The following is a 144,179-nucleotide window of genomic DNA, read 5'->3' as shown; positions in this document are numbered from 1 at the left end:
TGATAAGCCCGGAGCGGAGGGGCCTCTGGGGAGCAGCCCTGGTGAGCTGGGTCACCTCATTTCGTGAGGGCCAGCCCTGGGGGAGGCTCCACCAGCTTAATTAAAGCCAGCAGGAGCCTGTTTGAAGCAAGAGGAGCAAAAGAGTGAGGGCAGCAAAGAGCAGGCTAAGTCAAACCCACCTCCTTCTGCTAGAGCCCAACCCGGAGTCCCACAGGCTGGAGCCCAGTCAAAACCAATGCACAGGATGAATGAGGGACAGCATGGGGAGCATTGTGGGAGCCAGGGGAGCAGGGGAGAGGGCCTGGGCGAGAAGGCAAGGTGGCTGACCTAGGGGGAAATCCCAGCTCTTCTCTGGGAAAGTAGTTCCTAGGGCAAAGCTGCTCGTGATCACCAGGGTAACTAGCTGGGGTGTGGGGGTTGAGGAACACAGGAATCCTAACAAATGTGTTCATCCATGGTACAGGGAAACATTTCAAGGCCAAATATTGCTACTAGAGCTTCATTTTGGAAGATTTGCTCACAAGCTCCAGCCCAGAGAACCCTCTTCCTTCTGCAGGGTCTCCTTTTCTGCACTGTTCATTGACCTTTGTATGGGTAAGTGCATGGGCAGCAGGGGCCCCAGCTTCTATTCCCCTGTATCCTTAACCATAGCTGCCAGGGGCTTCATCTATAGACCTGGAAGACACGGCCTTTGGTTTCTGGAGCTACTGGCCCATACCATGCTTCGGGGTGGAGAGGAACAGATATCTTTTCCTTCCATAGCCATGAACTTTGGGAAGACTTTTGAGAGGACTTGACTTCTGACTAGCAGAGGTGATAAAGGGGTTGACAACAGGTCTGAGTATGAATTTGTACATTTATACCTCAGTTTAGAGTTTGTAAAGCCTTCCCACATATCTTGTCTCATTTACCCCAATTAACTATGAGATCATAAGAGCAGGAGTTCTTATTTCCATGTTACAGATGAGGGACTAGAGGCCCTCCAAAGTTAAATGACTCCCCCAAATCCCAGGGATAGACTCAGGAGTCTTTCCTATAGCTTCAACCAGGACAGGTTTTGTTTTATTTTTTCCTTTCAGTCCTACATGGGATATTGGTAAAAGATTTCACTTGGTAAAAAAAAAAATATTTAGGGGCGCCTGGGTGGTTCAGTTGCTTAAGCATCCAACTCTTGATTTGGGCTCGGGTCATGAGATGGAGCCCTGCATTTTGCTCCAACCCCACGTTGGGCTCCACGCTGGGCATAGAGCATGGGAAAGAAAGAAAAGAAAGAAGAAAGAAAAGAAAGAGAAAGAAAGAAAGAAAGAAAGAAAGAAAGAAAGAAAGAAAGAAAGAACTTAAAGAAAAAAGAAAATTATTTTAAATAGCTACGAATGTTTGAAGATCAATACTCTTATTTTTCCGTTGAGGAAAGAGATGAAACGATTTGCCCAAGCTCATGCTGAATAAAGGGGCAAGGTGAGGCCAGAGCCATTATTCCTGCTTCCAGACCAGTTTTCTTTTTTACCCAAAATATGGTCCTAGGCCAGAATTGTGCAATGTCTTTACTCTCTGGTAATTCTAGGCATTACTGTTCTTTCTTGCCAGGGTGCAGATAGAACCTCATTATTGACGGCAGAAAGGAAACTGAGTCCTAGTCCAAGGAATAGGGTTTTACATTTCACCAACCAGGACGCCAAGGCCAAGCAGAAGAGATTTTTCCCACGTCATACACTAAGTTCAAGGCAGAAACAGGATGAAGCTGGGAGTTCCCAGGTCTTCAGGGCCAGGCTCTTCCACTGTGCTGTGAGTCTGTCCCTTCTCCTCTCCCTTGAACGGTGCTCCCAGGTCACCTTTCCCCAACCTGGGCCCTGACTTCCTACCTCCGGAAATTTCTTTCCTCTTTCTTCTCCGACAGCCAACTGCCTCCTCCCTTGGCCTAGGACAGCTCGTCCCTCAGAACCAGGCCAGCGCTCTTTCCAAGGCGCTCAGCAATTCCTGCAGGGTTTCCCTCTCCAGGGCTGCCCACCCCTAGCACCGAGTCAAGGCTACCTGTGCCTGAAAGGAGAAGGATCACAATCTAGTACAGAGTAGAAATGGTGGACATGAAGGAGAGAGATGTCCTTCTGGGAAGTTCCCTAATCCTGGGAAACTTTTCATGACTTCTTCCTCAAGAGCCCTAAGTGTCTGGTCCTGCTGGCATGGGGCTTAGAAGCAGCCTTCATGGGAGGAGTCCCAGGTCACCCCACTAAGGGAAGGTGGTGGCGGGTCCATGCCCTCCTCCTGCCTCAGGCTCCTCTGACTTCCAACCCCACCCACCTTGTTTCTGAGGGGCTCATTCAGCTTTGTGTTCCCAACACGTATATGCAACACCAGCAACAGTGCTTTGCACATAGCATCAGACATTTGCTTAATATTTATTATATATTATTATACTATATACTATTATATATTATTATACTATATACTATTATATATTATTATATTATCTTATGTATTACCACGATATTTATGTTCTATTTATTTATATAATTATATATAATATTTATATATTATATATTTATTGACATATCACTACACTTACATATCACAATATATTATATATAATATATACTATCATTATATATCATATATAATAATACATGATGACATATTACATAATTATAATTATATTATAATATAGAACTTAATATAATTAATATTAATTGATCAGTTATAATTCCTATATCCCCAAGTACTTGTGCAGGACCAAACTCCAAAGGGAGACCAGAAAAGGATCCTGAGCAATATATGCCATGAGTTAGAAGAATGAGAACTAAATCCCAAATATATTTCCCCAAATGCTTTTCTGATAAGTTGTCAATATCTTTAAAGACTCCTTAGAACCCTGTTCTCATCAGTTTCCCTCTCCTGAATTCCTAGTTTTCCAAGACTGAAATGTACGAGCTTCACCGACGCTCCTGACACGCCGTACAATTACTTAATGGTTATCAACAGGATGCTGTGTCCTGGCCAAACTAAACAGCCCCTGGTCTGATGATGCAGGGAGAGCTGGAAGCATGCAATCTGTGAGTTCTGCGAGAGTTCTGGGTTTGGAAAATGCCCACCAGTGTCTGTGAGTCAGAAGGATGACTCAGTGGTTGGTTTCCACCTCTCCTGTCACCCCTTCCATGAGCCTCAGTTTACTCACCTGCAGCAGAATTGGGTGAAGGAGATGAAATGGTGATCTCCCATGGCAGGGCTGTGAGAAATAATTAGAGAAACATTGCAAAGTGTTTGAATGAACAAATTCATCTGAAAAACCATTTGAATGGGTCTCTGGGGAACAACAAACGGACTTTTACAAGTTCACAGTTACTTAGCTAAGATCAGGTGATGATATTTTATTTCAGGAAAAAGAAAACACCATGTGCTAGCCTAGTTGCTCATGCTTGGGCCGAGCGAGGGACATCTGGGAGGAGGGAGGTGAGGGCTGCCCCGGCTCGGCCCCAGCCCTGGGAGGAGCCTTCACCCCTTCCGGCCCCAGGCTGGCGCGGAGTCTCCACCAACACCCGGGGTCCTGGCATCCCCAGGCCCAGATGTCAGGCTTCTCCTGACATGCCCTGCTATGGCACACTCTCAGCCGCATGTCTCCTTCCTGGATTTTCATTTTCTCTGCTTTCGTCTCCTTTTAGAATATTATCAAATGCAAATGCCCCATAAAAGCTCAATATTTAGTTTTGGCATATGGTGGGAGCTGACCAAAAGCATTTATCTTCTTCACTTCTCTATTTTCCAGATTATTCATCAGGAATAAGAGGGTCATTATGTCCTATTTGGCAAATATATTTTTACTTTTTCTCTCTCTTTCTTTCTCTTTCTTTCTTTCTTTCTTTCTTTCTTTCTTTCTTTCTTTCTTTCTTTCTTTCTTTCTTCTATGATTTCCAGGATTCCTAGTTCTGGGGATAAGGGAGCTCAGCATGTAGCTGCAGATAATCCATGAGGCACAGAAGCCCATCATCAATCCCAACAGCTCAGACGGAAATACTTACGGTGCTTTATCCCAAGTCATAGAAACTGCTCTGCTCTAGACCTGAAAAGGCATACCTTCATGCCCCCACCAAAGGGGTCTTCCATGGCTCAGTGCCTATGTCAAGTACCTGCGGCTGTGAGAGTCTGGGAGGATGAGGAGGGGCAAATCCGCTTCTGTCTGCCTGGCTCGTGCTGTGGCCCTGCTCCTGCTCCTTGGGCTTGTTCAGTCCCTGGGAGATGGGCTGAGGGTGGGAGACCCAAGGCTGGGCTGGCTATGCAGTTCCAGCTATATTCTTTTTGGCTCATCACTCCTCTGGGCCTCAGTTTATTCATAAATAGGTGGGAGAGGCTGAGACCAAATCAATGGATTTAAACATGTGGCTTTTACATTTTTTCATCAGTAGAATCTTTTTCTCATTACAAGAAACATATAAAGGTGGAGCTCCCCTGCTCGGAGGTGGGTGGGAGGGCTTGCCCACTAGCTCCAGGGCCCAGGCTGGGGACGGTGGAGGACATGCCTGCTCTGGTCCCTTCCAGCTCCCATGGTCTGTGATTCGGGAGCCGTAACCCCCGACTCCAGTTGAAGATGTAAGAGAGGAGTAAGGAACCAGAGCACCATCTCGTTGCCCCGTTGGCCCGGCATCCCTGCCTGCCTCCACTATTCCAAAGCAACTGGTGGAAGGCAGGATCCTCCGGTTCTGACACACCTTATGTAAGGGGGGCCAGCCCCCCCCCCCAAGCCTGCTGCCACTGTCTTCCTCAGCCACCCAGTTTCCGAGGCCCTGCAGATGTGAAGGCTGACCTGGGACCAGGGGGAAGGTTGCTGGTGACCTCATAGGGGAGGGGATCAGAGGAGACTGAGCTCATCTGAGCCAGGCCACAGAGTCAGGGCCGGGGACAGCTGTGAGAACAGAGGGAGGGCACCCAGCGCTCTAGTCAGGAGGCAGGAGGCTCCTGCTCCTTCTGTAACTTCCAGGTGGCACCTGCTTTCCCGCACAGGCCTTGTTGTGGTGGACAGCCGGGGTCGGGGGCAGCGGGGGGGGGTGGGGGGAGGCTAGAAGAATGCCTGGTTGTTTTGTTCCTTTCCACTAATTCCTCATCCTGTCCTTCTCTCCCACCTCCTCAGACTTTATAGGAATTTTTGGTTATTCAACACATGCTTTTTCCTGTCAGACCATATTTCATGTCTCACATTCCACCCCGGGGGGCCTAGGTTAGCAGAGCCCTGCTGCCCCGGTTAACCTAGGTGAGATATTAAAGTCCACCCGCCCCGGGAGGCACCCACCACCGTCCCAGAGCCGCGGGTTCTCTCCCTGGTGAAACGGAGGTGATAACAGTTCTCATGGTATTTTCAATTAAAAATTCCTGAAATGTTTCCAACATCAGCCAGCCAGAAAGGAGGGTGATAGAGAACAAATGGTGACAAGGAGAGAAAGAGGGAAAGAGAGAGAGAGAGAGAGAGAGAGAGAGAGAGAAGGGGTGGGGGGTGGAGGGGGAACCACCACATGAGAGGAGCCAGAAGTCAGCAAGGGAGCCAGGGGAGACCAGAAGCCAGAAAATCGAGGGCGAAAAAGCTGCCAGAAGAAAGAATGGAGAAAGGGGGCAGATTAAGCAGCTAAAGTAGAATGGGAGGCCCAGGAGAAAGCAGAGCCTGTGTGTGGAAAAACTGAAACAGCCAAAAGATAAAGCGCTTTGGCTCTAAGTCAAAAAAAGCGCAACAAAGTAAGCTGGCACTTTCTTGGCATTCATTAGCCAACTTTCACGTAGCGTCCTTAATCATCCTTCCTTTATTGTTCTTTATTATCATCTTTATTATACTGACCAGGGGGGCCCATCCCCCAAATGTACCTGAAGCCACAGGGCAGGGACTCCCTGAGGCCTGAAGCCTTTAGGCAAGGAGGACAATTTTCTCCCAAAGGCTTTTGTTGGCTTTCGAGCAATCCCGGAGAGCTAAGCCCAGGCCTGGCCTCCTAGGCAGGTACTTTGACAAATCCATTTGTCCAAACCGATGTGGTCACCCATCCTGTCGGGGAGGGAGGTCCACAGGCAAAGATAAACAGGAGAGGGACGGGGAAGGGCCGTTATGTAACATTCCCAAACACACCACTTCAGAGAGCATGCGGAGGAGGAAATGAGAACCAGTCATTTCAAAGGCAAAAAAGCAAACTAAAACCCCCACAGGCACCCACTTCCACACAGAGCTGCGCAGAGGACGGAAGTCACTGGATCAACAGGAATCACTGCCACCGGGAAGCTGCCTGTGGAATCCTCTTGAGGAAATGGCCCCAGAAATGGTTTCCTCCAAAGAGTGTGGGGTCCTCCTCTGGCGTCCCCCCCAGCCCTGGCAACTGTGCCACCCACCACCCAGAGACCCCGGCATAGTCTATCTGGCCTCCTCCTCCTCACCCCACCACTGTTGCTCATCACCATGTTCTGGGAGCACTTCTCTCCTCCTCTGCAATCACCTGGCCCACGCCACCACCCCTCTCTCCCAGGGTAGGGCCTGGTTGTAGCTTCCCGATGGCCTCCCTGCAGCCACTTCTGCCCCCCCTCAGTCCATTGCCCACCCCATAGCTAGTAGATCTACACATGTAACTCTCGTGGCATCTCACCAGGGAGAGCCTGCCCGTGGTTTCTGGCTGTCCTGGAATCAAGTCCAACAGGGTGAGCGTGGCCATAAGCCGTTGGCATTGGCTCCCGCTCCAACTCCGCCCTACAACTCCCCCACTCTGCGCTGCAGGATGCCGGGCCAACTCCTTATCCTATCGACACCCCAATTCCTTTCTGCACACCAGGGTCTCTCTTTTGTGTGCCATTGGACTCACACTTAGAACTTGCTGAGGAAAAGGGAAGCTAAAGGGGTGGCCATGCGGTCTCTCGGGCTGGTGGGCTTCTCTGCCGGTCTGTGCTCTTTGCCTCCCACGTAACTGCAATACATCCTGACATGAGGGTGCACCAGGCCATCCAGGGTCCTTGGAAAGTCCCCAGTGGCACCCGGGCCTCCTGACCTCCACCACCACCACATCTGTTCCCACTGACAGGCCGCACCCTCACTCTCGATGAGTTATATAAGCAGTTGTTTTCCTGCAGGTTTGAGAGAACTTCCCCAAGCCATACCCAGTGGGAGTGGGGCAGTTCTGACTTAAGCTAATTTGCCCCTTGGGCTGGTGCGAGGTTCGGGTGTAAGGCCTCAGACTAGTGTTTGAGGAGATTCTGCTCCTACTCCTCCACCCTTGCTACCCCTTCAAGCATCTTTGTACCTACTTCCGATCTTCTTGAGCACCCCACATTCAAAGCTATTATAGATGGAATAATTGCGTCCCCCCAAAATCCTATGTCAAAGCCTTAACCTCTAACGTGATGGCAATGGGAAGTGGGGCTTTGGGGTGTGATTAGATCCAGATGAGGTCGTGGGGTCCCCATAATGAGACTGTGCCCTTTTAAGAAGAGGAAGAGACACGGGAGCTCCCTCTCCACGTCCACACACTGAGGACAGGCTGTGTGAGGGCGCAGAGGGAAGGTGGCCATCTGTCGCCAGGAAGAGGGGCCTCACCAGGCAGCGAACCTGCCAGCACCTTGACTGGCCTTCTAGCCTCCAGAACATGAGAAATAAATGTCTGCCATACAAACCACTCAGTCCGTGGCATTTTATCGTGGCGACCTAAGCTGACTAAGGCAAAAACCCAGTCTGCATTCCTCAGGATTCTCACACTCTCGACAGGACCTCAGAGCCCTAGCCTGTCCACCGTGGCCCTGGCTCAGCACTAGCAGAAGCTAATGGGCCATTCCCTTCCCAGGCTTCTCCCCACTCAGAGGGACAGAGTGATAAGTGACCACTTCATTCCTGGGGTACACTCATTGCTGGTTTCTCTCAAAATCACCTATGCTCATGTGCCATATGCAAAGTAAACTTTTTTTTTTCCTGAGGATGCCACTCTGTGGTCTATGATGAAAACCTATTTTTATTTTCTACTTACATGACTTTGATTTTGTGAAATAGCTCTGGTCTTTTTATCCTGTATGCATTTTTGCCTCCTCCCTGAATTGTGTTCGTTACAAAGAGTTCCTTGCCTCAGCCCCCCACCCCGCATTGGCTGAGACTCACTCTTCCCCCCATTCGGGATGGAGGGCACTATCTTCACATCATTTCTCTGTGATGCCCCCAGTTTCTCTCTGGAAAGTGAGAGAGGGTTTATTTTAGATGTTCTCTGCAGGCATGGTTTTCCTTTGGACTGGGATATTCCTCCCTCTCCAGTTCATTTATCCAACTGCCTTCTGTTGTCTTCTCCTTTTCAGCCCAAATTTCTTCGGGGAGTTCATTCATCCATTCTTCCATTCATTCCTTACTCTGTACTGGGCCCCATGTCAGACATCAGGAATAAAATGAGGCAAGACAGGCATGTCCCTTGTGGAGATCGCCGTCTTGTGGGAGCAGCTAGTCAAGCTGGTGGGCATAGGAGTACAGCTGTGACGAGCTTGGGAATTGGAGCTAGTTAGGAGGGGTCAGGGAAACTGTATTAGACAACAGGAGAGACACAAGCATTTCCAGCAGAAGAATAACCCATGCAAATGTTGTTTGTCAGGAGGCAAAGCACATATCAGAGCTGGAAAGAAGGCTGGGGTGGTTGGGGCAGAAAGTGCAGCCATGTTCCAGTATGAGTTTGGGGAGGGAGGGAAGGTATAATATCCAGGACTTTGAAAAATATGCTATGGAGCTTGTTTTGATTCTAAGAGCAAAGAGCCATTGAGGTTGTATGTGTGGGATGGCGGGTGGTGGGTGGGAGTAGAAGGGTAGAGGAGTAGAGGTGAGGGAGTAGGGGGTGGCATAATCAGGCTTTCCTTTGAGGCTAAGCACTCTGGCTGCCTTTATAGAATGGATCCCAGGGGTCCCATAGTAGAGAGATAGACCTGGTAGGGGAGCTTTAGTGCTGCTGGCAGAAGAGGATGATTCTGCTGGAGACGAGGGCTGTAGAGGTGCAGGTACTTAGGGAGCAGACTCACGGGGATCTGGTATGTAACTGATAATGGGGAATGTGGAGTATGAGAATGACTTCTGGGTTATTGGAAGCTAGATCCAATAGCTAGCTTGGGTCTATTGGGTCTATTGTGGGGAGGGGGGTCGTGGTGTGCTGAGATGGGTAGGACCACAGTGGTGCTCTGAGATGCACAATAGGACCTGGTGTGGGAGGGCAGATTGTAAGTGCTTCCTGTACAAACCCACCTGGCACTTAGTGCTGTTGGAATGAATCATTATCTGGGTAGTTATGTGTTTATTGTATGAATTTTCTGGAAATTATTATCTCCATGAGGGAGGGACTTGAATTGGTCTTATTCACCAGGAAATCCGCAAGGCCTGACTTGCTGGCATTCAACAAATGTTTGCTGAATAAATTAGTGACCATCTGCCTCATTCTATCTGCCCATGGGAAATCACCATCTGAAACATCCACCATTTCTGTAGCCTCCATGCGTCCCAAACAGAATTTGTTACTAACTTCACATGTTGGAGTTGAAAAGCACTGGGCTTAGAGTCAAAAGATCTGGGTTGGAATCCCACTAGTTATGTGCTGTGCTAGCAAAAGGTCTATAGACAAGTCAGAAATATTCAGAAATATGTTCCCTCTGGGGTAGAGCAACCTGGAAGCCAGGCCAGTCAGAATATAAACACAGTGAACCGAGAAGCAATAATTATTGTTCTGACGGTGTTAGCTCTAACATTCTACGCAATGGCTCATTTTATTTCCTTATATTTCATTTTATCTTTTATTATTTCTTAATGGTGAGGTCCTAGAAGAACCTCAGAATAGATCAGGGATCTCCAAGAAGGACCTGAGTTTTTCTCCAACAGTGCGGCTATTCCAAAAGGAATTTCTCTAAGAGGCATTTTTCTCCAAGAGACATTTGCTCTCATCATTCTTTCCTTGGGAAGAAGTCAGAGGTCAGAGGGGTCAGGGTGTGAGCACTCGGTGATGAGGGGGAAGGGGCGAGCACTGACCCAGCCTCGGGAGCTGGTTCCCAACCCAACCTGCCGTATGACTATGGACAAGCACCTGTTGCTCTCAACGGGCCCTAGTTCTGTCCTTAGAGAATGAAGTCCTTGCACTAAGTTAATGCTTATTCCCAGGGTGAAACTATGTATTGGAGGGTGTTGCACAACCAGAAGAGGTGGTAGTTTTACAAGACCAAAGTCAAGGAGGGCCAGAGCTGGTGCGATGAGGTTGTTGACCTGAGACATGAGGGAGCACAAGTTCAAATCTCCAGTTGCCTGGGGTCATTTCTGCTAACTCATCAATAGGGTGCCCCCTGAGCCCAATGTGAAGTTGGTCCCCCATTATTTCTTATCATAGGATCCTACATTAGGAATAAACCATAAAGATTACACAATTTTTAAATTAAATACTGATTATGTTTTAAACATGTCTCTGCCACTAGGCTCTAAGTTTTGTTAAATGCCTGTTCTGTATGAAGAATTTAGCACCCAGCCTACCAGACACAGATCAAGCGAAGGTCTTTGATGGATGGATGATTGGATGGGTGGATGGATGGACGGATGGATGTGTGAGCGAGTAAGCATGGAAACAGTTCCTCAGCATCAATATGCCCTATGATGCTGGAATGGCTTCTATCTTCCCCAATAATCACTCACCCTCCCTGTGGGAGGGGGACCAGAGGTTGTCCCTGGGAGAAAGACTCAGAGCTCCTCTGGCTTGTTTGCCAGACTCGGTGATGGCACTCTTCCCTGATCTTGGGACTCCCATCCTGACAGTCTGCTTTTCTGATTAGAGGGGTAGAAATTGGGCCAATCCTGACAACCACTTCAGGAGGACCAGCTGTCACCCAATTTCTTGTTTGCCAGAAGTTTGCCAAGACCTCTAAGACCATGGTTCTTACACTGATAGCAGCTCCATAATTTTGTTCTTGGCTCTCAGGCCTGTGTTGAGCACTTTGCAAACATTGTCATCCATTCTCCCAAGCCACCCTGTGACATAAATGCCTTTCTTACCTTCATTTCCCAAATGTGGCCACTGGGGCAAGAAGGAGACTTTCCCAAGTTTGTGCAAATAGCAACGGGTTGAGCTAAATTTGGATCCGGGCAGTCTTGGTATAGACACCATGCCCGTACCCATTAAAATCGATTTCTTCTTGTCCTAAGAGTGTGTTCCTTTCCATTGAATTCAGCTCCAGCTGTGAGATTTCTATTCTAGGGTTCACATTGGGTCTCCAAGTAATGCCCAATTGCAAAGCGAGCGGGTGTGGAGAGGGCTGCCGTGTCCTGGGGAGAGGAAATATTTTGATTTTTGAGTGTCAATGGTGCATACAAGTTCTACAGATTGTCCTCCAGGGGCTGCAGGCTGTACTTCCAGGAAATGCTCAAGTGTCTGCTCTGGATGCAATCAGCTCAAGGAGGAGGGGCAGGTGTGCTCTGCCCCGGAATGCCAGCTTTGGGCACAGGGCAGTGGTGACTCCCACAACCGTGGCTTTCCTGACAGAAGGCCTGATGCAGAAGCTCTGCTGCCGCTGAGGTCACCTCTTTTCCACTGCATTTAAGCAATGAGGATTAAAAAAAAAATCAAATTTAAGAATTAAATCCAAAAAATGTGCCAAACAGCTGACTAGATAGTATATTGAGGTTTGATGAGCATTTTATAAAGCTCTACATTTCTTAAAGTAACTGAAATGCTCCCAAATTAGTGCTTTTAACTCCTTTATTTTAATTGCTTGGAGTGAAATCAACTCTCGACCAAGCCTGGAACCAATATGCTGTTGTTTCTCCTGTTTGTATCAATCTTACAGCTGTTGCTTTGCTAGGATTAATTTGTCTCTGAGGGGTTTCAACACTATCCTCCCTGGTGTATTTGCAGAGCCCATAATGTCATGTAATCGGGACCATGTTATTTTTGTCTGAATCTCTAGGAGTGATGTAAGAGGAAAAGGAAACTAGCTAACTCCCAACCATTTGACTGACCAAAGGTTAAATTAGTCTTGGCCTTTCCCCAGCTGGACAGAATGCTGCTCAGTCAAACATTTATTCCACCCAGCAGAATGGAAGTCCTCTTCCTTTCTCCCTGAATTGTTTTCCTTAGATATCCTTCCCCCTTCGTGCCCCTAAATAATACACCCATGTTCTGGACCCCCCTTCCCCGCCCCCCATCTTCACATTGTTCATTATGGATTATTAACACTGGGGTGAACTGTGTAGAAAAGTCAGACAAAGTGGAAATAGATCCTGACGTCGGAACTGGAAACAAGTTTTTCTCAAGAAAGGCTTCAAGCTGTTAGGAGGCTATTAGGAGGAACCACTGCTTGCCCCTTGGACTCATCACCAGTGCAGACACCCAGCTGGGCCCGGATCTCAGGAACACCCTGATGACTTTGACAGTAGCTTCTTCTGAAGCTGCCACACAGGGCAAGCCAAAATCCCCACTCAAGCCTAGTAGTTCGTCCTCTTGTAGGGCACATAGACATATAGACCTTCACTCTATCAAACTTACTCTTCCTGCAAGTATAGGAAGCTCTCTTGGGGCCTGAGGGTGGATCCTGAAAAATTATCATTTCTCTATCGGCATTCTCTGATGTGTACTTGAAGACATTTATGGGTAAGAGTTGGGGCTATTGAGTGACATGTGATGCCAAGTCCAGGGAAATAGTTACATTTCTTTCCAGCATTTTTCTTTAGTTGGCAAGCAGAAATTCATCCAGTGGCAGACTAAATCTTTCTGAAAGAGTGTCTCTTCTCCCAGAAGTGGGGGGACACTGTGGTAGAGGGCCTCTGGAGCTAGAAGAACTGTAAAAGCAATAGCAAGCATATATTAAGACTTCACCAGGTGTGGGCCAAGTGCTTTCTGCTCATTACTTCCTTTAGCCTGGATAGCAATCTCAGGAGGCAGGTCCTTTTGTGTTCCCCATTTTCAGAGAAGGAAATTGAGACTTTGAAAGTCTGTGTCACAGGCCTAACATCACAGGGGCAGTAGGACACCAGTCTGGGATCGTTGGGACCGGCTTCCTAGGCTGCTCCATACTGCTTCCCCAAGGATGTGCTGGAGACTCAGTCTCAGTCCCTTTCTTCCTGAAATGGGAGCAGTAAGATTCGTATTTCCTACAAGAGTGGTTTTAAGACTGGAGTGAGGCACATGTGAAAAGAACAGGGCTGTGAGGCAGCATGCAAATGTTTTGGATTTTATTTTTATGGCTAAGAAATGATGAGCACCAGGGTCCCATGCCTCACAAGCTTCTGTTTATGGTCTGAGCTCTTATAATTTATGGGACAGTTTTTGGTGATGGGGGCCCATGTGATGGCAGTGGAGATATTTCAATTCTTAATAGTCAAATGTGAAAAAAAAGTAGGAGCAGGAAGACAGGAAAGGAATCTAAGAAAACAAGGGCAACACGGTGGCCGGGAGACAGAAGACAAGATGTTGAAGAACTAACCTTCGCTCAGTTACTTTCCCTCTTACCTCCTGGCCTGAAGTCCATTTGGCCGTCCTTCATCCAGTCCAATTCTGTCAAGTGCATTCCCCAAAGAGCCCTCATATCTGGCTTCTCTTCTTCCTCTTTGTCACCGATTTGATTCTGGTGCCCATGACCACTCACCTTGACTTTGTCACGGCTTGCTACCTGCTTTCTATGCCTCCAGTCTTATCTTCTTCCTCCATCCTGCCATCAGAAATCTGCTCTTCAAAGGCTACACCATCCCTTGAAAAATAAATCTAAATTTTGAGCATGAGTCACTCTACTTTTGATGATTCAGACCCTGCTAGAACCTGCACACTCAGGCCAACCACATATCTCAAGTCTATATTCTGGCCACACTGAACCATGAGTCACTGCACATGCATGATATTTCCCCTACGCTTTTAAGATTTGAGAGGTGGGAAAGATGTCCTTCCCTTCCTTATCCAGCAAACTCTTATGCATCCTGCAAAGTCCAATTCATGGACTATCCTTCATTGTATTTTGATGGCACTATCAGAACTATCCAATAGTTTTATAATTATTTAACACCTGTCATTCTTCCTCAGGGTTTCTTACATGTGGGAACCTTTTATTAGTCTCTATAAATCCCCTGTCTTGGTGTCTGGCACATAGAAGGTACTTGTCTGAAAAGATGAAAAAACTTCTAAGATTGGGGTTGGATTTGTGCAAAATGGTTGGTTCTTCCTCTTCTCTTCGCTCAGTTCCCTGGCTGTGTTTTCCTAAAAATTTTCATGAATTTTCCAACAACTATAGTGATTATATTCATGATGTGGTATGGCTATTTCTGATTCTTCCTGAGTCGGGGAAGTGGGTGGTATGTAAAATATCTTAAAGCAAGCAAGAAAAAATGCTTTTTTTTTTTTTAAAAAAAATGAAATTTATATCCAAACAAACACTTTTCTTGACCTCTGAAGGTCTTGGAAAAGAGTTTGATTCAGTGCGAGGTTTGAACAAAATCTCTGCCAGCAAATTAATCCAGGAAAATGGACCTCCACAATTCCCTTATTCTGCTCTTCTCATTGGTTTAACAAGAAGGATTGGAATGTCGTTGACAACACTGTGTTGTTATCCAAAGGAGCAAGATTCGGAGCTATTCTTTCCATCAAAAAGAAACAATACAAACTCTGCAAGCAGAGGCATATTTCTGCTATTTTTTCATGAAAACCTATTCCAGTTCAGTGGGTTAACCACAGTTATTTTGGAGATACATTATATTAAGTATACAAAGCCAAACATCATAGACATTTTAATTGTTCTAGTTGATATTCATTGATCTCTCTCTCTCTCTCTCTACATATATATATATATATATATATATCAATAGATATATCATTTAGATATATACATCAATATATATACATATCGATGTATGTATATACACACACACATATTTGTTCTGAATTTTCCCCACAAATCAGCCTACATAATAATCTAAAAATAGAAATATATTAAACTTTTAATTTGTACTAGTCTGATTGCAAAGGGGAATTAAATCATACGTGGTTAAAAGCAACAGCAGCAACTTCAGCCAAGTTAAAATGAATAATTTCCACAGAAATCTTCCCTTTAGAAATATTTCTTGGTCCTAACCAGAATCCTAGATAAAACAATTTATTTTCTGGGAAGTTACTATACTAGCAACAGTTATCTGGTTCAGTGATTCCCAAACACCAAACCCCAAATTAGTGGAGGGCAGGTGGCATATGGATCTGGAAAGATTTTCAAAAGTGCTATTCCCAGACCCCACCCAGATCCATACTGATTCGACATGCCTCGGGGGAGACTGGAGACCTATACTCCTGCAAAGCCCCAGTTGACTTTGACACAAAGTTGGGTCTGGGATCCACTCCCACTCTATCCCTTACCTTGCACAGATGTAACTTAAAGTCACACCTTCATAATCATATAGGTGGCAGCTCTGTCCAGGGACCCAGAAGGTGTGTGGCAATGCCCTGCACATTGGTGTTCCTTGGCAAGAGTGACAGGTTAAATGAAAATGTGTTTGCCACTCAGAGAGCTGGGGTTTGGTGTCCGTGGATCAGGTCATAGCCTCTTCACATGTAAATGATTTGTCACAGATTACTTTGGAGTTATTCTATTGTGCAAGCGAACTGGAATAGTCTAAGTAAAACCACCCTTCAGCAGCCTCTGCTCTCACGAATCCTGAAGTTTTTCTCAAATCGGGGTGAGAAGGATCCAGTCTTTCAAGCTAGAATCTTCTCTTCTACCAAATCTGGTACAGATCTGGCCCATGGATCTAAAAGCAAGGGCCTATTCTATGAGATCGATCAACAGAAACCAGAGACCTCAGCCTGTTGGCCAAACTGTAGATCAGAGCCTGACTGATGGACAAACTCGCTGGGGAAGCTCCTCAAGGGTGAATGAGAGTGCAGTTACCTTAGAAGTAAAGGCTGGACCCTTTGATTCGGCAAGCTGGATCAAGCAGAAATGTAGCAAGTTATCAGGGCACGGCTATGTCCAAGGCAGCAGGTGACCAACGGGCATCAACTCATTTCCTTCCATATGAATCATTAAGCATTTTAGAAGTCCTTCTTTGTCATCAGATATGCATAACAGATTTTAAAGAATATTTTAAACGTTTAAATGATCTCATCCACAAAAATGGGAAAAAAACGGTTTAAAAAAATCATTCCAACTGAATGTACTATTCCCACCTAGGCAGAGAAAGTAATTTAAGTTTGGAAAAAGGTAATTTCATCTTTATCTTCATTTTTCTTTTAGTATAAGTTAGAGTGGGTAGAGATTTGTATTTCTGCTTTTCAGTAGTTCCTTGATTTCTTATTATAAAATGAATTTCAACAGAGGAAAGACAATTACAGATAGAACATTAAGTAGCGTGAACCCAAAGGTTCAGGAGGATTACTCTATGAGGAGAGACCATTTCAAAACCTCAACAAATCTAGGGCATCTAGGTGGCTCAGTCAGGCATCTGCCTTCGGCTCAGGTCATGATCTGACGGTTCTGGGATCAAGTCCTGCATCGGGCTCCCTGCTCAGCGGGAAGTCTACTTCTCCCTCTCCCTCTGCCCTTCCTCCCTGCTTGTGCTCTCTCTCTCAAATAAATAAATAAATAAATAAATAAATTAATTAAATCTTAAAAAAACCCTCAACAAATCTTATAAGTTTCACCCTTTACCCAGCTTAACCCAGACATTATTATTCTATCTAGAGCTATATAGAGACAAACCCAAGAAGCATTGTTCTTCAAGGTGAAATGAACCTAAGCAAGGTCCTTCTCCAGTCGCTTGTTTACAGATGGGGCACCATGACCCCGAGAAGCTGTGTCCTGTCTCATGCCACAGGGGTGTTAGTGGCCATGCTAGCTCAGAACATAAGGATCCTGGTAACACACTGACTGTGTGGCCCTTCCTTCTCAACCATGAATCACTGACCCTGGAAGGAGAGAGTAAGACAATTGTGCTACTTACATGTATTTCCTCAATGCTGACAATGAACTCTGTCATGGCATAGTCCTGTTTTCAGGATCTCCAATTTCTCCCCAGTGTCAAGAAATCAGCAGTTTGTAAAAGGGCAAATTTCCTGTACCCTGTTCAAGGGCAAAGGTAGTATCTGAGTGGCCAGCACAGGTTCTATCCTCTTTAGTAGATGTCAAGAACAGAGCCTATGAGGATTCATTCTCTGTCTGGTAACCACCTTATTCTCCACTTATCCTGCAGGTCAGAGAACAGGTCCTAGCTCTATCTTTCCACCCTGAGGACACCCCATGGATGCCCACACAGGGCGGCTGCAATGGAGTATAGACACTATCTTTCTGGTTTCCCTCTCCCTTTCTACTCTTTCCCTCTTTCTTTCTGATAATTTTCCCCGGACCCAGATAGCTGAAGTGTAAGGTGTCCTGAATGAGTCCCACACCATATGTTAGTAGCTGAAGGCTTCTCTCCACTTCATCTCATACTGGGGACATCGGCAGCACAGCCAACCACCAATAGGAGACCTTGCCATCTGAGTTTCCTTAAGTTGCTAATTTGGTAAACTTTCCACTAATAATGCATTTCCATTTTTTTTAAGTTTCTTTCAGTGGCTGCATTAGCACATTTTACCCTCAAGGCTGTGGTGTGATATTCTTTCCTTTTCCTTTTTAGTGATTTATCTGTGATGGTTGCCCTGACGGTCAGACATTATCCTGTTATTGGGGTCCAAGCTGTGACAACAATGTGTAGGTTCTCCACCGACTCTAAAGGAAATTCACTCCACAAACAAGCTTTTAAAATACTAGTTCTTGTTGGTGGCACTCGTTGGTTGTTATTACAAATGTACCTGAGTATTAATATAAACCTATTTTTTTTATGGTGGAGAGTTTGAAGAATCTTTTGGCTTACAAAGAGCTATTCCCTTGACATCCATCGGCCTCACCAACTGGCTGGAGTTAGGAGAGAGCTGTTGCAGTAAATCCCGTGTACTGATGGGTGTGCTCAACTGCTGCTAGAGATGCTCAGATGCTACAAAAGGAGGATGTGTCCCTACTGCTCTCCCAACTGCAGTTAAAAGATGGCAGATCTGTACCAGAATAACAAAAGCACTCAGATGCTATTGTGAGAATTTGGTTGCCCAAAGTCCTCCAGGAGGTCGTGGGAGTCTGAGAGCCTACTGGATGGAGAGGCCAGGGTCCCATCCATCACCTTCAGAGCAGCATCCTGGGTTGGGGTGCTTCCCCGGTGAGCTCCACAGGGCAAACAGGCATCTCATTTGCATATCTTTGTTGCACTGTTGCATTTTGCACGTCACCACCTGTTTGCTCAAAGGTAGAAGTTCATTAAAATATCCTCCAGCGGGCCTCCTTCCCAGGAGTTAGAGTTTTCCTTTTCCCACAGGACCTTCTTCCTGGGCCAGCCCTTACCTTCCGGAAGCCCAGGCAGCTCTTTCTCTTAAGGAAGGAGCGTCCCACTCAGAAGCTTCTCCTTTGTTTTCTGAGCCCCTCCTTCTCATTTATATCAAAGTTTAGGTCTTCCTGGACATGCCTATGGTACTCTGCCTCGATTAACTCATGCCTCGATTAACTCATGCCTCGATTAACTGTGTGGCTTAGGGTTAAGTGCTTGATTATATTTACAGAAACTTTCGGGTGGACAGTGGGTGTGACCAGATGGACAATCAACATATCTCTGCAGATCCAAGCTCCGCAGTTGAAAGCTAAGTAACTTTGTTCCCAGGGACTTCTTTCTGGATGCAATGAGCTCTGCCTCCCATGGAGAGAAGTATTTTTCTTTAATATTTCTATGTCACCTCCAGAGACTTCTGGACCTATCTACAGATGGCACCCTGTGAAGAGGAGCCCCAGACATAGTTCACCGGTGTTTGGATGAGCTTTTGAAACTTTTCTTAAAAGGTTCCTTGGCTCTCCGAATCAAGCTGTATTTATTTGCCACCCCAAACTAGTATAAAAGTATAATAGTTAGAAATTACGATCACTGTTTCATAATGACACTTTTGACCTTTAATATAGCTTGAGTGGAAATATTTTTCTATGGGAATGGTAACTATATTTTCTGAAACAAACATCAGGATGCAGACTCTGTCAATAAGTCAAGGTGTTTGAAGATGGTTCTGCCAAAGAATAGTTGAGATGTGCACAGTAACTACGAAAATATATGTTCTCATAATGAATGTTTTAACCTGACTCTATCCCAACTCCACAAAAACAAAAACAAGATTCCAAGCTTTTCCATTGTTTTTTTTTTAAGTTAATTTTAAAGTTGTCACTTAATTTTAGTAGAAAGTTAAATCCTCTCTAAAACTCTCGGGCATTCTGCTTAAGCTGGAGTCTCAGCTTCCCCCTCTGTAATCCAGGGATAATGATGATTCCTGCCCTGCAGAGTCTTGGGGACTAAATAAGATAATATGTGAAAGTGCTCTGCCATGCAAATTTACTTGTGAGTGATTTATTTCCTTGGAGCATTGACTGGGAACAAGTAAATCACCATAATCACCATTTGCCTCTGTCCACAAGTGAAATATTCATGCCATGAGATAGGCTTTTACCGGAGCTGTACTTTTCCTAAGGAAGCCTGGTGATGTGTGTGTAAAGAAAGAGACATTCACGTTTTATAGGCACAGAAATAAAGCTGAGTCTGATTGCTTTGATGCCTTGGAGAATATGATTTTGTATTATTAGAATACTAAATGTTGGGAACCAGTGTAAAACTCACTAACTGTGTTGCTTGGACAAGCCATTGAATTTGTCTGGCCTTCCTTTCCTTATCTGTAGAATGACCATAGACTAAATGTGGACCTTCCCAATTCCACTGTGGGATGATTTTTGCTGACCTATTGTATGAAGGAGGGTAATGATGATAGGAAAAGCTACATAACTGACCCTTTCCACATGCCAGGCTCTCCATGGTTTATATCTGTTGGCTCATCTATCCTCACTTGCCCTTGGCAAGGACTATTATTATTATTTTTTTTTAATGATAGTCACAGAGAGAGAGAGAGAGAGGCAGAGACACAGGCAGAGGGAGAAGCAGGCTCCATGCACCGGGAGCCCGACGTGGGATTCGATCCCGGGTCTCCAGGATCGCGCCCTGGGCCAAAGGCAGGCGCCAAACCGCTGCACCACCCAGGGATCCCCAAGCAAGGACTATTATTATGTTTATATCAAGGATGAGGAAAACTAAGGCAAGGGAGGTTATGTGACTTGGCTAAGTCCACACAGTGAAAGTAGTGGAGCTGGGCTATGCACCCAGGCTGTCTGGGTTCAGAGCCAGTAGTTTCAACCGCACCCTATGCTGAGATAAATTATATATACATTAGATTTGCATTCATTTAACTTATCTGTTTAAACTAATCTATGAATGTATTCTTAAAAGAAATTGAAACTTTCTTGCTAAAGTGAAAGTGCCCTATGACAACCCCATTCCTATGCCAAGCCCTTCCACAGACATAACCACTGATAGACATTTGGTGTGAATCTAATGTGCACTATGGACATATATAGCATGTTTGTGTGTGCATCTCCATCTACATGGCATCAAGCTTCATGCATTGTTCTTTAACAGCTTTCTTCACTTCGCATTATGTTGAAAAACATACTATTTTCCCTCTTCCTGGCACATGGAAAGGAGTCAATAAGTTCTATTCTAGTTCATTCTATTGTAGAGCTACACAAAAGTATATTTAACCTGTCACTGTGAGACTGCACAGTCATGATTACTAGTAGGAATGAGGATCTTTTCATATACAAACTGGAGTGAGCTTTTATGTTTATTCTTCTGTGAATTACTTATTCATATTATTTGTCCAGTTTTCTATTGGCTCATCTCTTTCTTATTAGTTTCTAGGACCTCTTTATATATTCTGGATACTGATACTTTGTTACATATATTGCAATACTTTGTCCTAGTCTCTTGGATGCATTTTTAAAAAAAGTCTTGTGTATTGAATGCTTTCTATGTACTAGGCTTTGACAAGAATCGCCACTAATTCTTGTAATACTGCAAATTATGTGTTAGTCTCTCCCTCAGTTTCAGAGTAGAACAATATGAGTGGCAAAAGAGAAATGTCTTGCCATCGGTCACACATAAATGGCACCAGGATCTCCAGGATTTGAAGACTGCCTGTTTAAATTTAAACCCATTCTTACTACCATTCTATTCAAATAGTTCCATGTGGCCAAATGCAATGATTATTTTTTTAAAGATCAGGTCATTCTTCTAATATACAAAAAATACAAATTTTTTGAACTTAACCGGCAAATTCCCCTATTTTCCATTAATGTTATTTGGTGTGACAATTATACAAGCTGGCCGTAGAAATATAAATCCAACCACAAATGCTTTGAAGGTAGTAGCCTAGTCTTATTCACGGTGCCAGGCCAGAGCCCACCACAGTACCTACCTCATGGAGGTGCTTGATGAAATGCAAGCTTCACTTGGTGGAGCTCCACAAGGTCCACATGGTGGACTGAATTCTACTTGCCTGGTGTTGTTGCCATGGAAGGATTCATGCTCTTCAGTATCCATGGGAATGTGTTTCCATTGGTGCATCCCCACCCTGGACTCTAGGCTGAGATCTATGTGAATAGATCCCACTTGCAGAGGGTTGGTCCCCTCTTCCTTTCTACTCATTGCTCCTCCTGAATTCCAGTGGAGTACCTGTGCAGTGCACTTGCCAGCCTGGAGCACTGGGGAAGCCTTGATCAAAATCAGTGTCTCAGGGTCATAGAGCAAAGAGGAAGTAGACTGTGTTACCAAGTTTCTCCTCATTTTTTTAAAACAATATTTATTTGTTTGTTTCACAGAGAGAGGGGACAAGCAGGGGCAGAGGGAGAAGTAGGCTCCCTGCTCAGCAGGGAGCCCAATGTGAGGCTCTATCCAGGGACTATGAGATCATGACCTGAGCTGAAGGCAGACACTGAACCAACTGAGCCACGCAGGTGCTCCTTGAGTTTCTCTTCAAGAGCTCCTATTCCAGAACATGCCTCACCCATGTCCTTGCAAGGTCCATTAGCATCTTAGAGAGTAGGGTAGCCATCATTTTTATTTGCTGTCATCAATTCCTGGTCACCTTCCCCTGCCTTCCAAATCATTTTTTAGAAAGATTTTATTTATTTATTCATGAGAGACACAAAGAGACAGGCAGAGACATAGGCAGAGGGAGAAGCAGGCTCCTCATAGGGAACTTGATGCGAGACTCGATCCCAGATCCTGGGATCATGACCTGAGCAGAAGGCAGACGCTCAACCACTGAGCCACCCAGGTGCCCCTCCAAATCAGTCTTAAAGGCCCTGCAGGTACTTTCTACTTTGGTTACATACACTTAGGATCTACCCTTGCTTGATGGACAGATGTGTTCCCCTTGAGGCTGATTCCAAGTAACTCTGGGTTTTCTCTTCTTGCTTGTATCTGCACATTTTTTCCCCTAGAAGCTACTGTGCTAGAGAAAGTCTGTATGAGATTAAGATTCTGGGCTTTGGACATACCTCTGAATCTTCTAGCTGTGTGTCATACAGCAAAAAATGCCTGCTATGTAGTAGGCTACATGATAAATCATAACATTCTCTCTCTGGCCCCTTCCCTATACTCATCCTCTTAAAATCCTCTTTGGAAGCAGAGAGGTATTAAAAGAACTCAAATGTCACCTTCTCTATAAAATTTCCTCCCAAACTCAGCCTAGCCCCTGCTCACCTATCAAAATTGATCACTTTCCTCCCCTGCCTTGTCACTGCAGCTTTTCTCCTTCCTGGTACAGCTCTTATCCGATGCCACTAGAGTGAGTGGTTCATTTCTGTCTTCCACCTTAGACGGTAAGCTTCAGAAGACCAGCCCCTCTCACTCAGTAGGTATTCCCAGCACCTAGCATGCCAGCAGGGAGCGGTCATCCCACTGAAAGTATGAAGGAAAGACAGAAGGAAAAAGGAAAGGGGGGAAGTGGGGCTGGGTTCTGGGGAGAGGGAGCAGGTGCCAACAGAGCCGGAGAACAATAGCCAATGGGTTATTTGGGGTTAGCAGAGGGAGCAGTGGAGTGTGGGCCAGCGGTGATGGAGATGTGTGGCTGGACAGAGGTGGTGGGGTGAAGGCCAACCAGCCCTACAGGTGCTTCACCCCAATGCCTGGAATTCCACTGGACTCGGGATCCTGCACTGCCACTTGTGATTTCTTCTCAAATCTCAGTGCCATCAACGAGACACGACTGGCCAGGCCTCTCACAGCGGGTCGTGCTGGGACTGGAGGGAGCAACGCCCGGGTGAGGAAGCAGGTGGAGGGCAGGGAGTCAGCTCACAGCCAGGACCGGAGCCCAGGTGCCTGGCCAGCGAGCAGGGCCCTCTGGCCTCGTGGGGCTGCAGAGCAGGACCCCGCCCCGGGGGCTGCGCAGGAATTCTGCGACGCGCACACAAAGCCCCACTCACGGCCAGCTCCGAGGCGGGCCACCTGAACTGGATGCTGAGAAACAGGAAACAACCAAGCCACGAAGTAAGCTGATCCGAGTGTTGAAAAGATAATTTGTCCAGAAACAGACCCCTGGTGAAGCTTCACTGTGTTATTTATTAGCTAAGGGCAGGAGTCTGCAAATGATGGTTGCTGGGCCCATTACTGGGAGATCTTTAAGGCCATTAGGGACTCAAATATCAGGAACGAAGGCACCTCCGTCTCTAGGATTCTTAGCTCCTTTTCTGGGAAGGTTTTTCGGATATGAAATCAGTCAGCTTTGGGAAACCATCGCTGTGCTTAAATTTGGGGTGCCACAAAGGAGAGGGAGAGGGGGGGAAAGAGGTAGTGCCCATGGCGGAGCTCACATCCTCCTGGGCGCCCCAGACAGGCAGGTCTCACTGGTCCACTTTCCCTCTGGGGCAGCGCCGGGGTCCCCACAGTCATCCTTCCAACGCCCCCGAAGCGCGGCCAGGTGTTGGGCCCTGAGCAAGGGAGAAGCCTTTCCTGGCCAGGTTTCTTTCTTTCTTTTTCTTTCTTTCTTTCTTTCTTTCTTTCTTTCTTTCTTTCTTTCTTTCTTTCTTTCTTTCTTCCTATTTCTTTGTTTCTTTCTTTTTTAAGATTTTATTTATTTATTCATGAGAGACAGAGAGAGAGAGAGACAGAGGCAGAGACACAGGCAGAGGGAGAAGCAGGCTCCATGCAGGGAGTCTGAGGCAGGACTCGATCCCGGGTCTCCAGAATCAGGCCCTGGGCTGAAGGCGGCCCTAAACCGCTGAGCCACCCAGGCTGCCCCGGGCCGGGTTTCATGGCAGGTGAGAATTCAGCTCTTCTGTCCACAGGAGACACACCAGAGCCCCCCAGTCCCTGGCACAGTGGCCGCCAGCAAGACAATGACGCCAGCAGATGCAGGCCGGGGCAAGCAGAGGACAGAGAGCATCGCGTGTCCCAGCCGCTGTCGTCGCTCTATTGCTCCGTGAGGTGAAGCTCTATCACCTCTGAGGCTCAGCTCCCTAATCCACAAAGCTAAGGAGATCCTGGAGCAGATAGATCCCCCAAATGCCTGCCTTGAGACCAGCTACACCACAAGCCCTTGGGCTACTTGTTGATGTTGATGGCATCTCTGGAAAGATACCAAGAAACCGACACCCGGGTCTGCTCCTGGAAAGAGGGGCTGGGGACAGGACAAGGCATTGGAAGGAAAACTTCCGGTACATAAATACTCTTTCTTATTTTTTTTTTTAACTTTTGAGTTTTATACCGAACACATGCAAACAGCTGTTCAGTAATAACTAAAACAATTCACATTTAAAACAAGATGAACCACATGTGGAGATTACCAGCCTGAACTTCAGTCCAATCGAATCAAAATAGTCAGAGAGGAAACAGGGCAGTGTTTTCAACCAATTCTCCAAGGTGACTCTGATGTCAGGTTCAAGGACCCCTGTCCCCGAGGACACCTCTTCGGTCCCATCCAGGACCACAGCCCAGGTGGCCTGGAGACCCAGGATCAAGTCCCACATCAGGTTTCCTGCATGGAGCCTGCGTCTCCCTCTGCCTGTGTCTCTGCCTCTCTCTCTCTCTCTCTGTGTGTGTGTCTCTCATGAATAAATAAATAAAATCTTAAAAAAAAAGAAAAAGAAACCTAAGCTCTGAGAGAGGCAGGGATGGGGCCGAGTCACACCGTTGCTTAGAAGCAGAACAGCAAGTAAAAGCAGATCTCCAAACCATGACACCCTCACCCTCAGCCCGCTGTAGGCCCCAGCCTCTTTCCCTCACAATTGTACTTCTTTACACAAGAAAGACTTTCCTCATCTCAGATCACTTGCCCTTCAAACCCTGCTTTCTTTAAGCTAATCTGGTAAACCGAGTGATGATGTGTTTAGTGGGTACTAATGGGCTAATGTGTTCTATTAAAAGACGCTGCATGAACCCTTCTGGAAACATTTGCAATTAATGGCTATGTTTTACTTCTGTAAAGTAATATGGGGGATTCAGTATAACAAGTTTCCAAAAAATTCTATTCCAGGTGGCAGAGGAGAAAAAGCATTGGACTAAAATCCTGAAATCTGAGTTGAAAGGTTTACCGTGTGGAAGTCATTTCTCTTTTTTTGGCTCATTTTCTACATCTGTGAAATGAAGGTATTAGACTGAATAATCTCAAAGGTCCCCTTTAACTCTTAAAATCCCATTATACAGCCCTGTCTAAATCTTCCTTTTCTGGCTAAATCCATACTTTCAACAACAGGCATTGGAAAATACCATTGTCCCTTTGGAGAATAGTTCCTGGTGACACTGAATATTTTGCAGCTCTGAGCACCGGGAGCATGGGTTTCGCAGTTTCAGGATCAGGTGGGGTGGCAAAGGGGACCATTTGGTACAAATTCCGTCTTGGTCACTAAAGAAGAAGAGCTTGGGGTTCACTAAAAGAAAATGAAACCAAACAAAAATTAAAGATGGAAGACAGTCGGCTTGAGTTGGAGGGTACCCAGCACGGGAAGCATGAACACACCTGGTCTCTAGTGATTTCTGTCCCTACTGAGGGAGGAGAGCCAGGTTATGTGTCTGAGAAAAGGATGGTCAAGAAGAGAGGCTCTATTTTTCATTCCCTTACAAGGCCTCTTCTAACAGCTGGGATAAGAGGCCTTGATCTGAGGCTTCTGCGAAAATGCAAGCGTCCCTAGAGAGGTAATACTCAGTTCTCATCAGCCGTATACCCCTGAGTACATATGGATTTATCAAACCTTTTCATGAGCAGGAGTTTTCTTTATTGTGGTAAAATACGCATGACATACAACGTGCCACGTTAACCATGTTTGAGTGTATCGTTCTGTGGCATTAAGCACATTCCTTATTGTGTTATCAACACAACCATCCATCTTCGGAACATTTCATCCTTTCCATCTGACACTTTGAACCCATTACGTAATAACTCCCCATTTCCTCCTCCCCCAACCCCAGCCACCACCACTCCACTTTCTGTCTCTATGGACTTGACTCTTTAAGAACCTCGTATAAGCAGAACTAGGCATTATTTGTTCTTTTGGGCCTTGCTTCTCTCACTTAGCATAACGTCCTTAAGTTTCATCCACGTTGCAGCCTATGTCAGAATATCTTTCCTTTTTAAGGCTGGATAACATACCATTGGGTGGACACACTACACCTGAAAACATGGATGTACAAGTATCTGTTGGATTCCTGCTATGACCAGATTTGAATAAGGGTGGGAGGACCCTATCTGGCAGGTTAGGGCACTGAGAACCTAGGGTTTTCCTGGCCTTTCCATAGAGTGAGTCCTCTGCCCTCATCCCCTCAGATCTGTTCATACCTTGGCATCCACCATGGCAGATGGAGGTCCACCCACCAGTGAGCCGTCCCTGGTGGATGGCTGTGTCCACCACTCCCAGACTTTCCTTCCTGACCACGGAGAGCCTGGCCAAGCACAATTTGGTGGCTGTGGGGACCTTCCTACCTCCTCAGCTGAGGACATGGATGTGTGACTCAAACTCATGTACCAGCACATCTTCCAAAGTCTTAATGACCTTCAAAATAGGAAAGAATTTAATTGGAGGGTATGGGAACTTCTCTCCTAGAGTAGGGCTTTAAAGGTTACCAAAACATTTCTGAACAATGTGTTGAATAGACAAGACTAAAATTGTGGTTTAGTTTCCTGAAAAGAATTCCTGACAAGCTAATTTGTTACGAAGTCCTTGATATCGCTGAGGGTAAGTGGAAAAAAATAAAGGACAAGTGTTTCCAATATGCATGTGGCTTTGCGCATTAGTTTATTTGTTATCTTTGAGCGAGAAATGAAAAAAAAAAGCCAAATCAGAATCCTGGATCATTGTGGCCCTTGGGATTGAATGAGTTTCCAAGGTGGTTTTATTTTCCCTGGGTTTTTTAAGGTTATCAATTCTTCTTGTGGGCAAGCTAGTTTGTAAGAATAACAGTTTCTTGTGGGAATAAAACAGAACAAACAGGCAGCAGAAGAAAGTGTTCTGGGCATTTTTCAGTTTTATTCTCTGTGGTCCTTTGGCTTAGCTGGTTTTACCAAGGCCCTTGCTTAGGGGAGGGTTCTTGTTCTCAACGTCTGGGCCAGAGCTGCCCCCACTCCCCTGAAAACGCCCCATTGCGGAATCACAGTTTGTAGTTTTGGGGAGAGGCGATGTCTTCCCACAACGTTATTCTTCTAAAGGTGTCACCATCCCCTTCCTGAGAACCTTGGCTTTAATCGAAGTATTCAAACAGACAGGTGATTCTCTCCCCTACACCTAGGCAAAAACACCGCCGGGTTCTCTGAGCTCAGTAGCAATGATAACCACAATAATATTATTGTAATAATAACATAAACATAGCAAACACTTGTTCTGCACAAGGTGGCATAAGCATCTTCTAAGTTAGCGTTTGCCTCCTTCCCCAACTTGTCCCGACTTGCTACAAGTTCTTTTAAACAAATGGGAACCAGGACACCATCTGTATTGGGAAATCTCTAGATCTCAGTGCCAGAACAGGCGGAGCAGAACTAACTGGGCACAGAACCAGATTATAACCTGCCAACCTTCCAGCGTTCACCAGAGTTCCTGATTCCAATCCCACCATTTATTTAAAGCCACCACTGTGCAGGTGTCCTCCTTCCTGGCTTCTGCATAGGAACCCAAGCCACGGATGTGCTGGGCCAAACCCAAGGGACTGTGAAATTTACTGTCTCTATGGGACTATAGGTCTCTTGAATACTGGTTTATTTATTCATTTTTTATTAAGGGCTACCATTTTTTGAGCTCTTACAATGGACATTATTAAGCATTTTACGCACATTTTCTTATTCCATTCTCATGATAACTGTGTGAGGTAGGTAATTTTATTGCCCCATTTTCCATGTAAGGAAACTGAGGTTAACTAATTTTTCAAGGGCACACAGCTAGTGAGCACTGGAATACTCTAGAATTCTCTTTCCTTTGTCCATTGGAGAAGCTCTTTATGTTACTAACATAACTGTTATTAACAGTTCCTAACTCCAATTCCTGGAATTAGAGTGTGTCAGATCTGAACTTAAAAGAGTAGACATGTGATGGGTGGACACCAGTACACACACACACAGTCATAGTCCCCAGCCTTTGTCTGACAAGCTCTTGTCCCCACCACCCCTCGGCAGGGAGGGCACAGCATTTCTTTTAGCACACACAATTAAGGGCTGGGAGTGGCCGTTGTTGCAGGCTCTGGGAGTGTTTGTGGGCATCACACCTCCCTCTGGGCCACTGGGGAGCATGAGCTAATTGTACTAACAAGTGGCATCTGGAATTTATCCAATTTTACTCGAATTCTGTGTTGTTTATGAATGAACCTAACTTGGGAAGTGGAGACTGGGATCTCAGCTGTTCAACATACAGCCCCTTCCCTTGGGCTTGCCAAGCTTTGGCAAACTAAAGAGGGACTATGGGCTCTTGTTCATTGTTACTTGGCTACCCTCATGGGAATCTTTGAAAAGTTCTCCCTGTAGGTCACCAACCAAGAGGAACTGAGAAACGTTCTACACTATCCTTCCATAAATTGGACATTTCTACTTGGAACTGGAAGGAGAGAGGACTTCCTAAGGTCCTGGAATCACTGCATTTGACTCCAGATAGGGTAGGGACTGGAGGAGTCTCTATTCTTTGCAGCTCAGGAGTGTTTGGGCTTGGAGTACTTTTTTATGCTGTTCATAATATAAAATATGAAGCCCACTGCACATCTCTGAAAACAGACTGGGGAAACCACGCCGTAGAAGAAATGAGGCACCTCGAGCCCACTTGATAAGTAACATGTATTTCATGAGAGGGAGAGGAGGGACAGGGACCTGCCTTTGAGAAACAAACCAAAAAAGCCAGGCTCAAAGACCTTGAAACCATTAAGAGGCGCTCACGCTCCAGCAGGAAGGGGGCCCGGGCCAGGCTGGTTTCAGGTTCCTCCTTGCTACATAGATAAATGGCCAAAGGAAACATTATCTAAGCAGTTTCACATCAAAGGCTACATGGCAAGCTGATCTTCCTTTTAATCTGGCCAATAACCAAGTGAGAATGAGACAATGTACGTGTTTAGGAAGAAGGCTCATGCGGTTCTGGAGTGGACTTTCCCATGCTCTCATTCCCAGCCGTCTCCACCGAGGAGCTGTTGTTGTGTAAGACATTCGGGGCGGCCCCGGCAGCCTGCGGGCCTCGTAATCACCCCACGCGGTGTCTGAACAATGTGTTGACTACACAGGACTGAAACTTGGGGAACGGTCGGAGCTGCATGCGTTCCCCCTTGCTCCTAGCTGGCTTGCCTCCAGGCAGGGAGTCTTATCCTGGAGAGTCAGGGTCTATAGGATGGCCTCAAAACTGGGTGAGAAATGGCAAATTCTGGTGTCCTACGGACTGATCGGCAAAGCAACAGTCACTTTGTTAAGACTTTTTGTAGCTTAGAGCCGTGTGTGTGGCATGATGTCTCTGAGCAACTGAAGAACCAGATGGTCCGTGATGTTGAACTGCCTGCACCGCACTGTGAGATAGGCAGGGCGGGGACGATCACCTCCATCCACCGGGAGGTGGAGGCCCAGCGAAGTGAAGGGACTTACCCAGAGACACACAGCTCCTAAAGGCACCTGAGGGAGAAGTGCTGATCACTCCTCCGACCCTCTGAGGCAATGCGCTTTTCACTCTTGCCACATTGCTGAGTCAGCTGCTTCTCTGTGAGCCAAGCTGTCACTCTGGATTACGAGGATGTGGGAAAAGGTCTACCTGACTCTTCCATAAACTGGATGGATGTGCCTGGCGAAGAGTTACAGTGAGAGAGCAAAGCAGCGGGCCTTCAGCTGTGAGCTTCACAAGGGTCGGGCCTGTGCCCAGCTTGCCTTGTGCTCCCGCGTTGTGCCAGCTGCTGGCATCATAAACATTTGTGGAGGGAAGGAAGGGAAGAGAAGGGGGTGTAGAAGAGGCGGGTGGTGTCTCAGGGCCACCAGTCTGCAGTGCTCTTCCCTGACCAGGTGACAGTGACCCCCGGGAACAGCGATAGGACTTTGTGGAATGTGTGTCTTCCAGCCTCATCTTGGCTGCATTCGTTTCCCACCTCTGTTTCCTTTTCTTCATCTTTTTTTTTTTTGTCTGTTTTTAATTCACGTGCTGTCGTCGTCTTTGTTTCTATCATTCTTGTTATATTTTAAGCATTGTGATTGGCTTCAAATATTTCGGGGATGTTAGTCAACCAAAGAAGCCACAAAAAACAAAACAAAACAAAAAAACAAAACCAACCTAGAAAAACTAAGAAGTGACTATATAAATGCAGGTAATTAGTAATGAGCATTTCTGTTCTGCCCGCAGCTGCAACCCTGCCCCACCAGCAGAGGATGCAGCCAGGACTAAAACCGCTTGGAGGTTTTCCCGGGGAGTCCTGCTATCCCTCCTCCCTGCACCTTCCCCAATGTTACCCACATTTGTTTGTTTGTTTGTTTGTTTTCATTGCCAGTATCATTTATTAATAGCAGCTGAAGAGATCTGTTGCTTTTTAAATTTTTATTGGAGTTCAATTTGCCAACATATAGCATAACACCCAGTGCTCATCCCACCAAGTGCCCCCCTCAGTGCCCATCACCCAGTCACCCCAATCCCCCGCCCACCTCCCTTTCCACTACCCCTTATTCATTTCCCACAGTTAGGTGTTTCTCATGTTTGTCACCCTCACTGATATTTTCACTCATTTTCTCTCCTTTCCCTTTTTTCCCTTTAACTAATTTTTATATTCCTCAAATGAATGAGACCATATAATGTTTGTCCTTTTCCGATTGACTTATCTCACTCAGCATAATACCCTTCAGTTCCATCCACGTCGAAGCAAATGGTGGGTATTTGTCGTTTCTAATGGCTGAGTAATATTCCATTGTATACATAGACCACATCTTCTTTATCCATTCATCTTTCGATGGACACTTAGGCTCCTTCCACAGTTTGGCTATTGTGGACATTGCTGCTAGAAACATCGGGGTGCAGGTATCCCGGTGTTTCATTGCATCCATATCTTTGGGGTAAATCCCCAGCAGTGCAATTGCTGGGTCGTAGGGCAGGTCTATTTTTAAGTCTTTGAGGAACCTCCACACGGTTTTCCAGAGTGGCTGCACCAGTTCACATTCCCACCAACAGCGCAAGAGGATTCCCCTTTCTCCACATCCTCTCCAACATTTGTTGTTTCCTGTCTTGTTAATTTTCCCCATTCTCACTGGTGTGAGGTGGTATCTCAGTGTGGTTTGATGCTTATTCCGAGGCCAGCTTCCTCCTCCTGACCTCCGCCAGCTAATCCAGCTTGAGTTTCTTCTAACCTAAGGTGGCGTTTATTGACTGGGAGCTCATGTCCTCTTTCCATGGGGCCCTGGGATGGGCAAGAGCACGGAGCAGGATAGGTGACAGTAGGGCAGGTCACATGAAGTCACTGGCCTGCGCTGGGGCCCAGGAGAGGCAGGAGCTGTACCAGCTGATGCTGAGCATGGTGGGGAGCTCTAGGGAAGGCCTCCTACAGGAAGGCCTCGTGGCATGAAGCACATGCATGGCAGTAGCCACTTATCACCTCTCTCAATTCACAGCCACCACCTGACTCTACTTTGTAAAGGAAGAGATAAATTCAAACCCCTCCAGTGCAGGGCTCCTAAACCATCCCCATCCTCTCAACCTCTTGGCTGCCTGCCCTTCTTAAGCCCTCTTCCCTGGGTTTCTAGAGTGTACACCTAACATGATTTCCTCCCAGGTCTCTGCCTACTGCCTCCATTTGTCTCGCTCGGCCTCCTCCTCCTTGGCCAGGTTTTGTTTTTATTCTTGCGTTCTCTGTACATAGAGCCATCACTCTCATGGTCATGTCACAGTCCAGTCACCCGAGCCAGGTTCTAATCTGTTATCTCCAACTGCCTTCAGGTCTGTCTGGATATTCCTTCATCAATCCCACAATTGTTCGTCCAAAGTCAAAAGTCAAGATCTCTTCCCAAAACCTCTTTACATGTGTTTGACTTCTTGGACAGTGGCACTGCCATTTCCTTCTCAGGCTTAAAGACATACTCATTCACTTTTCATCCTTTCAAATTCATTCACTGAGTTCTGGTGACTTCCCCACTGATTTGATTCCTTCCTCTCCATCCCATGACTGAGTCAGGACCACACCAAACTCATCCTGTAATCGGGTCTGCTTCTCCTGCCATCCACATCCATACCGCTCCTGAACAGTATGCTTTCAACACTTCCTTGTCATTCTCTGGCCCCAAAAGCACCATGGACCCCCCATTTTTCATTAGAGTACCATGAAGCTCTGGCTGACTCCCAGGGGACAAACGGAACAACTGCGGGCACGTGGTGCCTGACACATCTCATGATCACATGAGCATGCCTCACCTCACCTCTGCATCTCTGCACAGTACTGTTTCACAAGAGCGCCTTCTTCCTGCTACCTTGCCTGTTAGAATTACAATCCTTCCTCAAGCTCAGTTCAAAACCCACATCGTCTGCCAGCTTCTTGCATTGTCCTCTTTTCTTGAGCATCTTCCTGTTTTACCACACAGTATAGTCGTATTTACTGTTTCTCTAGGTTCCTTAGTCCCTACATGGTAATATTCTTGTCCTTTATTATCTAAAAGGTCATGAAAAAGCATGAGATCATCAATATGAAGGCACTGAGGGTGTTTTGGAGGAAAAGGTATAGTGGGAATCTCAGCGGTTACAGTAAAAAAAAAAAAAAAAAAAGACCGTGAATATATAGGGCTGATGGCAAATGATCAATGTCTCCGTGTTAGTTTCATTAGTGACACTTTTAACACGGTCTTGTTTTGCCTTTTTGTTGGTACCATAAAGGGATGAGGTTTGAGGAATTTTATGCTTTGAAGAACCATCAAATTTTATCTATCTTATTCTGGATTCCTGTTATTTATAAATTCTACAATGCCACCTTCCAGATGACCTTTCAATGATTCCTCTATGCCCAACGCATTCTCGTTTTCTTCCTGAGGGCCCAAGATAACGGACATGGGGTAGATCCATGGGGAGCCCACATCGTCTATCTGAGTCTATCCCAGTGCCCTGGGCACCACGTACCCCAGCCTCAGTTTGTTCATCTGAGGAACAAGATATCAGTGGTCAGAGCAGCACATGTCTCCCCAAGTCTGATTCCCTTTGTGGCTAACTAACTCATCAGTTTTTGTTTTGTCTCACTCGACCAGGACTCGGGTGGAGATTCTAAGGATTGGAAGGAGGGGACATACAGGTCTGGAGAGTGGAAACCACTCCCCAAAAGCTCTACTCTGAGAACGTGGAGAAAGCAAACAAGCTCTGGTTGGTAATACAGCTGCAAAAATAGCGCAGCAGGTTGTCAGCTTTTGACTTCATCTCACCACGGTAAATAAAAATAAAGCTACTGCCAAGTGCCATCAGCAATGCGAGCTCTGCCGTGTAGCCCACGACTCTCAGGACTAGGCCCTAAACACTCCTTTACGTTTTAGCTTTCACAGAGGCTGTTTTGAATGAAAACAGTCATCTCATAGATCTCATACCTGATTGCACTTGTTTGCCACACAAAACTGTATGTATTTACAGATCTTAAATAGTGTCAGAAAACAAGGGCCTTGTTTACTCTGCTGCATTCTGGTAAAATACACTCTCGCAGACTTCTGCTCAGTAACCAGAGAAAACAACACAGCTGAAAAACCCAGCAGCTGAGAGAAGGACCCAAGTGTACTCAGTATGACACAAAGATTTATAAACACAACCACATAATCCCAAGGAGTACACAATATAAATGCTTTATTGCTAGCACAGAGGTTTCTTTTTAAGTAAATTAAAAGAAATAAATCTTCATTTTCACATTCTATATTGCAGTCGAAAAGGTAACTAGCTGGTTAATGGGTATGTTCACTTGGACACAGGCTATAGGAGGAGAGCATGACATTCACATGGAAGGATTCAGAAGCATGGCATCTCTCGAGGCATCGGGCCACTGAATGCACTGTCGTTTGTAGAGAACAGCAAATGGAGCTTCCTTTTAAACATCATGAATAGATGAGACTTATAAATAGAAAACTGGTCTGGTGAGAAAGCAGAAACCCATTACATACAGAAGGCTACCTACGTGCGGTCCATATTCCGTGTACTCTAGGTTATGTTTGGTACTTTTAAATAAATGATCTTCATCTAGGTTACAGACTGGATTGGGTTCAGCAACCGGGAAAAGGGAAGGAGGAGAGGAAGGCGACACTGTCTGTCAACGGGTGGGTGAGCTGGAGAGTGGAAGAGGAAGTGCGCGGCTGGGGGAGAGGGAGAGGGACTGCTTTGCCAGGAGGGAAAAGCACGCGTGGATGAGGCACAGCGCGTGACGGCTGAGCGTGGAGCGTGGTCATCGTGGCACGCTGCAGCTCTGCAAATGGAAATGGGAACCTCCGGGCTTGGCCGGATTTTCCAAGGTTACTGCCAGTGGATTTAGGGCACGATAGGCCGGAGTGACACCCAGAGCACTGGGAGTAGCGGTGTAGGTGCAGGGGGGCGGGAGGGAGAGCAGGGGGCAGAAGCAGCCAGTGGAGTCCCTCTGCAGAGACAATTCACTTCATGAGAACTGTCAGCTTGTATTGAAAATGAACTTATTTCTGCAAGGCCCCCAGCATCACCTTTTACCAAATTCTTGAGCCTCCCCGATTCGTTTTGGGGTTGATTGGTAAGAGAGGCTTTGGAAAAAGATCTTATCAATTTATGAAAAACAACCCGCCCCCCTGCCTTATTCCAGAATCACCCAGAAGGAAGTAAACACACACGCACACCCACACACCCTAAAACCCAAGCAGCAAGCTCAGAAGCCGTGAGCTGCACGTGACGATCTCTGGATCTCCATCTTCCTGATCTTTCACTCCAGTCTTGTACGGATGTGAGAAAGCCAGACTGGGTCAAGGAGCACCCCAAGGTCTCAGTTCTTGGTACATCTGCAGCATACCAGCTCCTGGCAGTCTCAGTCTGGTCTGGCTCTAACTAAAACCATTTCATGTTTTGCTTTGAAGAAGTGGATAACATGAAATGGTAATTTGGCTGCAAAACCTTGGAAAATTGTTCCCGGCCCAAACATCTGCCCCAAATGAGCTCAGTTGAGAGATCTCCTTGGACGGGTGGGAGGAGTGGGTGAGTGGGGAGAGGCTGGAAGGGGATAAAGGGAGACAATGGAAAGATGACCTCTCCTCAGGAGGAAAGTTCCTTGGGATTAAAAGGAACTGCCCATCACGACGGAAAGGGGGACTGGAGGTACCTGACAGTGACGCCTCCTGCCTCCGCCCCACTCTCCCCAATATTTGGTATCATGAAGGTGATCCCTTACAGAGTGCCAGGAAACCGTGCCCACACGGTCGGCTTTCGTTATGCGATGATGGCCTGGCCTACGTGTCGTTATTTAAATCTTTAAATAAGGACCGAGTATGGACTTTGGATTCCTGAGAGCCGGGCCCCCCAGGGAGAGCAGAGAGGGAGAGTCCTGCGGGCTGGCCTCCACCGTCCTCCTTGGCCTTCTTAGGAGTTCTTCTGGGGGATCTTTACTGTCACCGTCTTCACCTCGGAGTACTCTCGCAAGCCGAACTCCCCCCTGAAAGGCAGAAACAGGCAGCGTCAGGCACCAGGGCCCCGGCAGCCTGGCGTGGCCCTTCAGCACCTGCTGGCAGCAGCCCTGGGGGTCCAGAGAGAAACGTCTAACGAGTGACCAGCCCAGCCCTCCTCTGAGGAGTGGAGAGCCGTCATGTCACGAGCAGTGACCGGTTCTTTTTTTTTTTTTTTACCAATTTATTATTATTATTATTATTTTTAATATTTTTTATTTATTCATGGCGGGGGGGGGGGGAGGGCAGAGACACAGGCAGGCAGAGGGAGAAGCAGGCTCCATGCAGGGAGCCCGACACAGGACTCGATCCTGGGACTCCAGGATCACACCCTGGGCTGAAGGCAGGCGCTAAACTGCTGAGCCACCCAGGCTGCCCAGGATTTTTTTTTTTTTAAGGTTTTATTTATTTTTTCCTGAGAGAGAGAGAGAGAGAGAGGCAGAGACACAGGCAGAGGGAGAAACAGGCTCCATGCAGGGAGCCGGATGTGGGACTCGATCCCAGGTCTCCAGGATCAGGCCCTGGGCTGAAGGCGGCGCTAAACCACTAAGCCACCGCGCTGCCCGCAGTGACCGGTTCTTAAAGGCAGAGGCCGATCTGTCTTCACAGCACTGCGCGGGAGGGTGCAGCATTCCCAACCACGCCACTGCGTCTCTACCGCGGGCAGCAAGGGCCCTCGAGGACGATGGGTGCTTTCCTCCTCTCAGACCCACTCATGCCGCTGGGCACCCCCCCCCCCGCCCCCGGCGTGGCTGCGTCCCAGTCTCTCCCTAGACACCTAGTCCACCTGGGCTGAAAGAAACAGAGATTTCCAGGCTGCGACGCCCCCTTTTCAATGCTCTGGATTTCCTTTCACTGGTCCTTAGACTTAACAAATGGAAGTGAAGACCCCAAGGCCTAGCAGGGAAGAGCGCAGATCGCCAGCAATGCCTTACAAACAATCCTGCCATGTGCTGCCCGCAGGGGCCCCCCCCCCCCCAGTGGGGGGAAGAGAGAAGAAATCAGAATAACTGACCGTAAGGGAAGTAGTGAGCTGGGTGCCCCCAGACACTGGGTAATGGTTTCGAAGGTGGGAGCTAGGCTCCCTGTCTCCATGGGGCCCTCGGGACACTCCGCACCAGGTCTCTGAGCCCTGCCCTCGGGGTGCCGGGGTGGGGCCCCGCCTCGTGCTCCTTCTCTTCCCCTCTGTCCTCTTCTCATTTCACCACATTTTCAGTGCCCTTTTCCGCTTTTCTTTATTTCATTGTAAAATCAAGCACATTCTTCTCCTTTTTTCTTTTAAAAACTGAATTTTCCTTTTTTTTTAAAAAAAGATTTTATTTATGTATTCATGAGACAGAGAGAGGCAGAGACACAGGCAGAGGGGGAAGCAGGCTCCCTGCGGGGAGCCCGATGTGGGACTCAATCCCAGGACCCCAGGATCACACCCTGAGCCGAAGGCGGACGCTCAACTGCTGAACCACCCAGGTAGGTGCCCCCACCTCCATCCTTTTTAAAGTCAGTCCTCAGTGGGGCTTTTCCTGGCTCTCTAGGTAGGAGGTGCTCCTCCCTCCACGTTCACAGAGCACCTTGTGTGCACCCCTGCCACGGCCGGCCTCTATCTGCGGGAAGGGCTGCCCAAGCCTGTCTCCTCCCAGGGACTTGGAGTTTGCTGCCCCTGCTTTCTGCCCTCACCGAACCCAGTGGGCAGCCTGCAGCATCACGCTCCAGTGGCACCCTGGAAGGAAGGAAGGGAGGGAGGCTCTCCTTCCCACACTCCCCCATCCCCAGTTTTAGCCTGTTGATATACCACCTCTGCCAGGAATGAACAGAAGAACACTTAGAGATATATCTGAACAAGAAAATATTAATAAGGGCTGTTTTTAAAAAAGAGTCACAGATGGGGTGCCTGGGGGGGCAGTTGGTTAAGCGGCCAACTCTTGGTTTTAGGTAGGTTCCTGGTCTCAGGGGCGTGAGATGGAGACTCGGGTCGCTCTCTGTGCTCAGCATGGAGTCCGCTTGGGAATCTCTCCTCCTGTGTCCCTCCCCCCCTGCTCTCTCAATAAATAAATAAATCTTGGGCAGCCCGGGCGGGGGGGGGGGGGGGGGCGCTCAGCGATTTGGCGCCGCCTTCAGCCCAGCGCGTGATCCTTGAGACCCGGGATCGAGTCCCACGTCGGGCTCCATGCATGGAGCCTGCTTCTCCCTCTGCCTGTGTCTCTGCCTCTCTCTCTCTGTGTCTCTCATGAGTAAATAAGATCTTTAAAAAAAAATCTTTAAAAAAGGAGTCATGTATGAAAGATAGGATGTTACCGTAACTGGTCTTTACAATCAAGACCTGCTGTAAATGATTCATTCTTCCTTCCAGAAACCCCCTGCCTTGCACAAGGCTCCAGTCACTTTGCCAACAGCAGCAGCACCTCTGAGCACCGAGGTCACCTGAGTCGTTGCACCTGTGCCCTCCCCACCAGGATAGGAGAGGCAGCTTCGGAGGGACCGGGGCACCTGTGCTCTTCTCTCATCTGTGGCGACCACCGTTCTTGCTCACGGGAATGAGAATAAATCTGGGATTGTCCCACTCAGTATCAGCTTCCCTCATGAGCTCCTTCCAGGCCCTGAGTCTTTATTACCAGCTTAGCTTTGGCTCTCTCGGGACTTTTTCCTGCCCTTGGGCAATTCTCAAAGTGCCTCTTCATCATGGACATCATCTGCCTCCTGTTTGAAGTGAGGTCACTCCCTTCTTTTTTCCCAGCTTGTGCACGCACATGGGGCAGACCCCAAATCATCTCCTCCCACTCAGATCTCTAAGTCGGTTGTGAGAAGTGTAAGGAAGCCTGCAGAGTCAGAGTGTGGTGGCATGGTGGCTTTCAGGTGGGACGACAGGGTCCCCTAATCCCTGGGTGCAATGGGAAATCATCGAGGACTGGAGGAGCTGCTCCCCTGGGTCCCGGGCAGCCTTGTGCCACCACGGTGCTCCGAGGATGAGGAGTGGACTCAGGTCTGCCACAGAAACAACCCTGGGGCTGGGGGGCAACAGGCAGGAATGTCGGCTCAGCTCTGCCACTGGCTGGCTGTGTGGCTCCAGGCAAGCCACCCCGTCCCCTTGGCACCCGGTCATCTCTCAGACTTACGGAAACACAAGGATCACCCTTGGAGCTTGCTTACATTGTGGATTCCTGACCATCCCCACCAAAGACTCTGTCCCAGTAGGTCTGGGGAAGAGCCCAGGAGATTATGATGCAGGTGGTTATTTGGGCCACCCTTTGAGAAGCGCTGTTGGAAAGTCTCCGAAGGCCCCACATTCAGATTCCTCAGCTATTTCGCCATCTCATTCCGGGGGCTTTCTCTCAAATCTAACTTAATCCGGTTAAATTCCACAGTTATGGAAGAACAGCACTAGAGTGCAAAAGCATACACACTGCTCTTGCTGCACCCCGATCTCTTGGTCCGGTCGCCTCCACAGCCCCACAGTGCGCCTGGGCAGACGCACGCTCCGACGCCTGTATTCCCGCTTCTGAGCCAGACTGGCTTATATTCCCTACCATGAACCAAACCTGGCATACCTACAAGTAAGGTAAGATGTTAGATTTGGGGGTCTCTGAGCCAGCTATTTTAGGAAATCACTCCTAAAACAAAGAGGGATTTCTACATAGGATGTATACATCCCTGCTCTTTTTTTTTTTTATAAATTTTTTTATTTATTTATGATAGTCACAGAGAGAGAGAGAGAGGCAGAGACACAGGCGGAGGGAGAAGCAGGCTCCATGCACCGGGAGCCTGATGTGGGATTCGATCCCGGGTCTCCAGGATCGCGCCCTGGGCCAAAGGCAGGCGCCAAACCGCTGCGCCACCCAGGGATCCCTACATCCCTGCTCTTTTCTTTGCCTTACAGCAACATTTCTCAGAGCGCGGTCTCCAGACCACCTGCACCGGAATCATTCCAGAAGCTTGTTAGTAGCATAGATCCTCAGTCTTAGCCCAGATTTACTGAAGCAAAAAATTTCTGAGAGTTGGTCCCCAGATAAGCAGTCTCAGCAAGCCCCTTCGCCCAGACTGCATGTGACTTTCTGTGCACACGCATGCATGTATGTATCTATGGGCACACATGCATGCATGCAGACATGCAAACTTGGGAAGCCCTTATTTAGAATATCCTAATAAGCTTCTCATCTTCAAGGCCTGTGTCCTTAGTTTTTAAAATGCTGAGGTCCACAGCTTTCTTTCCATGCTCCCAGTTTGTGACATGTATTTACAGCTTGGCTCGGGGAAGCTTAAAAGAGGAGTAAGGGAGGGGGCAGGGAGAGTGAAACAGGGGGAACTGGCTGAAGGGTGGGCCTGAGGTTAGCGAGTCCCCTCTGTGACCCTGGGAATCAGAGATGGGCCCATCAGGTAATCTGCAGATGGCAGCCTCAGGGGCTCCCACAGCCCACACGCCCATTGCCCACCTTGGAGCTTGTTTGCACAAAGGGCTACTTCTCGTCTCTATGCCTCCGAGAGATGGGCAAAGGAGTGCCAGGGACCAGAGCCACATGGGGTTTGTGAGGCCATGAGATGAACAATACTGTCCGAAGGAAGGTAAGAGGAATTTCTGGGATGGCCGTGAGGAGGAAGATTGGGGAACCAGGATAGGGAAAGTTTTTTTATTTGAAGACTTTGAGACCATTCTAAGTCATTTAAGGAAGAAAAAAACATGTTTTGGGAGCAAGTAGGGACAAAGAACCATATCGTTTAGACAAGATGAAGTGAGTCTCATCAAAGAGAACTGTTATTTTTTAACTGTACTGGGAAGGCCAAATGACTATGGCACCAAGGAGGTAAGTTGAGAAAGGCTGCTTTTCAGTCTCTTGGGCCACTGCTCTCCATATGGGCCTGACATAGTCAAACTATCTCCTGGGCCATTCCAGGCAAGGGTAAGGTTTCTATGGGAAGAGACTGGACCCGGACAATGTCACAAGCCTGAATCCTGTCCATGTTGAGGGTCCAGGGCTAGCCTGGGACAAGCTCTATCAACCAGCAATTATTGATTATATTTTATGCCCATGATTCACCCTCTTAATGATCTGTAATAAAGCAGTCAGTGTGAGCAGCATTCCCAGAGCCAGTGATTGTCCTAACATTTCAGAGACCAGGAAAGCACACAGAATACCAATATAAATGCAGGTAGGGTAGGTTCTATAAATATTCCCATTTTAGAGATGAGAAAACAGAGGCTTAGTGAGATTAAGTAAATTGTCTAAGGTTGCACAGGTATTAAGCAATAGAGCCAGGATATATATCTTTAGCAATGTGATTCTAGAAACTCTGCTCTTAGCCTTACAGCTATGCTTAACTTATATAGTTTAATGGCTAAGAGCTAGAAATTACCAGCTGAACTATCTGAATCGTATGTAAATCCTCTGTGCCGGTCTTAGGGGTTCACTGTACTTTGTCCCAACACCATAATTATTTCTCCCACAATACCTCTACTCACTCTTCCCCCACTCCTACCTCGCTTTGCCCACCAACCCTGCAAATTATTCCTCTCCATCTACCCCAATGTTGCTCTCCGTTAAAGGCCAATTCAAATCCCTATATTTGATCCTACTTAAAGGTTTTCCAGGCTTCTATAGTTCACAATGATCTCCCCTATCCCTGAACTACTTTATGACTTCACGGTCTTCCCTGGAATTTTTCTGACTCTTTTAATGTTGTATATTTCATTTATCCAGCAATGTCAAGTGCTTTGATGAGCCACATCTTCCCCCACGAGCCAAGCACTCAATACTACAGCAGACTGACCATGAACTGGCACTGGCTCATGCAAGGATACATTCAATAACGGCGGAGTGAACAGACATGAGGATGTTTCCTTTTGGGAGTCACAGGATTTAAGAAACATGGAACCAGCCTCCTTTGAAGAGGAAGGAAAATGGTGAGGTCTTTGTTTTTTCTTTTTGTTTTGTTTTTGAGAAAGAGTGAGTGTGTGAGCTGGGGCAGAAGGGGCGGAGGAAGAGGGAGAGAGAGAGAAAATCTCAAGCAGAATCCACGCTCAGCTCAGAACCCAATACGAGGCTCGATCTGACAACCCTGAGATCATGATGTGGGCTGAGTCAGACACTTAACTGAATGGACCACCCAGGCACCCCAGGGGGAAATTTAAAAAAAAATTTTTTATTATGGGGAGGGACGTGTCAGTTCAGGAAGACCCTGGCTGACCTGGGTCAGCCTCTGAATGTCACTTAAAAAATCCATTTATATATGAAGGCTGCAAATAAAATCCCCTTGAGTGTAATTTACCTCCACTACTATCCCATTTTCCAGGTCCTCTGCCTCTCAGGACTCTTCCCAGCTCTGATCTCTTCCTTGAAGAGTCTGTGCACCTGGCCCCCCTGCTTCCTTGGCTGGATATCACAGGAGTCACTGAAACCGACATTCAAACTCCACATCGGCCACTTACTGGCTGTGTGACCTGGGCAAGCTGCTTAGCTAGTGTAAGCCTCAGTTCCCCACCCGAACCACGGTGGGTGGGAAGGTAAGTGTATCTATCCCACTCTGTCGTCGTGACAATCAAATGAGACATCAGGAAAGAAGCTAACATAAAGCCATACACAGAGCAGGCATTTAATGGTATCTATCATTGTTACTGTGATCCTTGGGGCAGGTCTTCTTCCTCTAGTCTTTGCCAGGACATCCTCTACTGGCCAGGGATCTCTGCCTTAAAACCTCCGGGATCTCCTCAGCTCCCACAGAATGTCTAAGCCCTCTGAGACTGAGTTTAAAACCACCTTCCCACTTGTGCCTTCGGCAAGTCCCCCCCAGCCATCCTACATCCAAAGTCCTGTGGTCCCAGCTTCAGACAACCTACCGGAGCAGAACGGGGGACAAAAGTGAGGGGCTTGGGAAGTCAATGGTAACCAATATTCAGCCCAGAAGCAGCAGGAATGGTGGGGGGGAATAAGGCGTGTTCTAGAGCTCACAGCTGCAGCAATTTTGCTATGGGGGAATGAGAATAAGCAAGAAATCCTGATTTTACGGAAAGCCTCTTCATTTTTGAATGTCAGTTAAGGATTTTAAAATGTTGTGAGGCAAAACGAAAAGTTTCTGCAGGCCAGATTTGTCCTTGGGCTGGCAGTGGGTGACCTATGTTTGAAACACCAAACTCCCTGATGTTCTGTATTTGCTGTGCCTTCATGCCTTTGTTCCTGCGACTCCCTCTACATGGAAGGACTGCCCCCCAAACACTGAAATGGGATTTGCTCTGTGAAGTCTTCTCTGACCCCATCAGGCAAAATCAATGGATTGTTTCCTCTGTACTTGCAAGATGTCTGGCACATTCCCATCAAGAAAGTAGCCCCGACTTTATGAACTAGATGGTATATTAATTTTTAGCCATCCCCATGTAAGAGAAGTGACTTGTGTGTTATTGACCTTTGTGATATGGAGTGCAGTGCTTCGTTTATAGCAGTGTGCACTCAACAAAATGTTTGTTTAGTGAATGGATGAGAGTAAGAGAATTAAACAATTGTTTGCAAACTCCTCTAGCCTGATATTTGCGCAATCCCTGTTTCTCTGCAGGCGCCACCAACTTTGGCCACTTACATTTCTCTCCCATTTCCAGACATCTTGAATCCCCCAAAGGGGCTCTGGGCATTTAAGGCATTGTAACAATTGATCCTAAGAGAAGGAAACATAGTACCGTTAGTATGAATCTGCTTGCTCAGAAGTAGTTATTTATATAATTACTAAGTATAGTTAAATGTATATGCCACAGCATAATATTTCTTTTAAAAGTTTTATTTTTTAATTCCCTTTTTTTGCATACGAAATATTTATAATTTAAAATTTGCTGTCATTTCCTGACCTAGCTGGTAAGGAGTGTATATCCCTTCTCAGGGTGAAGGCTGGCTGCCTTCCTTCTTTCCCTCCCCCTGGGAGGATATGCTTATTTCACCCACATTCCAGAGATTATGAGGCCCCTACGCCCTACGCTACCAATGGCTTGCATTATGGCCAGAGCCATGAGGCTGACTCTGCTCTTACCAAACAGTCCCAGCTTGCATTGCAGAAGACACTGTGAGGGCCTTGTTGATGTCGTTAGTGAAGACGGCTGCTACAAGTCCAAAGTCTGAGTTATTGGCTCTTTCGATAACTTCATCCATAGTCTTAAACCTCAGAATTTCCTGAACAGGGCCAAAGATCTGCAACAAAATCATGGGACCCAACATGGGGTTGCTCTGCCATCCTTTACTTACTTGCTTTCCGCATTTCAAAGCCAGTTTGCTCTGCCTTCATTATTTAAATGACATTTAAGTTGTAGCAACACAGAACTGTAAAAGATCTCAAACTGGCCAGAACGGGATTACACAGGAGTCTAACCTTAGGGTCCATTTAACGCCCTTCTCCACCACCCTCCCTGACAACGCTGCCTTCTCTGTGATTCCCCAGACACTGCTCCAGAACTCAGGACCACTGCTCTAGACTGCTGGCTGGTGTGTTCCTGGTCCCTCTCTCACACAAATGTGAGGCTGCTTGGATGCTTTCTTCTCTTGATGAACAACTTAGTAACCCACGTTTGAAGGAACTGAACTGTCGCCAGCACATTGCTAGGGCGAATGATGGGCTATTATGATTGTCCTCTCGGCTAATAATAATTGCAATCGTACAGCATGTCACCCAGCCTCCATCTAGCTTGTTTGCCTTCTGATTTAACATTTTCTTGAAAACAGGATTTTCACAGCCATGTTTAGTGCTGTTACAGAATGTATATAAAACATAAAGAGCCCAAACCATAATATCATCTGCAGGAAATGCTCTGGAAGCTGTCCCAAGAAAGGTGTGGCTTTTGTTAGATCCCCATTTTTGATACCTCCTCCTTGGCAATGCGCATATCATCGGTGACGTTGGAAAACACTGTGGGCTCGATGAAAAACCCCTTACGGCCCAGGCCTTTGCCGCCACATTCCAGCTTGGCACCCTCAGCCACACCACTCTGGATGAGTTCCAGGATCTTGTTGTACTGTTTCTTATCAATCTACAAAAGAAATTTTCTAATGACTCTGTGTAAAGTCTTCTATGAAAACAGAAATGTGTACTCAAGGATCTCTCATTTGTGATTTTTTTCAAAGCTCCATTATATCTTGTTGGGTTATGTGGAACTGCTGCCATTTAGCCATTTTTTTAAGGGGAAAAAAAATGGTGACTTTGTATAGGTCAACCTAATGTATTGAGAATTCCAATAAATGTACTGCCCTGATGATCCTGCCACATCAGAAGGACCAGATGAAGATTTAGACAATGTTTCTAAATGATGGAGAAACTGGCTAATTGATTATTTGCAGCTTCTAAATGGGGAAAGACTGACAACTATAACCAAATGAACAGTTCAACAAGTACTGATACTAAAAAAATGAAAACAATAGGTAAACTATATGGTGCTCCAAATCCTATTGGGGTCTATTTTTAATGGAGCTCCTATTACACATTTAGAGGAAAAGGTTAAGTAGAAAAAGCAAGGACTAGCTTCCTATTTCATAAAATAAGGTTAGTCTTGCCCTCCACCAAGTCATAGTCATCACTCCATTATTATGGTAAATACAAAAACCTAAATTCATTTGAGTTTGAATTGCTCCACTAGAACATCAATCCTCTTTCAAATGGTCCCCAAACCTAGATGTTGTTTCTTATCGGGAAGACCCATATGCTAGAGATCCACATGCAATCTGATCCAAATATCCTTTAACTGTAGACAGATCTACAGTTTAAAATTAAACCAGAATTCTACCTGGAAATATGCTTTGATGACTGTGGAGAACCTGCAGAGCCAAACAGTATGGACTGCGGGGACTTACGGGGCCCTCCCCACCCCCATCACAAGAAGCATTCAGAGTAAGAGATAACCACACAGCAGAGGGGTAAGTAGACAGCCCTCTAGTTCTTATACATTCACAAGCCACGAGTGACCTCCCCAAAGTAGGTCAGGTTGGCAGAGAGATTCCTGAGCCACTGATGAAAGGGTAAAGGGCTCTGAGAAAGGCTCTCCATGACTGTGGCATCTGTAGGGATGTCTTGAAGGCCAGTGGTTAGGCCCGGGACTGGGGTCTCAGGCCAACATCCATTTTGTCATGCTCAGGACTTTCTTTAGAACTAAGAGCTCCAGTTTACCCCCAAAGTTCAAAGTATCCTTGAGGCAATCTTAATCCCTTGACGTTTCAGAGAGAAAGTTTAGAAAGGGCAAGGGAAGCATTAGGATAAGCAATGCCTCCCCAGTGACGTTTCCAGTCATGAAGACGGGGTGGAAGAGTAAGCAGGGAGTGGAGAAAGAAGTTGTTTCTGGGGTCCCACTAGAGTGTCTGGTGCTCACCAGGGATAAGAAAAGAAAGGGAATGTTTATGATTTCTCTACCTGGGGTCCCTGCTCAGTGGTGGGATCAAAGGGACTCCCCACTATGCGCCTCTTGGCCCGCTCCACACTTCTTCTGACAAACTCCTCATAGATGGACTCCTCCACAAAGATGCGAGACCCCGCGGTGCAGCACTGGCCTTGGTTGAAGAACACCCCCTGGTGAGCCTGCTCCACAGCGTAGTCCACTGCAAGAGGAAACAGCCGCGTCCTCAGCTCTAGTTCACCTGCAGAGGGGTCCGTCTCTGGAGTTGCCTCCCTTCCCTCTCCCAGAGCCTCGGGTATAATGCCACGCTCACCACAGAGCGTAACGGTAAGTTGGCAGCACAGGGGAAAGGCCTGGATTGAGAACACAATCCAGGGAAGTTCTAACTAGATCCTGACATTACTTGCTATGTGAACTTGGAACCTGGACAGCTTCACTTCTCTGAGTCTCTTTCTTCTGTAAAAAGGGGGGCTGGACCACAGCATCTAGAACAAGAGTCCCAAGTCCCCATATGCCAAGAGGCTAAGCAGATAATGTAATGGTATGAATCTGCCAGCTAGTAAAAGAATCTGATGGAGACTCAGAAGGAAAGCCACTGCATCTGGCTGTTGCTATGCATGACTGTACACCACTGGGTGCCAGATATCCAATTTTAAGAAAAAACAGAAATCAGGATTTTTAATGTGTAGTTTTTATTTTTTAAAATGCTGTGTGACATTTAAACAGGTAAACGTACGTTTGCCCTGCTTTTGGTCTGGGGACTGCCAGCTTGCAATCCTTGATCTATAGAGCCTTGCAGCTGTATGTTTAACTAGTATTGTGCTGAATTAAACTGTAACCGTAATGGATCTTCTTGAAACACACCAAATTTCCTCTACATTTACATGGAATTGTATAGCAGCACGTAATTCCTTCATCTCAGAGCTTATACTTCAAGAGAGGACTAATCTGGTGTGTGCTGGTTGCTAAATGACTGACTGAATCCATCAGTCACTCATCAATCAATCAATCAATCATGTCAATAGAGGGCCTACTGCCCAAGAGAAATTTAGGTGTGACAGTTCCGATCCTTCTGACAACTAGCATGAAGCTGATGCTGTACTTTTCACAGACTCTGAGCTGGGGCTGAAAGTCAAGCAATCTGCTTTCTGCTTTCTGACCTCTCCAGAGGTGAAAAAGTAAGCAGCCCTGCCTGGTGGGAGGAGAAGGAAGAAAAAGAGGTGTTGAGAGAGATTTTGAATTTTTATTCCTTGGAAAGCTTTTCTAAACAGAAAGACCACACCTATGCAGAGTGGCCTGGAGGGCCTCCTGCCTGGAGACATGGGCTTTCCTAAGTGACTGCTCCACGCTGCCATAAAGTCCTACCTTCAAGGCTTGACCACCTCCAATTTAGGCCCATTCATACAGAACTGACCAAAGTGCTAGTCATTCTGGCTGGAAGTCATGGAAGCAGCAGAGGATGGAAGGACTAAACAGAGGAGGGGCTGTGGCTCTGGGAAAATGTTGGCAGGGCTAGTGAACTAGAACTTTACTTAATGATCTACAAAGCCACCAGACACAGTTGAGAAGTTTCAGATTTCTTGAATCCAGGCAGAGAGGGTATATTTCAGGTGTTCAGAGGCTTAGACCATTGCTCTTTCCACTACACAGCACTATGTAAGCCTTCACCTCTTCTACCCTTCTCTACAGTGTCTCGGAGCCAAAGCAGCTCAGTAGCGTCTAGAAAACAAACTCTGGCCAGCTGTCAACTAGCAAATGCTCTTTCCCAATACTAAATTCTTTGCCCCTGAGGAGGAAGGGACTAGATTCTTCTACTTGAAGCTTCTTAGCTTCATGGATCTTTCTCTTAGTGTCCTGTCAAAACTAGAGATTCAAAAGAGCACCGAAGGAGTGTACTGGGATTTGTATGAGATCCATGGTTGACTTACAATCAGCATCAGCAAAAATAATATTGGGACTTTTCCCTCCAAGTTCCAGAGTTACTCGCTTCAAGTTACTTCTTCCAGCTGCTTCTTGGATAAGCTTTCCAACCTGAAACAAAGGAAATAGAGGGGGATTTTGTACACCTTGCAGCTGAGACAGTCAAAGGCCAACGTCAACTACGAGCAGTAGTGGGAGGCAGTGGTGATGGATTCTGCAAGGCAAACCAGCCCCGTGGACGACACAGGAATAGTTCCTGTGGTCAACTTGGCCAAGGTGGGTGGACAAGATACAAGTCAGCTGGGATGCAGTTTAATGTCTGTGGTGAAGTGATTTGGAAGACTGCTTTAGTTTCATGATGGAAAGAGCACTGAAAAGGGGTTTAATCTGGAATCTTAATCATCGAATGATTTTTCTAAAGGCAACTGGCAGGCAAAATGTGACTAGAGGTTTTCCACCACTGCACTGTGGCTTGTGGCTTTGGACTCTAATCTCCAAAAAAAAGCCAACTGGCTCCACATGAAAGACATGATGAATATAAAACAAACTCTTCATGCATTTACAAAAATGCCAGGTATGTCTTTAATCACATGGTTCAAAGAAAATATAGATGTTACTACACCTTTGCCTCTCCCTGGGTCTATAAGTAAAAGGATTCCAGACAGCTGAGCATCTGTCTATATGAGTGCACTGCCTATTTACTTAGAAGCCAAGCAAACAATAGGCTGGGTTGGAGACAGCATTTACTACTGTGTAAACTCACATTTCTAATGAAATTGCAAGTGTTGAAATGGAAACCGTAGTGTACCACCTACAGCCTCCCTTCAAGGAAGAACACATTGATTGCCTCGGTGAGTAGAAGTGCTGTCAACTCCTTCAGAGTCTGCCTCAGAGGAAGAGTGTTTCCTTGCCCAAGAGCATATCCTTCCCGGGGTGGCCTATCCACCGGTGGCAGGGTATAAAGGCCCTTTCAGCTCACCACAGGATAGCTCCAGAGGACCATCTATGCTCCTCCATGCTGCATGTTGTTGGCAGAAGCTGCCGGGCCAGCACTGCAGCTCAGTTTCCCCTTGTGCCTACTCCCCTTCAGCAGCGATCCCCAGTAAATAATCTGCATGGCAAACTCCATCTCAGCAACCACTTCCGGAGAACCTGACTTGTAATGGCGTGCTGTTCGACTATGGGGTAGAGGTCACATTATGGAAAATGCCATACAGCCCACATGGGTGGTTGGCTCTTGTTGAGATGAAAAATTCTGCTTTTGCCTAGAATCCTACAAATGTAAAATATCTTAAAAGCCTGGAGAAGAGAAATGCTACACTTCAGTCCCTCCTGCCCCTGTTGAAATCCTTTAGTAGGACTGTAACTCCTCAGGTAGTATAGTCCTGGTTGAGAGAAAAGGCTCTGGGGCCTGAAAGTTTTATGGATTTTATCACCTACCAGCTGTTTGACCCTGGGAAATTTATTTAACTTCTCTGAGCTTCAGTTCCCTCCTCTGTAAATGGGACTCAAATTTGTATCTACCTCAAGAATCCAGTTGTCCTTAGGATTAAGAGAAGAAATTTGGCCCTTAAGACTGAGCCTGGTACACAGTAAGTAGCCACACATGATAACTACACGTGGGCAGGAGAAGCCAGGGCCCCTCTTTCGCATTCAATGCAGAGAAATGGAGGTCACTGTTAAAAAGGAGTTACTGCTGCTAGACTTTCCGAAGCAGGTCTCCTCCACACCCCTCAAACTGCCTCTGTAAATCAACTACTACAAGAAAATCCTGGGGAAAGGATCTGACTTCCCTCAGTCTCCAATATTACTCATTCACTGGATTAAATGCTTTTATGTTTTTATTATTACCCTCCCTCATGGCAAAAAAAAAATGTAGAAAATATACTTTCATTCTGAGAAAACCTAACCATGGGGGGAAAAATAGTGATGTCTTTGAAAAAGCTGGAACTAGAGTTTTCATTGCAGGATAATGCTAGTCTCTAAAGGGTTAAAAAGTACTAACATGTGGCCCTAAAGATTACTGGGGGGGGGGGGGCATGAGCCCACCAGCCAGATGGCCCTTCTCCCGTCTTGCCAGCTTGTCTGTCTTCTACCTCAAGGTAAGGTCCCTGGGAAGACAGGTGAATAAAGGCCCTGTTCTCAGGCAAACAAGCTCCCTCTCCCTCTCGTTCAGGAAGAAAATACAGGTATACAATGGAAAGGAGAATCTAGAGCTCCGTTCTGGCAAGAGAGCAGCAATCAGGTGACAGTTATGACTGATGCCTGAGAGCCCCAGCGAGAGGGGAAACCTGTATGTAGGGCAGCTGGGACAGCAGCCACAGGGAGTCCCTGGCTGGGCTATCCTCTGTGACCACCTGTTCTCCCGAGGAATTCTAGGGCTCTTGGCTCTCTCTGCGCTGAGGAATCCATATTCACTGCTGGGGACTCATCCTGAAGTCCAGGAAGGTAAACAGGCAAGTGTTTTCTCAAAGAAAGCGGTCACTGGAATTCACAAACTGATTATGAATTATAATAAAAAACTAACATTTACTGAGTCATTCTGTCAGACATTTACATGTATAAGTCTCTCAAAAACCTTTCACTGTAGGTACTATCTCATTTTATCAATGACCAAACTTAAGAGTCAGAAGTCAATGGATGTCACCAGGTTACCCAGCAGGTGGCTGCAGAGCCTGTCAGACCCCAGGCAGACTATGCCAGGACACACACAGAGCGGATGACTCCCTCTATGCGCCTCCCTCTCCTTCAACTTTCTGCCCTTTCTGCTCTCCTTTCTGTACTTACCGAGCATCTAAATTGTGCCGCATGCCACCGAAAACCTGTCCGTGAACCCCAAATTGATTTTAAAGTGGGAGGAACAGCACCTTTTGTAGCTACAAATGATGGTCACAAACCATCAGTTGCAAAGCCTGTATTTTGCCTTCAGACTGACATTAAAAAACAAGCAAAAGCAAGGAGAGATCACGGGTTCCACACACACATCTATTCACTGAATAAATGTCTGAGGCTGGTAAAGGGCATGCTGGCCCAGCTGGCATCACACTTCTGTTAGCCCTACTCCCTGACATTAATCAAAAAGTTCTAGGGGTTGGTGTTATTTGTGACTACAAATGTTGTCCAGTGATTATTTTCATGGCTACAGTAACTATACAAAAACCTTGCTCAGTGTATGGTCATCAGAGAATACCTAAGAATAATTTTTCCTGTGTCAGTGCTTTGCCAGCCTTTCCTTAGAAACCAAATTTGTGCTAAACATTGCAAGGCAAATCTCAGATGAATAATGCCTTTCCTCTTCATCTTTGGAAGAAGGTCAAGTTGCAGCTCAGCCTCAAGAAACAACTGGATGTGTTAGGCCATGGGAGAACCATTCCCACTAGAATAGCCTCAGGACAGGACACTCTGAGAAAACCCAGTTTTCACTGGTCCCCTTCATTCAACACATATTCCTGTTCTACTTTGTGCCAGGTGCAGTGTGGGGCACAGTCCTGTACCAGGAAGGAACTCACAGCTAAGAGGACTGCCGTATAAACCTAGTAGGTGCTCAGTTAAGTGCAGCTTTGAGTTTCACTTGGAGAAATATCTGAGTCAGATTTAATATTAGATCTGAGCAGATGGGATTATGGTTCTGCAGTAGTTTGTTATAAGCCAGTCAGAGCACTCTGGTCCTTATGTACAGAACTGCACTTTGGAGATGTACTATTACTCACGAATTCTCTCTGGGAGAGAGAGGGTAAATGACCCCAAATGGGAGGCACTCCTCATTAGCATTACCAAAAAGGGAAAAGAGATGATGGACAGGAGAACAGATACAACTCCAAAGCAACAGATTTTTTTTAAGGTTTTATTTATTAGGGGGAGAGAGAGAGAGAGAGAGAGAGATCACAAGCAGGGGGGAAGGACAGAAGGAGAAGGAGAAGTAGACCCCCTGCTAAGCATGTAGCCTGACACAGGGCTCTATCCCAAGACCCCGGGATCATGACCTGGGCTGAAGGCAGATGCTTAGCCAACTGAGCCACCCAGGCACCCCAAGCAGGAGATTCTTAGAGGGAAAAGTAATGCATAAAAACAGAGTTCAAGTGAGAACTGACTCCATGTCCACTTACAAAACATGATAGGTCCTGTACAAACTAACCTAAAATACTACTTGTACAAACCTCATGCTAAAGTTTCTGAAGCGAAAATCTACAGAGTTAGACAATTTCAGGAAGATCAAAATACAGACACCACACCAAGGCCTGGGATTAACTAGCCCTTCCGAGATGGGGAAGTAGTGAGCAGCGTCCCTTGGGGGTAAGTGCAGCTCTTGTCAGGAGGTGGAGGAGCATGAAGACCCAAATGGGGCTGCAAGACACACAGGCCTTGTGAGTGATTAAAGGTCAAGTCCATAGGGATGGATTCATAAAACCAATTCCTATTCTGATAAAATAGGCAACCTGTCCTAACCTATTGCTAACGAGATGGCTAATGATAACAATACTCAGGTTTAGAGACTGCAGTTTGGCCCACAGGAGTCAGGAGATCCAGGTACTACAAACGGTGGCTTGGCTCCTAACCCCTGTTTCAATGTGGGAAACAGGGGATAGGCTCCTCGGGCCTCAGTTTCTTCATGTGCCGAATGAAGGCACAAGCCAAGCAGTTAACGCCTGGAGTACTCCAGTTGGAAGAGTTTTAAAAGACACATAGGGGGATCCCTGGGTGGCGCAGCGGTTTAGCGCCTGTCTTTGGCCCAGGGCACGATCCTGGGGACCCGGGATCGAATCCCACATCGGGCTCCCGGTGCATGGAGACTGCTTCTCCCTCTGCCTGTGTCTCTGCCTCTCTCTCTCTGTGTGACTATCATAAATAAATAAAATTAAAAAAAATAAAATAAAAGACACATAGGGCTCCTGGAGCCCCTGCTTGTTCTGAGAGTCCACAATTCCCCTGCATTTTTCTTGCTTATGGAGAAGTAGCTTTTTGTTGAAGTACCCAGCTGCACTGAAGGATAGAAAATTAAAATTTAATTTAATTTAATTTTTTAGTTCCCTGCCCCGCACGGAGCTCATTATGAAAGAGTAAGTGATAGTGTTCCTGCCATGTGGTTTCTTAACTCTGCATTCCCTGTAGTCAGCTGTATCTGTGTACCCCAAACAGGCGTAAGGGTGCGAAGTGGGGGCTCCCCCACGCATAATGGAACTGGGCTAATTCTCAGCAGGAATGTTGGCACAGAGAACTGTGACTCCCATCCTTGCTTTGAATAGGCTTCAAGATTGATATTAGGAGTATCCCTGGAAGAGCCACAGTGTACCAGACTACGTTCATTGCAATACAGCAGGGTAGGGAAACGCAATTTGGTGCTTTGCAAGGGAAAGGATTTGTTATACAGAATAAAAAAAGGCCTCCCCATGCACTCTGTGCTCTGAATTTAAGGCTGTTGCTCCCTGGACAGAGTTTCTGATATTAGGTAAAAATTTTTCCTTTTGTTAATTACTGAATTGTCCATATTATGATAGGTTCTTTCTCAGAAGTATTTCTTTTTATTAATTAGCTAATTACATATATTAATAAGGGTGGATTCTTTCTCAGAAATATGCCACCTTTAAAAGAAAACACAAAAATTTCAGTAAACTGGTTGAAGATGCCTGTTTTTTGGAGTATATTTTTGTTTCTTAAACATCAAACAGAATGACTCTATGCTTTTTCCCTCCTCTCCTTTCTTATTTTTCACTGTTGCGCTTACTGCCTATAATAGAAATAGAAATGCTGAAAATATGTGAAATTCGATATTTCTTGATTTTCTGAAATACCTAGAAACGATAGCCCAAATCAGTCTGTTCAGATTTCCACCAGAAAATAAAAAGACTAAGATATTTAAGCAGTTCCTTTAATTTCAGGGGTAACAACAATTTCCAAACTTTGTCAAATTCTGATTATGAAAACCAATATAGCCACTAACCACCATCACATTTGTCCTTTCAGCCACATGAAACCATTTGTCTTTCCCTGAACGTACTTCTATGTCTTTGTAAATGCTGTTTCATCTGCCTAAAATGCCTTTCCTCCCCTTGCTTGCTGATAAATTTTTTATTTTTCAAGGTTTTATTGCAAACCAAAGTTGGTTTATCACACACAAGAAAAGTTGTGTGGTGGGGTGGAAGGGGCGGGAAGAATTGTACATATTATAACCATGTTAATTACAGTACATTAAAATGTTGGTTTACATTACAAATAAGCCTGTAAGTTTAAATATACTAGTGTTATAACCCAATGTACAGACTTTCTTTATACAATACATACACTTATCAGGAATGCAAAAAAAAAAAAAAAAACAAACATAAATAATGCCCATTTTACAGGTGACATTTTAAACAATGAAAATACCAGGCTTTGACCGACAACTGGGGCATTGGTCCATAAAAACCCTTTCTAAAAATAGAAATATTTGTAGCAGCAATGCTTTCTTTAAGCATCTGGATACAAGTCATTGCAAGACCATTTTCAATAAATTTTAGTTATTAACTGTATCTTACAAAAAAAACGGTCTACACATAAATTTATCTTCCAAATATGGAAGAAACAAACAATGTCCCACATTGTAGTGTCCTGCAAGTGTCACATTGATGCTTATAACTAAATCCATCTGTGATCCATACCTACTTCTGCCATTACCTCTGTGAAACCACCCTCCCTAGAAATCTGGTGGTCCTGATCCTCTGATCCAAAAAACCTCTTACACCATTCTTATTTAATAGCTGTCTTCTAGACTCAATTTGTGAGCAGATAGATTCTGTATCTATCCATCCATCCATCCATCCATCCATCCATCCATCCATCCATCTGACATACATATAAGAGATTTGTTGGGTCACTCCACCTGCTCTTGAGGTCTCTGGAAATCAGAGACTGGGAGGGCTTTAGGGAAACAAGTGGGAGACTAGAATACAGGATGCCTATGTCCAACATAGTTGTACTTTGCCACAGCTACAAGAATAGCCTTGGGCTTCCCTCACTTATCTTTGGTTTAAATTTCCTCTTTTTAATGAGGGGGAGGACTTCATCTACTTCTGGCTGCAGAGCTCCTGGGGCCCTTATATACTTTTCCTATGGCTGGACTCTGCCTTCAGAGATTGATTATTTTACTCTAGATTATTTTTAAAAGTTCCCCAGAACATTTTAATGTACCGCCAGGATTAAGAACCAGGAGATCAAAGAACTTTTAAGGGCATTTCTCCCACACTTGTCTCTCACCTTGCATCACTGCTTCTCCTTCCTAGCTGCGCCACATTACTGTCTGCTGAGCTCGCATTCTGTGCTGCTTGCTCTCATAAACAGGACTTCATTTAATCTTCATGCTGTTTCAGTGAGGTGAAATCACCCCCCATTTTATAGTAAAGAAAAAAATGTGACTCTGAGAGATCAAGAAATGACTTGCTGATAGGCACCCACCGAGAGGCAGAGCCAGGATGGGACTCCAAATGTCTATCCCCAGCCTCCAGTTCTTCTGCTCCACTACAGTTTCTCTTCACCAGATGCCCTCCTGGGGATTAGGTCTCCTCTGCTAGGACAAGAATCCCAACAGCAAAACACACTATCTGCAGCTAACAGATATTGTAGATTGGCTAGCTGGTACACTTAAGCATTCTTTTGTTAACTACATAGGACCCTCCCTTTCATATTTCAGATAAATAAAAAAGGCAAAAGAGTTTGATGTTTTGGTTTGCTTTGATAGGAAGACTCCTAGAGTACACAACTCAATGGTACTACATTTCCCACCAGCCAGATGAACTAACTCAAGGGTTGGGCATCTTAGGACCTGTTCATTATCATCCAGAGCTTCACAGAGAGAGACCTGCTGCAGAACAAATCAACAATCTCCGCTAGCAGGCAGAGGCCACAGCAGACCTCTTCTTGTTCTTCAGTACTCCAGTTTTGATTTAAGTGTTAAGAAAGGGGGAAAAAAAGAATTTAAGACCTGTATATCCAAAAGCTTTGACACATCAAACTGGTATTTTTTATTCAAGTGCTGGATGGTTTACTTGTGGACTGACACCCTGAGGGAGAGGCCCACTAGCCTTTAAAAACAAAAAATAGCTACAACACTAGTAGGCTGCCTCCCCCACCTATAAAGAGGTGGTGACTCTACAAGAGGAGAGAATGGCCTCCAGCAGCAGTGAGGGGGTCCGGACCATGCAACAGGACGTCCCTCTCACTTAGGAAGTGAGAGGAGAACCCCGGCTGCGTCAATTAGAGTCAGTGCTAATACAGCTGTTAGCTACAAACATTTGTTTGGCACGGATCGATCTGGACTCTCCTGTAGTTTGCTTTGATGGTCTCTCTACTATCTTGTTGACTGATGATGAAATCACGGTTTGTTAATCTAACTGAATAAAGAAAACACCACACCAAGCAAAGTGCAAACTGCTTTCCTGTACTGGGCTGAGGTTGTTTATTGACTCTGTGTTTATAAGGCCCTTTTATATTCACTTATTAAATATTTACATGCATTGCTTATGTATTTAGCTGTATAAGGAGAAATTAATCCTATCTTTAATCTGAGTAACTCTGTTTGTTTTTCAAAGGCCTTTTGCTCCAGTGAAATGGAAAGGAGCCACCTCAAACAAGCTTCTTGTCACTGTTGCAGACATTCTGTGATGTAGCAGTAAGTCTCCTCTGCCTAGGGTCATCAGACCTGAAGCCATGCTCAAATCCACATCTAAGTGACATGTTCCCTCTGGAAGAGTCTATGCAACTTCCCAAGCAGCCTATAAAGTTAAGAGAACAGATGGATAAAGAAGTAAAAGACCAATGAGAACAGGGTGGAAAGGCCTTTGGGGATTATGTGATCACTGGATTTGCCTGTGAAAATTCTCTACCCACCACCATGAACATGAATAATTATAAGCTGGCTTTCATATTCCAGACAGATGCTTCTCCCTTGGGTCTTCTAATGTCAATGATATCGTTCCAGGGAAGAAACAAGGAGATACTCTAAAGGCCATCAGAGGGGTTCCCTCCACGTGAATGCAGGCCCTTCTAGAGAGAGAAACATCACATACAGACTGTGTCAGAAAAAGTAGGTTTAAATTTGCTCTCTGCACACTGCAACAGGCTCGCTCACTGTTGTGAGGATTTCTAAGAGCAAAACTCTTCATAGGACCACCTTCCACCTCATTCTCTTTCTCAAATTCTCCCTTCTCTCTTTCTTACTTAGATCCCTCTACTTAAGATCTGCACCTTTGAAGATTACATATTTAGTTTTTAATGTTCTTTCTGTTAAGGTAAAGAATTTCCCATGTTATGTAAAGGTACAGTAATAAAAAAATGTATGGTATTGGTAAATGGACACACACATGAATCAGTGGAAGAGAACAGAGTCTAAAAAAAAGACTCCTACAAATATGGACAACTGCTGCATGGGAAAGGCACAAAGTCAATTCCATAAGGAAAAAAAAAGCCTTTTCAAGAAATGGTGCTGGAACTCTTAGTATCAACTTTTTTTTTTCTTAAAGAACTTAGTTCCTCACAAAAACTAACTAAAAAGAGATCACAGACCTAAATGTTACATATGAAACTGTAAAATTTCTAGAAGAAACATAAGAAAAGATCTTTGTGATGTTAAATCAGGTGAAAATTCCTCAAGTGTGACACCAAAAGCCTATCCACAAAATTGAAAAATTAATGAATCAATAAACTGGATGTCATGAAAATTAAGAACTTCTGCTCTACAGAAGACACTGTTGAGAGAATGAAAAGATAAGCCACAGAGTAGGAGAAAATACTTGCAAAGTACAATGAACCTGTACCCAAAATACATGAAGAATTTTTAAAATTCAACAATAAAACAAATAAAATAATAATACAGTGAAGTGGGGAATATTAAAATATACTTCATCAAAGAAAATATACAGATGACCAACATACACATGGAAAGATGCTCAACATCACTCATCAGCAGGGAAATGCAAATCAAATCCACAATGAGATATCACCTCACACCTCTCAGAATGGCTAGAATCAAAAATACTAGAAACAGCAAGTGTTGGCAAGGACATGGAGAAAGGAACCCTTAGGTACTCTTGGTGGGAACAGTGCAACCATTATGAAAAATAGTATGGATGTTGCTAAAAATATTAAAGATAGAACTATCATATGATCCAACAATCAATCCAACTTCTGGGTACTTATCTGAAGAAAACAAAAACACAAATTCAAAAAGATATCTAAACCCTCGTGTTCATTGCAGCATTATTTACAATAGCCAAGATATGGAAAAAAGAAACTATGTCCATTAATGGGTGACTAGATAAAGAAATTGTGATATATGTAAACAATAAAATATTATTCAGTCATAAAAATATTAAACTGTTGCCCTCTGTGACAATATGGGTGAACCTCAAGGGCATTATGTTAAGTGAAATAAATCAGAGAAAGACTAATACTGTATGAATTCTCTTATAGTGGAATCTAAGATATATTTTATATATGTATACATGTATCTATAATACATATATGTATAATATACACATATATATTACACATATATACATTTATTTACATGCAAACTTGTCTAGAGAGAGAAATATTATATGTATGTATATATATTTATACACATATAAAATAAGTTCATAGATCCAGAGCTCAGACTGGTGGGTTGCCAGACGCAGGGGATGGGAAGTGGGAGAAAAGGGTGAATTGCTTTTGTTTTAGTTTAAATAAACCAAATTCTTTGAATGGGGGCTAACATAAAAACAGTAAGTATGGGAGACAGCCTGTCTTGCAGGTTCTCCATCTACAAAGCAGGTGCTTTACTCTCTTCCAGGACCACAACTGTCAGTATGTATGCACTCAGAATTTTAGCTCCTGTGCTTCAGAAACTAACGTTGCAGTGAGGAGGGCCAGCTTCCAAAAGTAAAAAATGTGCAATGGAAACACCACATAAAATCAACTACCTATATATCATGCACATAAATGCATAAGTGATAGGATTCTAGAAATAAGGGGAAAGGATCTCCAACTGATATACCAAAATCACCTGTAAACTATTTTAATAAGCGTTTTTTTTTAAATGATGAGAACTGACTTTCAATTATGCCACATTAGGTACATTATGTTGATCTGTCTCATGATAAGGTTTGGACTGATTATTACCTAATTTCAAAAATGGTTAAGGATAACTAATATGTACAATGTGTGATTTCACTCATAGCCCAGAAGAATCGGTTATAAGCCAGTAATGGGATCTTCTGCAGATGTTGTCTAGTTTAATGCTCACAACCACTTCATAAACTAAGGAGTCACTCCCCATTTCACAGAAAATAAACTCAGAAAGCTAACGTATAATCAGGTGGAATTTGGCATTAATTATGTATTTATTAAATAAATTTATAGCAAAATGTTTTCAAATGGGCTTCTGTAATTTTAAAAAACTTTAAATGAATGTGGTGCATAGTCAAAAGTTCCCAACCTCTCTCTCTCACAGTCTATATATACATATTTAAAACACTCTGTTGAGATAACACTATACATTTATCAGAATGGCCAAAATTAAAAAGACCAACCATACCAAATGCTGGAGAAGAGGTAGGGAAGTTGGAAATCTTACACATTGCTGGGAGGAATGTAAGATGGTACGATTACTTTGGAAAATAGTTTGGCAGTTTCTTAATCTACCTTACGATCCAGCGATTCCATTTCTAGGTATTTAACCCAAGACTAACAGAAATACACACACACACACACACACACACACACAGATGCACAAACACTTGCACATTAAATGTTCATAGGAACTTTTACTGACAGTAGTTCCAAACTAGAAGCGACATAAATGTCCACCAACAGATGACTGGATGAACAAATTGTGATATATCCATAAAATGGAACTCACTGGAACTCATGCAACTCAGCAATGAAACTCAGCAACAAGAAGGAATGAATTACTAAAATACACAACAAAGATGGATTTTAACATTACTGTGTAAGTAAGAGCAGTTAGACAGAAGAGTACATACAGTATGTTTCTTCTAGTTATATGAAATTAAAAAAACACAAACAAGCTGCAGTCGCAAAAAGCAGATCAGTGCCTAGGAATGGGAAGGGGGGTGAAGGGAGAGAGGAGATCACAAAGGGCCAGCAGAAAACTTCCCAAGGTGATGGAGGTGTCGCTCTCTGAACGGTGGTGAGGGTTCCACGGGTAAATACATACATTAAGACGTATCAAATTGTACATTTATGTGTAATATACTGTATATCAATTACACCCCAATAAAACTGTCAATAAAGATACATTAAACAATAGAATACACATTACTTTATTAGACACAACAAATAGATGTGTTTGTTTGGATTTGGTGGTCTGTTGATCGGGAAATTATATTGAATTTACTTGAGTATTTATATATGACCTGGTGGCTTTGTGTTTTTTTGTTTTTGTTTTTTAATTCACGAGAGACACAGAGAGAGAGGCAGAGACACAGGCAGAGGGAGAAGCAGGCTCCTTGTGGGGAGCCTGATGTGGAACTCAATCCCAGGACCCTGGGATCACGTCTGGAGCCAAAGGCAGACGCTCAACCACTGAGCCACCCAGTGGTGCCCCGGATGGTTTTAATTAAAACCATCCAGTATTAAAGTCAAATGCGGTAGGTATAAGTCAAATGTTAAGATAATTTAAGCTTGACAGGGAGAAAGAAGTGATGGGGAAAAAAAACTTACAGGAAAGCCAAAGGTGCTGAAAAGAAAGAACAGATTAGAGGGGAAAAGAAGCAATTATGGTTAGAACTAGAAAGAGGCAACATTTGAGATAATCAGTCTCAGTAAGAATGAAGCACCACACTCACTACAGAAGTAGACCAGTTCTCATTCACCTGCACAGAAGATATAACAAAACCACTGTGCTAGGGGTCAAGGGGCATATAATGGAGAGGAGGGTACACAACCGAAAGGCATGGCCCATGCCGTGGTGCAAACAGTCTGGGAAGGCTGGAGAAAGGGGAAGAGGCAGGGTCAGGTCAGGAACCGACTTGTCTGTTACCTGGAGGAGCTCGGACATCCACTCTGCAGTGAGAAGCAGAAGTCGAAAGCTCAAAAAAGAGGGTAATAACTACAGTGAACTACTTTAAGGAAATATCCTAAATGACATACTGTGTTGACTCCCTCACTATATTATCTCATATTGACAAATTAAAAATTAAAATGAGCCTGTTAAGTTACTATAGGTGAAAAATCTTTTTTACTGATGGTCTTCTGGGAAGGAAGAGTTGGAATGGGAAATGGTGGTTTATTCCCAAGTTCAGAAACCAAGAGTTATGACTGAAATGAACCTTATACCTTCCCTTAGGAATAACGCTTTTTTGCAGGTTAAGGGCTAAGGCAACAAAGATGGCTTGTGAGAAGAAAATCTGAGCAGCTAAGCCTGGAGTGTAAAATTTTCTATGAATTCACCAGCTGATTCTCTGGGCTCCCTTGAACGGCCTCTGCAGGGGGCACACAATGGTGCCACAGCCTTAGAGCTATGCTAAGCCTGGAGAACCTTCTGAGAAACAGGCCTGAAGCACAAAGGAACTACCAAAGAGAGGGAGGTGAAAGCTCACGAAGAACTCAGGTGACCTTCCAGAGTGTCCGTTCTATGTTCTGTGAGCCAGGGAAGGCCCAAGGTCATTTGTAAAACAAGAAGTGATTAAGGGCATTTAGCAGTGCCTGGCATACAGGGGGAGTCCAAATGTCTACTGGATGAAAAAGGACTCAGAGTCTCAAAGTCCTCTCTCAGTGGCGGCTGGCAAGTCCGTCTGGGCCCTTCGGGGCTCTGGGGCTGCTCCAGTACATGCGGAGCAGGAAGGAGACATACGTCATTAGCTGTACACAGACTGAGAAGTGGCAAAGGAGTTGCTACAGTTCTTGTTCAAGAGGTGCAGCTTATGGAAATAAGGAAAGAGCCTTGGCACTTTACAGTTGCACTGCATGAGTTACAGCTCCTTCTGAGAAATATAACCACTGCAGAAGTCTGCCCCCGTGACAACGAGCTCCCCTGTGTTCAGTCAGCGTTTTCCCTGATTACCAATACTGCATAGGTTTGTAGTATGTGTGAGCTTTTGGAAAAGTCTGTCAACTTCTAAATAAAACATAGGCCCTTTTTGCTGTTTCTCTTTTGAGAAATTATGAAGGGTAGAGGGAATGCTTGGGAAGTCCTTGTTGTACTAAATTGATTTTGAATTCATTTTTTTTCCCCTTCTGGCACTGAGAAGAGCTAGTATCCCTGTGATGAAGTTACAGACAGAGCGGACGTTGTGAGTGGCAGCTGTCCATTCGCATAGATGTTTTCTTTGGCACAGGTTAACAAACTCAAGACTTGTAGTTGTTTTCTTAAATGGGCCTAGGAACAAGTCCTGGGGTATGATTCAACTAGTCCAATTATGTATGAACTAGTGATTCCTGAAAGTTAATGAACATAAGAATCACTAGAAAAGCTTATTCAAATGAGAATTCCTGGACCTTATTTCCTAGTGTTTTGACTTAGAGGCTCCTGGGTGGTGATGCCTAGGAATCTGCATTTAAACAAGCCCCTCTGCCCTCTGCGAGTCTCCCCCCCCTCCAGTCCCTGTAGGTGAGAGAGTCCCTGAAAAATTATTGGAAAACACGGTAACCACTTTACACTTTGCCACAAAGAAATTCTCCCTGGTTTGGGATTTGGTTCTGGCAAATACAGGCTGTGGGAGTGGCCCCTGCTCTAGGCCACAGTGGAATCATACACAAGTTCCTTAATAGGTACCAAGTGTCCTCTTCTAGCAGGCTCTCTAAATCAAGTACACTATTCCAGTTAAAAGGAAAAAAGGATTCAAAATCAATTAATCCAAGCGAGTACCTAGGTGATCTTTCAAAAAAGTAAAATAGAACAGCAAAAACAAAGACACCCCCACATTTATTAGAAGACAAAAATATTTGTAAACTATTTATAAAAGCCATAAGACAAACAAACGGAAAGTAAAACTGCCAGAGGACAGCAGGAATTAGGAGTTATTCATAGCCTCTCTTAATAGATGAAGAAATGAGAAGTCCGAAAGACTAAATAATTTGCCAAAGGTCACACAGCAGGTCCCAGGTTGGCTGAATCCAGCCCCTTTCTATTCTCCCCCACTTCCTCAAGCATAAATTATTCTATAAATTTCATTTGAAAATTAATAGAAAACAATGATAGCTAATATTCACTGCTGCTTTACTAAGAGAACCAGGCCCTCGTCTTAAACATGTTACATTAGCTTATTATAGCTTCAAAATCCATGGATTAGAATTAGATACCTTCATCCCTTATCTACAGATAGGCATCTGAGGGCTGGAAGGATAAAATAATAACACGTACTGTGAACAAATCACACCACCATTCTAGAGGTTTAAATTATATCTAGTTTTTTCAGAGGGATCTGATATAGCTTATTTAAACTTGATTTCTTTTAGTATGACTTGAAAACTGTGCTTGGAATTTCTTACTGAAAACGTGATTTCCTCTTTTTTTTTTTTTTTTCCAGCCCTCTCCGTTTTTTGTTTTTGTTTTTAAAGAGGCAAAGTGTGGTGTTGTGATGCAGTGCTCTTTCAAGCTTTCATTTAGCAAAAGGAACTTTATTTTCCTTTAAGAGGCTCTCAATAAAGGATTGAAAGAAATTAACTTAAGTTTAATGACATTAAAGCTCTAAAATTCCCAAACTTATGTGAGATTCTATGAGGAGGTCAGGTCTTTGTTATCATCAGACTGATTGGATTGATTACTAAAGGTTTGGCTCAGTGACTAACTTTGGTTATGATAAGCCACTGGATAGCTTTGCAGATGAAGATTAACCCGGCCTGAAAATAGGGGAGGGTGATATAATCCAAGGAAAAGAAAGTTGATTTATGAAAAATAAGTGTAGGATAAAACCTAATTTTCTACCTAACTTTGGCCCATTTCTGTGTCTTCTGAATATTAAATATTTCCACTAGAACAATAGGATTCTGTTGCAGCCGTCACTGAACTTCTGCTGTCCAGTGTTGGTTCACTCTATCAAGTGTTTGGGGTGCTAGAAAATTAAACACACCAATCCCTCAAGATGTCTCGTGTGTCAGGATTTAGGTTCTTAGGGCCAGGTTTGTTTTTTTTTTCCTCCCACCCCTATGAGGCTTCTCACTTCCAGAAGAGACTGTTAAGGATACACACTGATGTAGTACAAAATCTACAGCACTCAAGTTTAAATGCCTGTTAGAAGTAGAGCTGTCTGAAATGACAGAAAAATGAAAACTACATTTGCTTTTGAGAGGCAAATACTGAAACCTCATCTTCCATTTCACATCCCAGCAAAACACGTTATCGAGCTTTTCAAAGTGCTGGTCCTTAATATCAGGCTTGGGAAATGATTCTAAGAATTGAATGGTTCCCAGTACTTGTTGATTATCTGCTAGTGTCCAGCAACACATCACTCACAAGGGCCCCAAAAGTGGGGGTTACTTTCCTCCAAGGCCTTTTTGTCCCTTGGTCCCAAGAGCACTACCATTTCATTTTCCTCCAAGAGAAGAGGAAGATAGGCCTACACTTTTCCCAGCTGTGAATATGAACAACTGTGGAATTAAGAGGTAGAATTGTCTTTTTCTTAAATATTATCTTTGAATGAGGTAGATTTTCATTTAAACTTGAATATTTTGAACTACTGATATAGTGATAGTGTTTTATGGTGGCAGATGGGAGCTACACTTACGGTGAGCGTAGCATAATCATTACCCTTTAGCTCTGAGATTAAGCTTTTTTCCACCGTCAAATTCAGTCCTTCCTCCTTTACAGAGCTAGTGGATATTTATGATGCCTGTTAACTACACATCAGATACTACCTGAAGTGATGAGAATGTCTAAGATAGGCTCCAAAGAGAATGCCACCCCAAGAATCTGCATATGTGGCCAAGAAGTAAATACGTTTATAACCTCACTGATTATGATATATCCAATTTGAGGCAATGAAGACAAGAAGAAACTGTGAGGATAAGTGATCTCCCTAAAATATGAAGAAAGAAATCCAAGAACAGTATCAAAATTAATCAAAAGATGCCACAGAAGCTTTTGCTTCTGTTCATAATGGATTAATGGCAATGGACTTGTCTTCCCACTATAAACAACTAAAAAAGTATATAAAACCGCTGTCTTCAAACTGGCCAGCAGGCAGTTTGGGACTGTGATCATATAAGTGAGAGAAATTAATTAATTAATTAATTAATTAATTAATTCCTGGAGCTCCTATAGGGCTGGGTGACATGTGAGTTTGGACCAAACAGAGTGTAAAGACCTTGTTAAACACTGGGAGCACTCAGCAGAAGCTCCAGGAGGAACTTAGTTATCTTAGTAAATTTTATTTTAATTTTTGGAAAAGATTTTATTTATTCATGAGAGACACAGAGAGAAGGCAGAGACATAGGAAGAGGAAGAAGCAGGCAGAAAGCCCAATGTGGGACTTGATCCCAGAACTCTGGAATCACACCCTAACCCGAAGGCAGACATTCAACCGCTGAGCCTCCCAGGTGTCCCAGTAATTGTAATATTCAGTAAAAAATAAACTAGTCCCGACAAAGCTTAAAATTTAGTGTCAAAAGGGTCAAGCTGTCTACAAGTGACTTAACCATTTGTCAAACACAAACAAACCCAGCACTTTTTAAATAAAGACAACATAATCCATATGGTAACAATCCTTCCCAAAATTAACAGACATGAAAACAAACTACATATATATATAGAAAAAATACATATATATTTGAAAACTATATATACATTTGAAAACATAGTGTTCAAAGTTTTCCAAATTTGATGAAAACTATAAATTTACAGATCCAGGGGATCCCTGGGTGGCGCAGTGGTTTGGCGCTTGCCTTTGGCCCAGGGCGCGATCCTGGAGACCTGGGATCAAATCCCACATCAGGCTCCCGGTGCATGGAGCCTGCTTCTCCCTCTGCCTATGTCTCTGCCTCTCTCTCTCTCTGTCTCTCTGTGACTATCATAAATAAATAAAAATAAAAAAAAATAAATTTACAGATCCAGCTATGAACTCATAGATCCAAAAATTTTCAATGAACCTCAATTAAAGGGAAAAAACAAAGAAACTACACCGAAGCATATAAAACTCAAATTATTTAAAACTAGTGAAAAGAGAGTATCTTAAAAGCATCCAGAGAAAAAAATACTACATGTGGTAAAAACAAAGATAATGACTGCTAAGTTCTCATCAGAAACAGTACAAGCCAGAAAACAGAATGGTTATTTTTATAAAGTGTTGAGAGCAAAATAAAACAAAAACTGTCAAATCAGAATTCTATATTCAGAAAAAAATTAAAAAAAAAAAGAAAACAAAATACATTTTCAGACAAAAACCAAGACAAGTTGCTGCTAACAAGCTGCACTCTAAATGTTAAAGAAAGATGGTAATGCAGGGAAATTGGTATTTGGAAAGACACCTGGGTCTACAACCAACAAAAGAAGAAGGACAGAAATGGCAAGTTTGTGAGTAAATGTAAAATAATTTTGTTTTCTCACTTTCAATTTTCTTAAAAGATAGCTGACTTGCCAAAAAGGGTACATAGCAAATATAGTAGTAAATTACAGGGCAACAGGATAAAGGATGGGATGAAAAATAGAATTCTCTTGTACAGGGATCCCTGGGTGGCGCAGCGGTTTGGCGCCTGCCTTTGGCCCAGGGCGCGATCCTGGAGACCCGGGATCGAATCCCACGTCGGGCTCCCGGTGCATGGAGCCTGCTTCTCCCTCTGCCTGTGTCTCTGCCTCTCTCTCTCTCTCTCTCTCTCTCTCTCTCTGTGACTATCATAAATAAATAAAATAATAATAATAAAAAAAATTCTCTTGTACAGCCACTATATTATATATGAAGTAATCACCATATTTAATGATAGACTATGATTAACATGCATATTGTAATTACTAAAAGCAAACACTTTAGAAAGAAGTAAACCTAATAATCCAAAATAGAAGATAAAATGGAGTACTCACTTCACCCAAAAGAAGGTAGAAAAAGGAGGAAAAGAGGAACAAAAAAACAGATGGGACAAGTAGAAAACAAAAACCAGGGTGGGAGATTTACATCCAACCACATCAGTAATTCTTTAATATTAAACGACAATAAAAAAAAAACACAGGAGAGTACGTATTGCATTACTCTATTTATATAAAATTCTAGAATGGGCAAAAATACAAAAAGGATCAGTGGTTGCTTGGGGCCAAGGATACTACCCATAAAGAGGCATGAAACATCTTTTTAGGGTATGGAAATGTTCTGTATCTTTATTTGGGCAATGATTATATGAATAATTTTGTGTACATCTGGTATTAGGCATTTTATTGTATGTGCTTTATACTTCAATGAAGTCTTTTAAAAAGTTGGAAAAAAATCTTAAAGACAAGAGATGGCAAGACAGAGATTTGAACCCAAGCATCCCGGAAACAAGTACTTATGGTCTTACTGATTCACTATGCTACTTTTTTGTTTTTAAGATTTCATTTATTTATTTGAGAGAGAGAATATGAGAAAGAGGAGGGGAGGAGAGTGGGGAAGAGAGAGAAGCAGGGAGCTCGATCCCAGGAACCTGGGATCATGACCTGAGCCAAAGGCAGATGCTTAACCAACTGAGCCACCGAGGTGCCCCTCTCTATGCCACTTCTTATCTAGCCTGAAAGATTGGGTCATCCATCGATGTTACTTGCCAATACATGATATTGTGACTTTAAAAATCTACATGACTGACATGTAAAATGAAAAGATTTGCATGGTGCTCCTAGAAGAGAAGTAAGTCTTGTACAGAAAGCATGCAACCTCAATTTAGTAGATAGGTAACACCAGTCAACATTCCAATGAGAGTTTTTAGGGAGAAGGCAAAGAAATTCAATTTGAAATTTTATCTGAAAGAATGGGCAAGAATAGCTAAGAGGTTTTGAAAAAACAAGAGGGTATCTTGTCTGCTATACAGCAACATATTTTTTTAAGATTTATTTGGGGGGGCAGGGGGGAAAGAGAGTTGAAGGTGGGGCCGGATCCCAAGACCCTGAGGTCATGACCTGAGCCAAAATCAAGAGCTGGACACTTAACCAACTGAACCACCCAGGAGCCCCTATTGCAACATCTTTTAAAACCTAGTAATTAAAGCAATCTGGTACTAGTGAAAGAACAGACAAATAAAATTTTGAGTCCTAAAACAGAAACATGTATATGTAGAAATTTATCATATAATGTTACTGTTGTATTCAAATTAGCTGCAAAAGGATAGGTTGTATAATAAATGGTGTTGGAGTAACAGAATACTCAGTTATAAAAAATAAACTTAGTCAAAATCACTGATCAGCAGGGAAATACAAATCAAACTACAACGAGATATCACTTCACACCTGTCTAAATGGCTAAAATCAACAACGCAGGAAACAACAGGTGTTGGGAAGGATGCAGAGAAAGGGGAACATTTCTGCACTGTTGGGAAAGCAAACTGGTGCAGCCACTCTGGAAAACAGTATGAAGGTTCCTCAAAAGGTTAAAAATAGAACTACCCTACAACCCAGGATTTTCACTACTAGGTATTTACCCAAAGAATAAAAAAATACTGATTTGAAGGGAAACATGCACCCCGATGTTTATAGTAGCATTATCTACAGTAGTCAAACTATGGAAACAGCCCTAACATCCATCAATTGATGAATGGATAAAGATGTGGTGTATATATACAACGGAATATTACTCAGCCATAAAAGAATGAAATCTTGCCATTTATAATGACGTGGATAGATCTAGAGAGTATAATGCTAAGTGAAATAAGTAAGTCAAAGACAAATACCATATGATTTCACTCATGTGTGGAATTTAAGAAACAGAACAAATGAGCAAAGGGAAAAGAGACAGAGAGAGAGAGAGAGGCAAACCAAGAAACAAACTCTTAACTGTAGATGACACACTGATGGTTACTGGGGTGGGGGTAGGGGTAGGGGTAGGGGTAGGGGTGGGATGGGTGGAATAGGTGATAGGTGATGGGGATTAAGGAGTGCACTTGTGATGAGGACTGGGTATGGTATGGAAGTGTTGTATCACTACATTGTACAACTTGAAGCAAGTATTACAGTGTATGTTAACTGGAATTTAAATGAAAACTTATAAAAATAAAAAATAAATTTAGGTCTCACCTTTCTTTACACAAGCAAATAAACTCCAACCAGATTAAAGAATTAAACAAAACAAAACTATAAAGATACTGAAAGAAAATATTAAGTACCATCTGTATCATCTTAAAAGGATTTCTTTAAGGATGACAGGAAACCCAGAAGCCATGAAAAGAATAAAAGAAAAGACTACACACAAATTTAAAACTTGTGCATGGCAAATAATTCTGGTTTTGAAAAGTTAAAAAGCAAAGAACTGAGAGTATTTGCAAATCCTACAAGGAACACAAAATTAGCATACTTAATACATAATGAGATTTTATAAATGAAACCATCACTCTAATGCATTCTTGGTAATAAGCAAATTAAAACATAAACATCCTTTTATTTTACAATTCCATTTCTAAACTGTATCTAGCAGAATGTCTAAAATGTATGTAAACAAAATTTATCTTAGATCTCCAAAGATTTTCATTTCAGTGATCTGTGTGATAGCAAAAAAAAAGTGAAAAAAAGCCTCCTAAAACCCTGAAGTGTATATTAGTAAGGATTAATTGAACTATGATGATACACTGACGCAAGAGTATGCCACTCAGCTGTTAAAATGAATGAAGGAGATCTGTAACTACTGCATATAAGCTGCTATATCTCATTTTATATATTATGATCTCGTATTATTAAAGAAATATTATACAGTAGAAAGCCCTAAACTGACTCAATCTGGACCACTGACTGGTTAACTAATTAACTGATTGATTTTTGAGAGAGAGAGAGTACGTCTGCGTGAGCATGCAAGCATGCAAATGCAAGGAGGGGCAGAAAGAGAGGGAGAGAGAAAATCTTACACAGACTCCATGTCCAGCTTGGAGCCAGACATGGGGCTCGATCTCACCACCCTGAGATCATGATCTTAGCCACAATCAAGAGTCGGATGCTTCACCGGCTGAACCACCCAGATGCCCTATGACTGGTTAATTTTTAAAAAGGTTAAAGCAGGGAAAGGTCTTTAGATATTTCATTTTAATTTAAAAAATATGTACATTCATTCTCTAGTCTTTGGATATGGAACCAAGGACTTTTCTTTAATTATGGGTTTACCTTTCCTTTCTGATGAAACTATACCCCTAAAATACTGTTTAGGATTTCTGGTTTCAGTTTCTTTAAAGTGGATGGAAGACTTAAAAATATTTGCAAAGCAAGCCAGGTGCACATTCTATCTAGCTTTATATTTTCCCCCAACTTTTTATAATTGTCTTGCCCACTCCTAGTTGATTGCAGTTTTTAAGGCATCTAGCCCTTAGCAAAGCTTTTCAAAGCACTGGACTTAGTTTAAATAGGAACTCTAATTTCCTTTCACGTCCACAATTTTGGTTTATATATTTCATTAAAACTGCAAACTACTGTAACAAGTACAACTAGAATATGAGGTTTGGAAACAAGGTTAACTCTTTATAAACCTAAAACTCAAGAATCTCTAACTATAAATTAACAGGTTTATTAACCAATCTCTCAGGAAAATTTTTAACATGAGTCAATTTAACCAAGTATCATTCAATGCATCCACTGATAGAGTCAAGCGCCTATGCCTGTGCTGTTCAGTGTGGTAGTCACTAGCCACATGTGGCTACAGAGCACCCACAAAGGGGCTAGTGTGCATTGAGATGTGCTGTAAATGTAAAATACATGCCAGAAAGAGAATGCAAAATACTGTGACAGTGACTTTTTATATTGATCATAAGTGGAAATGATAATATTTTGGAAATACTGGATTAAATAAAATATTTTGTTATAATTAATTTCACTTGTTTTAAACTTTTTTCATGGGGCTAATAGCAAATTTTAAATTACAAATGTTACTGTCATTGTATTTCTGTTAGGCAGCACTGTTCCAGATCTGCACGCATCTTTTGTTGAATGGGGATGTCATCTGTGAAGTTCTATTGAAACAATCAATCAGACTTTCTTTCTTATCATCTCTGTTACCTGAACCAAGACATTTAGAGTAACATTTTGTAATAAATCTTTCTAAGCACAAACTATGGCCCACGAGCCGAATTTAGCCTACTGCCTCATTTAGCATGGCCTGCAAACTAAAAACAGTTTTTGTGTTTTTTAAATGGTTGGGGGCGGGCGGGGAAGAATCAAAAGAAGATTATTATTTTGGGATGTGTAAAAATTATATGATATTCAAATTTCAGTATCTATAAATACAGCTTTCTGGGCCTGAGGTCATGCTCAGCTTGGCCATTACCTATGACTGCTGCTTCAAGCTTTACGAGGGCAGAGTGAGTAGTCCCAACAGAAACCACATTACCTGCAAGGTCTCTAATAGTTGCTATCCGGCCTTTTACTGGAAATGTTTGCTGACTCCTGCTCTTCACCATCCCTTACGGCTCATGGGCATAGATGCCAACTGCATCTACAGGGTTTGGTGAAATAGTGAAGAGAAAGAGCACTGTGTTTCCATTTTAATCTCTACTGGAGATTCGTTTGGACTTCCAGTTTCTTAACCTGCTTCTGCCATTAATGTCCTTGACTCAGAAAAGTGTTTAGAATCTCAGCTTCTGGGATAGATTTTGTTTGTTTGCTTCTTTTTGCCTCTGAGAAGTGTTCTTTTCCTTTTGAAATATAACAGGGTGTTTTTGTGTTTTCTGGGACAGGTTTTACACAGATGGCATCACAGAAAAGGCCCCAAGAGCCGCACCACTGGAAGGTCAACGCACAGCTTTACTTTGCCACTCTCAGGTCTTCCAGCAAGTACCCCCACCACCCTTTGAGGGCTTGGACACTCCTTGCCCTTTCGGTGTCCCACCTATAGGTAACACATAACGTCTTCTTTCAAACCCTCTCCTCATTTGCAGGACTGTCCCTCAACCCATGGCTTCTCAGCTACCTACCTCGGTTGACCCTGTGAACGCAATCTTGTCGATGCCAATGTGAGAAGCTATGGCTGCCCCAGCCGTTGGCCCGTATCCTGGCAAAATATTGATGACTCCCGGCGGAAAGCCAGCCTAACAAAACAGAATCGGAGGAAATGTGGCCTGTGAGAGCTGAGGAAGCACATTAAATCGGATATGCTCCAGTAGAGGCCCCAACTACGAGGGGAGTGGGAGCCACTCCTAAAGTCGGCTTCTCTTACCTCTTTGATGAGGGCTCCCATGTAGAGCGCGCTGAGTGGTGTTTGTTCTGCTGGTTTAATAACTACTGTATTGCCACAGCAAAGAGCGGGAGCAATTTTCCAAGCAAACATCAGCAGGGGGAAGTTCCACTGAAAGGAAAAAAAACTCAAGGTTGATAAATGAAAAAATATTCCTCTACGACTGCGTTTTCAAGCTGTGACTGCTCGGATTTCTCAGACTGGTCCTCAACATAAATCTTGTCCCACCACAAAGTATAGATGTTTGGGTATTTTAATGACTTCATTAAGAAGAGAATAGGAGTGACCTTGAAAATCTCTCCTTTTCTCTCTGTTCAGCAAATTACTATAGCCCAACGACCCACCAAAGGAAATCTCATGGTGAAAAGGGAGTCTTTGTTTTTTCTTTGTTTTTGTTTGGTTTTTCACTGTTATCGTTTTATAGGTTTTTTAAAAATGAGACTCTGGTTCCCGTAAGTTCTTGTGTATGAAAGCTTTTTTCTTGCATTTGTGATTTTATATCAGGAATTTCAGACTGGATGGAGGGCTCTTCGGTGCGGAAGAGCTAGAAAAGAAAACTGGTTGTTAAGTCAACTGTGCACTTCAAGGTGGTGCCTTTTCTTTAGATACAGGTATTGTCACAAAGCATGCAAGGACAGAAAAGAAGCCCTATTGACTGGTGAGTATGCAAAAATGCTCATTTGTCTTCTTTCCCTTGCAAAATAAACTAATGGGAGGCGGAGAACTACATGTGAGTATCTGAATTGGAGACCTCAAACAGTTTAAACTGCTTTTTTAAGAAGGATATTAAGCTTGTATTGTCATAAGATCAGGGATGAACCTCAGTACTATCAGGTGTCATTGATAATTTCATTAAGAAAGAAAACAGAAATCCTGGTCCCCTGGCTTCAGCCCTTGACCACAATGTGTTTCTGCCTGAAGCATCTCAGCTGCCACCCTTGAAAGATTCTCACTGGCCCTGGCAAGCTTGCAAAAATATACAAGTGTCTTGCCTTCACCAAACACCCAATTTCTTTTCCCCTTAGTTGTTTATAAACTTGGGAGTCCACAGTGATGTTTTAATTCCATCTACAGTATATAAATCTTGGAGTGCGGTAATTGAGCTGGAGCTGGCTGACAAGCGGCTCTTGTCCTGTCAGAGAAAGCTGAAGCTCCGAGAGCCTGGAGAAGGGCGAGAAGAGCAGGTTTGAGTGCCCGCAATTAAGGTGACAGACCTCACCCCTGTCCTGATCCACGTGGGATTTCCCTGGGTGGTTTAGGAGCCGCAGACCTTAAACCAACCTCTCATTTTCTGTTTCATTTTCTAATCAAATTCACAGAAACCTGCAGCTTGTGGAACTCTTAAAAAAAAAAAAAAAACTAAAAGCTCTCAAAAATCTTTGCCCCCCGCCCCCCCCGCCAGGCCAAAGATCACTTTCTTCTATATTTTGGAAAGAGAAGACTTCTTGTCTCTACTGTAAGCGTTTAATTTGAGCCTCCCCTGAAATCCTTGCCAGAATGATTAGCTAGTACTGTTGGAAGATTCGATGATGTTTTATACAGTGCCAAGGCTGTGTATGAGAGAGAGGGGAAAAAAAAGACAATGTTTAATGTTCCAATCCAAACACTAAGCACTACATCTATTTCCCTTTACAAGACATACAACAGCCCGGCATGGTTTCAATTATGACCGTGACGTTAATTGTACTGCTGTGTCTTCTGTAGAGTCTTCTATCTAGATTCTTGTGAAAAGAAACAGTGGGAAAGAATGGGATTAAAAGACCATATAAAACAATATGCCTGGAAAGATGGTGAGTCATAGTCCTAAAAAATAAACAAGCAAATATAACAAAGCATTAATTTTCCATAAGCAGAATGAACATCCATAACCAAGGGCAGGTTATTAATACACTGGGCTTTGCTTTGCTTATTTTAATCATGAGAATTCCATGGCTTGAGAACTCAACTCCTGGTAACGGAGCCGAAAACCTATTAACCTGTTCAAATAAGCATTTGCGGGGAGGCTGTTAAAGATATGTCAACAACATGAGCTCAGTTTTTTCCCCCAGTAATGGAAAGCATACCTCGCCGAGGTCCATGTTTTATGTGTCTTTAAGAGAATTGGTTCAAATGAAAATAAATAGGAGGCGTGAGGAGATTCACTCACCGGAATGATCTGTCCACACACTCCAATGGGTTCATGTCTGGTAAAGGTAAAATAATCTCCATCTGAAAGAAAGGAACATGGTCACTACCAGAGAAGTTGGGTTAGAAGAAAAATATGTAGAGGGAGAATTTGGGTGGTGATGAAAAAAATCATAAATAAAGTTGAGAAAACATCCTACTCAACCGTGAAGGAAAGTCATAGAAGAGCTTATCACGTGGCACAGGGTGTTTCCAGCTATGGCTTCTGGACACCCAGACTACTGATGAAGGTGCCTCAAAGGTGAAATGAAGGACAAGTTGATGACACTAGAAGCAGTCTTCCAGGGACGTGGGGGCAGGGGATAGGTGATGGGAGTAGAGGGGCCGGGAACCAGAACATGGTAAATACTAAATTTTATGTCAAGTATTAAAAGGATACTTAAAGGTGAAACAGTTATTTAAAAGGTACCTCAAAAAAATTTTAAAAAAATAAATAAAAGGTACCTCAACATTTTAAATAACTTTCTGAAGTAATAAAAAAAAATCTAAGTAAAATGCTACTGGGTAAATTTTAAATGGGAGTCAACTAGAAAAGGTGAGTAGTAAAAGAAGAAAGATTTTTTTAATAATTGAATCCAGGCTTCAGAACACACTTTCTGGGCACTGGAGGGAACACAGATATGTCCAGGCCTTTTTCAAGAAGGCAAAAGTCTATCTCAAAAAAGATTCTTTCAAAAACCCAAAGACTCCACCCTCAAATTAGTCATGGAAATGAGGACGATTTAATAACCTTACTTTCACTAGAGGAGCAATTGGAATAATTACCCAGGAAATCCAAACCAAATTTTTCTTTAGGGAAATGCCATTATGTTTATGTGAATTATTTTATTTTTAAATTTGTTTATATATGTATTATTTATTGAAACAGTCTATTGTTAATGAATATTTAGATTATTTCCAGTCTTTTGCTAGTATGAACAATGCTGCAATGAACTATTTCATCTTTATGTACATGTACACATGTGTTTGATCAATTCCTTGAGGTGGAATTGCTGAAAGCAAGCATATGTTCATATTAAACAGTAATAAATCTTTTGACTTGACCTCCCTAGATGTTGTATCAACTTGTACAGCCATCAATGATGCCTAATAGATTCTGTGTCAAACACTATTATTTTTTCATTTATTTAAATTTTGTTAGTGAACATATAGTGCAATTCTGGTTTCTGGAGTAGAATTCAATGATTCATCACTTCCATACAACACCCAGCGCTCATCCCCACAAGTGTCCTCTTCAATACTCATTCCCCACCTACCTTCCTCCATCCACCCTGAGTTTGTTCTCTGTCATTAAGAGTCACTTATGGCTCGTTTCCCTCTCTTTCTTTTCCTCCTTCCCATAGGTTCATGTTTTCTTTCTCAAATTCGACATGTGAGTGAGATCATATGGTATTTGTCTTTCTCTGAGCTTAATATACTCTAGCATATTATTTCTTATTTCACTTAGCATAATATACTCTAGCTCCATCCACATAGTTGCACATGGCAAGATTTTATTCTTTTTGATGGCTGGATAATATTTCATTCATACACATGATGGATATATATATATCACATCTTAGCTGAATTTAGCATAAGACACTACAATGTCAGTACTGGACAAAGTGTTTGTTTTTCCCTCAACCTCCAACCACTTCACTCATATTTGTTTTCTGTCTCAAAAGCTGTCCTGCAGGGAAAGTGAAGACCTTCAGTTAATTCTCCTGAAGAACATTAATATTAAAGATGAGGATGAAGTAGGGACAGAAGGAGTGTGTCGGTTGGGGGAAGAGAAAGGAAGTGATTGTTTATCCTTGTCTCTCAACACGACTAAACCACTCCTATTTATCACACAGAACTGTTTTAATTAAATTCAATACTAGGCATTTTAAAATAATGAAAGGTCTCTCTCTCTCTCTCTCTCTCTCTCTCTCCTGGAATTCTTCCCAGAATTCACAGAATTCGGAATATCTGTTGCAGTGCATCTTTTCAAAGAACCTTTATTTTCCCCTTCACATACAAGTATATGTAGCATACTTTTATTTCTCCCTCAGGCTTTAAAAAATATAAATGTGATCATATTATTCACAGTCTTCTATATTTTTCTCACCTTTTTTTCATATATGGCTTACACATTTTTTAAATTGCTGAATGCTATTCTACTGGCTCAATAAATACTTGTACTACTATAAACTGTCCTGAGGGACAGAGAGATTGCTTTCAGTTTAGGCTATTATAAATAATGTTTTAAACATGATCATTTTACATTATCTTTGCATATCTGGGGAATTTCATGGTCAAAGTGTATATGTACGTGCATTTCACATTTTGATAACTACTGCCAAATTATCCATCAGAGAAGTTACACAATTTATAATTCCAACAACAAAGTATTTTTTCCTATCCTTTGACACTGGGGTTTTTCTTTTCTTTTTTAAAGATTTTATTTATTCATGAGAGACACAGAGAGAGAGAGAAGCAGAGACACAGGCAGAAAGAGAAGCAGTCTTCCTGTGGGGAGTCTGGTGCGGGACTCGATCCAAGGACCCTGGGATCACAACCTGAGCCAAAGGCAGATGCTCAACCACTGAGCCACCCAGGCGTCCCAACACTGGGGCTTTTCAAACATTTTAATTTCAGTAAACGTGACAGGTAGAAAATGACACCTTGTTTTGATTTGAGTTTCATGAGAGATACATGGCATGAGTATCTTCTCATGTTTGCTGGCCATTTGCAATTATTTTCTTCAGATTTGTATCTTTTGTCTTTTTTCTTTTTTTTTTTTTTTTTTATTTTTTTTTTAAATTTTTTTTTTTAATTTTTTATTTATTTATGATAGTCACAGAGAGAGAGAGAGAGGCAGAGACACAGGCGGAGGGAGAAGCAGGCTCCATGCACCGGGAGCCTGATGTGGGATTCGATCCCGGGTCTCCAGGATCGCGCCCTGGGCCAAAGGCAGGCGCCAAACCGCTGCGCCACCCAGGGATCCCTCTTTTGTCTTTTTTCTATAGGGTTATTCAACTTTCTAGTCATTTGAGGAACTCTACGTATATATATTAAGGAAATCAGGTCTTTGTAATATGTATATATGAGTTTTTTTCCTAATTTGTGCGTATTTTGTTTTATGGCATTGCTTTAAATGGAAGAAATTAGGGAACAACTGTTGGGAGGGAATTATTTTAGCCCATATCTCCATTAAAACAAAAAACCCAAATGTGGAAACTGTCCATAGAATTACAATAAGAAGTCTGAGTAATACTTTAAAAATCAAATCAAAGGATGCCTGGGTGGCTCAGTGGTTGAGTTCCTGCCTTCGGCTCAGGGCATGATCCTGGGGTCCTGGGATCGAGTCCCACATTGGGATCCTCACAAGGAGCCTGCTTCTCTCTCTATGTCTCTGCCTCTCTCTCTGTGTCTCTCATGAATAATTAAAATATTTTTAAAAAATCAAATCAACTATTTAGCTTTGTTCTTTATAAAAGTATAAGTCACTACCCTTTTCAATTTACAATCTCTGGAGAATTTTTTTAAATTTTAATATCAGTATCTTTTACTGCTTCACTTTTCTGTATGTGTGTGAGATACAAATGTGGTATCAGGCTATTCTTGGAAGATTTTTCAAAAGGAGCAATAATCCTGATCAAGAGGAGATGGTTTCATTTACATGGAAATTCTTCCCAACTAAACTGTAACTTGGCTATGGCGCCGGCTCCGGATGGATAATCACAGACGACAGAACCAGAGTATAATGGCAAGAAGGGGAGCAAATGGGCTGAGAAAAAGATGGGAATCTGAACTGAAGAACACCACAGGCATTCCCTGTGACAGCACACGTGGGAACTGAAGCAGTTCAGGTGAAGCATGTCCCCCTCCCACCCCTGTATATTCTAAGAGCTGAAGAATTTAGTTGTATCACTTGCATCACTTTGAAAGTTGCTGAAGAAATGAAAGAGAAAACAAATGTAGGCGAAATCTGACAAAGCTGACCTTGTAAGGAATTGAACCTGACTCCATAGTTGTGTCCCAAGAGAAACTGAACTATGAGGAATGAACACTTCCTTGGATGAACTGTCCATAGATCTGACGCTCAGCGAACAGTTGGCACAAAGAATGGACTGAAGAGTCTTCTATCCCTACAGCTCCTCTAAGTAGGAAATAAAGATATCAAGGACATTTTGGGTGCTTGAACTCTTCCCCAAAGAATCTGGGTAAAAGAGATAAAGGTCCCTGAGCTTGAGTCATCTGGTTATTGGAAGATGATTCTGGACACCGTGAGACTGACTAGAGATGCTTGGCAAACATGAGAGCTATGCCTTCTACACATACCCTTGGCTAGGGCCAACCGCACCACAGAGGTCCCTTCAAGCTACTTGGACTGCCCTGTATCCCACCAAGCTTGTACGCTAACGTTACCAAAGGCCAATCACTCAAGAGACACCTTCATAATTTTTATCTCATCCAAGTGTATCACTGTTACTTAATAATTTGTTAAATAATCTTTTAGAAATATGTAAATTAGCCTCACCTTGAAAAAATCTATGAAACAAGAGGTTTTGTGAACTAGCAATATTTTCTTCAAACCTAATAATTAAAATGAAAGATGTTCACTACTTTACTGTGTAGAATAATCTTGATGCTCCAGTGCCATGTGGTATGCTACTGTACTTCTCAAATTTAAATGTGTATATGAAGCACCTGGAGAGCTTGTTAAAATGAAGATTTTGAATTAGTAAGTCTGGGGTAGGACCTGAGAGTCTGCATTTCTACAAGCTCCCAGCCAATTATGGTGCTTCTGATCAACAGATCCCACTCCAAGTAGTGAGGTTCATAGGAACCAAAAGAGCAAAGAGGGTCCATGGGTATCATGATGACCCACAGCTGCTGACTTCATGTCTGTTTATTTACTGTTTGCCTCTCTGATAACTCTACTAATTTGCCTGAAGTGAGCTGAAGTGTAGGAGAATCTCATCAATCTTAATATTTTAAAAATACTAAAACAAGAACAAAAATGTGTACTTCTATAGAGCTTTACAAACTATTTTCACATTCTTATCTCATTTCATACTCAACTGTATGAAAAAAATATAGGGCAATAGTTATTATGAGTATTTTGTAAGTAGAGAAAAAATGGCACAGAAAGGTTAAGTCTAAAGTGATTTAACTTAGTTACTGTGGCTTCTGGACTTGAAACTAGGTCATCAGATTTCAAGTTCATTCCCCTTAGAAATAAATTAAAGACTCTTCTGTGAAGAGAGGTTGGATTTAGGTGGATATCACAAAGCACATAATGACAGCATGATGTCTAGCTGTGCAAATAAGGGAAAAATGATAACCTTTTTGTGATGACTGAAGATGATTTTTTGAGCGTTTGTTATTGTGGACGCAGAGAACTCACATAAACCCCACTATCTAAGAAACAAAGGGAACACTGCAGAGTAACACCTCCTCCCCTCAGATGGGGCAGCGCAGGACTGAGTGCCTCTCTCCTCTTCATGGAAGCAGAGTCAACTCTTTCTCATATACCTAAGATGCTACATAATGAGTACTCTTCTCTGCCTAAGAGAAACTTACAGCCCATCTTCCCATAGTTAATGTTAATAATGTTCTCTAAATATGGCAAGATGACTTAAAGGGTCTTCCCTTCATTTCTCTAGCTTTGTGCTGTATAGAAGTGCTTCAGCTCCATGTAGAAAACAATCTCAGGGCGCCTGGGTGTCTTAGTCAGTTAAGTGGCTGACTCTTGATTTCAGCTCAGATCATGATCTCGGGGTTGTGAGACCAGCCATGTGTTGGGCTCTGTGCTGGGTGCGGAGCCTGCTTAAGCTCCTCTCTTTCCCTCTGCACGCTTCTCTGGAAAAAAAAGGAAAAGAAAAGAAAAATCTCCACCCAAACTCAGATACTCTGTTTTAAGGTTATGATAATTTTAGGTCTTCTTACTAAATAAGTATTACAGGGAGAGCTCAGACTCTGCAAGAAAGACTGTATTTGATGAGAATACCAGAAGAATGTTCTGGATGCCAAATTCTGAGCCAACAAGTTAGAACATAACTATGGTGGAGAATACTACAGAAGAGATGAGATACCAAACTAGAAATACAAAATCATACATGTAGGAATTTTATCTCTCAGCCTCCTATTTCTTTCACTTGAAAAAGTAAAAAATACAGAGTAATGGATACTGCTCTTGAAAGGAGTTTAAGATGCATCCAGAGACAACTTCTCTGAGATGTTTTTATATTTGAATTTTTACAATTCCTGAAGAATATAAAAATCTTACAATTAAGTATTTTATTATACCAAGAATCTGGTTGACCTATAGATCAAATTTTATTGACTATGTGTAGATTGAGCCATTTCTAGAATTATATTGAGAAAAGCCTTGAGTAATAGAGCAAACCTCGCCTGTATTTGGGAAATGGTAAGCCACTGTTCTATGTTCTTTGATGGGAACTTGTCAAATTATATAGGAGAGACAGAAATTATTTAGTTAATCAGAACTGAATTATTTGAATTATTACTGCAGAGTTATCCTTGCTAAGGCAAATTTTATTGTTGCTTGAAATAATTATTTTACAGAATTTTTATTCTTATAGGAATATCTGCCACTGGCACACTCTGTATGAACTAGAGTATATTTAGACAATATGTCAATAAAATCAGTAAAATGTGAAATGTGCCAGAAATTGAGGAGAAATTTATCTAACACAGACCTCAAGAAATAGCTTCTGATTATAATACTAAGAGTATTTCAAGAACTGCAGCAAATTTTATATACTCACTAAAAGTGAGTTTATTTAATAGCATAAAAATCTGTTAAACACAATTCAGTGAATGGACTCTAACCTGTGTTTCAAGGAGTAAATAACTCTTTTGGTGACCCCAGTTTTGAACAACTAGACCAACTCCACTGAGCTCTCCCATTATGTCCCCTAGCAAATATCTATGTATTTTGACACTGCACAGACCTCACTAAACATTTACAGCTATAATGATAAACCCTATAAATACCTATGGAAACACTGAGACTTGGTGTTAGCATATAGTGGTGTTAACACTATTCTTTTTTTTTTTTGTTAACACTATTCTTCGCAGGAGTATGCTAGTAGCTTCTCAGAAGTTAAATTACATACTCCTGAGTCATGAAGATATCTTAGTTTCACCACCACTCTGTTAAGTGTTTGTGAAAAAAAGTGACTTCTCGACCTCAGTTTGTCCGAAAAATGAGTAGACTGGCCTCAGGTCTTTCTTAACCTTAACTTCTCAAAGAAGTTACATGTGAGCCAGACTTCACAACTTCCTGTCACTAGCAATTCAGGTCCCACTGAGGACCTCAGCTTCTTTTCTTTGGGTGGGCAGAGTAAACAGCTCCTTAATCTCAGCCCGAGTGAACAGAATACCTGACCATACACATTCTCTGTCGACAGCACTAAACTAGATTGAGCTGCTGAAGGCAATACCTTATGATTTGAGTCAATGTCTGCACATTTTCAGCCCATACCGTAGTTTAAAAGGTTAAACGGAAAGAGGGTATAGTGGATAAATAATCACATATGGTCTGGGTAGATTTTTTAGCCTCTGCTAATGTATCACAAGGCCATCTTTGTCTCAGAATTCAGCTTAAAGCATGGACATTTCCCTGCTTACATATCACAAAATCAATAAAATCAACACGTGTTACAGAAAAAAATCTTAAGTCATGCAAATAGATTAACCTGCATTTCTCCCTCGATAAACGGAAAACAAGCTTGGATTCTTTCTCCATCATAAGGAGTCTGTGGGCATGAGAAGCAGCAGAGGATTTTGATATAGGTTAAAAATAATCAAAATGGGTAAAATAGTATTCCCCCTGCAGGACTGCTATGAGATGAGAGATAATATAGTGGGCACGAAGTGATCAATAAATCATAGTAATGATTATTATTTATCAGCATAATTAGGAGGCGCCATAGTAAAAGGATCAAGCTTAGGATTTATGGTCAGAAAGAATAGCTCCATTGAATACCATGGCAGGAAATAAAAACCAGTGTTGACAAGTGAACAACATTGAGACCCTTGTGAATCACACTGATGCTGCATGACTCCGTGATGTTCTTCCACTATGGGCCTTGTGTGAGAGGCAATGGGGATGGATGGGAGAAGCTTTCAATTTGGAGGGAGAAACAGCTGTCCAGTGGAAGGTTCAAAGTGCTCTTGCCATAACCTGTTTCTCGTGTTCTCAAATACTCTAAAGGTAAGGTACCCTTCAGGGGGGAGGGTAAAAAAACAGGTCCTTGCTCTAAGTAAAGCGCTCTCTGTACAATGCAATTTTGATCAAGGCATTTGTCTATTTAAAATAATTCAATGATTCACCACTGCTGTAGCGTGGTTTACCAGGCCCCAGAGCCTCACTATCTTCTCCACCTGGCTATACCGTCATGCCCACTACCACACTGCACTGTCCTCCCTCCATACTCTGCACAGGCTACTATCACCACCCATGATGGCCCTACTTCCATCTTCACTTAACTGCCCTCTTAGATGTTACCTTGTTTATCCCACTGTCTTCTCCAGGAAGCCTTAATATTGGACAAGACGCCTCTCCTATGGAGCCCCATCGAACTTCATGCTTCCATACGTGAATGTGCCACACCGTACCTCAATTGCTTATCTACTTACTTGTTTTACTACTCGTTAAGCATCTCACTTACTCACCTTTGTATCTCTAGTGCAAACACAGGACATGAAACACAGCAGATGCTCAAAAACGAACAAGCAAAGAAAACACAACAAAACAAAACTGTTGAATGAATGAATGCGTGGAGGAAAGAGTGAATGACAGAGAGACTAAAGATGATGCCTGTGAGAGGAGATGAAGGAAAAGTTCTTCCCAAGATATGACAGCTCTCCTGCCTCCTTAACTGGGAAGGAGTAAAGGAGACAATGATTCGATTCTTCTTACTCTTCTTGGTTCTTACCCTTTACTGCCACAGATACTAAGCTGGGCGAACCATAGGATATCCTTCATTCCCGCATTTCCTCTAGAAGCAACGGTTCGGTATTTGCTGATTCAGTGTCCAAGCCAACTTTACAGAATATAACTACCATGGAATAACAAGAATCAAAAGTGTATTAATCTAAAAATCTGCAGTGTTAGAGAGTTCACCAGGGTGACTGGCCTCTTCATCTTCCCATCCTGCTGAACCAATCAATCCCCGTAAGAAGGTCTATAACGGTTCAGGCAGAACGAGACTCTCAGGCCTGCCACCTACTAGCCACGTAATCTTGTTCAAGACACTAAACCCTGGCTGTCTCATTTTCTTATCTGTAAAATGGGTACAATACATTTTTAAAAAAGATTTTATTTATTTATTCATGAGAGACACACAGAGAAAGAGAGAGGCAGAAACACAAGGCAGAGGAAGAAGCAGGCTCCATGCAGGGAGCCTGACATGGGACTCGATCCCAGGCCTCCAGGATCTCGCCCTGGGCTGAAGGCAGCGCTAAACTGCTGAGCCACCCGGGCTGCCCACAATACTTGTAAAAACCCAACCTGCTTCACAGGATCACCCAAAGAATCACAGAGGTCCTGTGGCTGTAAGAACATTTTACAAGATCAACTACTATGCAAATATAAACTACATTATTCCTTTATAATTCCAAATGTAAAATTAGGGTAATTCGCAAAGAAATGTATGTAACACAATAAAGGCCGCATGGTTAAAGACTAATAAATAGCCTTCTTATATTCCAGAGTTCAGTTGGAAAAGTCAAGAATGAGGGACAAAATGAAGCTGATCTTAAATTATGGATTTACAATGACAAACACAAATGGATTGACTGAACACATGTGAGAATAAATAAGTGAATAATAATGACCCCCCTTTCTCTGATCTTCCCCTACACCGCCTCACCCCAGTTCAGTCCAGCTAGGTTCCCTAAGCACTGCACTAGCCCCAGAGGGGCCTATGAGCTGAATTCTCAGTAGCCTATGGGCAAGTGCAAATGTACCTAAACCCAGAACAGAGAGAAAAGCTGCCAAGTTCCCATGAGCCTCCATCCTTCCCTCATCTGCGTGAGGTACTCCAGGAGGGCTCTTGCATCTCAAGTCCCCAGAGTCCTAGGATCACCGCCCAACTTCCTGAATCTCCTGAGGGTCCCTCACCTGGTAGCCCCCTAAATGAACTTTAAGAAAAAATTTTAGGGAAACTAAAAATGATTTAGGATTTAAGAGAATTCCTCACTTTTTCCTCCAAAGACAGAACACCAGTTCTTGAGTAAAGAAAGGTAAGAGAGACTACTGTGACAGCCGTTTCTAACTCCTACTCAGTGTCCTCAGGAGATCCAAAGAGCAGCAGATGAAAACAGTGAGGCCTCTTTTCAGATAAAGTAAAATCAAGCATCAAACATCAGAGACTCCAGTAAATCTTTATCTAATTAGGGTCTTCTAAGAAAGCAAAAGAACACTAAGATATTGTTAGGCCAAATAAAGATTTATGTGTTCAGCCTTCTGTTTCACCTTATTTCTTAAGATGTTTGTAAATCTTTGGAAAAGATATTTAAATGCCCATTATGTATTTAATAGTGAAATGGTGCTGGTGGTGGTGGTGGTGGTGGTGGAGGGGACCCAGGGCCTTGGTCTTGTTAATTTACCTTTCTACACTGAAATAGGAAATGCCAACTTAAGAAGGCTGACACATGTTCTGTTTTTAACAAAGCTTTTAATTCTCAAGTCCTCCAATAGGTTTGCTCATACCACATAATAACCTTGCTCCACCTAGGCCATTCATAAGTCCTGCTGGTATTGCTAGAGAACAGGTATTCTGGAATATCCTCAGAGGCAGGACTGCACAAAGAGTCTGATGTTTCCTAGGAGCAATCCTCTCCATCCTGAGTCTGCTGAACAAGTAAAACCTCTGGACGACAAGGAAGAGTGCCTATAACTGCAAACCCATTTTCTAAAGACTAACATTCTACATGCGGCCATCATTCATCAGGCTTATTTATTTATTTATTTATTTATGATTTTATTTATTTAGTCATGAGAGCCACAGAGAGAGAGAGGCAGAGACACAGGCAGAGGAAGAGGGGAGCCTGATGCGGGACTCAATCCCAGGACCCCGGGATCACGACCTGAGCTAAAGGCAGACGCTCAACCACTGAGCTAACCAGGTGCCCCTGTGGAGGTCCAGACCTTTCAAGTCTCACCTCTGTGCCTTCTCCACTCTCACTGTGACTTCCTGCCCCATCCCTGAATGAAGCACCACAACAGCCACTTGGCTGGTGCTGGTCTCTATCCTTTACTCACTGCTCAAGGCAGAGAACCACCTGCAGAGGCATCATCTGGCAGCTGCTTAGGAATGCAGAATCTCAGCCCCCATCAGACCTATTCCATCAGAAACTGCCCCCAGGCAATACATACATGCATCAAAGTTTGAGTAGCACCGCTCCAAGGCATCTGCACTACCAGCCAGCCACTCCCTTTCCCGATAAACCAACACTTGGCCTAGGAAGTTCCTCATGAGGCACCCCAAAGTGCCCAGCCCTACTTTCTACTCCTCCTAGCATACCCACAGAAAGCAGGCTGTTTTCCGGAGAACATAGGTAAGAGTACCTGGTGCAGCACTTAGCAGCCACCAGGAGCCACTCAATGAACATTATTTCCTTTCCTTATGTCTGTTCACCTTCGTATCTCCTTCAGTTGCTCATTTCCTCTTGTGTTCTTTCTTCTTCCCAGGATCTAAAATGGATCAGCTACTGAAGTGATTCACCGGACTCTAATGTCAGGATTTCGGCTCTACAAGTTACTTGCTGGCGAATTTGGAACACAACTTAACTTCACTAGGCCTCAGTTTCTCCCTTTGTCAGTGAGGATGCTAATAATGCTGCCTGCCCTTTGGGGTTGCTGTGAAAGCCCTCAATCAGGTGTTAGCTATGGTTAGCATGTGATGCACAGATTAGGACCTGTCCACCAGCAAACCTGGTTTGGACACTTTCCCTCCCCTTTATAGGACTATGGCACTGACGGGCCAAGCCACATGGCTCAGCACCTGATTGTCACTCTCCCACAGAGATCTGCATTTGTGTTGTTGGTTCTATCTCCTAACTTGGATCTTAAAAGAAAGGATGGTTGTTGTTTTTACCGACTGTGATAGTGATTCATGCTCATTATAGAAAATACAGAGAAGTATGAAAAAGAGACATAAATCATCCACAATCTCACCACTAAGAGACAACTGTTAACATTTTAGAGTACTTTCTTCCAAACAAGTAGATCTCATGTTTCAGGAGGCAAAGGACCAAGTCTTAATGTTCTTGGAATCTGCCCTGATTTCCCCACATCCGACACCTCTCCACACGCCCAGCACCTCACAAAGCAGAGTGCTGAGCATTCAGCAGCTGACAACTCCACCTGGGCCTTAGCTGACTGCTGTGCTGACGGAAGTGGCTTCCCCTGCACTTAGGTGTGGACTGTCCATGTACAGAATTAAAGATGCTGTCAGAGTTAGAGACATGGTCTGTTCAGATCTTCAGTTCAAGCTGCCGTGAGTGTGCTCCTCTCTGCGATCTGTGCCTGTTGTTTGTGTTTGATGGTGAAAGCGTGTTTCTGGTGGAGCCTCAGGTTACCCTTTCAGTGTACTGAGATGTCACGTACCTACAGGAATGGTCATCCCATGAATTTTATCAGCCCAGCCAGCATAATATCGAAGGGTTTTGATGACCCCCTGCAAATCCACGTAAAAAGCTTGCAGGAACGGTTTGCCGCCATTTAGGGATTCCATGGTCTGTAGGAAAAGAAATGGAGAGAACTTTCCAGTGATCTACTACATAATTTCTGGAGCAGAAGGCAAAAATGAAGAGAGAGAGTATGAATGAATGTGAATAATGATGCATACCTGGTCAACTCTGATTTCCCAAATAAACAGGTTTTTAGTACTGCCAGTTTAGTTTAGCTTCCAATAAAAACCACAATGAATACATATCAGCATGTTCTTATGCCTGCGTGTCTCCAGGAACCACTATCCAAATCATACATAAATGCAACATTTCTTCAACTGATGATAAAGAAATGTTCTGCTTGTCAAACCAGCTTCTGTCATATTAATGATCAGAATGCGTGGGGATTTTTCTGGAGTCTACACCAGTAATCTGAATCCATAAAGAGGAGCAGGGACTTGGGCTTTTATGCAACTGATGAGAATATAAAACGTTCTTCATCGCTGCCAAGACCCCTGCTGAGAAATGGAATATCCACAGTGCACAGCGAGTTTATTTATTACCATCAAATAAACAAGATCTCCTCTAGGGAAGCTCACACTTTAACAACTTTAGGGCTAGGTTTTTGGTAAATATTTATGTTAACAACCATTACCCATTAATAGTGAAGTATCTGGTCCATTTAATAAAAATAGACATATCGAGCAGTTCTAGATTATAAATGTTACTATTTGAATGACATATTCCTAAACTGCTTAAATCTGTAGCAACAACAAAAAAGATCCAAATGAACACACTGAAATGAGAAGAGTATTTCAACTTGAGAAATATTAAAGGTGTTACAAGTTTAACAAATTAAATAAGCAATAACATATGTTTATAATCTCATGTCCTTCTCTGTAAGCACATTTTATAACATACTGGCACGAGAATGACTTCAGTGCTGACAAAATTAAAATGGAAACATTCTCCATCCAATGATATAAAAATACAATTACTTACAGTGCAATTTACCCACTTACTATATGTAGAAGATGGGACTCATTTTAAAAGATCACATTGCTTATCACTGTATATTGGCTCACCTTTTATTAAAGGGAATCAAATTATTTCCCAGTACTTTTTAGGAAATTTATTATTCCATGCAGCCAGCACACAACCAAGTTCTACAGAGCACTGGCCAAAGTCGAGTCAATAACCAAAATCTGGGCCACCTATATGGTCCCAATAAACTGTTGACATCAGCCAAATTCACCTGTGTTTATTTTCAATTAATTACGTTTACTTGGATGAGGTATTAACCCCACTCTCTGGCCAGAAACTCCCCTATATTCTAGAGGCTACCTCTTATTAAAACACAGTCCTTCCACAGCTTGGGAAATGTTTAAAAGGAGAAATCTCATTTAATGTAATGGCAAAAGGGAATTGATCCCAGTGAGACATATGTCAGAAAAAGGATGGCATCTGAATTTTATGATACGAAAATATAACTGCAGAAATGAACTATATCATTATCTAGTACACACTGTTAATGGAATGTTGTAAATATTATATAGATTGCACTCAAGTAAATAGACACAGACCATCAATGTGCTCCCCCCGACCACTTATGTGCCAGGAACTGTGCTGAGGTCACAAAAGAAGTAAAATACAGTTTTCATCACAAAGAAATCATAATCCAGTGGAAAGATAATAAGCATGCAGACCAGCATTCCCCTCAAGGGTTCCAAAGAATTCAGTTTTGCACAATACTGACAGATGAACTGCAAAATAGTGCAGTGCTGAGGCTTAAGGAAGTTTGAGAAACAGTGAGCAGGGCTTTTCAGAGGCTCAGTGTCTTGCGAATATCTGAGAAGAAGCTACTTTAGCATGGAACACCTTTTTCACACAGTGCAGAGAACACCTCATTAGAACAGTTTTCCTTGATGTACCAGATTAGAAAGTGTTTTTATAGAAAAATAAATGTTGTATACAGTCACAGTTCTAAGTCATCTCTGTAAAGGATTCATTTTTGTTCCCATCCTATGAGCAGACCCTTGACGGGGACAGTGGGAGGGAAGAGCCATACTAGAGGGGACAGTGAGGAAAGACACTCAGACTTCCCTCTCCCAAAGCAAGCCCAATGGTGCCCTGATTTCCCACGTGGAGGGCACAAGGATCATTCCTAAATAGTAACTAACCAACTGTGGCTTATGGGGGTGGAGGTCCCTGGCATACAACACAGGCATTCCCAAACGGTTCCAGCTTCCAGGCCGTGTGTATTCTCTAAGAAATTGACTTTTATTTAAAAAAAAAAAAATAGGAAACAAACAAAAAAACCCACAAAAAATAAAAAAAAATTTAAAAAAATAGCAAAAACACACACACGAACCACTGGGAGAGAGGACTTCCTTCGGTGAGAACATGATTTAGGGAAAGAAAGTTGCCGTCCCCCTCCTCTCTCTCCTTTTTATTGGTTCTAGAAAGTGGCAGAAGAACAAAGGGAGCAGAAGTGTCTGAGAGGCCTTCTGCTTCTGAAGGATTCTCCTTTAGTCAGGAGAGGTTAACTCTCGGGGGGGTAAAACAAAAACAAAAACAAAAACAAAAAAGACCAGTCCTATTTGATTCTCAAATGAATCATCTGGGATTGGCTTTCTGCAAGCTTCGTGGTGACTCTCCTGCCACTTAACTGTTTTTGTTGGGTTTTGTCTGACGAGGGTAGAGTAAGGCTGGAAAGGAAGGCAGGAAGTTCCTTCCCAGCCATGGGAGGCTATGGTTTTGTTCTCCAAAATTCAGTTAGAAGAGACACTGAGCTGCTCTTGCACTTCCCCGCCTGCTCCCACAAGCCACGCACCTCGCCTTTCTCACATATATGACGTACTCATCTCGTTCCCAGGTCGGCTTCACATCACACTTGTGGGAAAACTGAGGAATCTACATTTCACTGGAATGGTAAATTTAGGGTCAAGCCTTGATTTTTTTTTTTTTTTGACTACTTACTGCAAGAACTGCCCTGTCTCGTTCCACCAAGTCTGCAAGCTTATCCAACAGGCGGCCTCTTTCTGAAGCATCCATCCTTCTCCACACGGAACCAAGAGAGAAAGCCAGGCGGGCTGCCTGCACCGCTTTGTCTATGTCTGCCTGTGAGAGAGGAAGAGGCACAACTGAAGAGGGAGAATGTTCCAGATCAAGGAAAAACACCACCTGCTTTCCCAGAAGAGGTGATGAATGAACGTCAGTGCTGGCATTGGGAGAACACAGGCTTAGTGCTTTGCTGTCTGAAGGCAGTTATTTCATAGGGAACCTTCTTCTAAGAAAGACATACCTTGTCTGCTTCTTGAACTTCACACACCTGCTCTCCTGTGGCTGGATTATAGACAGGGAACACTCTCCCGCTCTCTGAATTCTGCCACTCGTTGTTAATAAAAATCTGAGGGAGCAAACAAGAGAAAAAGGTTGGTGAGATGGGTGAGAGGAAGCCATCCAACGGTGAAGTATTATGGAAGTACCACGGTAGTAGTATTTGTTCTCCATGCTTGCTGGCATCTAAGGGAAGCAGAGAATTCGAAGCATTACCAGAGACCCTCCAACAGCATGCAGTCCAGCCTCTTCTGGAATTCAGGAATTTCTTCCATGATATTTTTTACCCCAAGGTCATCTGAAGATTAAACATATTTCTTACCTTTAGTGAACCTGCCAACCAGTGAAAGAGTCAAAGATGGAAGGACAGAGTGCCACATACATACAAATGATACACTAAGGCTGAGAATACATTTACTGATTGTCCAAACTCTGGCCACTATCCAAAAGGAGTAAATCATAGAACAAATGGATAGTCATCAAGCTTGAGATCCTAGTTTCTTTGTCAGAGGCATAAGTAATTTCCCAGGGGAACTCAAAGAAGCCTGGAATAAGTAAGCATTCACTTAATTTAGAGTCAGATCCTAAACTGAGCAATGACTTTGAGCAAACTAATCAGTGAGTTAAACAAGTTACATGTGTAAATCCAAGTTAGATTCCTTTCCTTTTGCTGAGTAGGCTACACAGCTCAACAAAGGGAAAAGGCCTGTCTTTCAAACTGGTCTCTCAAGGATTTCTTAAGACCTTTGGTTTCCTTATAAAGGAAATGGAGATTCTATTAAAATAGCAAAGAGACTAATAGTTTAAAAGATATTCAAGTTAATATCTTAGAAGATTTGTAAGAAATGAGTTGACGAAAAAGAAAATGCGGGTAAAGAAATATAAAAATTTTTATTGATACTGGGAAACCCAAACAGATATTTTTAGACTATGAAAGCTCAAAGAATATACAAAGATATTTTACTCTATAAAATTTATAGTGTGACAACGAAAATTTCTGAACTTATGAGCCATCAGTCAGTTTAAAATAAGCACAATGATAAACTGACTTGTTATTGACTGCCATTTTAATAGTCACAGATGAGGCTAATGAGGATAGATCTACAATTTTAAATATCTAGTTCTAGATTATTCCAAAGCTTTATTTTTCTTTGATTTGATAAAACAAGGAGCCTGTGTTGAAGAAGATTTCTTTTCCTGAAGGTTTAAAAAAAAAAAAGATTTATTTATTTATTGAGAGCAAGATGGGGGAGTGGGGGGAGGGCAGAAGGAGAGGATCTCAAGCAGACTCCCTGCTGAGCATGGAGCCTGATACAGGGCTCAATCCCAGGACCCTGAGATCATAACCTGAGCTGAGATCAGAGTTGGATGTTCAAATAACTGAGCCATCTAGGAGCCCCCTTGAAGGCTTTTAAGATCAAGTGAAAAAAAACCTTAAATCTGCATAAGCATTTAATTCATATATAACAAGCACAAACACAATGACCTTGTAATTGCATGACATTTTAAATGTACAATTTATAAACATGCTTAATGTAATATATGCATTTATTTAATAAATAGATACTTCTAGACATACGACAGGCAAAGATGACTAGCAGTTCCAGCCCTCCAGGGTCTTCCAGTCTCTACTAGTTCATTAGATATTCACAACAATTCTAATGGCAGAATTTTATTATTTCTACTAAAGATGAGAAAGTTGGGAGGATGGCAGATTAAGAGTCTGGCGGAGCACATTCTTGTTGTGGTTCTGGGTCAGTCAACTGCTCCTTCTACCACATTAGAATTTGCAGGACTGCTCAGCCCAAAGAAACACAACTAGTTAGTGTCCAAGCCTTAATCAGATCATAGTTCTTGGACTCCTGGTCTAGTTCTCTTTCTACTCCATTTAACAAACTTCCTAACAGTTCCCAGCTCATCAGATCTGCATATTCTTTGAAACACAATATGATCTCCAAGGAAACAAATGGAAAAAAATTAAGAGATCAGTTTCACTTCTAGAGTGAAAACTATTATCAGGTTTAAGGAAGAGGGGTCTTGCCAATATTCCTTATTCTCTTTATTCACTATTTGACTGAAACTTCTTAACCTTTTTAATCCAATTTTAATTTTTAATTTCTTCACTGAGCAGTTCTAATTATATGTAAGAGTTGATATTTCACAACTTTTACAGATTCTTAGAGGTCTTCCAAAGATGAAAGAGAAAAATTACTTACTTTTTAAGGGAATAAAACTTAATCTCTGTTTTCCTTTAGGTACACGGTCATATTATAATTTTAAGATACTTTAAGGTACACAGTCATATTATAAATTTAAGATACATTATAGGATCTTAGTGACCTTTCTCTGTATCTTGAAACCATTTGCTATTTCATCATCCTAGGAATTTCCATTATCACTCATCATTTATTTCCAACCATGCTAAAAAGAACAAAACAAAAAATTATGGGACTGCCCAATAAGGAATAAATAAATACAACTATCTTATCATTCTTCTGTTTTCTTATTGTGCTATCCAAACAAATGCAGCATCTTTTGAAAGCACATACAAGAAGTCCGGAGACACCATCTTTGTCATATTCTTTTAGCTTTCACTGAAAAGCTAGGAATTCAGAATTTATCATCTCATGATGATATAGAGAAGATTTACAAAGAAAGGCGAATCTTTTGCAATTGTAGATGAGAAGAAGATGAAGGCAAAGAGACAGAAACACTGGAAACTACTGAAGACAGTGAAGTTGACTCAGGAAAATCTTGGACTACAAGTCTTTAGGATAACTAAGTAAATTTTCTCAAACTCAAGAATCAAAAAGCAAAAAAAAAAAGATATTTATAAATACACAAAGAAAATATGATATTCTAACTCATTCAATAGGAGAGTTAATTATTTACTATTTTGCAACAAAAACCTGGACCATCTAGCTTAGCCAAAAGCAAATGTGACAATTCTTTTAACTTTTATATTTGTAGGCAAAATTTACTTGATATGGTTCATAAATGGACGAATGCTGAAGGTAGGTGTATTTACAAAGGTGACCGGAAGAACAAATATTATGTAGAAATAGAAAATTTCACTGGATTGATCAATTTAATTTGTTTGTAAAACTAAAAATAGAAACATTTTGTTATAATGGAGTAGAAAGATAGCCATCCTCTTTTATACAAAATTATGAGCACTCAAACTTTCCAATACTATTACATTGAGAAAATACACATGCAAGAAGAAACCAGAAGTAATGATAAGCTATAACCTTTTAGAGATGTGTTTAAAATCTGCAATCAATATTTATGATGTGAGTATTTCCTATTTCATACATTATGACTGATGAGCAGATTCAAAGGCTCTTGCCCATTTCAGGGCAATACCTCCAAAGACCTAGGAAAATATGGAAGAAAAATCTGGTTTGTTATGTTTAAATTCTTGTTTCGTTTATCTATTCTTACTTCTGTAAATTTTTCATAAAATAACTTAAATTTTTAAAAATATAAAGAGTTCATTGGACCCAGACAGTAAATGTGATGACTATTTTTCCTGGTATGCTGAAGGTTAAAATATTTGGTATTTTTATTGGTTATTCTTTTTTGTAGACCTAACCTTATAATACGACATTTAAAAAACTTGTACTGATAACTTTGTTGGTACACAGGCTAGCAAATACCTACAATATTTGCAGGTTTTCAACTTCTCAATTTTAAAAGTTTTGAGTACTATCTAAAGTGTTCTTCTCTGACCAGGGATCATTGGAGAAATAGTTTATTTGAGGGCTGTATCAATCAGGGAAAACACAAGATGATCCTGGACTATTGTAGTGCTGGAAATCAAGTACATACTCAAAAACTGATGGAGACATTACCAAAAAAAAAACCACAGAAGCCAAAGTGAAGGGGTTTCCGATGACCAATACAGGGATAATTTAAGCAACAAAATAATGATAGCAATCAATTATCACCCATAGAATGAAAAAGACATTCAAGAGCCCAAAATGATACAAGTTTTTAAAAGAATATCTAAATGGGGGATAAGGTAAAGCTCTGCTTCATAGCAGAGTTCCAACTAATAGCTGTGAAAGAATGATTAAATTAGATAATAATCATTTTTCAAATAACACAGTAGTAATTGCTAGAGGCAAAAATCATCAATGGATGGCAAAATCAGTGGATAAAAGCACAATGAAAGATTGGATAGTTTGTGTAGTCTCAAAGTATCTTCCCTCCAGATACTTATTGATTTACAAAGAGAAAACAGGAACTTTTGGAGAAACTTGGCAGATGGCACGTTAATCAAGTGATAGATGTTAACACTGCCAGTAATGGAACAAATTAATTGTTATTGACATTTTATCTGTTTGTCCTAACAATAATTAGAAAACTGTGATGAAATCTCTTGCTTTGGTGGTGCATTTGTCAACATATCCCTTAGAGTCATCATTTTTAGGTTTATAAATTTTAGGTTATTTTGTTAGCGAATAGAAGTGCATAACTATTAAATTCTCTGGTAAACAGAACCCTTTATCAATATGAAGTAGTCCTCCTGATTGCTAACAAAGCTTTGTGTCTTAAAACCTATTTTGTTTAATATTAGTAAAGCTACCTAAGCTTTTGTGTATTTCTGTAACATTTCCCTGATAGATCTTCCCCATCGTTTTACTCTCAACTATGTCTTTATTATCTTGCTGAGTGTCATCAAATGATGTATGGCTAAATTTTATTTTAGTCAATATAAAAATTTCTGTCTTTTAACTGACAAATTTAATACATTTGTATTTATTGTATTTATATTTTGTGTTTTATACCGTGTGATATTCGGGCTGTATGCTTTCAATTTGTCTTGGTTTATTTTACTTCCTCTTGCCTGTTTTTTTTTTTAGTTAAGTAATTGTTGTTGTTGGCTTTACAATTCAATTTCCTCATTTTATTGGTTTGGAAGTTGTACACTATATTTCTATTCTTTCATTGGTTATCCATGATATTTTATCATGCATATTTAACAACTTCAAATTTAAAGTTAATATATCTTAACATTCCTCCCAAAATTTTTTGAGTTTTAGAACACTAAATCTAATTGCTCTCCTCCAGGGGTTTATTTGTTGTAAATTATTATTTTATACAGCAAACATCTTCTTATATTTGCGATTTTTAAAGATTTTCATTCTCACGATTGCTTAGATTTTCATTTAGTCAAGATTTTTGGGGAATAAAGTCTCAATTCTGAACACATATTTACTGCACCCTCATTCTCAGCAGATATCCCAAGAAGGTTAGACAATTCTAAATAGACAAATATTTTTTCACAACACTTTGGGTATATCTATTATTCTTATATTTTCTATCTTGCAATGGTGCTTATAAGAAGTCTGCCGTAAATTTCTGATTATAACTTTCTGTTTATGATTAGCCTTTTCTGTCTGGTTGCTTTTCAGATCTTGTCTTTGACTTGGTGTTAAGTTTCATCACGGTATGTCCAAGTATCAATTTCTTTATCTCAACAGTAAAGCATTGTGTTTATAGTGTCTGAAATTGTCTCATAAATTCTGGTGTATTCTTCATCATTATCATCATTTCCTTGAACACCATTCTCTGTACCGACTCCTTCTGGAACTTCAAGAGTTACACCATTGTAATCTACACTCAATGTCCAGTAACTACTCATATTTTCCCCCTCTTTAAAAATATTTTATGTAAAAATAGCTTTATTGTTTTTGTAAATGTGGGATATATTCTTCTAAATAATTTAAACCATACAAAAAAAAACAGAGAAGAAATTAAAATTTCACCTCAAATTTCATCACCCACAGATAACCAAAGGTCATATATTCATATCTCTAGGCCCAATACATACATACACACATAATTTTATAAAACAAGATATCCCATCTACATGAGCTTTATAACTTGTTTTTGAAAATTTAACAATATGCTATAGACATTTTTAATGGTTTATTTGTATCTCAATGTGTAGGTTTACGTATATAGGTGACTGTGCAGGTTATACATGTGCATGTATGTGTGTAGCTGAATTTATTCCCTCCTCAATCTTCTACTGAAGAATGCTTAATTATTTCCATTCATCTCCTTTTTCCTTTGTGTTGCAGTTGAGCTATTTCTTCAGTCCTGTTATCCAATTCTCTTTACCTGGGTCTAATCTGCTCATTTTAATGTTTATATTTTTATTTCTAAGAGTTTTGCTGTGCTTTTTTTCAAATCTGCTTGGTCATGCTGTCTTGGTTTTCAAAACTGATACTTTAATTTTTAGAACAGTTTTGAGTTTGTAGAAAACTGAGCAGATAGTTATAGAGATGTTCCATATGCCATATTCCCCTCCTCAGGTTCTTCTCTTTTTAATATCTTGCATAGAGTGGTACATTTGTCCCAATTTATGGACTAGTACTGATACATTATTAACTAAAGTCTATAATTTACATTAGGCTTTACTCTTTGAATTGTATACTTCTATGGGTTTTGAAAAATGCATAATATCATGTATCCATCATTAAAGTGTAATACAGGTAGTTTCTTCGCTGCCATAAAAATACTGTGCTCCACGAATTCATCTCATCCCCTTCCTATAAACCCCTCATAAACACTCATCTTTTTTTTTTTTTACTGTCTCCATCAATTTACCTTTTCCACAATGACATATAATTGGAATTACATAGCTGGTAGCCTCTTCAAGTTGGCTTTTTTCACTTAGCAATATGCATTTAATTTTACTTCATATTTTTTCATGGCTTGTTGGATTTTTTTTAAGGCTGAATAATATTCTTTTGTATGGATGTTCCACAGTTTATCTATTCACCTTCTAAAAGATATTTTATTGTTTCCAAAATGGGGGAAATTATGGATAAAATTGCTATTACGTGCAAGTTTTTGTGCAAACATAAATTTTCAACTGATGTAAGTAAATGCCTAGGAGCAGGATAACTAGATTAGATAGTAAGACTATTCTTAGATCTGTAAGAAACTACCAGACTGTTTTCCAAAAGTGAGTGTCATTTTGCATTCCCACTACAATGAATGAGAGAGCTCTTGTTGCTTCACATTCTCATCAACATTTGGTATTTTCAGTTTTTGGACTTTAGCCATTCTAACATGAGTGTAGTGGCATCTTGTTGTTTTAGTTTGAAATTCCCTAATGACATATGATGCTAAAAATGGTTTCATATGCTTATTTGCTGTCTATATATCTTCTTTGGTGAGGTGTCTTAGATCTTTTGCCCACTGTTTAATTGAGTTGTTTTCTTAGTGTTGAATTTTAAGAATTGTTTGTATATTTTGGATACAAGTTCTTCATCAGATATGTGTTTTACAAATATTTTCTCTCAGTTTGTGGCTTGTCTTTTCTTCTATTTCACAGTGTCTTAGCAGATAAAAAAGCTCTTCATTTTTAGGAAAATCCAATATATCAATTTTTCCTTTCATGGATCATGCTTTTGGTGTTGTATCTAAAAACTTATTGCCAAACTCAAGATCATCTATACAGTCTCTTATGTTATCTTTCAGGGGTTTATAGTTTTACATTTTACATTTACTATACCAATTTTGAGTTAATTTTTATGAAAGGTGTAAAGTCAGTATCTAAATTCAGTGTCTGCATGTAAATGTCTAGTTTTTCCAGTACCCTTGTCAAAAAGGCTATTCTTTGTCCATTATTGCCTTTGTTCCTTTGTCAAAGATCAACTAACTATATTTGTGTGCACTTATTTTTGGGCTCTCTATTAATCGGTCTATTCTTTTGCCAACAGCGCGGTCTTGATTATTATAGCTTCACAGTAAGTCCTGAGGTTGAGTATTGCAGGTCCTACAACTTTTTTCTACTCCTTCAATATTGTTGAGTCTCTTGCTTTTCCATATAAACCTTAGAATTAGTTTGTTTATGTCTACAAAATAACTTAGCAGGATTTTGATTGGGATTGCCTGAATCTACAAATCAAATTGGAAAGAACTAACATCTTAAAAAATATTGAGTCTTCCAAACCATGGACTATCTCTCCACTTATCTAGCTCTCTTTTGATTAATTTCATCAATTTTACTCATACAGATCTTATACATGTTTTGTTAGACTTATACGTAAATATTTCTCTTTTTGTGGTAATGTAAATGGTATTGTGTATTTTATTTCAAATTCCAATTGTTCATTGCTGATATACAGAAAAGCAAATGACTTTTGTACATTAACCTCATATCCTGCAATCATTTATTAGTTCCAGAAGGGTTTTTTTTCTGAGTTTTTTGTTTTGTTTTTAGTGAATTCTTAGGGATTTTCTACCTAGACAATCATGTCATCTATGAACAAAGACAGTTTTATTTCTTCCTTCTCAGTTTATTTCCTTTTCTGGTCTGTGTTAGGACTTCCAGCACAATGCTAAGCAAGAGTCACAAAATGCAGTTTTTTGTTCTCATAGACAGAAAGCATCTAATTTCTCATCATTAGGCATGATGTTGGCTATAGGTTTTATGTAGATGTTAATTACTGAGTTGAGGAAATTCCCCTTTGTTTTTATTTTAAGAGTTTTCTTTTCTTTTTTTTTTTTTTGCCATGAATGGATGTTAGATTTTGTCATATGCTAATTCTAGATGTATATATACTATCATGTGATTTTTTTCAGTAGCCTGTTGATGTGACTGACAGATTGTAATAAACAATTTTTGAATTTTGAACCAGTCTTGTATACCTGGAATAGATCCACTTAGTTGTGGTGTATAAAATATTGTTGGATTTTATGTGCCAATATTCTTTAGAGTTTTTACATGTATGTTAGTAAGAGGTATTGGTCTGTAGTTTTATCTTCCTATAAATGTCTATCTGGTAGTAGTATCAGAGTAATGCTGGCCATATAAAATGAGTTATAAAGTGTTCCTTTTGCTTTTGTTTTCTGGCAAAAATTGCAGATAATTGGTATGTTTGGTAGAAGTCACCACTGAAACCATCTGGACCAGTGCTCCTTTTTTTGGAATATTATTCATTATTAATTCAATTTCTTTCTTTTTAAAAAAAGATTGTATTTATTTATTCATGAGAGACACACAGAGAGAGAGAGAGAGAAGCAGAGACACAGGCAGAGGGAGAAGCAGGCTCCATCCAGGGAGCCTGACGTGGGACTTGTTCCAGGGTCTCCAGGATCACACCCTGGGCCAAAGGTGGTGCTAAACTGCTGAGCCACCCAGGGATCCCGTAATTCAATTTCTTAAATTTATATGGGCCCATCTATGGTTAGCAAATATGAGTTTCCATTCTCAGCTCTCATCCTCAACTATTTATTCCTTTTGTGTGTGTCTCTTAGGTCAACCTCCTGAGAAGAGCATCTGATTGGTTCCAGCACATTTTTTTCAAGCACCTCCAGTTGTAAATTAAATGACTGCTCTTAGGTCCAAATATATGAAACCAGTAAGAAGAAGATCATGCAGTTTAGTTTGAGGCTTATATTAAAGGGCCAAGTCCTGGGTCAGAATACTTTCTTTTCAAAAGAACTGTGGAGGGGCAGGCAACAAGTGATGAATATCTCAGGAGTGGGTGCCAACTTAAACAGGTATTGAGATTTTAAGAATTTCTGTATTTTTAAAATGTCTTTAGAATTGGTATCTGAATAATGCTGATTTCAAAGAGTAATATGGAAAGTATTCTCTTCATTTTTCTGGAGGGATCTGTGTAGAAGTAGTATTATTTTGTCCTCAAATATTTGATAGAATTCACCAGTTAAGGTATCTAGTCTTGGAGTTTTCTTTGGGAGAAGGTTTTCCAGCTATAAACTCAATTTCTTTAATAAATATAGGGCTATTCAAGTTATCTATTTCTCCTCATGTGAGTTTTGGTAGAATGTGTCTCTCAGGAAATTGGCCCATTAGTTATCAAATCTGTGGGCATGAAGCTGTTCACAGTATTCCTTTATTATCCTTTTAATGTCCATGATGATCCCTCTTTCATTTCTGTTACTAGTAATTTATGTCATCCCTCTTTTTCTCTTTGTTAGACAGGCTGGATATTTATCAATTTTATTGACCTTTTCAAACAACCAGCCCATGGTTTCATTGATTTTCCCTACTGTTTTCCTGCTTTCAATCTCACTGATCTCTGCCATAATTTTTAAAATTTTTCTTCTGCTTGCTTGATATTTACATTACTCTTCTTTTTCTAGTTTCCTAAGGTAGAAGCTTAGACTATTTGTTATTTTTTAATATATAACTCAATGCTATAAATTTTCCGCTAAGTAGTATTTTCACTGCATTCCACAAATTTTGAACAGTTTTATTTTCATTTCATTCAAAGTGTTTTTAATTTCTCTCAAGACTTACTCTTTGATAGATGTGCTATTTAATCTCCAAATATTTCAGAATTTTCTAGCTATCTTTCTGTTACTAATTTATGGCTTAATTCTATTGTGATCTGAGAGTGTTTTTTTAATATTATTCCTACTCTTTTAAATTTGTTAAAGTGTGTGTTCTAGTCCAGAATGTGGTCTATCTTAGTGAATGCTCCATGTGAACTTGAGAAGAATGCATATTCTGCTGCTGTTTGATGGAGGTTTACTTTACTATTCTTAAAGCTGATATTAGCATGATTTTATGGAAAAGCCAGCTTTTCCATTTTCTTTCTGTCCCCAAATCATTTTAAGATCAATGTTCTTTCAATTAATCAATGCATTAAAATTAAAGTATGCATGGATAGTTGTTTTGGTTTCATATTGTAATATTTCATGTTATACCATGTAATAAAGCAAGAAAAAGAAATGAAAGGCAAAAAAGGTTGAAAATGTAATATTGTCTTGCTTTTCAGACATGACTGTGTAGAAATTCCTAAGAAATATACAAAAACAAAAAACAAAACACAAAACCAAAGGTATAATTTAGCAAAATCTCAAGATTCAAGATCAATATATTACTAATAAATCATTGGAAATTGAAATTTAAATGCATATATTTATTCACACACATTAGTTCATGCAAGATCTAGTTTACTGTGAACTAGATCTCTGTGAACGCTAAAGAAAGTCCCTTCTATTTAGAACATATAGTTTACTTTAATGCCAGAAGAGGAAATACTGGGGAGCAACTATTAACCCTTTAAATTATGTGAATTTTAAAAATAATAATAAAAAAACAAGTCTAAAGAAGAGTTATGACTCCTAGGTGCCATGTAACCACTTCACAAAACTGAGGGACCTGCAAAACTCTCACCCTCCCAAACCTCCTCTGTAGAAACAGGTTTCGATAGAAAAAAAAAAAAAAAAAGCATGAGTTGGAACTAAGAAAGAAAGGAACAGTTGAGCAGAAATCTGGGTTCACAGAAAAAATGGACAAATATTTATTAAAAGCCTACTATGCGGTGCCTGGCCGGATCAGTCAATGGAGCATGCAACTCCTGATCTCGAGATTGTGTGTTCAAGCTGCAGAATGGTTGTGCAGATTCCCTAAAATTAAATCTTTACAAAAACCAAAAAGCCAATTCTAAACACTGAGTTGTTTGCAGGTATTACTGAAGACCCATAGAAGACACATACTCTACTCGCTGCTGTCCTGAGCTTATTATGTTTCAAAGACAAGATTACTTTCAGAAAAGTTAAATACTGTAAGGTATTCTATGATTTAGTGTCAAGATGAATGATAGAGATAACCACTGAAGGAGTCTGCCTGAGAGAAGAGAGACATCAGTGTGGGCTGACATGTTAGCAGAACACTTCAGGAAAACAAGAAATAATGAGGGAGTATGACCCAGGGATAAAGCAGAAGAAAGAAACTCTATCCCTAATAAAATGATTCAGCTGGCCAGATCAGCCCCTCCTCCCTGACTTCAGTTCCTCTTTGAAGATGATCCGATACCCTGGTTTAAGGAGGGTGACAGAGAAGGAAGAAATGGAAGTTTAGCTGCTCTCCTTCCCTCCAGCAGTCACCGAACCCTACCAAGCAGCTCTGGTGGTTGAGCAGCCCTGGAATCCTGGCCCCAGCCTCTGCTGCAGCACTGTCTTCAGAGGAAGCAGGGTGCCTTTGGGCAAGCAGGGCCCCCAAACCACTAAAACCCATAGAGTACAGAGGTCAGACTCATCAAACTAGTCACAGTCACAGAAAGAAGGGAGGGATTCTTTTAAATGTTATAAATTGATATATTTAGAATAAGCTGCAATTAAAAGGAGTGAAAAATATGGCAGAGAAAATAGGAAGAGACTTAGAGAAGATAAGAAAACTAAACACTGAAAAAATAGTGTTAGAAAACAAATATATTTGTTAAATACAGTTGTTAAAAGAGAAGAGACTGAGAAAAATAAGCCTTATGGATTTCCTACTGACCAAAGAGGAACAGAAATGGGGCAGGGGGGCGGGGGGTAAGAGGGAAAAGGAGAGGGTCTGAGAGCATTCTGAACTATTCAATACTGGGTAACTAGCTTTCTTTCCTTTTTTGCCCTGCAAATACAATCAGAAAAAGCATTAAAGCCAGACTGGCCAGAAAACATACACAGCTCATAGTAGAAGAACAATGTGATAGCCGTAGACTTGTGTCATCGGAATCTTGCTCTTGGCAGACATGTATCATGTTCGTGGTTTTGGTCAACATCTGCATTTTGTTGGTAGCCCACACAATGGAGAAGGGATTACACTGTGGGGGAAGTGTGGTATTCTTGGGTAGCATAATCCTGCTATCCTAAGTACATGTACTTGGGCCAAAAGGTTCTCAGAAGCCATGTAAACAAATGCAGAAATAAAGACAGGGAGTCCCAGGCAATCAGTAGGGACAATTTTGTTATAAAAAGTCTAGTCTAAACACAGCAGAACTCATGACGTTAAGTCTCTTAAGATACGAATTTCCATGCTCTCTTCCTATTAACATCCTCCCATCCGTTGTTCCCTTATCTCCTTCCACAGTTTTTATGAAGCACCTACTCTCTTCTAGGCATTGTGCTTGCTAGTATCTCCTTAGATTTCTAGATTTTCTTTCTTTTCTAGGCTGAGCAAATTATGTCTTTCAGGCTATATATGTCTGCCTGTCTCCAGTATAGGATCTCAAAAGTACAGGAGGGCCAGAGGGGTTCTGGTGCCAGTTATCCCAAAAGACAAAGGCCACTGCTTCCATGGAGTGCATCAAAACACACTCAAGTAATTTTTTAAAGAGAAAATAAATCATTCCCATGACTGATTCACTCGTAGAGAACAGATTTGGCTAAAACAAACTCAATTATGTATAATCAGTCCTACCTACTCTACGGCCCCACGATTCCCATATCTGAGAATGCTCTTGACATCTGTTTTAGGAAAAATAGTAAGAAACAGCCAACTGGTCTGAGCAGCTTTATCAGAGTCACGTTGAATTACAGCATTTGTTACTCTGTTGAAGCAACATGGCCTTAAAGCCAAGTACGCACCAATGTCAGTTGTGACATGTTCCCAAATTAGAAGGAACTATACTTGCCGTCAGTGTTGTGGTAGAAGGCAATGGGAATTGCTACTGGTAATGGTTAATGTTCATTTCTTCCTGTTCCACTTTCTATAAACAAGGTAATGCCTATACAAGCTCATTACTGTAAACTGAGCACATTTAAATTGGCAGTAAAACCAGAGTATTTACTCTAGTGCACATATAAAGTGCCTCATCCAATGTTTTGGAAATGTTTCAAGTTTTGAAACCAAGCAGCTGGCAGCTTTACAAGCCAAACCTTACACTTAAATCACTCACACTGGAAGGTTTTTTGGTGTCCCGTGTCAGGTAGTACCATTCAGCAGACATTCATTCCCCCACCCCTTGGATTCTTTTGCAATAAATTTGCATTCACGGGGCTCTTATAACTCTTCCAGCACCACAGACTCCAAGGGCTGTTGATTAAATGTATATATCCTGTGCATTTAATCTGACTTTCATTATGGCCACTTCGTAAAAACGCCAGAGACTGGACAAGCGATGACACATAGCAAGAACCTGGAATCCCTGCAAAGCCTCAGCTTAGGTTTTTTTCTCCTTCTTTATTAATAGTGACCATTTCGTGGCCCAGCTCTAAATCAGCACAAGTATTTGACAGCAAATGTTCCTATCTCTGGATTATATATAACCCGTCCTACACTCCAGATGAAAAAGGGGTGACCCTGGGAAAGGAAGGGTTTGCTTCCATGTAAATCATGTTACAAAGTGGACAACACCCAGAGCGTCCATTGTTCAGCCTCAATTGTGAAGGCCATTCCCATTTACTATTCCCCCAGAATCGACGTTAATGAAGGCGGACGGAGGCCATAAATCAGCCTGGGAATTTTACAATGTAATTCTGTATTAAGCATATGTATTTACATTCAAAGTCACTGATTAACCACTAGTTTTTCCAGAGGTGGCCAGGGCCGTTTCTTTATAAACGAAGAAAAGTCTCCTTTCATTTCTGAGAGGAGAGGACACGAAAGAAATACTGTACTATCTCCTAAAGAGGGGAATTCAGACTAGGAAGCGAGTCACCACACTGGTTATGGGGAGGGAGGAGCTGGAATGAGAGAGGGAAGAGGAGGACAGGGGAGGGGAGCTGTGTGGGAAAGGGGAAGCAGCTGGCATCTTCTCTCTGTGTCCCTTCAAGTCCTTACCTCTTCTGGCCATGATCACTCAGTCTGCACCTACCTCCCTCGAGGCTCTGTGCTAGGCATGGCAGGGACAGAAATACGGGAGCATCAGCACCTGCCCTTGGAGCAAGTGTCCTGCTCTGCAGAGGGAAGACTCACCGTACAAGCTCTGAGAACACGACTTGGCAACAAGTCACAAGTATTTACGGATCACCCACTCTGAATACCATTCAAAGGTAATATCCTCTATATTCCAATTTTCTAAAACGCCAGACTGGTCATTGGTGGGCCTCAGAGAAATCCAACCAAAGAGCCACACCTGCCTGGCGGAAGCCTGGAGAACATCCTTATGAGGATGAGACACAGGTGACCTCAGAAAAAGCCCTGGTTCTGCGGACCCACAGCTTAAAAAGACAGGACTGTCTGCTAAATCAGGCCTTCCCTGAGAGTCCCGCTAACAGAGAACCATCTACCCATGCCTCACTACACCGTGAAGAGGAAAACCACCTGCAGAGAGAGAACCTGGGAGAGGAATTTATTTTAACCCAAAGTACATGCATAACACTCAGTCAATGAATAATTCAGGTTGTTAACAGTATTAGATGCCTATGGTATCCTGGAGCATTTTCACTATTTCATTTCATCTATGTCACAAACGTGCGATGTAGGTATTTTCCTTCCAGATGTATAAATGAAGGCTCACGTTACAAGTGCAAGTTTATCCTGAGAATAATTTACAGGGCAAAAACCTGAGTGTAGGTCTCTAAATGCTAAGTACAGAGCTTTTCCATTCCTTTCCACATTACTGGTCCCCTCCCCACCCTAGCCCGCTCCCCGTCTCTGCTAAACTATAACCTTAAGTTAAAGATCTATGTTCAGTTTGGCCAAAAGCAACAGAAAGAATATAATTAGAACATTTCCCGCAAAGTCAGAATCGAAAACCGAGCCAATCAAGAGAATGATGATAAAAATTAACATATGAGTGCTTACTATTTTCCAGGCGCTCTTCTACACACTTTACACGTATTAACTTCTTGTAATCCTCAAAACTATCACATGCAGCAGGCACTATTATTATCTCTGTTTTATAGAGGAGGAAGCTGAAACTCAGAGATGTAAAGGAGCTTGCCTACAGCTAGGCATTTAGTGGAACTGGAACTCAAAACCTGGCTGGCTCAGTCTGCCTTTGGCTCAGGTCATGACCCCAGAGTCCTGTGATCGAGCCCCAACACCGGGCTCCCTGCTCAGCTGGAGGTCTGCTTCTGCCTCTCCCTCTGCTCCCCCCACCCATTCTCTCTCTTGCTCCCTCAAATAAATAAATAAATAAATAAAATCTTAAAAAAAAAAAAAACCTACATAGTCTGGCACCTTCATCCCTCAGCCCTGGACCCTGATGAGTGCCCTGGGGCAGGCAGTTTCCTTCACTACTGCATGACCTTCAAGGGGACACTTGTACTGTTCCAAAATAAATATGCAGATTTCTTCCCAAGGGGTGGGTTCCTTCATAATCTGGTCCCAACCAGCCTTTCTAGCCTCATCCCTAGCCAGTCCTCACCAAGTATCTAAGCTGGACTGACATCTATAGCACAGCACCATGCATGTAAGCGAAAAACAGATCATGACAAAGTAAAACTGTGCTTCCCATCAAGGATATGCTTATACTTAAAAATACAGAACGAGGGATCCCTGGGTGGCGCAGCGGTTTAGCGCCTGCCTTTGGCCCAGGGCGCGATCCTGGAGACCCGGGATCGAATCCCACATCGGGCTCCCGGTGCATGGAGCCTGCTTCTCCCTCTGCCTGTGTCTCTGCCTCTCTCTCTCTCTTTCTGTGTGACTATCATAAATAAATAAAAATTAAAAAAAAAATTTTAAAAAATACAGAACGGGGTGGGTGCCTGTGGAAAAAAAAAATAAGACTCCTCTTACATAGAGTGTGCCATAAACTGAGGAGCACAATGATACAAAATCTGTGCATCTAAATTCCTCTCTATGCCTCCCATACTGAAATCACACCAAACATGCCATGAATTGTCATAAATAAGGGTCTTTGAGCCTGTTGTCCTTCCCTCCCTTCTTTACCTGACATGACATTAGGATGTGGTCATCCTTCAAAACTCAGTTCAAATACTTGAGAATGTCTTCCCAAATCCCTTCAAAGCTAACTGCTGTTCTCTGACTTCTGCCTGTGTGTCATATTCTCCTGTAATACTTTACCTAGGTCCCCCCTAGACTGTTTGCTCCTTAAGGACAAATACCATGTCCCTATGTCATCCTTGTTTTTGTATCTCCAGTACCTACAAAAGGCACCGTGAAATGGTAGTTGCTCAACATTTAGACGTTGCTTTTTTTCAACAAAAACCAAAACCATATGTCTTTTAATTCCAGGAGCCAGGTCTCTGGACTCCTAGAACCATTTTCATCCATCCAGAGAAGCAGGCTCCCACTCGACACTGAATACTATCCCACTAACACTGAATGCTCCCTACCTCTTCTTGTCTGGACTGAGATTACGACAATCAGTGTTCATCTAGGACATGGTTCTAGATAGACACTGTGACAACAAGATAATGGAGTTATTTACTTACCTAAAAAGATTGCAGGAGCCACAGTACCTTGCTAAGTCTCTTTAGGATAAAGCTGGTTCAGAAGGAACCCCTTTCTTCTGGGGCCCTGGACATTGACACCTGAGCTCCCTTGAGTGATCTGCAATCTGCAAAGCCAAACTGGAATTGTAGTCTCCTCATCTGACCACTACCAATTATGTAGTGCGGTTCATTATTTCAACTGACTACGCCGAGGGGTTTATCTATAATGCGACATCACTTCAGCAGTCTAATTTTCTTCTACAGTAAAAGGAGGTGAAGGAGGCAGAGTGCTAACGTTTTGCTCTTGGCTTCACACCAACTGTGTGGCAAGTCTCCCAGCTTCCCCAGCCCTCAGCTTCTGTGTCTATGACGGTACCATCCCCGGTAACTGAGGACAGGCTAATCTAGGGTACTTGTGATAGTCTCCTGTCCAGCCCCTTGACAGATATCATAATTGATCACAATATCTTCCAGCTGAACTTCTGGATACTTTTCAACATGGCATGTTAGAAAGCTACTGCCACCTGAATGGAAGATGTCTTCCCCAGTGGCTTACAAGTTCTAATGACTGGGTTCATCTGAATTACTGGGTGTCCAACACACATGGCCACCAGTGGGCGCTCAATAGGAGTTTATCAGTTCTGTTACCCCCACAGCCTTGTCTTGCTCCTTATCCAAGTGCATGTTGATGTTTCTACAACCATTTCAACAACCTATTTCTGTACCCACATCAGAGTCAGTGCTCTGGGTTCAGAAGGTCTCCTCTTCCAATTATGTCTAGTACTTGAACATGCAACTGATATACTAGAAAGACACCCTTTTTTCTTCAACACAATCAACACAGGTGACAGCAAAATGATTTTTCATTTCCTTTTTTGAAAGCAAAATATGTTAGGGAAACAGTGGTGATTTCCATTCCTGATGTGATTCTGCTTAGAGATGAGGTCCTGGGATATTTTCTGCAGTCCCCCGAAGTGTGGAAGCATGAATTTCTGCCAGAGGACAGGCAGCAGTCTGACTACTGTGATATGCTGGTAGAAAATTATTTATTGGACTTATTAAAGAACAGCTTTGTGCTCTTACAACCATGGGGCTATCTTTGAGGACCCAGGAAGGGTACTTCGAAATCACCCTAATGACTTCCCACAGGACAGGTGGTCTTGGATAAACAGAGCAGAATGGGAATGACCAACCTTGACTCATTTAGGAGCTGGTAACAATTTCACTGCATCAAAGTGATTCCTTTTCCATATGTTCCTTTCTCAATAGAATCTAAGCATCCAAGACTGAAGAAGAAAACGGCATCAGGGATCCCTGGGGTGGCTCAGTGGTTTAGTACTGCCTTCAGCCCAGGGCTTGATCCTGGAGACCCAGGATAGAGTCCCAAATTGGGCTCCCTCCATGGAGCCTGCTTCTCCCTCTGCCTGTGTCTCTGTCTCTCTCTCTTTCTGTGTGTCTCTCATGAATAAATAAATAAAATCTTAAAAAAAAAAAAGAAAGAAAAGGGCATCAAATGCTGAAGTTTTTATAATATGCTCATAGCTGTTGGGCTCGTGGTTCCTTTTCTTGGCTAAAGGAATTAAAGTATAAACTCATTAGGGCACTCTGTTAAGAATACACAGGTATTTGGAGGAAAAAATCTGTAAGTATAATTTTCTCCTGTAAATATTTCATGGCATCCTAGATTCTGGGCAGGAAACGTCATGTTTTTCCCTATCTCAGAAATATTACCCCTTCCTGATGGAGTATGTTTAAGAAATCTAACAAGTACAACTCTCTATTGCAACAAAGGCTTCCGCCAAACAGACCTGTGCTTTCCCAAATCTGAAAGGAACAGTATCTCAGGATCCAAGAGAGACACATTCACCCTGAAATGTGAATGGAGTATGACAGGTTTTTTGAAAGCCAACTCAAGGTGCCTGGGCTGGTTTATACAATTTTGTTTTGTTTTGTTTTGTTTTTCCAAATGAAACCATCAGGATAACAAAGCAACATAAAGTCTGTTCTCCCCAGGACAAGGGGAGAGACTGATGTTGCTTAATGTATCAATCACCATGATTAAGTGTTATGAGAGTTGCATGTGAATGTAAAACAGAGTAGAGAAATAAGGAAATTTAGTGAAGAAGAGGTGATTAATCTTGCACATATTCCTTTATCTTCCTTATAGAACCAACCAGAGTGGAGATACAAGAGCTGAAAGATCTCCATGTACACCTGCCTTTTATCACTTATGCAATCCTGAGCCATCTCAAATAGACTCTCAAACTCTCTGAGCTTTGTTCCCTTCTCTGTAAGAACAGAAATAAGGCCCATCTACCTTGCAGGGCTGTTGTACATTTAAGTGAAATAAAATGTGACTGTGCCTAAGGCTTAGCTGGCTAAAACAGAAGTTTCTTCCTTCTCTAAGTTACTTGAGAAAAGCTCGCTTGGCTTCGTTTGGCTTCCTCCATATACTAAATAGCACTTAACATGCACTCAGCATTCAAGGGATATAACAAATCCTATCACTGTGGAAAGAAGTGAAGATGGGATAAGGAATCCAGATTGACTGTCCACGGGGATCCGATGCACCTAGAAGTCCTTTACGTTGTTTCATAAATTTTAGCAGTTACCTGGATAAAGACTCAAAACAGTAAATTTAGCCACGCAAGGCAAGCCACATTACTTGGTCACTTTTGCAGCAGGAAGATAATCGAGGATAAATCAGATTTGCCACACTTTCCAGCCCACAGCAAAGTGACTGTGATAATACAGAGAGGCTGCCATGAATTTTCTAATTGGGGACTCTAAACCCCCCGCGAAATTCCAAAGCAGCAGGCATTAATAGGAGTTAGGTGTAAATAATTTCCTATCCTCAATGAATCTTTAACATAAAGCTGCCACGTTTTATTTCAGTAATAAAATGTTTTGTTTTTTTAATAGTAAATGCTTCAAATGATTTGTATTAAACCCTGCAGTAGATTGTGCCTTGGAGAGTTGAATTTTACTCAGCTTGCCACTTTAAACTGCTTTTGGCTCATCAAAGGAGAGTAGCAGATAGCAAAATCAATAACCAGACTGATCTATCTACAGAAAAAAGTTCAATTACTTTTAATTAAGCAGTACAAAGAAGTAGTTTAAGGACTTGTCATATATCCGTTATCTCCTTTTACGTGATTGCTCCATTGTTTCTACTGATATACTGCACTTTAAAAAGATCTGTGGACAAAAGAGAACACACAGCACTATCATTTAACTATACAAAATTAGGTTTCTATTGTAATAAGGAGCCGCACTGATCACCTCAGTGTGCTACTCTGTAAAGCTGGGAGACTTTGATTATTTTAATCAAAGGTAAAAAGGTTATTTTTAACTTTAATGAAAAAAATCCCTACCTTACTTTACTTCTAATTAAGAGGCTATCTATATAAAGTAAAATAATCAAGCAAATGTTCAGATCATTCCTGGGAGGAGAGAAGCCTCCTGTTGAAATATCTAGGTAGTTAGAGCAGAAGTGAATCTGTTGACTTCCATTCTTTGCTTTGCTTCACGCCAAAACATCTGGCTAAAAAGTGAAAAAACACCCAAATGGCAATGTATAGGAAAACACCTAGATGATTGATTGCATTTTTCACTTTAAAGTCAGTGTTTTGATATTATAGAGACATGGCTTTGGTTCAATAGGTGTAATCTCTTACTGGCAAAAGCAGGGCTTTATAAAGCTTGCTTTGACAAGGACTAACTCACCAATTCTAATTTTAAATCAATTAGCCATTTTTAAATAATGGAACCGATATTACATACTCTGAATGCCACTTATCTTGAGTCTTAGGCTGAAAGGTAGGAAAAGGGAAAAGTCTTCACTCGGAAAGACTACAAACTAGGCTTTCAAAGTATGCAAATAGCACAAGGTCAAAAGAACTGAGAAAAGAGAGGCAACATTCTTAAATAGCTGTAAAATATTAATTCAAAGCAATTGTGCCAGAGTATTTAAAAATGAAGGTTGTCTGCCCAACACATGACACTAATGTACAATGCTTACACGACTTGTGTTAGTGCTGTAAACAGAAATAAGTTATGACCTTAGCAGTTCTAGGTAGCAAAGATCCACGCGGCTTTTCCCGTATCCATCTAACCTCAAGGTCTGTTTCTGAAAGTGAAAGGACACTGATGAGAGTCCAGAGACAAAAGGTCATTCATTAGTCATGTTCCCAGAGGACAGTTCAGTTTGGGCAGCCTTCGGGGAACAAGGCTAGCTCCGAATGAACTGGGAGGTGAGGTAAGGGGTGGGGGAGGCTGGCCTCTTTCCCTGAAGGAGGCTGCCTGAATCTTCCAGATTAAAGGGCTTTGGGGTCATTCCAGGGACCTGTGATCCAGATCAGGGAAGACCTAGTGTTCCATTTGACTCAGAATTCCACGAGGCAGGCAGGGTTTTTCTGCCACAGACTGAGACGGTCCAATTTTCCCAGATCTTGATTGTATGAGTAGTCTGATGGGCACCCAGGTTGAATCTCACGGATGTCCTTTTGGTCTCCTTTAATCGCAAAAATGGACAAAGGTGTCCTAAAATCAAGTTCTGCCTCCCCGTTGCTCTCACAGCATGTATATATAATGGGTGTACTTCTATGTGTAAAAAAGATTACTAGATAGTGTGACTTGGTATGTCGTTTAAACTTCCTGTGGCTCAGGGCACCTGGGTGGTTCAGTGGTTGAGCATCTGCCTTTGGCTAGGGTGTGATCCTGGGGTCCTGGGATCGAGACCTGCATCAGGCTCCCTGTGGGGAGCCTGCTTCTCCCTCTGCCTGTGTCTCTGTGTCTCTCAAGAATAAATAAATAATCTTTTAAAAACAAAATAAATAATGTAAAATAAACTTTCTGTGGCTCAATTTTCTCATTCGTAAAGTCAGATAACAAAACTACCTCGACCAGTGGATGGAAGAATTAATTGGATTGCCAAAAAGCCTGGAGTAGCATGCACTCAAGCTTTTAACTGATTCAGATTCTGAATGTAAATGACCAACCTAAGGCAATTTATTGGCCCCCAATTTATTGGCCCCTGAGTGACTAGCCAGTCACTCAGGGATCCCTGGGTGGCTCAGCGGTTTAGCGCCGCCTTCGGCCCAGGATGTGATTCTGGAGTCCTGGGATCAAATCCCACGTCAGGCTCCCTGCATGGAGCCTGCTTCTCCCTCAGCCTGTGTCTCTGCCTCTCTCTCTCTCTCTCTCTGTGTGTGTGTCTCTCATTAGTAAATAAATGAAATCTTTAAAAGAAAAAATAAACTAGCCACTGCTTGTTCTGTTTGTTCGCTCGTTCATTTTATTCTTCTTCCCATTGCTAGTAACTGAGGCAACTTTGACAAACTCTCAGAGACAAACAGGGCAAAAGGATGGAGGAAGAAGGGAAGAAGGTTAACAGTGGTGAAGGCCACCCGACACATTAACTGGTCTCTGGGAACTTCTGACCGCTGCCCTCTTCTGACTCTCCCCTGAGGGAGGCTGAGGCAGGCTGACTGCCGGGCCCTGAGAGGGTCTGAGCAGCGGTGTGGGAAATGTGCCCTGAGAGGAGGAAGTTCTGCAAAGGGCTTTAAGGCGCTCCCGTCAGTCTTGAGAGAGCGGGAGTGTAACATGATTTCTTTGGTCTTCTGCTCGGAAACAAATGTTCCTCTGCCTATCTTCCCTAGGTTTAATTAGTCTTCTGTCTTTCTCAGAATTCAGTCTGTTCATTTGCAAATGGCAGACATCAGAAAGGCTAGTGACTGTGGGTGTAGGTGTTGCTGGGGGGAGAAGGCTGAAGTGTTTATTTTCAAAGCCACAGGGGTCCCCATTTGAAAAAGCACCCAGCTTATCTCAATGTTTTTGTTTGTATGATTTTGAATTAAAAGGTTGGAGCAATTCATTTAGGAGATTAAGTTGTCTTTACAATGGGCCCAGTTGCCCTATTTGTTCACTGGTATTGCTAGAGAAGTCTTTCTACTACACTCTTTGTTATTCTAGTGCAGGGATTTTTTTAAAATTCCTTGAGTCTTTGATTTTTATTGCCAATTAATTTTACCTTAAAGTGATATTTATTTGCTGGTCACAGATAAAAATCACAAACCATGTGCCTCACGGTTTAGAGTTGCCAGTCTAGCAAACGAAAACCCAAGATGCCCAGTAAAATATGCATCTCAGAAAAACAATTAATTGAATTTCAGTATGAATATATCCCAAACCACTGGCAAATCATGGGGCGTTCTTATATTTAAAAAGTATCCGTTATTTACCTAAAATTCAAATTTAACTAGACGTTGTGTATTTTATCTGGCAACCCTACTGGGTTTTCACGGATGTTGTACTCGCTCCAAGAATGCCAAGTGGAAACTAGGAGAAATTCCATTTCATTATTTCATTATCCTACTTAAACTGGCTTCTTGCAGAGTTGAAGTACTTCATTAGTCAGAATAATGCTCCCAGTTTATGAAGAGATAAACAGATAACCTTGGGAAACCAAATGAATTTTCACTACAGGAGGAGGCCTACTTTTTTTTTTTTTTTTTTTTTTTAAGGAGGCCTACTTCTAACCACCAAAACCCATTCATTTATTTCAATTTTTCTCATTACGAAAAAGGAAAACACACAAGGGACAACTGGTATCTTTGGTTGAATTAGAACTTCATGTCATGAACTACTACATTTAAATGCCAACGTCATCTTTCATTTATGTTACAAAGCAAACATCCTGTGCAAAGAGAGAGGCTGAACATCCCAGTGCATATCCTAAGGTTGAAGAGGCCTTCGAAACAATAAATAAGTGATTTCTCCACAGAAGACTAAACATTTGCTTGTGAGAGTAAACAAAAAGCAAGCACAATCATTTCCATGATTTCACACAGCACAATCATTTCCAAGTATCTGCTGATAGAGTTAAAGAGAAGGATTATTGTTTTTTTCTTTCAATTAAAATTAAAATTATTGCCCTTGACTCAAATCTGAGCAAATACTGTTAAACATAATTATATCTATGTTGTAAATGATTAAATTCTTCCTCCTTGCTTCCTGCCATTACAAATATGCAAAAAAAAAAAAAAAAATCTGTGTGATGCCTTCCTCTACCCGGGAATTGGAATGGAATATTTATAGCAATTCATTCCTAACACCCCTCAGTTCATAAAATGTGATGAACTAAAAAGCCTAATTGTGCATAGCTTATGGAGCCAATTTCATCACCCTAAAGTCACATCTAATATTTAGGAAGAAAGGGGTTTTTTTGCAGACCTCAGATCACCTGAATTTTTCTTCTTTTCTTCCTTTCTTTTTAAAATAGGCACCTTAACAACAAAGGGAAAAGGAAAGGAGACGTCGAATGAAAGGCTCAAATTAACCTTCAAATATCTGAGCGAAAAATCCCTGTTTGCCATTTAAACAAAATATTAGAAAAATCTTGCTAGGACTTGATTTTGAAATAACCTCATGCTAGAGGTTAAGTCTTGCTAAGAAATGCCACCTAAAACTGCCACTTGACCCGGAATTCCTCTACAAGAAAAACTAGCCATAACTACATGTGAGACCTTATATGAGAAACTGCCAGAATGTCAACTTCATTTGCAGTGGCCCCATATGGCCTGATCGCCCTCACTGGCATGATAAATCACTGGCAGGATCCTTACCTTCCTACGTTTGATCTCTGCTCAGCAAGATGTGGTTTTGATGTGAAGAACTCCAGATCTCTTGGGTCAGAGACAAATAGCAGTGGCACTGACCTGCAAAGTGCTAAGTCTCTATTAGACTCAAGTGAAAAGCCCTAGGCTTCTGACAAGCTCCCTCACCGCGGAGTTCACCAGGCCCACCGTGGTTTCCACGAGCTTCGGCTAACAGAAAAGCTGCTGAGATGGGTTGCAGGAAAAATGCCAATAGGCTTTTTCTTTCTACCACTGTTACCGGTACTAAAATTTTCCTTAAAATTTAAAGAAGGAACTCTCTTGGGGGGGGGGGGGGTCACTGCTCTAATTTCTAGTGCTATAAGTCTTTAAGGAACACAGTTTTTGTTTTTGTTTTTGTTTTAAATTTCTGGTGGATTGTCAGGACACTGCTAAATCACTCACTCACGTAAAGAGAATCCTTAACAGATTTTTGTGGACTGCTCTCTGGTCATTATAAGGACACCATTAGGCAAATATTTCAAACACTGCTTTGAATAAAAATTGGGGGTTCCGAAAAGACTGCGAAGAGGTACAAACAAGTTCAGTATTTTCCTTCTGATTCTCATCATCCCAGGTTTGGGCTCCAGAAATGGAAGAGTTCTCAAGAGTCAAGGTAGGGGCAAAGAAATCTTACAGTTCTTCTAATCCAGTTCTTTCTATAAGTATGTGGGTTAATAAATAAGCCTCTGGGTCTCTCATGAATAAATAAATAAAATCTTTTAAAAAAATAAGCCTCTCATTCTGCTTTATCATTTTATAAGTAATAAAACTGATGTCCAGGGAATTTGAGTAACTAACCTAGTATTATAAAGCATTTTCATATCCCCAGAGCCAATTATAGAAGAAAGGACTCCGTAAGTTATCAAAGAATCGGGGCACCTGGGTGGCTCAGTGGTTGAGAGTCTGCCTTTAGCTCAGGTCATGCATGGGGCTCCCCACAGGGAGCCTGCTTCTCCCTCTGCCTATGTCTCTGCCTCTCCCTGTGTGTTTCTCATGAATAAATAGATATATAATCTAAAAAAAGTTACCAAAGAATCTGTTCATTCATTAATTCCAAGAATATTTATTGTGTGCCTCCATGTACAAAGAACTGCTAAAAAGCATGCGTCAGTGGCAGAGGTAGGACCAGTCTGCTGCCTTGTTCACGACTCTATAGGCACCCTAAAGATTTTCTATTTCAAAGCTAGGGTAGGTGAATGGGACTTGAAGGGGGGCAGTTTTTCATCCTAAAGCGCGTGTGTGTGCGTGTGCGTGTGTGTTATTCTCAGAAGAGAGCTATTCCTTGCAAAATACTTTAGCCGGAATTCACTTTCTAGTCCTGGGATTTTTTCAATTAGTAACCATGCAAATGAAACCAGACAATTTTCTTTCCTAGTACTCATTCATTTACTCATGTATTCAAACATGAAGATGGGTGGACCACACTCTGTGTCAAGACCACCATGATAACTTGGTTCTATGAGAATTTGAGTCCAGGAAGAAAACCAGTCTAGGCATTAAGCAATAATTGGATCCCTTGTTTTGCTATTATAAGAGATGCAAGTTATTCAACAGTAATAAGAAAAATAAAGATCTGAAACAAACCTAAAAAAATACATTCGAAAGGCTTCTTGCAACAAGTTCAGAAGCCATTTATTATAAAAATAACAACCAAACCATTCCAAGACTTGTAAGACTAAAATTAGTATGAAACTTTAGCTGGCTGAAATGATGAAGAGCCCTCAGAAAGAAGAGTGTGCTATCATTTTAACAGCTGCATTATTTCAATAGCCTTCTCCTTTATACCACTCACAATTAGAGACACTCATAAATAAGCCCCTCATTAGCTCTCTGTAGAACTAAGTTGGTGACTCTGCAAATGTTCATTAAAAGCAAATGTCTGGTTTCTTTTTTTAGCTAAATATAGTTTATGTACCCATATTTGTACATACACGTCTACACTATATATTGAGCAATAATCTCTCTCCTTAATTCAGATCATCAAGAGCTCCTAAAATCACCGATTTGTGTACTTCTTTTCCAAGCCTTCTCTTTTTCTCTGCTGGAATTCCTGTTAATGATACCAGAATGTGGGCAAACCTCATTAGTCTCCCTGCTGTTTACAAGACAGGATTTATGCTCAATGTGCTGAACACAATGACACACATCACTAAATGGCTGAAACTACCACCCAGGCTCTAATCTGAGAAATTTTTCACTCAGTACAAATACCTATCAGCATGGAGAAACATGGAAGAGCAATTACGGCCAACACATGTAGTCTTTTAAGAGTACACCAATAAATACCCATTTGTGAAGGTTAATTTAATGCAACCCAGGCTGTTATCTGGAATAGTATATGTCACCAATTCAATCCATTAAGTAATTACTAAATTCTCAGGAGGGCTCACAGAAGTCAAATGTGGTTATTCCAGGTTCATTGCTTCTGGTCTCCCAAAGGAGCATTCAGGCCAACAGCTGGAAGAGCTGACTACAAAGATTCCCAGGCGTAACTAGACATTTTATGAAAACAGGTAAATGAATCTGACCAAGGAATGAGGGTCCTCAAAGACCCGCCTGACAGAAACACTTAGGGAGGTGGAAGAGAAGCAGAAGAAAGACAAGGAAGAGAAGAGAAAAAAATGGAAAAGGTGAGAAAGAGTAACTCTGATTGAGAAGTAGAGAAGAAAGAAAAATGTCCTGAAGTGAAGACAGAAATCTGAAGACTATGAGATCTGGCTTCAAGGAAACAACTTGTTAGCAGATTCCTTAGATAGGATTTTTGACGCCATTTACAATGAAACATTAATCGTGCATCCCGACTACTACCCTCCTGGCACTGAAGCTCTGTTAAAGGATAGATATTGGATGAATTTCTGGGGCCCACTCTCTATTTCTCTATTCTGCATTCCCACTGAGGCTGCAGGCAACAGATGAATCTAATGTGGTTAAACCTTAGTGAGAAATGATGGCTTATAAAAGTCAGGGTGGAACATACCCCCCCGACTCTTTCTGGCAAGTATCTCTTCCACATAGGTTATAGTCAAGTTACTCAAAAAACGATGGCCTATGGAGAGAGGATGCACTAGAAAGAATGTGAAATCTACTTACTCTCAATGGTCTCATAAATACTTATTTCCAGGTAAATCTAAAGAACACATAACAAAGAAAAGCACTTTCTGCATGGAAAAACAAACAAACAAGCAGGTGTTGGTAAGGGCAGTATGAGGCACCCAACCAGTAGGAATCCAAAAACAGTTCTTTACCGTAGCCCAAAGAATTACACCCATCTGAAAGATTATATCAATACTTTATTGTGGGTTTTTTTTTCAATGAACTCTCTCATCTTTATATGAAATTGAAATTGTTGCTAATGGTAGCTACTACAGTGCCTCCTATAATTAAGTTTGGGATCTGTAGTCAGAGAGCTGGGCTTGGGATTGTCCTATGCAATACTTGGCAGAGCTTGAGGCTAATATTTCCAATTTTATTGGCTTTGTTGTGGTTCTCGTGCTTGCTCCTGTTGTTATGAGCAGAGAAAGAAGACCGAGTCAGGATGGCCACTTCCTAGCCATTAGGAAGAATGTTTTTAACTTCAATACGCTTGACTTTCTCACTTATAAAGTGAGACTATTAACGTAATATCCATGTCATAGGACTGCTGGCTGCAATTATAAAATGTAATCATATGCACGTAGCACTTTGGATATTACAGTAATAATATTAAAAAGAAATATGTGTAGCCAGTAATGACAATACAATATAACAAGTATTCATTCAACAAACATTTCCTAAGCATTTCCCTGTAAGGCACTGAGCTAGAAGCTTCAGCAATACCAAGATGAGCAAGAGTTTATAATCTAGTACAGGTTAGGAGTAGGGAGTTATGAAGAAAATGTAATCATCATGCAAAAAATAGTACTATTGAGTACTGCAAACAATTAATATTAGGCATTCGGAGAAAATGGGTTTCCCCCCCCCCAAAAAAAAGTGTGGGGCCAAGCGTCAGGTGTTACATCAGTAATATGCACAAAAGGGCTAGATTCAATTTTATGGTTGGAGAATTTCATTCTTCCTCGGTAGCTTCTTTAGAGCTAGAGGTACACAAGCACACATTCAATAATTTACGAAATCCAAACACAAAAGTGAATGTGAATGTGTAATACCGCTTTAAGCTTAAAACACAAGGAGTTAAAACATTAATGAAATACAAAGTAGTGTTATTTTCAAGCTGGGTGCTATGGAATAATTTAAATTCTCTAAACTAACAGGATGAAGCACAGTATTGAATTAGTCATTCAAGAGAAAAGTAGATAGAAGTTCTTTTTCACATTTTATTAGTTGTCATCCCTCTAGTTTTTCTCCAGTCATATAAACAAATAGCACATGGTGAGGAATTTGCCTATTTACCTGGTAATACTCCTTCAATAAATGAGTGAGGGGTGTGTGTGTGTGTGTGTGTGTGAAAGAGAAAGAGAGGGCAGCCCTGGTGGCGCAGCGGTTTAGCACCGCCTGCAGCCTGGGGTGTGATCCTGGAGACCTGGGATCGAGTCCCACATCGGGCTTCTTGCATGGAGCCTGCTTCTCCCTCTGCCTGTGTCTCTGCCTCTCTCTCTCTCTCTCTCTCTCTCTCTCTCTCTGAATAAATAAATAAATCTTTAAAAAGAAAAGATACTGCATTAAAATATTATTTAAAAAAAAAAAGAAAGAGAGAGAGAGCGAGAGCGAGAACAGTAGCTAAGATGAGCATGTATTCTGTTCTAGGGAATACAAGAAAAGTGGGGGAAAAAAGTTTTGACATGAAAAACTTATAATGATCATATTATCTTAAAGTTTCATACAATGAGTCCTTAGAGGTAGGTTTATAGAATGTACTACTGTTCTTAGTTTAAAACCAATATGTACTAAAATCATCCATGGAAGTAGGATTAGTTTCTAATATTTTCCTGTTACAGAGAAGACTAGGTTTCTCTGTAGGAAACTACAGACTAGGAATACCACACATTCTGAACCTCCTAATCTCAAAAATTGCCTGGAATGCAATTTTGAAAAATTCTTTACATATTAGTATCATTTTATTTTCCCATATGTTACATCACTTGTCTTTAACATCTACCTGTGTTGTTATACATGTACAAATACCAATTACAGATGCCCTAAGACACAATGAGAAAGATACATTTTTTAGTAATAAAAAACTTTCAGGGGCGCGTGGATGGCTCAGATGGTTAAGCGTCTGCCTTCGGCTCAGGTCATGATCTCAGGGTCCTGGGATCGAATTCCACATCAGGCTCCCTGCTCAACAGGGAGTCTGCTTCTCCCTCTCCCGCTGCCTCTCCCCCTGCTTGTGCTCTGTCTCTCTCTCTCTCTCCCAAATGAATAAAATCTTAAAAAAAAAAGATTCAGAAGACTATATAAAAGAATATCTTGAAAAACCCAGAATAAGGATAGATTTCTTTAAAAAGACACCAAAAGCACTAAACATAAAGAAAAGAAATATTCCTCTCTATTTGTATTTAAAACCATATGGCATTATGGTTGAAGGAGGAAAGGAGGAAGAAGAAAAAGGACAAAGGGGTAGAAAATTTTCATGTGGTACATAACTGTCAAAAAATTATAATCCCAAGTACATAAAAATTGCTACAAGTCAGTTAAAATACACACATATGCAAGCAGAAATGAGCAAATGATATACTAAACAACTCATAAAGAACAGCCATATGGCCAATGAAGATATGGAAAGATACTAAACCTCACAAGAAATTGATGCAATGCAAATTAAATCAACAATGAAATATCATTTCACATAGACTGGCAAAATGTAAGAAGTATGAGAACTCCAAGTATGGGTGAGGAAATAGAGTAGCAGGTACTTTGATATACTGCTGGTGGCAGGGGGAAACCAGTTTAACAGTGTTGGAAATTTGGCAATCCCTAATTAAGATCTAGATCCACATACTCCATGAGCCAGCAATATCACTTCTCAGTATACATCCTAGAAAAGTTTCTCACCCAGGCACATAAGGAGATATGCTTAGAATATTTAATGCAGCTTTACTGTAATAGCAAAATGCTGGAAGTATCTTAAAAGTCACTAGTAGAATGAACAAATCAAGTTTAAAAAGTGAAAAAAAAGTCACTAGTAGAATGAATAAAAAAATGTAATATACTCAAAGAATCGGATCTGACGATGAACGAATGAATCAATGAATGATGATGAATGAATTGCAAATACATCCAGTAACATGGAGGAATCTTGAAAATATTATGCTATGCAAACAAAGCAAACTGTAGCATGGTACCCTTTAAATAAAAAAAATAGAATTAGCATGCAAAATAAGAGTATATATTGTTTATGAATACAAATAGATGTAGAGATACATAACCCAAGGTAGAGATAAATGTCTCTGAGGAAAGAACGGAGAAGAAGAGAGGAATGGAAGAAGTTCATAGGTGGAGTTTCAACGCATTTCTTTAAAAAAAAATAGAAGCAAGGATTGCCAAATGTTAAGAACTAACAAGTCTGGGTACAGGGTACAGGTACAGGACATGCCAGGACATGCTAGTTATATTATTGTCTATAATCTTCTATAGGATTGAAACATCTCCTGTCAAGTAGGTCTAACAACACAGTGTGCAGTTGGTTGGCCGAGCCTGAAGCATCTCTTTACCTTCTGATGCTCATGGTGCTTTCAGTGCATTCATCTCAAGCATCTGCATCTTCTATTATGCACCATAGTTGTGCGCATGTCCTTACCCCCGCATCCAAGTGGAAATTCTCCCCAGCCTCTTGAGGGCAGGGCCCACATCTGCGTAACTTTTCATGCCACAGTGTTCACAGTGATGAACAATGCTTTGTACACAACTGGCCCAAATAAATGTCAAATGAATGAACAAATTAATAACTTCAGGTAAGCCAAAGGGTAGCTTTGGCTGTAGTTAAAAATGACCTCAAGAGATTACAGTTAGATACCCTTTCCTATGAAAATCAAGGTATATTGGTATAGTGAGTATCAGACTCTAAAACATACACAATAAACCAAAATTCACTGGCTTGGGTTTGCTTGGGAATTTAACCAGTTATATTGATTCCTGATCTCCTCCCCAAAATCTCTTCTATGCAAAAGTCCAATTTTCACATGTAGGGAAGTATGACTTCAGTTATCCTCTATAGATTTCTACAGACATTTCATAATTTTGTCTTATCAGGCAAGGCCTTCCTATTTCCTCTTTTCCTTCCGACCATAAACACTCCATCATTACACACCTATCAGTCAGCTCACAGAATGGGTGTATGTATTGGCTGTGGGGACTAGGGAAAGAACTAGGTTATTTTTGCCTATTTCTTGGTTTACTTAACCCACAATATTTTGTAAGATCCACTTACTATTGGAAGAGCCACCATTTTTGACTAAGTTTAATCTTTGAGAAATCTCTAGAAGTGACCTGGGGCAAACAAAACAAAACAAAACAAAAAACTCTTGTGAGTCACTGGACTTGAAGTCAGAAGATGTAGACTAGAGGAATGAAAAAAATGTACAATAAAATGTATAAAAATATAATCTTTAACTATTTTGAAATTTCCCTTCTGTACTTTATAATCAAGACTCAAAAGTGTATGAGTACCTGTGATATCCTAAATTCTTCGCCAATAAGAGACAGGTGTGTCCAGTTTTAGCTGGACAGTAAGTTTTATATTTCCAGAGATCTAGGGCTAAAGCAATTGCTTCTCTGGCTCTCCAAAGGTCAGCCTGTGATGGGGGAAAGGAAGCAGAGCAGCTAACTACTTTCGGAGGTAACAGAGCTGAACTGAAGTAAGGAGAAAGCTTCCTTCTATAATAAAAATTTGAATGTTCACTCACAGACATTCTAATTTTTAACCACATTCTATAGAGGTCAATAAACCCCTGTGTTTAGCCCCAGGGAAATTTTGTTGAGAGCCCAGCAAAAGTCTAGGTGGTGAAAGCACCCAATTACTCCAACTGGAATTTTCAAAGGTTGGAAGTATTTCCAAATCATGTGACACAACAGAGACGTGCTGTAAATAAACTCATTAACACCTAAGATTTTGAAGGGAAACAATTTAAACATAACTTCATCATAAAGGCCAACAAATGAGCAATGGAGAAATGCCAGAGGTTAGAAATTCTCAAATGTGGATAATCTCATGTGTCTGAAAGATAAAATGGAATGGAGCTCAAAGATGTATGAAAAGGCAATTAACAATTATCCAAAGTGGGGGGCCTGAGAGGCTCAAGCGGTTAAGCATCTGCCTCTTGATTTTGGCTCAAGTCATGATCTCAGGGTCATGAGATTGAGCCCTGCGTCTGGCTCCACGCTCAGCATGAAGTCTGCTTGAGATTCTCTCCTTCCTTCTGCCTCTCACCCCTGCTCTCTCTCACGCTCTCAAAATAAACAAATAAAATCTTTGGAAAAATTGTGCCAAGTGACATTGTGGCAATCACCTTTATATGCATCCGATTTGGTGTCTGAGGGGAAATGACTGGCTTTGAAATGGTCTGTCACAGTGAATAAAGAAACTAGTGAAATGCTAGAAGGGCTTTCAAAAGAGTCACTGCACGGTGGTTTTACTTTCTGGAAGGTGAAGTGCCTCAAAATTGGGCAGTCAGGATCAGTCAAAGTCTCTCTAGTTTTAAATCATATGAACTGAGATACCTTCCCACTTCTACTTCTGAGAATGTCCTCAAATGCTGCTGTACCTCCCAGGTTTATGTGCCAAAGACAAGGGAACATCTTTGCCCAAACAACTTAAAATGCCAGAAATGGCTGTTTGCCATCTGTCACTTAGGACCAGCCACTTGGGTATACTGAGGCATATTAATACCTAATAAGATATCTGATTTGATTAAAATACTGGCTGGGAAACTGTTTGATTTAGTGACTTTTTAATAAAGAGAAGACCCTTGGTAGGGAAACCTCCAAGATATCTCATTTGATGAAAATCCAGTGTAAAACTGTAAGGGATCCATAGCTACCCATAAGATTAAACTCCTATGACTAATTAAAACAGTAAACAGTGGCTTGTTTTATAAAACTTTATTGACCATACAGTTTTGATCTTTCTTAAAATGGGCCTCAGTTAATCCATAGCTCCAAATGAAAAAATGAAATGGAATTAGCCCTTGGCTGATTGCCATACTATGTACTTTCACATAGTTGTTCATTTAGTCCTGACAACAACCCCATAGGGTAGCTACTATTACCTGGCATTTGGCAGATGTAGAAACTGGCACTCAGTGAAGAAACTCCCAACAGGAGACAACATCCATACCTCGTTTACTGTGCATCTCCAGAGCCTGGAGGCATGCATAGGTGGCCCTGGGTGCTGAATCCATGTTAACTGCCCACATAACTAATAAGTACATGTCTGACTAAGGTTTGAATAAAGTCCTAGTTTAACTCCGAGCCTTTCTTTTCTGAATCAAGGGCTTATAAACTTTTTCTAAAATGTAGGCCATATGATCTCTGTTGTGACTACCTGACTCTACCATTGCAGTGCGCAAGTAGCTCCAGCTAACACGTAGCTGGATAAACTTTTATTTACAAAATCAGGCAGATAGTCTGGAGTTTGCTAACCACTGCAAGATGTCACTAAGATAAGTGAAAAAGACAAAAATATACATCAGTATTTGTTTCATTGTCCAGCTGAGCAAGATTTGAGACAGAACTACCAATGTTGGTACTCTGAGATGTTTTTTGGTGTGGTCATGGTTTGGTCACTGTGCTTGGGTAATGCAACAGAGAACTTACTACGTATCCTGGCTTCTCCTAAGCCTTGCTACAAGGAAATAAGACCTTATAGAATAGGCTCCTCAGAGAATCTTCTGCCCTCTAATACAAAAATTATCAAAAAACTCTGTCATTCCTCATTTTATAGAAGTGGGAGTCAGAATTGTCTCAGCAAATGATGATTCCATATGGTAGCATACACCTGTACAGTAGAAGGCATCAGGGTAGGACCCCAGGAGAGTTATCTAATTCAAGCCATACAATTAAGATGGCTAGCTTCTCTAGCTTAAATGGAGATGACACAAACTTCAAAAAAACTGTACAATTATGAAAAAGTATACTTTCGAAAATCTGATGTTTCTATAAACAAGGAAGTGTGTGAGTCACAATTTACCATCAAGAGAGCCTTGGTTAGAGGTTTGGAAAGAACTAGACCCACCCCATCTTTTAAGAAATAATCCCTAGGACAGGCAAGAATCTTGCCCTAGACCCAACAACAACAACAAAACTCAAAGGCACATCAAAAATTAGTAATTTAAAGTCAGAGAACGAAAAAGCCACAGATGCAGCTGCTTCTTAAAAGGAGTGGGCCAGTACCTGGTCTCTCCGTGTTTGCAATAGAAACAACAGAAAGAATAAAGATTTAAATTCTTTCTCACAAAAAAACAACCAAAACAAAACAAAAATCCCAAAACAAAACAAGCAACTATGTGACTGCTAGAAAAAACAAAGTGTATGGCGAGGCAAGTTCCCGCAGTTTTTTTTTTTTTTTTAAGATTTTATTTATGTATTTATTTATTTATTTATTTATTTATAAGAGGCAGAGAGAAGTAGAGACATAGCATAGGAAGAAGCAGGCTCCCTGTGGAAAGCCCGACTCAGGACTCGATCTCAGGACCTCGGGATCACAACCTGAGCCAAAGGCATAGATGGGCTCAACCACTGAGCCACCCAGGGGCCCTTCTGGCAGTTTTTTTAAAAGTCAAGGCCAAGGTCTTCCTTATCAATTATTTCTACTTCTTTCTATCCTCTCTCCTTCAAAAGGTTTTGGAAGGATCAAATAAGACACAATGAAAGTGCTAAGTAAACCATTAGGCCCTATAAACTATGTAAGTGGCATTATACATTTTATTATCACTATTGTTACTACATCGACCGACTGAACTCCTGCCATGCTGACAATTAATTTTTGGCACCCAGTCTTTCTGAGAAGACCCTAAGCCCAACTAGCATAATGGAAAGCACTGTTGTTCAGAACACGAACGACACTCAACGACCACCCAAACATCCTTTGGACTGAATCGAAATGGACTCTAGAAAAGAGCAGATGATCAATAAGAAGTTTTAAAATAAATAAATAAATAAATAGTAGTTACCCAACACACATAAGCGCTGATTCTCAGCTGTCTTTTACTTTTTTCTCTTCTAGTTCAGTAGGTCAGTACTCTGTAAATGTTCCCTCCCTCCCCCTGTTCTAGCTCCCCACAGCATCAGATGCTGCAATAAAACACACCCTTTGCATTACTATTAGTTATAGGCATAAACTGTCCCTGAGAAAATGCTCAACACAGAGACAGCACAATGTGTGTGTGTGTGTGTGTGTGTGTGTGTGTGTGTGTGTGTGTGTACGTGGAAGGGGGATGTGGCAGCGGGGAGGAACTAGTGGTGCCAGAAGAGATGATAGAGACAATAGAGAAGGTAGGGCCGGGATAAAGACAGGAAGATTCCAAAGACCTTCGGGGAATCTGGAAGAAATCTCCCCTGCAGTTAGGGGCAGTCAGTGAAGGGCTAGCTTCCATTTGACAATGCGTGAGCTCCTATAATATATTCAGTCATACAAAGTTTTAAGCCAGCCTGAAGAAAGAGAAACAATTCAGAAAAGCTTTAATTCATAAAAACACGCTAAAAGCAATCAGATTCCTGTGACAGTTGATAAGCAGGCTTCTCAGGATACAAGCAAGGGAGTACACACTCTCTCGGCCTCCAAGTGGTCCCCTTGCTGCTTCTTGTTGATGGAGTCAGCACTTTCTTGACTAACGCAGTCTTAAAATAAAATAATTTTTAAAAAACCCAACAACCACCACCATATTCCTTAATAAGGAGTCATTTTTAATTCTTGCGATCTAGCTCACCGCACTAAGAAATAAAATTAGACATGTACCAAAAGCGGTACTGCCATTGATCCTTAGTCTAAGTTGGGTATTAGAACTTCACAGAGGCAGGTTTATATTAAAAACTAAATTTAACTCCATGAAAGTCAACATAGGAGCACAGCCTTAGCCCCTTCAGCATCCACGGGGACTGAGCTGTAATGCTGGAGCATTTTCACTGGACCGTTGACAGACAAAGCTGTAACTTTTATTTCTGATGATCTCCTCCACTCCCCCTTTTATTAAAAAAAATGCAAAATACTTTTAGAAGAATGATGAAAAATACAGGAAATACAAGATCACAAAGGCAAAGTTTTCTAAATGCATGCTACTTGAAATCCTCATACTCTGACCATTTACCCATAGGTAGTAACTTCATGTTGGTCCCCAGAACACATTTAAAAATCCTGTCGTACCAGCCTTCCCTAAAGATGTATTCGTTTAAGAAGACAAAAAGGATGACGGATCCGTCTTGTTTGCCTTATACCACTTTGTGACACAAACACCGTATTTGTTTATGCTATTCCTCCAGCCTTCCAGCACGGTAATTTCTAAGCCACTACTCTTTTAAAAATTCCTGATGAGTGTGGTACTACTGTCCGAAAGGACGAGCTGTCCATTCTCCCTTTTTCATTCTCCTGTTTAAAATTACTAATATCCCGCACTGCGGATCAGAAGTGAACTTTCAGAAACCTTTCCACTAATCTTTTTCTTGTAAGTAAAAGATCATTACCCATTACCCTCAGCTACCAAAAGAGCAGCTTCTGCTCTTCGTGTTAAAAGAGCTGCTCGCCCATGACGCTTGTCTCAGAAAATTTAGAAGTCTCGCTAAAAAGCTGAGGAGGAAAGCTGCTGGGAACGTTCACAGATACCTGATTTAACAAGGTTCTGTGCAAAGAGCCTGCCTTCAGATTAGCATTACTCAATGTTTATGAGGGTTGTTTGTCAAGCCAAAAATCAGGTGCCTCCTCCCCACAAATTAAAGAGTCAAGTTACAATCCATTATTTCATTTCTGATTGTTTTTCTTTGTAATAAGTGGGAAAGTGGATCCTGGATAAAAGTCTCTCCCGAGCTAAAAGACTCCACATTAAAGGCTTCAATTAGCTATAAATCAGTTGTCTTTCCTACTGGGGGAGAACAAGAGAAAAAGAGAGCGGGGGTAGTTGGAGAAAAAAAGAGAACTGGAAGAGCCTCCAAATTAAATTCCGGGATACCTACTGCATACCTAAAACTCCTTTCCGGGGCTGTGAAGAAAATCCAAACAAAAGTTAAGACTAAAATCAAACCCTCCCAAACGTGAGAGTTTGGTCGTGTCTCCCGGGTAGATCTTGGATCTTAAGAGCTTTCAGGAGAAGCTGAAGAGGTTAGGGACCCTCATAAAACAAAACGTTTTTGCCTGTGTACTTTCCCTGCTTGTGTCCCAACCCAGCGATGGGTCCCGCATTGGCACTATTGTTATGCAAACAGTGTCTCAATGGCTGTAACCATTAACGACCTCCCATTAGAATGGCCTTCCAAACTTTGTCACACCATCTTAAAAAAAAAAAAAAAAAAAGAAAGAAAAGCTAACAGGTACATCAGAGCCGTCATAAATTGGGCATTCAGAACAAGAACCGTCTTGGTTGGTATCCTAAACCAATGCAAGTCAAATTTCAATATTCGGATCTTTAAAAAAAAAAACTTTCTCTTTTAAACCATCAAGCCGGGAACCGAACAATTTCCTTAACGGATCTGGTTTACCTTGTAATCAGCACGACGGAAAACAACTTTAACCCTATTGTGTGCGCACAGCGCGTGTTTTAGTTAACCGGGAGAAATCTGAGGTTGGAATCAACTGAAAGGGCAGAAAATCAAGAGAACTGTTAAGATGAGCCCCAAGCAACATGCCTTTCAGTCCCATCCATCTCCCTCCTCTCCCCCCCCATCATGCTATAACGTTATCATCACCCTCGTGTGTCTAATCAATATCTTTTTCTCTACGTGAAATTCGTAAGAAGTCAATTCAATTTACACGAAGGCAGCGAATGGCATAGTCTTTTTTTTTTTTTTTTTTTTTAAATGTGGTGCAAAAGCAACAACAACAGCAACAACAAATCCTGCTTGGCAAACCCAAGACGTCAGAGTTCGTTCTAAGAAATGCCCCCCCCTTTTTTTTTTTTTGCAGTCCGAAGGCGAGCCCCGTTCGTTTTGCACGAATTGAGAGAGTTTCCGAAGCTTGCAGGAGAACTGCCGCCAGCGCGCGAACGAAATGCGGATCCCGGAGCGGCGGGGCGCCCGCGGCCAGGTCTCCGCGCTGCGCAGGGTCGCTCCCTCCGGGGCGGGGGGCGCAGGCGCGGCCCACCTGGCGGCGACCCCGGCTCCCACCTGCAGGGGAGGGTGCAAGCGGGCCGACGCCGCGCGCACCCCGAGGGCCCGCTCGGAAGGCGGCGGCGGGCGCGCCTCCCAAGGAGCCGTTGACAGCGACCCTCCGGGCCTCGGGATGCTCCAGCCCCAGGACGGGGCGTCCCTCGGCTGCGCAGGGATGACAGCCTGGAGCCGGCCACGCGCACACGCGCGCACCCTCCGCCCCGCCGGTCCCCGACCCCGTCACGCCGCCCTCGCCCCCTAACGGACCCTGGACAGGGAGGAAGGTTCTGGAAAGCGCCGGCGGACGGCAGGTCCTCGCCGCCGCTTACCTTGGTGTACTTGATTTCGAGGTTGGGCGTGGGGGACGGCAAGAGGTGCAGGGAGGCCATGAGGGCGGCGGGGTCGGCCTTCACCTCGCCGGGCATCTCGATCTTGCTGGAAGTCATGCTGGCGGGCCCGCGGCGTGGGCTGTGCGGGCTGCGCGCGCGGTCCGCGGGCCGGGGGCGCGCTCGCCTGTATATAGGCAGGTGTCAAGCTGGGCCTTTTCTTATTGGACGTGAGGGCCGAGGCGCGGGGGGCTGGTCCATCCTACCTAGGACGCCCCGGGCGCAGCCCCGATTTACATAAAGCCCGCGCTGCGCGGCCGGTTCTCGCGGCGCCCACGGGCAAGGGCGCCCGGCGGCCCCCCCGCCCCGCCCCGCCCCGCCCCCGCCCCCGCCCCGGCCCCGGCCCCGCGCCCGCCCCCGCCGCCGCCGCCGCCGCCGCCCCGACGGCCAGAGTCGGAACCCGCGGCGCTCCGAGAGCTGCACCGGCCTCGCCCGGCCCGGGCGGCGGGGGCGGGGGCGGGGGCGGGGGCGGGGGCCGCGGGGCGCACCTCGGCCGCTGTCCCGCGCAGGTCGCGGCCCCAGAAGCACAGCGGGCGGGGCGGACGCGGCGGCGCGGGCGGAGGGCGGCTCCTGGGGCGCCGAGCGGGCCGGGCAGGGGCCGGGGCGCACCCAGGGCCCCTCCCACCCGCCCGCCCGCGTCCCGGGGCCAGCCCAACCCGCGTCGCCCCTGCGGTGCCGGAGACCCGGGGTGGGGGCGGGGGGCGCCTCCGTTCCCCGCCCTGGGCAGGCGGCCCCGCACCGGAGCCCCGGGTGCGCGGCGGCCGCGGGATCCCGCCCGGGGAGTGACGAGTGCGAGTCCCTCGCCCGACGCTCAAAACTGAGTGTCCCCGCAAGGCGGCCGTGGCCGGGCTGCTGCCGCCGGGCTGCTGCCCTCTGCCGGCGGGGACCACCCCGGGCGCTCGGGGCTGCGCCCCGGGATGCGGGCGTTGGTCCTCACGGGCGCTCCGGAGTCGTCTTGCATCTTGCTTCTTGGATCCCCCCTTCCAGTCCTTACCTCCTCGCCCCAAATAATACAAGGATATGCTTGTCTTGCTTTTTCTGTTGTTTCTCACAACAGCTACGATCCCGACAGGCACTGGAGCGGGTTCCTGACTTAGGCTGCTCCTTTGGTGTTGAGCTGCCGTATCTATACATCCCCGCCCCCCCCACTTAGGTATCGACGTAGCTCCAAAAGGCCTTCTTCTAGTTTGTGGGATCCTAGAGGTCAGCATATAGATGTACATCAAGAGCCCAGAGACCCCATCCCAGGATGGGCTTTGGGCTGGGTGGGCCAAATCTGGGCTTCAGGTAAAAAATCTAGACCTTTCTAGATTTCCAGTGTGAGCGTGGCAAGGGCCTACTGATTCTTAATCTTGGATGCCGTTTTCAGGGTCCCTTGAACCTCATTTCTTTGGATGTTAAGGGACAGCCAGAAGAGATCTCGCCTCAGGTACTTTAACTAAAAGTGCCTAACAGTCTCAGTGCCTGGATGCTAACCAAGAGCAGAAATAGACAAAAATATTTCATTTTGGTTTTAGGGCTGTAGAAATAAATTCCAGCCCCTTAGAACCCAAAGTTAACTACCCGAGGCTACCTGAGTGAATTACCTGAGCTTAGGCAATAGCAAGATCTCAATTCACAGGGGATCACTAGGGTCAGAAATTGTGCTTTAGTAAACTGTATATGTTGGTGAGATACAGATTTTTTTTAAAGCCTTGGAGAGAGTCGGAGATACAATGGAGGAATAAAGAAAAAGGTCCCAGAGTTAGTTGAGGAGAGAAGGAGAAGATAGAAACAAGGAGGAATCAACCAATGGTGCTCATTCTGCCAACATGTTTTGCAAGGCAGGAGGCTGGAGGCTGGGTTTCAAGCAAGATGAGTAGTAGCCTTTGCCATCGCTGAGCTGGAATCCCTTCTCCACAGGGAGATAGGATCACTGACTGTGTCTGTGGGGAAACTTAGAACAGAGCATCACCCATATGATCTGGGGCTCCGCTAAGGAAGAGGCCTGACCTCTGGGAACCACGGCCTTTGAGCTGGGCCTGAAAAGGAGAGGTGAGACACCCCCAGCAGAGGAGAGGAGAGAATAGGCAGTAGAGTCCACAATAGCAAAGGTATACAAACTCAGGGGGAGGGGGTAGGATTAATGTGGCTGGGGGAGCAGCGGATGAGGCTGCCAAGGCAGTTGACTCAGGGTGTAAGGACCTCAGTTCTCGAGACACTGAGATGCCATCAGAAGATTCTGAGGATGAGAAAGAGGGTAATCTGTATAAATTGGACTGATGAATGAATATTGTCAGGAAAGACTCACAAACTAGAAACCATTGAGCTATCTTCTTCGCAAAGTATGAGACAGGATGGTTCACCCTTGACCTCACTTCTTGCTTGCTGACTCTGGTTCTAGCACCGCGGCTGGAAAATCTCTCCCAGGGAAGTATGATGGAATCACTAGCATTGGTTGCACAGTGATGGGGAACAAATAAAGAGAGAGTCCCTCTTCCCAGGCAGGAAAAGGAGGCTCTCTTAGCTTTTTGTCCTAAGCCACTCCAAAAGGTCTGTTATTTTGGTTTTTGTTTTTTTGTGTTCTTTGTCCAATTCAAGATGAGAGACAAGATTTTGCAGAAAAGAATAGTGGATTATAATTACTTCTTCAGTGTACATTTTTCTTCGTTTCTGCTCATAGGACTTAACTCTGCTACTTACTTGTAAGGCTGCCATAACCTCTCTTCTCACATTCTCAGTCTTTGCCTTTTTTCTCTTTCTTTTACTCTCTTGTTCTATTACTTTCTCATTTCCTCTGTAGATTTCACCACCATTAAAGAGGCCATCTTCCCCACAACTACCTTCAGATTTGTAGCATTTTAAAAATCACTCTTTTCCGTGATTTGGTTAAGAAACATTTTCCCCCACCCTTATAATGTTTCCTTCTCCCACCCCCTCCCATCTGTAATTATTTATTGTTTAGGATACATCATGTTTATAAAACCCCTTGCACCAGGGAACACAAGCTACAGCATGCTCTATTTCCTTGTGAAAACAATTTATTAGGCCTGATGGAGCCAATATCCTGGAGTTGTAGAGGAGAAAAATAAATTCTTGCCTCATATTTCCTCACCTAAATAACAGAATGCAAAGTTGTAATTTTAAGGCATCCGCTTTATATGAAGTTTGATTTTTTTTTTTTTAAAAAAAAATATGAAACCATAGCAGTCTGGGCTTATTTTTAGTTGGCAGTTATGGGGAAACAAATTGAGAAACATGCTTTAGAAAATCAATGAAGGAAACTGAACGGAGCACAAAGATTCCTCCTCCCAACCAAGAAACGCTTCTGGTTTTGACAACAACAATGTCCAGCTTGAACTTCAAGCTTCTATGTTCAGGGGCTGTGTCAGCCTCAGGTGGCTCTGCTTAATTGCCTTCCTGTTCCCATTACTAACCATGCTGACAGCCTACCTTTTCTAACAGATACACTCGCATTTTAATTTATCTGCAAAAATAAATCACACGTTATGGCATTTCTCTCTTCCGGGTTAATTGAATCAGTTCCTTAAATGTCTCTAAGTCTAGTGATTTAAAAGGAGCACATTGTTTGAAATCTTTAAAAAATTAGGGCCCTTGGGTTGTATGCAGAATGATCTCAGTGCTTATTTCAGATATAAGTGTTTCCTAATGATCTCATTCATCTCAAACGGGATATGCTCAGCTACTTCATTTAAAATGTTTCCTGAAAATTCTAACAGGAAAGCTTAATGCGAAGTATATTTATAGAGAGATGGTATTTAATTTATTAACAAAAGCTTGTAAAGAGCGTTGCATGTTTTTATCCAGAAATGCTTAATGAAGTATTTTGGATCCATTCTGAAAACTTCTATAAAACAAATATACTTATATTTTTATTTAACGTGAATATTAACTTTTTATTTGGGATCTAAACACTCATTTAATTATCCTGTTCCTTCCAACATCTAGAAGAAAAGAGGCTGAGATTGTGGCATTTATTAACCATAAAAATTCTCTATATATTAAGTCCCTCCTACCCCAGTGTGGCCTCTGGTCACTGTATTCTATGAAAAGGGGTATTTATGGTTGCAGGGATTAGATTCCTAATTGGTTATGACTCCAAAAATAATGTTTTGATACAAAACACAGTTCTTTCCTTTTAAAATATATCCTCTACCTTTAGGGAGCCTCGAGAGACTATTTTAAAAGTGGAAACTAGATTTGTCTTTGTTATAAAGCCCAGTTCCACCTCATATATGTTTTAGAGGCATCAATCTAGGGGCAGGGATGAGCTCAGCACTTTATCAATAGTCATACTTAACAGGCACAGGGAGAAATTAAAATCCCAGCTCTACAGCCCTCTCTGCCAGGCCCCAGGAAAAAGGCATTAGCTCCCTCTGCAGTTGATGGCATGTATGTGCAAACGAAGGCGAAATGTCAAAAGGCAATAGTTTGAATTTAGTGTATTTTATCCACCATTGATGAGAAATATATGGAGATGTTACAGTTTTCATTTGAATCAGGCTGGTGGGGGGTGCAACTCAGAATGCAGACCGATTTCAAACTACAGTTAATTTAGGAGAGGGGCTTTCATTTAAAAAGGTTTTGGCTTTTAGGATAGCATAGAAAGTAAAATACGCCCCCCCCCCCCCAGTCCTGCTCACACAGTAGTTCAGAACATGTGGTATCCCTGAGAAAATCACATGAGTGTGTCTCATATTGGAAGCAACTATTTTTATCATGGTGGGTGAGGAAGGGTTCCTAAAAAAAATAATAAAGAAAGAAAGAAAGAAAAAAAAAGAACTCTTTGGCATGTAACTAAGTTAAGTTTGCTTTTCTGTTTTCCTTTCATGTTCCTTAATTTGCAGTTTTCCTTTTACTTTTAAAATGCGTCACATCTACATGTAACTCTTAACTGCTACTCCTTACTTTCGGGCTCTCCCATTCTTAAACATAGCTCTTTCTCCAGGTGCCTCTGCCCTTAGGCAGTCAGTCATCCAAAGGGTCCTTCTCCTTGTGGAATTGTCACATGAACTTTGGTGATATTTGGGACTGGGATCCATATCCATGTTCACTAGAAAGCGAGGCTAATTGAACAGTCACTGTCCCCTTCTTTTACATGCTAGAATGAGCCACTGAAGATCTTTTCACGGTAGATGTCTTGACAACAGAAGGGGAATGCCGCTCCTTTCTTCTCAGCAGCACAGTTCAATCTGTGAAAACCATGGGGCACACATGGGAGACATTCAGAGCCAGAACACTGACTTCCAAGGTACACCTCCTGCCCCAAATGGCAGAGGCCGATCTCCTACTTCAGGCATACATCTTCTCCCTTCCAGGGCATCTGTGACTCCTTGACTACTGGTGCTAAACACAGACTTTGTCCTCCCTCTACCGGTCAGATAGCTCCGAGTGAACAAATATTCCCTGACAGTACCTTACGAGCCAAGCATTGACGTGGAGTCTATGGAGAACAAAATAGGAGTGTGTGGGATGGCAGGAGCTGCATCTGCGAAGCTATTCAAGGGCTGGAAGGGACAGGAAAGAAGTCAGAAGATGCGGTGTACAATGACAGCGAAAGGCAGTGGCAGACAGGGGACAGGCTGTTGGCAAATACCTCTGTCGGCCTATTCCCAGGCCTTGTAATCCTTGGTGCCATGGGGAACATAAGACACAAGTGGTAAAGACAGCATCCCCCAAAACATGCCCCCCAAAGAGCCCCTTTGATAGCTTTTGGTGGAAAGCTAGCTAATGTGATTGGAGAGCTTAACTCTGTAAAATGGCAATTCCCAAAAGCAAATACTCAGAGCTGAGATTCCTCCCAGTTCCCAAATCTGAGTTAAATGTGTTCAAGTATGAGACCTTTCGGTACAGACCTGGCCAGAAGAGAAAGTAGAAGACCAAGGGCAGCCGATTTTTTTTTTTCCTCATTAGGTTAGGAGAAAAGAAAGCATTAAGTATGACATTAAGTCATATTTCTAATGCTGACATACCTACTATGGATTGACATTGCCACTTTACTCCTTCCTGCTGAGCTGAGGGGATCAGACAGGCATGGAATAGTCCAGTGGTTTTCAACCCAGCTTCCGATGATACTCATTTTGGGAGCCTTAAAAAATATGGAGGCCTGCTTTCACCTCCGAAGATACCAGTTAGTCTAAGGTAGGCAGACACTGCTTTTTAGCACCCAAGGCACTCCTTTTAACAAAGCTTCTTGGTGCCTATAAGACACAGCCTGTTTGGAGAACCAACCGGTTAACCCACGGAAGGTTAGCTCTGGAGTTACTTGAGTCCACTCTGCAGCCTCTGGGTTGGAAAAGTGGATTCCATGCTTCCTACTCTGTAGTGCTCTTTGATTTGCTATTTTTAATTTACTATTTGAAAAACACATCAAGCCTCAAATGGATTGACCTTTCTGCTAATGTATTTCACCTAAATTAATGGAGGCAATTAACTAATTTATATTGGAATCGTGCACTTTCCAGTTCACATTTATCAACTCTTAAATGCTCGATCTGGTGTTGCAGTTTAAATTTTTTATTATTACCCTTTAAATCTGAAGAAATGTCTTACATCTAATTAGCCAAACTTACATATTCAATTAATAGATTCATTATGGACTAATGAATATGGAGGCAGCACTAGGGCAACATCTGCTTGCCAGTTGAAAGGACTCAAACTTTTCTGCTATGAAAGAAGAAAAATCTGTTACATAACTAAAACAGCTTGAACTTTCAGTTTTCCCATTTCTGCTACTATAATGCCCGGAAGGAGTTTTAGGGGTCTGCTGACATAGGAAAGACAATATGTTCTCCAGAGATAACTGCCTTTCCAGAGAAATATGAGAATCAGAATTGCGAAAGAAGTACACATGTACAGACCCTTTGTGATATAAAACCCATACAGGTCTAGATTTTCACTTCAAATTATTGAGGTTTTTCTAACCTGCATTTTTCATGAAAACTGCTTAAGAAAATAAATTCAATGGAAAAACTAATGTCACAAATTAAACAGAATCTTTAACTTACTGTTAAAGTTTAGGATCATTCCAAGCTCAGGTGATTTTATAGATTTAAAAATAGGACCAGACGTTATTTTAGGAACTGGATATTTCAGTAATCTGTTATTTTGGGAGTCTAGATAATTCAGGGGTCTAAAATGAATTTCCACAATATTTTCAATTATTGAAATTCTGGGTTTTTTTTTTTTATTTCTTTGGCTATGAAAAACAGACATTTTTAGTAATCATGAAAAAGTCATGAGTTTCAGGAAAGGCGGCTGGAAGCTAGAATTCATGTGAAAGACTCTTTTTAGAGATGGCAAGATTGTGAGGAAAATAATCAGATTCCCTCCCAAGCATGTGATAGGTTCCACGTCGGAGCAAGAGTTAAACAATGACTTTGGACTTGTGTCTGTGATGTGACAGTAATGAGTAATTGAGGACATGTGCATCCTACCATATTGAGTGATTATAAGTTTTTTATTCTTTTTTTCATTTTATACTCCTTACATTCAAGCTAACATTTGAATCATGCAAAGGCCACATTTCTTACTTTTAATTATAGAATTGCATAGTCCCAATATCCTTGCTGTAGTATCCAGTGCATATTTGTTAAATATTTTTAAAATGAATTACTATGATACTCATTATGTCTATTACTGATGGCCTCTTATGTGCTTAGCACTGGCCATACTCCTTGGGAGTATGATAAAGAAAAATATAAATTCTGGTCACACCTCAAGGGATTAATTATTTGATCCTCATAAAAAAAATCTCTATAATTGACAACACATATACCCAGGCCCACAGGATTTACTGGGTTTCAAAGGTGGTTTATCCTGTTCGGTGTCTGAAAAATAGTGCCTGTGTGAGTAAATCTTCTCCATGCTACTCCCAGTGGAAGAAACAGAAGGAAAAAAAGGAAATACAAGAGAAAAGAAAAGGCTCCTGGTCGGCTTCAGGTGGCCTTGAAGGAGAACACGTAATACTTGAGTCAGAGGGAAGCCTGCCCTGGTACCCTTGCTACAGAGGTCCCTGAAGTTGCAAATGCAAAAGGAGCCAATTTAGTAAAAAAAAAACCCCAGGCACCTAGATGGGTCAAGATCTGGCGTTTCAGTGCTAGTGAGCCCTGAACATCCACGGTCACCCTTGATCACGGTTCAGGCCTCTGAGAAAGGCTCTTCTTCATCTCTATTGTCTTTTTTCCTGAAAACAAAAGACAATATTCAAGTGCTGGAAGGTTAGTGTGTTTAAGCATAGTCCTCGTTAGTGTACAGGAAGGGTCTGAGCCGTGCGAGAGTGGAGGTGAGATAGAGAATAAGTGAGCTACCTCATCACGTCCTCTCCCCAGACAGCATGAATGCAATAGGCTCCCAAAGTGGAAGCATCGTTGCCCAAGAATGCCAAGTGTCCATTTTCTTGCTTCTCTTTGTATTCCAGTAGATGGTTTTTGCAGTAGTCACAAATTAACACGGGGTTCTTGCCAGTTGTGTAAATTAACTGAGGAATATTTTGCAATATTAAATAATTTGTAATACTCTAAAACATATATATATGTATGTCTAGACATTACATGCATTAAGTGTGATATTGATTCTTTATCTTGGCAACTAGACAGATATTGAACTCAAGAATTTCTAATAGTTTTACTTTTTAAATTTTTAATTCTGGTATAGTTAACATACAGTGTGATATTAGTTTCAGGAGTATAATACAGTGATTCAACACTTCCATACAACACCCAGTACTCATCACAACTCATGCGCTCCTTAATCCCCTTCACCTATTTCACCCATCTCCCCCCTCTCCCCCACCCCTGGAAACCATCAGTTTGTTCTCTATAGTTAAGAGTCTGTTTCTTGGTTTGTCTCTCATTCTCTCTTTCTTTTCCTTTGTTCATTTGTTTTGTTTCTTAAATTCCACATAGGAGTGAAATCATATGGCATTTGTCTTTCTCTGTTTCATTTAGGGTAATACTTCCTAGCTCCATCTATGTCATTGCAAATGGCAAGATTTCATTCTTTTTAATGGCTGAATAATATTCCATTGCATATATACCACATCTTCTTTAACCATTCATCTACTGATGGACACTTGGGCTGCTTCCATAATATGGCTATTGTAAATAATGCTGTTATAAACACAGAAGCACACATATCCCTTTAAATTACTGTTTTTGTATTTGGGAGGTAAATATCCAGTAGCATGATTACTAGATCATAGGGTAGGTCTATTTTTAACTTTCTGAGGCATCTCCACGCTGTTTTCCACAGTGACTATACCAGTTTGCTATCCCACCAACAGTGTAGAAGAATTTCCTTTTCTCCACCACCTCGCCAACATATGTTATTACCTGTGTTCTTGATCTTAGCCATACTGATATATCTGAGGTGGTATCTCATTGTAGTTTTAATTTGCATATCCCTGATGATGAGTGATGTTGAGCATTTTTTCATGTGTCTGTTGGCGCTCTGTATGTCTTCTCTGGAGAAATGTCTATTTGTTTCTTCTACCTATTTTTTTAAATTGGATTATTTGTTTTTCCAGTGTTGAGTTTTGTAAGTTCTTTTTAGATTTTGAACACTAACCCTTATTTGAATATGTCATTTGCAAATAACTTCTCCCATTTCATAGGTTGCTTTTCAGTTTTGCTGATTATTTCCTTAGCTGTGCAGCTTTTTATTTTGATGTAGTCCCAATAGTTTACTTTTGCTTTTATTTCCCTTGTCTCGGGAGACATATCTAGAAAAATGTTACTACAGATGATGTGAGAGACATTACTGCCTGTACACTCTTCTAGGATTTTTATTGTTTCAGGTCTCATACTTAGGTCTTTAATCCATTTTGAATTTATTTTTGTGTGTGATGTAAGAAAGTGGTCCCATTTCATTATTTTCCAGGTAGCATTATTTTCATTTCACTCTTTTGCACATAACTGTCCAGTTTTCCCAACACCATTTGTTGAAGAGACTTTTTCTTTTCTTTTTTTAAAGATTTTGTTTATTAAAAAATAAAAAAATAAAATAAAATAAAATAAAAGATTTTATTTATTTATTCATGATAGACATAGAGAGAGAGAAAGAGAGAGAGAGAGAGAGGCAGAGACACAGGCAGAGGGAGAAGCAGGCTCCATGCCGGGAGCCTGACGTGGGACTCAATCCCGGGACTCCAGGATCACGCCCTGGGCCAAAGGCGGGCACTAAACCACTGAGCCACCCAGGGATCCCCGAGACTGTCTTTTTCCCATTAGATGTTCTTTCTGCTTTGTCAAAGATCAATTGACCATATTATTGTGGGCTTTTTTTTCTGAGTTTTATATTCTGTTCCACTGATCCAGGTATCTATTTTTGTGCCAGTACATAGTCTTTTTATTACTATAGCCTTGTAATATAACTTGAAGTCTGAAATTATGATACCTCTAGCTTTGCTCTTCTTTTTCAAAATTATTTTGGATGGGGCGCCTGGGTGGCTCAGTGGTTGAGCATCTACCTTTGGCTCAGGTTGTGATCCCATGGTCCTGGGATTGAGTCCCACATCAGGTTCCCAGAAGGGAGCCAGCTTCTCCCTCTGCCAGTGTCTCTGCATCTCTGTGTCTCTCATGAATAAATAAATAAAATCTTTTAAAAAATTGCTTTGGCAATTTGGGGTGTTTTGTGGTTCCATATAAATTTTAGGATTTTTTTGTTCTAGTATTGTGAAAAATGGTGTTGGTATTTTGTTAGGGGTTAAATTAAATTTGTAGATTGCTTTGGGTAGTATAAACATTTTAACAATATTTGTTCTTCCAATCCACAAGCATGGAATGTCTTTCCATTTCTTTATATCATCTTCAATTTCTTTTGTCAATGTTTTATAGTTTTCAGAGTACAGATCTTTCACAATTTTGGTTTGGTTTATTCCTAGGTATCTTACTATTTTTGGTGAAATTGTAAATGGGATTGTTTTCTTAATTTCTTTCTGCTGCTTCATTCTTAGTGTATAGAAATGCAACAGATTTCTGCGCATTGATTTTTGTATCCTGCAACCTTACTGAATTCATTATCAATTGTAGTAGTTTTTTTGGTGGAATCTTTAGGGTTTTGCATAAATAATATCATGTCATCTGCAAATAGTGAAAGTTTTAATTCTTCCTTAAGAATTTGGATGCTTTTTATTTCTTTTTGTTGACTGATTGCTGTGGCTAGGACTTCCAGAACTATTTGGATAAAGTGATGAGAGTGGACTGTCTTATTTCTCTCATTAGAGGAAAAGCTCTCAGTTCTTTTCCACTGAGTATGGTGTTAGCCATGGGTTTTTCATATGGGACCTTTATTATGTAGAGTCTAACAGTTTTATTTTTATAAAAGTACTTTATGAGGGGAGGGGCAAGATGGCGGAGGAGCAGGGTCTCCAGGTCACCTGTCCTCAGCAAATTACCTAGAAAACCATCCAATCATCCTGAAAACCTACGAATTCGGCCTGAGATTTAAAGAGAGACCAGCTGGAACGCTCCAGTGAGAAGAGTTCGCGCTTCTATCAAGGTAGGAAGACGGGGAAAAAGAAATAAAGGAACAAAAGGCCTCCAAGGGGGAGGGGCCCCGCGAGGAGCCGGGCTGAGGCCGGGGCGAGTGTCCCCAGGACAGGAGAGCCCCGTCCCGGAGGAGCAGGAGCTGCACCAACCTTCCCCGCGGAAAGGGGCTCCCCGGGAATTGGAGCAGGATCCCCAGAAAGGCGGGGACGCCCTCGGGCTCCCTGGGACAGTAACAGAGGAACTGCACCCGGGAGATGCGCCGAGCTCCCTAAGGGCTGCAGCGCTCGGCGGGGCCCGGAGCAGCTCGGAGGGGCTCGGGCGGCGGCTCCGCGGAGGGGGCTGCGGGGCTCCGGGAACAGCTCAGCGGCGGCGGCTCGGGCGGAGGAAGAAGCTCCGCGCGGAGGGGGCTGCGCGGCTCCGGGAACAGCTCAGAGGGGCTCGGGCGGCGGCTCCGCGGAGGGGGCTGCGCGGCTCCGGGAACAGCTCAGCGGCGGCGGCTCGCGCAGAGGAAGAAGCTCCGCGCGGAGGGGGCTGCGCGGCTCCGGGAACAGCTCGGAGAGGCTCGGGCGGCGGCTCCGCGGAGGGGGCTGCACCGCCGGGAGCGCGAATCCAACAGCGCAGGCCCCGGAGCACAGGGCGCCGGGACACAGCCCAGGATCCGGCCTCCCCCGGGACAGGCAGAGGCCGGGAGGGCCCAGGACAGCAAGGACGCTCCTGCCTGGAACTGAGCAGATCAGCGGCCCCGCCCCGGAGCCCCCAGACCCTGCAGACGGAGAGCCCCGGAGCTACTGCGGGGGCTGGATCCAGGGTCCCAGAGCTGCCCCCGCCACTGTGGCTTCCTCCCGGGGCCTCACGGGGTCAACAACCCCCACCGAGCCCTGCACCAGGCAGGGGCAGAGCAGCTCCCCCAAGTGCCAACACCTGAGAATCAGCACAGCAGGCCCCTCCCCCAGAAGACCAGCGAGACGGACCAGTTCCAAGGGAAGTCAAGGGACTTAAACTACACAGAATCGGAAGATACTCCCCCGTGGTTTTTTTTGTTTTTTGTTTTTTTGTTTTTGTTTTTGTTTTTTTTTTTGTTTTGTTTTGTTTTGTTTTGTGCTTTTTTTTTTCTCTCTTTCTTCTTGATTTCTGATTGCTTCCCCCACCCCCCCCTTTTTTCTTTTTTCTCCTTTCTTTCTTTTTCTTTCTTTTTCTTCTCTTTTTCCCCTATTTTTTTCTTCTTTCTCTTTTTTCTTTTTCTCTTTTCTTTCCTTCTCTCTCTTTTTCTCCTTTTCCCAATACAACTTGTTTTTGGCCACTCTGCACTGAGCAAAATGACTAGAAGGAAAACCCCTCAAAAAAAAGAATCAGAAACAGCCCACTCTCCCACAGAGTTACAAAATATGGATTACAATTCAATGTCAGAAAGCCAATTCAGAAGCACTATTTTACAGCTACTGGTGGCTCTAGAAAAAACCATAAAGGACTCAAGAGACTTCATGACTGCAGAATTTAGATCTAATCAGGCAGAAATTAAAAATCAATTAAATGAGATGCAATCCAAGCTAGAAGTCCTAACGACGAGGCTTGACGAGGTGGAAGAACGAGTGAGTGACATAGAAGACAAGTTGATGGCAAAGAGGGAAACTGAGGAAAAAAGAGACAGGCAATTAAAAGACCATGAGGATAGATTAAGGGAAATAAATGATAGTCTGAGGAAGAAAAACCTACGTTTAATTGGGGTTCCCGAGGGCGCGGAAAGGGACAGAGGGCCAGAATATGTATTTGAACAAATCCTAGCTGAAAACTTTCCGAATCTGGGAAGGGAAACAGGCATTCAGATCCAGGAAATAGAGAGATCCCCCCCTAAAATCAACAAAAACCGTTCAACACCTCGACATTTAATAGTGAAGCTTGCAAATTCCAAAGATAAGGAGAAGATCCTTAAAGCAGCAAGAGAAAAAAAGTCCCTGACTTTTATGGGGAGGAATATTAGGGTAACAGCAGACCTCTCCACAGAGACCTGGCAGGCAAGAAAGGGCTGGCAGGATATATTCAGGGTCCTAAATGAAAAGAACATGCAACCAAGAATACTTTACCCCGCAAGGCTTTCATTCAAAATGGAAGGAGAGATAAAGAGCTTCCAAGACAGGCAGGAACTGAAAGAATATGTAACCTCCAAACCAGCTCTGCAAGAAATTTTAAGGGGGACTCTTAAAACTCCCCTTTAAGAAGAAGTTCAGTGGAACAATCCACAAAAACAAGGACTGAATAGATATGATGACACTAAACTCATATCTATCAATAGTAACTCTGAATGTTAACGGGCTTAATGACCCCATCAAAAGGCGCAGGGTTTCAGACTGGATAAAAAAGCAGGACCCATCTATTTGCTGTCTACAAGAGACTCATTTTAGACAGAAGGACACCTACAACCTGAAAATAAAAGGTTGGAGAACCATTTACCATTCAAATGGTCCTCAAAAGAAAGCAGGGGTTGCCATCCTTATATCAGATAAATTAAAATTTACCCCGAAGACTATAGTGAGAGATGAAGAGGGACACTATCTCATACTCAAAGGATCTATCCAACAAGAGGACTTAACACTCCTC

General features: G+C 42.3%; 1 protein-coding gene across 1 annotated transcript; it reads right to left on the bottom strand.

Annotated features, from left to right (window-relative positions):
* Positions 1 to 34,132: 34,132 nt before the first annotated feature.
* Positions 34,133 to 130,425, bottom strand: ALDH1A2 (aldehyde dehydrogenase 1 family member A2). Its single transcript, XM_041746174.1, has 13 exons — positions 130,039 to 130,425; positions 90,685 to 90,789; positions 90,360 to 90,500; positions 87,319 to 87,448; positions 74,671 to 74,732; positions 72,507 to 72,635; positions 72,265 to 72,378; positions 48,243 to 48,345; positions 46,332 to 46,516; positions 44,797 to 44,961; positions 43,971 to 44,128; positions 43,530 to 43,604; positions 34,133 to 35,962 (listed from the first exon to the last, which is right to left on the bottom strand). Exons 1-13 carry the CDS (start codon positions 130,153 to 130,155, stop codon positions 35,890 to 35,892), a joined length of 1,557 nt encoding a protein of 518 aa, XP_041602108.1. The 5' UTR covers positions 130,156 to 130,425; the 3' UTR covers positions 34,133 to 35,889.
* Positions 130,426 to 144,179: the final 13,754 nt, after the last annotated feature.

This window comes from Vulpes lagopus, chromosome 2, assembly GCF_018345385.1.
Source record: "Vulpes lagopus strain Blue_001 chromosome 2, ASM1834538v1, whole genome shotgun sequence".
Taxonomy (NCBI): Eukaryota; Metazoa; Chordata; class Mammalia; order Carnivora; family Canidae; genus Vulpes; species Vulpes lagopus.
The sequence above is the reverse complement of the archived record's forward strand: the minus strand, read 5'-3'. Positions and strand labels throughout refer to the sequence as shown.

Coding starts and splice junctions, on each gene's coding strand:
- ALDH1A2 (XM_041746174.1), bottom strand. CDS start 130,155: ATGACTTCCAGCAAGATCGAGATGCCCGGCGAGGTGAAGGCCGACCCC. Junction 87,449..90,359: donor GAGACAGGGCAGTTCTTGCA/GTAAGTAGTCAA, acceptor CTTTTCCTACAG/ACCATGGAATCCCTAAATGG. Junction 72,379..72,506: donor TGGGAGCCCTCATCAAAGAG/GTAAGAGAAGCC, acceptor CTGTTTTGTTAG/GCTGGCTTTCCGCCGGGAGT.